The sequence below is a fragment of the Thunnus maccoyii genome, chromosome 1 (assembly GCF_910596095.1).
Source record: "Thunnus maccoyii chromosome 1, fThuMac1.1, whole genome shotgun sequence".
NCBI lineage: Eukaryota > Metazoa > Chordata > Actinopteri > Scombriformes > Scombridae > Thunnus > Thunnus maccoyii.
This window is the reverse complement of record NC_056533.1, coordinates 32046194-32184659: the sequence shown is the minus strand read 5'-3', so window position 1 is coordinate 32184659 and position 138466 is coordinate 32046194. Positions and strand designations below refer to the sequence as shown.

General features: G+C 38.9%; 4 protein-coding genes and 1 long non-coding RNA gene across 16 annotated transcripts; 2 read left to right on the top strand and 3 right to left on the bottom strand.

Annotated features, from left to right (window-relative positions):
• Window positions 1-26980: 26980 nt before the first annotated feature.
• LOC121897328 lies at window positions 26981-39657 on the bottom strand. Its single transcript, XR_006096221.1, has 3 exons — window positions 39574-39657; window positions 38254-38419; window positions 26981-27157 (listed from the first exon to the last, which is right to left on the bottom strand). It is a non-coding gene; the product is annotated as an uncharacterized LOC121897328 (long non-coding RNA).
• fibinb (fin bud initiation factor b) lies at window positions 31987-36184 on the top strand. The gene has a single exon (XM_042411727.1). It carries the CDS (start codon window positions 32763-32765, stop codon window positions 33384-33386), a length of 624 nt encoding a protein of 207 aa, XP_042267661.1. The 5' UTR covers window positions 31987-32762; the 3' UTR covers window positions 33387-36184.
• Window positions 39658-39710: 53 nt separating the features above from the next.
• bbox1 (butyrobetaine (gamma), 2-oxoglutarate dioxygenase (gamma-butyrobetaine hydroxylase) 1) lies at window positions 39711-65192 on the top strand. Of its 2 annotated transcripts, none has more exons than XM_042411709.1 (9): window positions 39711-39811; window positions 43458-43918; window positions 46283-46397; window positions 59262-59460; window positions 60335-60440; window positions 60616-60812; window positions 61492-61658; window positions 63491-63647; window positions 64555-65192. In XM_042411709.1, exons 2-9 carry the CDS (start codon window positions 43514-43516, stop codon window positions 64661-64663), a joined length of 1455 nt encoding a protein of 484 aa, XP_042267643.1. In that variant the 5' UTR covers window positions 39711-39811; window positions 43458-43513; the 3' UTR covers window positions 64664-65192. The 2 variants fall into 2 exon arrangements, with proteins under 2 accessions (XP_042267643.1, XP_042267651.1); XM_042411717.1 differs by lacking the exon at window positions 39711-39811 and adding an exon at window positions 40012-40126.
• An 81-nt stretch (window positions 65193-65273) lies between these two features.
• Window positions 65274-117822, bottom strand: madd (MAP-kinase activating death domain). Of its 10 annotated transcripts, XM_042417886.1 has the most exons (35): window positions 117405-117822; window positions 108978-109195; window positions 107148-107789; window positions 103625-103928; window positions 101942-102073; window positions 101029-101142; window positions 100790-100870; window positions 97458-97630; window positions 97114-97349; window positions 96857-97013; window positions 96628-96731; window positions 96236-96441; window positions 95695-95948; window positions 95304-95443; window positions 94471-94572; window positions 88018-88126; window positions 87695-87881; window positions 87209-87359; window positions 86630-86833; window positions 85147-85197; window positions 82110-82231; window positions 81674-81757; window positions 81150-81308; window positions 80465-80585; window positions 79494-79556; window positions 78134-78254; window positions 77851-77956; window positions 77636-77746; window positions 77446-77553; window positions 77156-77320; window positions 76997-77069; window positions 76634-76740; window positions 73340-73409; window positions 69865-69911; window positions 65274-68634 (listed from the first exon to the last, which is right to left on the bottom strand). In XM_042417886.1, exons 2-35 carry the CDS (start codon window positions 109034-109036, stop codon window positions 68521-68523), a joined length of 4977 nt encoding a protein of 1658 aa, XP_042273820.1. In that variant the 5' UTR covers window positions 109037-109195; window positions 117405-117822; the 3' UTR covers window positions 65274-68520. The 10 variants fall into 10 exon arrangements, with proteins under 10 accessions (XP_042273820.1, XP_042273771.1, XP_042273746.1 ...); XM_042417837.1 differs by lacking the exons at window positions 85147-85197; window positions 86630-86833 and having other exon boundaries at window positions 81677-81757; window positions 82110-82213; window positions 117405-117819; XM_042417812.1 differs by lacking the exons at window positions 85147-85197; window positions 86630-86833 and having other exon boundaries at window positions 82110-82213; window positions 117405-117818.
• A 4187-nt stretch (window positions 117823-122009) lies between these two features.
• On the bottom strand, window positions 122010-133599 carry nr1h3 (nuclear receptor subfamily 1, group H, member 3). 2 transcript variants are annotated; one of them, XM_042392624.1, is made up of 10 exons: window positions 133387-133599; window positions 130120-130202; window positions 129360-129602; window positions 127817-128083; window positions 127442-127647; window positions 126774-126953; window positions 125841-125940; window positions 125364-125477; window positions 125123-125217; window positions 122010-124791 (listed from the first exon to the last, which is right to left on the bottom strand). In XM_042392624.1, exons 2-10 carry the CDS (start codon window positions 130160-130162, stop codon window positions 124645-124647), a joined length of 1395 nt encoding a protein of 464 aa, XP_042248558.1. In that variant the 5' UTR covers window positions 130163-130202; window positions 133387-133599; the 3' UTR covers window positions 122010-124644. The 2 variants fall into 2 exon arrangements, with proteins under 2 accessions (XP_042248558.1, XP_042248471.1); XM_042392537.1 differs by having other exon boundaries at window positions 133392-133599.
• Between the last annotated feature and the right edge of the window lie 4867 nt (window positions 133600-138466).

The window sequence follows — 138466 nt, the reverse complement described above, 5'->3', positions numbered from 1 at the left end:
TCTCTCCTACCATGCAATAAGTCAAGCTTCACTTGAAAATGTGGGTTTTGTTAATTTTATTGATTCGATTGTCTTACAAAAAGTTTTATTCATGAAAATTGTGGCCAAAGTGAGTAAATGGTAAGCAAATAATATATTTTGTTGTTTTTTCCTCTTGTTTCTTAAGTTTGATGTTTGAGCTTCTTGGTGCAGAACGATGTACAGTGTGTGCAGAGTTTGACACTAGAAGGCTGTTTTCTGGGCTCATCTTAAATCTGAGTTTAAGTACGTACAAGCAGGATTTGTGACATCACAACTAGTTTGGAGCCAATCGTTTGCAACTTACAAAAGTATGAGGTCAAAACTTGAAGTGCACAAACACTGAGAACGGACTTTACAGTGAAGTAGGAGACATCTTGTGTTCAGCAGTTACACTTTTGAAATGAACAATATTTGAATATTCATTGATTCTGGATTGTAATGAGGGAGAAGTAGATGTAATTTTAAGAATTTCTAACAAGGTAATTGAACTTTTTTGTGGAAAAAACACATCAGGCAGAAATCATTATTCAAATCCATCTAAAGAGTCTTTTTATATGTCTTAAAATATGTCTGGAGGGGCAAGCACAATGCACAGAAGAAATTATGCTGGGTCTATATTCTTATTTTCTCAAAACACATGTATGAAATTAAATGTCTTATTATATTAGAATTTACCAGATGAACTAAAAAAAAAAAAACTTTGCATTTTGATCATCTCTTTCCTTCACAGGGTTCTGCGTTTCCTCGGCTAAAAGAAAGGAAGCACTGAACCTCCTTCTCTGTGCATTTAGAGGATTCAACCAGCTTTTATCATTGCTGTCAATAACTTTAGATGCATGTGGGTAAATAAATTCAGTTGGGAGCCATGTTCATTTAAAGCAGACTTGTCAAACACAAGCATGTCAATTGAATAATGATGATGGAGAAAATGTTTCCCCTTCATTCATTCATTCATTCATACTGTATGTATTCTTAATTCATGTTCCCGCGCTTCTAAAGAAAGAGTGCAGACATCATTAATTCATGCATACATGTTTTTGCATAAATTCCGTTTGATGTTGAATAGCAAAATGCAGTTTGCGTTGTCGCACATGCAGTGTAGCTCATATATTTGAGGATAGAATCACACAGACTGCACGTAACAAAAATGTTACAGATAATGTATTGTGACAACACAGAAAATGTCACACACTGCAGCTATAGTTCCCTTTTACCTATTCTTATCTGTTAAATATTTCTATCTTCTTGACATGGCGACTCAAAGCTGATATTACTGATATAACAGAGGCTTTGCAGACTGGAACTGAAGTGACCAATATATGTCCAGTAATATGCTCAGTATGAGAAACCATTTCCCAATTTATGATTAATATTTTATTAACTTTCCTTTGAAATATCCTCAGTGGTTTTAGGACAATGAAGAAAATAAGTCCTAATATGTGGACATGGACGAGATTTTGAGCTCCAAGGCCCTTTTGGCTTTATCAGAGAGTCAATTTGGGAAAATGGCTGAGAGATGGAACATGTAACAAGCAAAATAACATAATGGGGCTGCACTTATGTGAATCTTTTGAAGCATCCTTTAAGCCATTACAGTATTTAAGGTTAATTCACTGTGATTAGATGTAAACAGACAGAATAACAGGTCACACTGTGGATGTTTGTCTCTCTAGTTTCAAAATGGATTCATACATTTTTTTTCATAAAACAAGCAAGCAGTTTACATCTGTTATAATGTGCTTTCCAGTTTCACAATGATACTTTTTAATTAAAGTTTCATGTGTAGAACAGAAAAGATTTTTCCCCAGTATGTTCTCCAAATTGAAGCTCTCAGATGCTCCGAATAAACATTACATTTGATGACTGTTCTCCCCTGTATGCTAAAGATTCTGTGGCTCAGTCTGAACAGAAACACTTTGCAAATCTTTGGAGAGGCATAATGAAAACCCCAAACTGTGCTTGCTCTTGCTTATTTCCTCAGTCGATCATAAAAAGTGCATAATTTCTACAAAGTTGAATCCTGTGTGGTTTTCCTTGGAGGTTTTTAATGGTTTTTGATTCAGAGTCGGTGAAAATGAAATTTAGCGGTAAATTGCTTCTAGGAGATGCATTAGTCTGAGGTAACAACATGTAATCACGTTCAAGGTATTTCACAACATGCCTGCGACATTTGAACAACAGCTGCCTGGCACATCCCCGCACACAGTGTGGGGAGTGTGTCAATTTAGATCAAAAACAAAAAATAGAGTCCTCACTGTTTTAACTAAAGAACATGGCTGCAGGTGAGCCATAAAAATAAATGTTTTTTCAAACGTAGCCAGATTGTTCCTTTATATATTCCTACACTTTGAGCCTTCTCTGTGGACTTGATTACCGTCTCTGCATGACTGAAATGTTACTGCAAGCTCACAAAAAGCATTACTGATACCCTCTTAAAACCCACTAAGAGCATGTGATTTGTGTATGTTTTTTTGTATGTGTGTGTGTGTGTGTGAAGATGCTTTTCTGTAGGTCAGGGGAGGGTAAAGTAATTCACTGTTAGAGCTGAATCGTCTTCTTAACGTTTGTGTCTTGCAGAAACTAGTGAGATCTCAGAAAAGCTGAGTGGCTCTTCCTTGATATCTTTTAGGTTTAACCCTTAGATACACTGTACACAGACTAACATTTCCTATTTGTTTACCCCTGGCTGGTTGGCATTTTATCCTTCCTTAGGAAATGCATTACAAAATGCCACCTACATCAGGGACACAGGCTCAAAACGCAGTGGCCACAGCTTATTAACTTTTCATTATGAATATCCAATAAAGGCTTTATGAGCCTGTTTTGGTGTTTTTCTGATTCTCTTTTTCCTCATGACTACCTTAGACATAAAAAAGATGCTCACAAGCTTAATAAAAGATATGTGTTTCAGTAGCGAAAAGAACTGAAAATAGTGTCCATGGGTGATGGTTGAACTTTTCTTCTTGTACAAACAAAAATGTGCCAACTTATTGTTGAAGTTATTGGCTTGTGTTTAGTGTGTTAGTGTTAGACATAATTAGACATAATTTATCATTCACTTATGATAAATCTTCTTAAGATGATCATGTGACTCTGACACTAAATGGATCACCGTGATATAGAAATATCTTATTCTTTTCAAATTAATTATGCCTTATGTTATCAAAACCTCCCACAGCATTAAAGATACATTTGTTTATCAGCCAGAAGACATTGTGGACAAGAACTAGATCAAGATTTCTTTCCTTTGGATTTTAGGTCTGTTCTTCTGTCAAATTTCAAAGTTGATAGCTTGGTGTTTTTCATCCTTTTTCCTGGTGAAGCGTTGTGTCTGCGGGCAGGTGAACACCCCAGGTGGTACGAGAATAATCTGGTTTATTAATGGATGCTGAGAGACTCAGTTACAGGGTGTCAAAGGTGCATGTAAACAGCTTAACTGGAGTACGGCCAAAAGCAAGGTTATTCTCTGCATGTAGCCAAAGGACATTTTGTATAACCACTAATTAGTCAGGCTAATCATAGGACAGAAATAGACAGTGTAATTATGTTAGTTATCATGTTCAAGTTAAAGCGGCATGAATTTATTTATTTTCTGTTTGTGTTGGCAGAAGAACTCCAAAACAAGCTGAAAAATGTATGTATCTGACATATATTATCACCTTATAAAGTTGCTATGGCTAACGTACGCAAAGCATTAATTTGGAACTCTGTTTGTGTTTACTTAAGTCTAATATTCAAAGTCCTTTTAGGTTTCAACCAAGTCCTGAAAAAAATGGTCAACTTTCTTCACCAGCTTGTTGCTAAATTTTTCTGCTGGGCAGTGGGTTTATTTGGTGCTGGGCAGTGGGTTTATTAAAGCTTTTTTTGTCTGAAAACAGCGGCCTGATATGGTTCAAAACTGGACGATGAGAGCACTACAACAGAACCACAGAGTAAAGTGCCATAAAACCAAAGCAATAAGCTAAAGGAGGCTAAAAAGCTGTGTAGAGCCTCATTTTCTGACGTTTCGACTTCTTATACACACTAATTTAAACCATTGTTACTATAAAAAATTTGAAAAGGTGGATCTTTAAAATCTCTGTATGTTTTTCATTTATTTGCAGTAAACCCAATAAACTCAATAAACCCAGTAAACCCAATTTTATTCTCATTTATGATTGCGTGTGTCAGACGAAACTGACTTGCATGCAAAGCTTGTTTGGACAAACAAACGGCAGGCTCATTTCTAGAAACTACAGCTTTAGATGACTCACTCCACAGACGTCAAGGCGTTGTAGTGTCCACATGTTGACTATAAACAACAAATACCAGAGCGATGAGCGATTCTAACAATATTGTCTTCTAAAATCAAAACCACAGACAGTCTGTCGAAGACACGTCTTTACATGGTCAACTGATATTTGCAAATTCACCTCAGACGCTGAGTGACAGGGGATACAAAAGAGCTGCATTATTATGTGATGTTTGTTTATCCTTTCCAAAGCCTTTGGGATACTGATAAGCAGAGAACAGCAAACATAATGGCTTTGGATTATTGTGCCAACCAGCACTTTTAAAAGCTCCAGTTGATATATCAGCAGATTTTTTTTTTTTTTCTGACTGATGGTGTAACACAGTTTTTGAACCATAATTCAGAAAGAGAAATAATCAAGAAGACATCCAGGACAGTTGAAAGATACTTTCAAAGTTATTGAGTTGTCACCATCCAAGAGCCATGCACTGACTTTCAAAAGCGAAGAAATTGAAAGTGGTTTCCTGTCACTTTTATGGTTTTGATGTGACATAAGAAAGGCTGAACCATCGGGATAAAGTAACATATCACAGGAACAAGCTGCTTTTAAATCATTAAATGTGTGACAAATGGAAAGTTAAGCCAAGAATGTTTCCTTTGAGGAGCAAGTCTGTAGGTTTAAGAACAGATAATGCCTCATTCATATTTACCATCTGTTCACTAATTATGGCAGAGTGATTAAAACATGTTTGTATCATTAAAGATCATGTGATGGACCATAAAAACCATCACACAGAATGTCCAACATCTCTTTTTCAAAAAAAAAATGTTAAATGCAGTAAGCGGTGTATATATTGCGTTTAATATAAAATCAAACCTTCAAGAGCGAGACTTTTGCCTTTAGAAATCAAAGTCTATCAAATACCGTGTGCTGAAGGTCAACAACAGTTTCTTTTTTTTTTTAAGATTACTTTTTTGGCATTTAGCCTTTATTGAGAGTTAGTATAGCAAGACAGGAAATAAGGGAAGTGAGGAGGGCGTGACATGCAATGAGGGTCCCCCAGCCAGGAGTCAAACAGTAGACATTGTGGTAATATGATATGCAGCGTAACATTAGGCCACCAGGGCACACCCAACAATGGTTTCTTACAAGAACTGAACTTGTAAAATACAAGATCCAATCATTTTTCAGGGTGACATGTTTATCTTGTTATATTTTGGTACAAAATGTATGATCACATTTTGCAATGTTTCGGTAATTGAACCATTGGTGGTTGGCACACAAACATCAAATAAATGATGTTGTATTTTCTTGAGGAACTGTCACACTAATTAAAAAAACGATAAATAATGCAAAGTAGTGTCTTTGCACCTCAACTCTGAGATAAACTAATAAAGATTGATGAATTTTTGAAGCGGTGACCTTGTATGAAGCAACTTGCAGTCACCTCCGTCACAGGAGACTGGATGACCACTTAAAGGGGAGTAGGAAAACACAGTGCATCACAGTGTAACATTCATTTGTCATCCTGTGTGTTTATTTTGTGTTTATTTATATAATTATTTCTATTGTTCTTTACCCTCCAGCAGTGATAAAATGGTGCTGAAGCATTTTTTACCACTAGATGTCAGCATCAACCAACACCTTTGCCTGTATGATCATAGACTGTATAGATGCCTGATAATAATAGATTGACCTAGTCAACATTACAATGGCTTGCTGAGGTTTTCTATTTGACAGTCATCTGACATAGTCTCAAACAGCTTGAGTTTGAGTCTCTGACTAAAAAGCTTTGTCAGGATAAAAGGGACAGATATCAGAAAGAGCAACCTGTCTGTCCTGGAAAGATGCCGCAGGGTGTTGCAAGTACAGAGTAGACAAAAGAGGCAGTAGTAGAATTACAATATACACAAACAGAATTGCAATATACAACCAAGAACTACAAAAGTACTGGCACACAGTAACAGTGACTTATGCACCCAGGAACTGCAAGGAAACAGAGCTGGTTGCAAGGTAAGAATATACTGTACCACACAGGATTTCATGTACAAAAAGAATAAAGCAGCTCTGCAATTTTTCAAAGTGACTGTAGTACTGAAGAGAGCAGTGCTTGCTTGACATCAACCACCCACAGGTAGTGACAATACACAGACGTGAGACTGATTAGTTAACAGGATACATCTGGCATAACCATCCATAGGGCCATGGAAATACACAGTAGTAGCACAAAGTCTACCTGTGTGTGGTTGATGTCTTACTCACTTTCTGTATAAGTCATAATATGCAGACTTTCTAGTTTGTTTTGTGTATCAGTTTTGAAGTTCTGGCACATGTTCATTTCATAGGAGAAGAAGAGAGTTGAGCATATATCCTCAATTTTCGTGCATTCAGAATGACCCATATAACTATTATAATGCCCAGTACATGCAGTCTACACTGAGATAAGCATGCACACAGTAGCTTAATATGTTGTAGAAGGGGTAATAGAACTCTCTTCTCTCAAAGTAATCCCATACTACAATGAGTTTTCCGGTAGAAGTTACTGCAATAATAAAAACATGTTGGAAAGGACTATTGTCTTCTAATCTTGGTTTATTTCCTCCCTGAAACAGAGCCCCCTTCACAGATTCTGTTTGTTAGAGCTTGGGACGGACAGGAGAGAGTTACAGTGTTAGCATGATGAAGGTCGGTGATCCTTGCGAGGCTGAGTGTGTCCTGTGTGGAAAGATGAAGAACAGAGTCTGACAACACCTCTTATGGCTGCATGTAACAACGTCTCTTTGTGTAGAAACTTCTCACTTCGCTTCATGCTTCTTGACACGGGTGCATGTCATGAATTTCTAAGTAACTCCAGAAACATTACAGCACATTTAGTTTTCTCCAGTGACCCACAAAGTCCCAGATCCCAACCCAGTAACCACATCTGACATAAGGTGGAACAGGATGTTAGCAGCATGATGTGCTATGAACTAAAACTGCATAATTTGCGTCAATCATATCAAATCAGCATGGGCTTAAGAACATTTGAAAAGGTGCCAAAAACCTTTGAGGAATTCAGGCTACTCTAAGCGAAAAGTGAGCCAGAATCTGAAAAAAAAATGTTTTGTTTTTTTACCTTTTTTGCACAGTCTTTGGCAGATGAGGGATATTCATTAGATCATTTTTAGAGTTCCTGAGTTACAAAATTTAACTAACAAATTAAATCTTTGCTTTGCTGTGTTATGAATATTAATAACAACAGTTCTGTTAACTGGAATGGAAAATGCAAAAAAGACAAAAAAAAAAAAGATGTAGGAGTTTTTTTAATTGGTGTTTGAGCCCCTGCCTCTTCAATATGACACTGCTGCTCTTCACTGGCACAAAGCAGAGACACTGTTGCCTTCCACAGTGATGACATTACATCCAGTCATGAGCTGAAACAACAGCAGCACTGAAATCCAGACTCACACAGACAGCGAGACAGATAAAGGAAGCAGGCACAGAAATTGGGATAACACATCAGAGGCACTGGAGCACAGGACCCATGAAAACATGTTTATGAAAGATACACAAAGGAATCCGATGATTTAGTTTCATTGTTCTTTTGACATCTCTTGGATGCTCAGGGTGTCCAATCTGTGTTGGAAATGGTTCACTTGGATGAGGTCTTTCATCTTAGCCATGAGATTTTTCACAGTCTTCACTGATGTCACTGTCTGTTTCTCTTTTGTGCAACCAAAAAAAAAGATTTAACTCAAGAATGAACCAGTTTTTCTTTCCAAAGAACAATCTGAGAAATAAAAATGTAGAAAGTGTTTTACATCTCTTGACTGTACTGCAGCTGAGTTTGCAGAAAGCTACCAGCACCTTTCTCCTGACTGCCCTTTGCTTTTTTACACACAGTCTATTCAAGTATCTAGAATTACATATGTTATCTGTGAGTTGTGCTTATGATGGTTATACAACTGAAACATTACATTTTTTGTCACGTTTCTTCACTTTTGTCACCTTTTGCACAAGTAATATACTGATTCCTTTTGCATCTTCCTACTTTTTTGTCAGTGTGAGGCCCTTTTATCCCAGTGGTGGAAAGTAACTAAGTATGTTTACTAAAGTACTGTAAAGTAAAAATTTTGAGGTACTTGTTCTTTACTTGAGTATTTCCATTTGATGCTACTTTATACTTCCACTCCACTACATTTATTTGACAGCTTTAGTTACTTTTCAGATGAAGATTTGACACAATGGATAATATAACAAGCCTTTAGAATACAACATATTGTTAAAGATTAAACTTCTCACATGGTTTCATTTCAATAAATGTTCAAATGATCCAATATTTCACCAAAAATCAATCAAAGATTAGAGAAAAAGTCCAAAAACTGAAAACAGATGTGTGCATCAGAACTCTGTTTTTTTTTCTTCTTTCGTCTCCTATTAATTCTTTGGAAGGGGCTCAATCCCTACATTTCATCTCACGACCCCTCAGATTTATCTGGTGACCCTTTGGAGGAGTCTGACCCCTAGGTTGGGAACCACTGGACTAAACTAGCTAACTTTATGTAAAGTAGTTGAAACTAGCTCCACCTCAGCAGCTACAACAGTAACATGCTGCTCTAACACTGATGCTTCAGTATTAATAATCTAATGATGTCATCTATAATAATATATCAGTCAAAGGGGCCAAACCACTACTTTTACTGCAAAACTTTAACTATATTTTGCAGCTAATACTTATGTACTTTTCCTTGAGTAGGATTTTTCATGCAGGATGTATTTTTTACATTGCCATCTTGGTATTTTTCCTTAAGTAAAAGATCTGAATACTTCTCCCACCACTGCTTTTTCCTTTAAGAATGGGCTTGTTATCTTGGCTGAACACACCTACTATTTGAAAAGTGCAAAGCATCAAGAGCACAAAGCTTATAGAGCATAAACCCTTTCACATGTGTTTGGTTTGCATACAGGAAAAAATTAGTAAATTGTTCTATTACGGTATATTTATACTGATATTTGATTAGTATTGATTTAAAGTAATGCAGAATTGGTGTCATTAGTGCACATGCACATTTTTGTAGGGAATCTAGACAGAAAGTCTTGAGCCAAATGCAATTAGACTGTCAGTGACTTTCCACAGTCCAAAGCAAGTTTCAGACCAAGAAGCTCAGCTGTGAGCCAACTTAAATGTAATTGGACTTTTCTACAAGTGAAAGAGTGAGTAATGATTTTCACTTATTCTAATTTACTTGTCAATTAGGAGAACGAATCACAGGTGATAGGGTGATAGGGGACTCACAAGCTCTGCATATGTTATTGTGTATTGAAAGAAAATGATCACATTATTATTACCACATAATAATAATCATAATACTTAATGTTAATGTAATCATAATTACATGCACAGTCTTAAAATGTAAGTAAATACACCAATAATATTCAGAAACTTTAAGAAATTGATGAAATACATACAATAAATATAAAATTTCAAAAAATATTGTACATGGGATCCAAAGTAGACCTTAAAGAAAAGTGGATAAAGATACATCATAGTAAAATACTGTACAATTACAATACATTTCAGATTACTCCAGCTGGGATGGGTAGAAAGCCTAGCTTTAGCTGGCAAGTAAATATAAACTTTAATGTGTTTTTTTAAATAATCCCATAATATATTATAATCACATTGTAATGACATTGCAGTGCAGTGAAATCTGCTGTTTTGGGTATTAAGGAAAAATCTGTCACTTGCCTCCAGCAAACTTTGCCCTGTTAGAGCAACATGTTCATGATTTCTGGAAGTTTGAGCCCACATTAGTATTTAATAGGTGATACAAGCCAGAAAGGATTAAATCTATTGCCAGTTTTTTACAGATTTACAGCAATGTGGAACAAAAAGGCCACTGGCTAACCTCACCACAATCTTTGATCTTCCTCTACAATACCTCCATGTTAACTCCAAGGAATATTTGCCCACTGATTAGATCACTCTCCATAAATGTCCATTTGACATGCCCAGCTCCAACCTAATGTGTCAGGAAATGTCTTCGAGGCTTAATTTCATTTGAGTATCCACTATTATTCACTATTTTTGGTGACACATGGAAAGAGTTGCGTAATCAGCACTTTGTCTAGTTCGTGGTGGGAGAGCAGAATTAGAAAAGCTTTGTTTTATGACACCAAAACCACAATACTTACTTCATATGCTCTTTTTATGGTTTCCCTAGTAGTCATAGTCCATGTCCTTGAGCTGTGCGGTGTGTCACTGAAATGACTTTTGACTATTAAGGAGTGTTTACAACCAAGGTTAAAAAGGTATTTCTCCTTCAGTTCACTGTTTACAATTTGGGGGGGAATTACTTCCTAAAATAAAACAGAAATGTCAAAAAAACAAACAAATTACAGGGCTAGCAAACCACAATATCAATAAAACAAGTTATAACATATAAAAACCTAAACATGTAAAGTACATAAAACAATATAGAGAATAAGGTATTAAGCCTAACTTAAAATTACTGAATGACCGTTCAATAAAAATGAGTTTAATAGGCACCGTGGGCACATTGCGAAGTGTGTTCTGTGGAAACTCCAGAGAGCCACAATACAGAAGTTAAAGTCAGTGTTTAACTTTTATTGGCCAATTTCCTAGACGGATCTATATCCTGAGAAATGTAAGAAATTACACAACAGGTCACAGCTGGTCAAATGTAGCTTTTTTCCTCCCTGTCTTATGTAACTATAGGATAGAAAAGTAGTCAGTGCTTAATTGACCGTCTACTAAACTCCTCCCCAAAACAATGATTGCTGATGTAAACTACAAACATGTCTGACTAGCTTACTTACTACCTACAGTAGTAACCGATCATTACTTCCACGGGTTACAAGTTACGTAACAAAATGACCCCATTCACAATGACCACATCCTATGTGTAGTATTTTTTAATTGTGTGGAAGCTGGATGCTACTATATCAGAGTATAGAGGCTCCACATGTTCTGCTCTTTATTGGATTTGGAGAAGTTTACAATCAAGCAACAAACTTGTTATCCGAGATAATGATACGTTCCACAAACACATTGGTTAGTCCTCATCCTAAAGGCATTTACCCTTGTAACATTAAAAGTGAAAATACACACAATGAGGAACAAATCTAACCTCCTTGTATATCCGAGTATAGCTAGGTTATGTTGGAATTGAAATAGCAGTCTGACTTTATATTTTCCCCTCTAATACTAACAAGCCTAACTAGCTGCAATACAATAACAATTCTTCTTTATTTCCATGTCTTCTACATGGATCATCAACTGGTGAGTGCTGCCTGCAGGAATCTGCTAGCTTAAGCTAAAGTCTGTTAGCACAACAACATATATATAGTATGTAGCCATCAAGTGCATATTTAAGATCCCTTTTACTAGATTCTTTTTTAAAACAAGTCAGCTGGAAACAATAAAAGTCAGCTGGAGAGCATGTTTTCACCTGACTCTTGGAGCTACAGTAAAGTCTGCTTAATTAACTATGGCTACGGCTACGACTAATAAAAACTGTTAGCGGCAGTTTTTATTTCCGCCAGCAAAATTGACAGCTGGAAACAAGAAGCCTGATTTTGTCTACTTCAGTCTGAAATCAAGTACACAAAAAAATCGAAAAAAGATAATTAAGAATTTCAAGTAGTAAATGTGCCTCATTATCATTAACTGCTTAATGGCTTAATTAAATGGGCAGTTGCTCTAAAAGTATTGCAAAGCCTAAGACCTAGGAGACTTAAAATGGTTTTGGCACATCAGAAACGATGCCACCCACAGTCCCATTAGGACCATGATCCTCCCAGACCTGCAAATAAATTGGTAAAATGTTCTGGAAGAAAATTAAACAAGGATTATATTTGGGAAAAGAGGGACTCTTTCATGCAGCAGAATTCTGTCCCAGTTAAGTACAACGTGGGCATTAATGGTGTCGTTCACAGGCAGACATGGGCAGAGATGGGCTTATTCCCGCGGCCTGGCACCCAGGCAGACAGTCAGGATACTCACAGGGCCTCAGCCACCATTCATGTAGCAGCACGATCCAAAGATTACCGCACTGGTTCAGCTGTCTTGCCAACTACCACAATTGCTTACAGCATGTGGAAAGCATGCGCACACACTGAGCTAAAATAAGTGACCTTGTGGCAGAGTTTCAGCAGGCCCTCAACAACTCCATTGTGCTGTGTTTGAATGGAAGTTTTAAGTATATATACAGCATAAACAGCCATAATCAAACTGTTTCAGTAGTTTCATTGTTTCATTAGTAATTCTGCAATTATTCCAATCACATTTCATGTGAAACCATCCCTCTTAAAGAAGCCAATCTAGGGTCAAAGCTATTTCTAAATCATCCCCTGCAGTAAATAGGTTTTCAGTCATCCCCAAAAGAACAATTATTCCTTGTGGTGTAATATAGGGAGTCCTGTCAATTAGCAATGGAAGCAATGGAGGCCACAAGTGCACTTTCTCATGCAGAAGTTAACTAGTTAGAGGCTTAACAGTTGGGTTTATGCTCCTCGCACAGACCCCCACCGTCTGTGACCTTTTCATTGAGGCTAATAAATGTTCTTGTGTAATTACACGCTGCAGACCCCTGCGTAGTGGCAATAAAAGCATACGTTCGGTTCAGTCATTTTATTATCCCAGATGGCAAACTTGAGTTGCAGTCAGGGGCACAAGATAAGAAAAAACAACACAAGTACAAAAACAGAAAGTACAAAAATGTTTCCTGTATATACAATAATATACAATACACAGAACACAATAATACAACAAAACAGCCTTTGAAATGTTTCATTAAAGGGCAGCCGTGGGTTGTTTCAGGACTTTCAGCACTAACTTGACTCTTGCCTTCCTTCCTTCCTTCCTGGCTAGACAATGATTCCTTTGACAGTATCCAGAGTCATGTTTTTTTGTAGCCAATCCTTATATATATATATATATATATATATATATATATATATATATATATATATATATATATATATATATATATATGTGTGTGTGTGTGTGTGTGTGTGTGTGTGTGTGTGTGTGTGTGTGTGTGTGTGTGTCCAATATAAAGGGAACAATTAATAGTTATTATTGTTATTATATCATCACCTGATTCAGTTCAGTAGTCAAACATTGATAAATTTGTGTATGACATATCTGGCTGCAAAATGTGACTTATGAAAACTTATTCTTTTGATGACTGTAGATATATATATATATATATATATAAAAGGTGTTTTGCGAACCTTTACCCTAATTCTTACTGTAGAACTATGTTTCTCTAACATTTGTTAAAGAGTTGTATGTGGACAAGGACCCATATTTATAAAAGTTTTGAGAATCACACTTCAGGAGGTTCAAAAGAGACAACTTAGATGTAAAAAACTTAGTTTCTAAAAGTGAAGAGACACATTTATCAAGCAACATACTCTTGCTTAATATGATGTGTAGGAGTAACCTTTAGAATCAATATAGGAGTAAACAGTACAATCTGTATTTTTATTGTTTGCCATTATGAGAAAAAAGTGACTTTTAACTTTCACTTAAGTTCAAGTTCTGGATCCAGCTTTACCCAGAGCCTGCAGACACTGAGCCAAAACAAGGACACTCCAAGCTAAAAGGGTTTATGACCAACAACAACCTCTGCCTCAGTGAGCCTGGGGACGACTCTTAACAGCAAACATCCAAAGCGAGGTGTTAGACATGCTGCGTTAATGATGATGACACTATACACGCCTCCTTGGAGAGAATAACAGCTGACTCTAGGGGCAAGGCCAACTGCTCACAGGTGAGCACCTGGTGACCCCGCAGCAGCAAAAAAACCCCACTAAACTAAACAGTAATTTTATGAGGTCATCACCTAAAAGTGAGCAGGACAGAGTCAGGTACGATCCAGTCAGAGCAGAGCAAGTTCAGGTATTGACAGAATGTACGAAATAACCTCATGAATGGTTTATAAGGTTGATAAATACCTAACTAGCTCTGCTCACTTCCACACACTGTGTCTGCTCACCAGGTGAACAATTCCCCCTGAGACACACTGATGCAGTCTCTGCTAATGATGGGCAATTTAGAGAAGTATGCCCGGGGGAACGGCCTTATTGATCTGGAGCATTGTTTTTGGACTTTTGTGCTGGAAATGAATCGTCTATATAACAAAAAACCCCGTGTTCTGAGTTATGAAGACATGTGAGAGGGAGGTACTGCGCACTGCTGAGAGAGACCTGGTAAAAAAAAATACTGAGACAAATATTGAACTGCTGGAGCCACCATGCAATTGTAAAGTTAAGATTGCTTTTCCTTAAAGTTTTTTGTTTGTTTGCTTGCTTGCTTGCTACAACAATAATTCATATCTTATACAGACAACCAATTCTAAAATGCCAGCAAGCGAACAAACAACATAAAAAACAACAACATACACATACATACATAATAAAAACAAACACAAAGAAAATAAGTAGTATTTTCTAGTAGTAGTAAGTACTATAAGAAGTAAGAAGGTATTTTTTCCCTTTTAACATTGCTGCTAAACAGTTGTTTTGGAGAGGGCTGACAGAGCTACCCTAAAAGATAATCAGTTAAAAAATAGTAAGAAATGACCACATTTGCAAGTTTGGGTGAACTATTGCTCAAAGGCTTTTACAGCTTGCACTGCATGTTACTGACAGAACAATGCGACTTGAGGTACAATGACCTGCTGGTCAAACAGCAGAGCACTTTCAGCTCCGCTGTGACAAAGAATAATACAGGAAGTTATTTCTGCCAGCTGCCATCACTTTGCACAATAACTGTCCTCTGTGTCGGTAGAAGGACTCCTCTGACAGTGAAGACAGACTTTTATGTATTACATTATCCATCACATCTGTTATATTTCATATTCATCTGTTGATAGTCTTTGAAGTACCGTCAGTATTTTCTGTTTTATATGTATATACATTGTGTAAATTATTCATTTATCAATGTATGCTTAATTTCATTTAACATCCATGTACAATCCTGCACCTCAATACCATAGAAATATCCACCTTACTTGTACTAATGTGCAGTATATTATAGCATATTAATATCATTGAACAAGTATACTCAGCAAAAACTCAGCAAACCAGTATATTCTGGTTATGGTTACATCTCTAGGCTCTATTCTGTTTTCATTTATTCTATTTATTTTTAGATTTGAGTTAGTCTATTTAGTTATTGTATATAACATAGTTTATTGTATTGTATTTGTTTCCTTTAACTACCTCATCGTTTTCTGTATTTTGTGATTTACATTAAGTGGCTGCTGTAATGCTGTAATTTCCCTTTGGTAGTTGATATTCTGTCTTTTTACGTAGAAATCTATTAAAGCTACAAGCTCTTTGGACTGAAAAAACGATTTCACTGAGAAATAATAATGAATGAAACACCAAAAGTGAGTTTTTAAACACAGCATGTTACGCTTCAGATGCCAGGCAAATCTGATTTTACAAAGATCAATTCTAATCTTTAGAGCTTTCTCTTATTTGGAAGTGATTGCATCCATTTTCCCGGTTCAAGTATAATTAACCTGTATTGGTTGCTGCAGTAACTGCATGGGTATGCCCAGCGAGCCAATAAATAAAAGCTAAGCAGAATGCTGTAGGCTAGATGAGGAATACAGATGTATCCTCCTGCACTTTTAGGCCATAGTGTTTAGTTGCAGCGCTTAACTCCTCAGCAACAGAGAGTCGATTTGCCGCCACGTTTCATGCTGCCGTCACTATCTGCACTCAGGATCTGACATCAAGTTGTTTCATGAGGGGCATGAAGAACATTTTAAACTCCAAAGTGAGCCACATCTCTATTTTGATGTGAATTCACTGTCAACCATCTATGAATTTGGTTTGTATCTGACTTGCAAAAAGATTAATACCCATGCGTGTCTTTTAACGCCAAGCCCTGATAAAAAGCAGTCTGGCTGGGATTTGGTCTGCCAGTCTGAACATACTGTAGCTTTGGAGATTTTCACGCCTGTCCCCATGACAGCCTGTGATTTACACACAGCTCAAGATGCAATATGGTGTATGAGTCATTTCTGTTTGTGTCCAAGTGATTCTATGGTCCTCCCAAGGTGCTGCCAGACTGATTCACTGTGGTCGAATGAATCATCTCTCAGTTAAAATAATTCTTATTATTCTTTTCTTCTCCGCTGTTAAACAATGTGAGTATTGCAGATTTTCAAACTCTGATACATTGTGAAAAAATGCCCATCTGCCGCACATTTTGGATTAATCTAGTTGTTTCCAAATGGATGGCTGTTGTTCATAAACGATTGTATTTAGCCTATGTTTCAGATGAATGAGTATGAGTGTATGGATCCTGTCTAACATTGTGGTTGAATGGTCTGTCTCTTCATATTGTAAGCATGTAACCCAAGGAGCCCCATTTATTTTTCTAAATAAAATGAATTTGTGTCATCAGCACTGTGTAATCGAAACCTCCTGAAACAAATTGTCCAATGTTGGCCATTGGTTTAAAGATGACACAACACTACTATGTGATTTTCTGCATTTTTACCCCCTTTTTCTCCCAATTTGGAACAGGCATTGCGGTCTTTGCTACTGAGAACTCCCACTCAGTGCAGCACGGAACACTTGGTATCTCAACAGCTTTATTAAGTTGGGTATTTCTCATAGTTTCACTTTCTTGGTTTTCTCTTTCTTTTCCTCAGTTCCCTGCACATTTGGTGAGCAATCTACTGGGGAAATCCTGTGAATCAGCAGGAAGTTTTACAACTTTTTTTATAATTTACAGATTTTTACTGTGGCCCTGAGAGCTCAACGCACTGTAACATCAGAAAACACATGCAAATAGACAAAACACAAGCATGTGAAGAAAGCGGATACAGAAAACACAATCAGAAACAGAGACGTGCTACAAATCACACAACGGAAATGATTTACAAAATAACTAAAGTTTCCAGGAGACACTTTAACACGGCAGACATATCCGCTGCTTTAGTACATCCCATTGACTCACATCACTGAAGTATTTACTGAAGTCGAGTCTGTCTGTGGTGTTGGAAAATTGGGCCAACAATGTAAGTTATGTTTTCTGTTTTTGGTTGTGTTTTCTGTATTTGCAGCGCTCTTCTGAATGCCATACATGTGTTGTCCAACTGTTGAATATGTTTTCCTAATTTGCTTGTGTTTTGTCTATTTGCATGTGTTTCCTGAAGTTGCACCATAGGGCAAAAGAGATTTCACTTTAAAAAAATATATACTAAGCAGCATTTTGCTGTGTTAAATCTGTATATTTTTGAATTAACTGTGAGAATATAGTAATACTAATAAATGTACATGTGTAACCACATTTGCATTGATGTAGTAATAATGAGCTGTTGTCCCCTGTTGACCTCAGTCCCCTTCTTCCTACTCTCTCAGCATTATCTATGTACTCTGTTGTCTTCAAACATCCACATGCAGTTCATACAGCAGAAGACACACAGCACCTTAGTTATATTGTGCCTAGAGTTCTATTTTCTAGCCCAGTGTCAGTTAGTTTGTTGTTATTTCATTCAACACAAATTTATCATGTAAGTACACTATGAATTGAAGAAAAAATGTCTTAAAATGAGACTCTGACACAGTGTCTCTCTAGAGAGCAGAGCCTCTATATTAGGTAATAATGCAGAAACCATCTTAGGGCATTTATAATTTCAGTTGATGTTGCACTTTGATGGTGTGTATTTTAAAGATTTACAGTTCATGATATTACCACAAACCAATTGACCTATACTGTGAACGTGGCACCTTCAGAGCCCCTGGTGTCTGGTGACCTCAGGTTGTTGCCCTCCTTGACTAGTTGGCAAAGCAGCCTTGGCAAAACCTCAACAAATCAAGTTTGTTCAAAAAATTGATTTCCATTAACTTCCTAACCTCACAGGGCAGAGGGCATCACATTTTGGAAGCAATCACTGCAAAGATTAACCAGACTCTTATCAGGTCAAACATTAGATGAACCACTGAAAGTTTATTTGTCCAGAACATATAATCATGTACTCCATGAACCCTCAGTAGTCATGTCAGCACGCCACCACGTTTTAAAATCTTTACGGCTTCTTGAAGATATGCTCTTGGGTAGACTGCTGTTGAAATGCTTTAAGGCGTCTCACACATTGGCAGGGAAGGGACAGGAAGAGCACGTAGTGTATTCTGTGCTTTCTGTCAGTGCAGGTGCTTAAAAAATGTATAAAACATATTTCAGCAAGTATTTTGTGTAGACTTGTAAAGATGGGAAAGAATTCCAGACTCGCTGTCTACACTATAATAACTGAGAGTTTATATCCGTCTTTGGGATGATAAATAATGGTCACAGTTGACCTCATTATGGCACCAGTGCCTTGAAGATATCTCCTTCTTTTCACAAATGACTTGAGCAGAACCACTGGTCACCAGATACAGCCATAAAACAGTATCCCTTCTGATGCACTATGAGTGTGTGGCCTCTTGCAGTTTGAAGCCAACATGGCAGATGAAGATGAGAGACATCACATCATGGTCATTCAGCCAACCCTAACGAATATGAAATATTTAGAACCTATAGGTCTACACCACCAGCAGCAGTAGCAGGTGTGTATTTTTGTGTCAGTTTGTAACAACACTTTAAATATCAGCAGTGTTGCCACAGACTCAAACATACTGAGACCAGTGATGTTGGTACTTGATAGTCTTCCACCACATCTTCTGTTATTGGGGGGAAGCGTTCCTCATTGGCTACTATCATTTTTTACAGTGTTTATCACACCTAATTTTTTAACTCTCATAGTAAAGGATAGGTTCACAATTTTTCAAGTCTGTCTTAAAACAATAGTCAGGTGCCCAAATGAACAGTGACCATTCCTCCTGTTCATACTGATCATTAAGAGACTCCTTCATAATGCACTTACAATGTAAGTGATGCAGGACAAAATCCATAGCCCTCCTTCCATACAAAAATGTATCTAAAAGTTTATTTGAAGCTAATATGAAGTTTCAGTCTAATTAGTCCAATCAAGTGGGTATCTTTCAAATTTACTTACATTTATTTACATTTTTAATGAAAAATTTCCTTTTTATGTTATGATACTTCCACTGCAGCTGAACAGGAAAATACTGTCCGTCAAGACACAAAGAGGGAATTTTTTACTAAAAAAGACTTGAACTGTGGAAGAGATTCACTTGATTCAACTAATTTGGACAACCGAAGCCTTGTATTATCATCAGATAATAAGTGGCAGATGGCCGCCGACCTAGACCCCAGTTCTGCTTGAAGTTTCTTCCTGTTAAAGGGAGTTTTTTCTTGCCGCTGTCGCCAAGGGCTGCTCACGGGGGAATGTTGGGTGTCTGAAAATTAAAGAGCACGGTCTAGACCTGCTCTATGTGAAAGATGCCCTGAGATAACTTTTGTTATGATTTGGCACTATATAAATAAAATTGAATTGAGTTGAATTGAATAGATAAACTTTTAAATAAATTTTTGCTCAAAAGCCAGACTGTAGATTTTGTCCCATTCACTTACATTGTAAGCACATTTTATATTATATTAACAGGAGGAATGATTAGAGTGATAAAACCTGTTTCAATGTTCATATAGGCACCTGAGTGTTGTTTTAAGACAGACTTGAAAAATTGTGAACCTATCTTTGGCTAAGTGTCAACGTAACTTCCCGTTTTATGACAGAACAGGTCAAACGAAATGACAATCCTAAAGCTATGTCATGCATCTATTATGTGTGAAGAAATCATTCATTGATTAGTATATCTCAATGAGTTGGCATGGACTTTCACTACAAGGTCAACATTAAAATCTCATCTGACTCTATACATCCCAATCCCCAAAAAGCTCTTGATGGAGATGTAGGATGCCAGACCAGTTCTAGCTTCTAATGCTCCTTCACCAATCACGTAGCGTCACCAGGTGGCCACAAAACTTGTGCCCATGTCATTTCAGACACCACAACACTGCCTGTTCAAAACAACTGTCTTTAGTGACTTTTGCAAAGTTACATCCTTGCCAGCCGTGCTGGAGTGCAGAAAACCACAATCAACAAATTTGGCTCTTGAGACTCACTGGTAACTGTTTTCATCAGAACTGTATCGTAAAATTGAGTTGTGCAGAGTTAAATGACCGCTGTGTATGTTTATTTTTCCAAATTTCCTGTGCTATGAATGAAGTAGTGCATTATTTATCCTTCCTAAGCTCAAATACCACAAAGTCCCTGAAGTCATTATCTACTGAATGAGACATGTGCCCGAATGACGCCATCCCCAACTGCATATGCAAGACATTATCATTTTATGAGTATAGTTTTCCTGATATTAAGCTGCGGTTTTAAGATGGAAAGAGGTCACATTTCAGGTCTCTAATCTATGCTTTGAGAAACGTTGTATCATTAATGGTATATGTTTTAGTCCCTTTAGAATATATGCATTATACTTTCATTCTGCACATAACATTACCGTCGATTTATTCTTGGAAACAAATTTGTCTGTTTGTGTTTCTATATTTCATATATTTGCGATAAGAATCCCAGTGCATATACAGTATTCTTTAGCGAGTTCCCTTTCCCAATAAAGAGGATCATTAGATAAACTGAGGATTTATACGACAAATGACCTCTATTAAAATCAGGACATTCATTTAGCTACAAGGGATTTTTCTCAAAGCTGCTACCAATTCAACTTCAAAAGTTCCTCATACAATGTCTCAGAAAAGGTCCCTTCAGTCACTGTGGTATCTTTTATAGCAGTAATTGTGTCGTTAAACTGTTGAAGTCACCATTGGACAGAGTACAAGGCACATTATGTCACTGATCACTAAGAGGAAGAGGAGTGACGCAGGACTGCTCTGACTGCAGCCAGACTTTTCAATCTCTTTATAAAGAGCTCTGTGGGGTTTTTACTCTCAAATGCTTGATATTTTTTCCACGGCTGTGTTAATTGAGTAGATTTGTCTTTGTAAAATGCAGTTGTCTTATTAAATTTATAGTGCAGTATGCTGAGTCATCAACAAGCATCCAGTTTCCTTTCAGTTTGCTCCCCAGTTAATTTCAGTGTGATATATTTTCTCAGTTTCATACATCATAAGAAAAACAACTCATTGTCACCCACAGATAAAACCGCTGCTCTGCTGAAGTGTGGATTGGGATGTAATGAAAATGCAAATGAAATTAATTATTTTGTAATAATTGTAAGTAATGTAACTGGAGATAAGGTATAAATTATGTGTTATGCCTGGTAATTGGCTTTCAATTGTTTTTTGTCTGGACTCAGCCTACGAGGAAGTGGTGGTGTGACATAATGTGAAGTTGAAAAAACAGAATCGTATCATCTAAATCATCCCGAGATAAAAATTTCATGGTTGTTAAAGCACAGCGTCATTTATCAAAAGCTGTAGACCCTGCTTGTCAAACACTTGTCAAAGCAATGTCTGCCTCAACATTATGAAATAAGAGTAATTCTAGTGTTACGTTGTGAGTCATGCTGTGTGTGCACATACAGCATGTCGTCCTGAATACCAGTACATTATTCAGTAAAGCACAAATAGTGTTTTTTTTAAATATTTGTTTTCTACAAATATTTTAAAAATTATTTGTTTTCAGAAGAAAAAAAAACCCATTGCAAATACCGGCGCACAAGTCGGTTACATCGCTATCTCAGTCTCTCTCCTCTGCTCTGCTGTTACGTCTATCAGCAAGTCTCAAAGAGGGGAGTCCCCTTCTCCTTTACACAAAGTTAGGTTGTTAAAAATGGGCAATAAATGAAAAGTGCAAAGCGAGAATCGCCTTTGATGTTCCTCCCTACATGTTACACGCTCTGCTGTCTCTGTGTTATGGGTGTATAAATAGGCAGAGGTCTGTCTGCAATGAGACGATGAGTAAAGTTTTAGTTCAGTAGTCAGTGCAGTCGTCTATGATCTGTGAGACTCTGGTTTGAGACCCGGTGTGGGGACCTCCTTCGTAAGGTAGTTTATTCATGAACACTTATTGTAACACTTTAATTTTCTAATATTAAAAGTGTAATAAAAACAAAAACAGGATTTTTAAGCCTCTTTCCACTTTTATTTGAATACAAAGACAAATTGTTTTGCTGCCTCAACAAATACAGATACAAATACAAATACTGGGCTCTCTGTACATCCCTATTATATACTTTATGTTATTTAACACTATTGGTTAAATAAAAGTGGATATTGTTACAAATAATTTTTGTTACGAGACCTAGTGACCAGGGAACTATCTATGTTTAGGCCAAGCAGCAGCTACCACAGCTTGAGGCTGGAGCCAGTGCGGAATCACCTTAAAGTGCAATGCCACCGACAGCCACTAGATGCTGGCTCCAATTGACTCTCATTCAAAAAGTGTCAACTTCTCTCTAGAAATACTAAATCAATAATTTTTTCAATGAGCCATTATGGTGTCAGTCGCTAAATCCAGGTCCTCTAACAAGTGTGCTGGTGGTGATTTTGAAAGTTTTTGCTCCATTATTAAGATTAGAAGATGCATAATAGGCTTATATGTCTGTCGTGTGAGTGTTCTTTGCTTACCTGCTGCTTTCCCCGGGGCTCCTGGACTCGCAATGAGTTGACTATTGACGCAATATTTCTATAAGTTTAATTACTTGATTATGATGCCTGCCCTGTTAGAACAATTAAGCTAAAGTAGCTAATGTTAGCTGAAGTGTGCGCAGCTCAATGTTCCCAGTAAGCTAGCATTTGCTTCGGTCCAAGTTAGCGAAGTGTGATTCTAGAGAGTGAAAGGACCATTCTACTTATTTGGAAGGACCCGTGGATGTATAAAGAGAACTGGATACAGTGTCGGAGGTGGGGCCCCGTTCATTCCTATGAAAGTTGCTCAATGGCACATGAAGCCAAAAAAGTTCAACTTCTTCTGCAGTGCTTCCACATCTGTGCGGCCCATAGAGCAACTGTACGGCTCTTCTAGGATTTTGAAATGTGAACGGACCAAATGGTTCAAATTCTGATAGTGAGGCGAGTCATTTTGCGGGGGTTGTGATGCTCAAATAAATGTATCCGCTGATTTCTTTCACAGTGTAAGTCTATGGGAAAAAGTCTTTTTGGGCCAGTGTGCATCATGTGATGTTGTAATTATATGGTCTGGTCGCTATGTCAAATTTGCTTCAAAGCCCAATGCTCTTCCTCTATCCGGTTCTCTTTATACATCCATGGAAGGACCTGGCAGCAAAGAGAAAGGAGGGCATTGACTATAAGCAGCAACTCTGGACTTCAAACCAATGACTGACATCACACTTTTGCTACATCCATCTTTATATTCAGTCTTTGGTTTAGGCGTGGTCTCTTGTTTCAACATAGATTTGGTCAAATTTGCATTCATACAACTACCAATTTGGCAAAAGTTGGAAGTTTCAACCATTTATCCATTACTTTTAGCCATTTTGACTTCTGTGCTGGCTTGCTAACTAATTCCTTTCAGATTGTCAATCACAGCACATGGTTTGGGTTATTGTAGCTCGTACAGTAGTTGATTGAATTATTGTAACAAAAAAAATAGTAAAAAAAAAAAAAAAAATCAGCCTCAAACCAGTTTTTAATATTATTTGTGTATTTATTTTCCTCTCTTTTTTTAAATTTAGCTAAGCTACTCCACAATCTTTCCACGTAAGTAACCCCACTGAGCAACACATGCTGACATAGCTCACTTGTCCATAGTGGCCTATGACAAGCTTAAGTTCATGCCCAGCGAGCTACTGTATGTGGCTGAAGTTAAAGAATCTCATTCATGGTTAAAAAATTGCGCCTGTGTGTTGAAACTGAAGTCATTGCTCCTGAAGAGCATATAAATAAGTTTGCCTGTGTTTCATTGCAATTTTATTTGGAGTGACTCATTTTTGGCATCTGAGGACTTGCCAGTGAATTTTATACAGGACTTGGAAAGAAAGAGTCACTAACAGAAACGTTCATTTTCTCTGAAAAGGTTGAAATCTGAATGCATTTATTTATTTTTTTTTTACTGGTCTCCACAGAAATAAGAATGAAAAACACCCACTGTTCTAAATCCAGTTCTTTTCTGGCGTAAAGGCAAGTTCACATGAGGTCCACTGTGGTGAAGTATTCCCTGCTTCTCAAAGATCAATCAAGTCATACATGTGCATTGACACATTGCCAACACAAGTCTGTGCTTTGCTGTCTATTACTCAGAACTGTCTTTATTTTTCACAGTGAGTCAAAGGATATGAGCTAGCCTGAACAGCAACAGCTGGAGCCTGCCAGTTGCCGTAGAGAAGAAGATCATGATTTGAAACAGACAAGACTAAAGACTCAAGAGCACAAGCTGTTTTGTTTTTGATTTCAAATAAGAAATCATAATATCTGACAATGAAAATAATGGCTGTGAAAAGCAATATAAAATAATATTTTTATTTTTTGAATCATAAAACGCTTCACAAGTTAGGAAGATAGTTTTGGACAAATGGTAAAACATTTCTGTGGATCCAGACCTCAGGGCTTTGAAAAATAAAAAATGTCTGAAAATAATTTTATGTGGGTTTCAATAAATTACGTCATCTTATTATGAGTATTGTTATTTTCCTCCAGATTTTTGAGTCTGAAGCAACTGAGAGGTTGATGTCGATGTAACTTTATCTTCACTTCTCATGCGATCTTTTGTTCCTGGACATCCCTCTGAGACAGTAATTAATGTTTTGAAAAAGAAGACTTGCTAAATGCATCACACAGTTGAAGTTAATCTTGCAATCAGCGGTCCTTGTGTGGAAAGGGCTTTTAAACATCACTGAGCAGGGGATCAAAAGTGGATCCACATTAGCACTTCGGGATAGAGGTCCATATACAGACAAAGCAAAAAGAGCACATTACCTATATTATACAATTTTCCCAAGTGAAACTGAATTACCAGCCATTCAGAAATGTCTTTTGTAATGACACAGACATTGACTGAGCAGACAAATGGATTTGTTCTTGGGCCATTATCTCTGGCTGAGAAGAAATAACTTCATTAGAGTCGAAGGGCATACTGTGAGCCTGGGTTGTTGGAGCAGGAAATGACATAGAAAAGGAAAGGAAAGGAAGAAAAGAATAAATAAGAATGGAATAAATTAGGGATAACGCAAATGGATGTTACAACAGTAGAAGGTTGAAGCTTTAAGGTACAAATATATAAATAAATGCATGCATGCTGTGTGTGCAAAATGTGACAGTGTGTGCACTGACTTCTTCTAACAATATGCAGAAATATTCAATATATGTTTTATAAAAATATGAAAATGAAGGAATTAAGGAATCAGAACTACAAAGATGAGAAAATTAAGGTGAGATGAAAAATATGAACAATCCTACATGTGTATGTGCAGTATAATTTGTGTTATAAGTTCAGATCAGGGGCCTGTTTCATGAAAGTAATTTGTGAGCACTGTTAACATGCAGATCACAAATGGTCACAAAGACCCTTTTCACAAATGATTGTCACTTGCACATTGCAGGTACATTTTTGAGTCTCACAGTCCTCTCACATCTTCATGCATGGGCAGCAAGTATGGGGCTCTATTTGATTAGATAAACATATCAAAATCAACAAGAGAGGAAATGATCTCCTGTTGCAAATCACATCTCGTATGTTCACAATCACATCTCTTACTTTGGTGAAACAGGACCCAAAATTGTACCTGAGTTGTTGTAAATGCACAATAACGCTACACACTTTTATTATTTACTAGAAGTAGTGAGGTCAATTAGTCCAATAGCAATGAGTCTACAACCATGCTAGCAGCACTGGTGAGGCTGCACTGAGTGTCAGCATGTCAGCAGATACTGTATAATGTTGTTTAGTTATGACATTATGTTCATCATCTTAATTTAGCATGTTAGAGTGCCAAAATTTGTTGAAAACACAAAGTCCAACTGAGGCTGATGGGAATGTCATGTAGCTGTGCAGGTGTTTGGTCATAACCCAAATTACAATTTCGTTATTAAGTTATTATGATTCATCCTGAGGGGGAATGTGTGCACCAAATTTGGCAATCCATCCAATACTTGTCAAGACATTTCACTCAAAACCACAAATTTTGTTTTCCTTAACGCTGTTGCCAAATGCTTGTTAATGGGGGAAGGGTTAGGGTTGTACAGTCTAGACCTTCTCTATATAAAAAGTGCCCTGAGATGACTTTTGTTGTGATTTGGTGCTATATAAATAACAGTGAAGTGAACTGAAAAAAATTGAAAATGTCAACCTCATGCTGGCACCACAGGAAGAGTCAGTAGGATTCATCCTCTGGAGACGATGAATGTCTGCTTCAGAATTCATGGCAATCTATCCATGCAGAGATATTTCATTCTGGACACACCAGCACTGCCATCCCAAGAGTCACCCCACTAGCAGAGCACTTCTGTTGCAACACACATGCTCTGCCAAAGTGTATCCGTTGCAAGCTGAGCAGGAAGATGGCTCGAAAGACTGTACGTGCTCTGAAAAATGTCCTGTTGTGGACACCAGAAAAATGTAGCCTGTCTCTCTGCATCTCTTTGAGCTGAATAGTGCTGAGAGACAAGGAGAAATCTCTCAATATAAAGAATAAGGTTTACTGTATCGTGTGTTCTTTATATTATATTGCACTTACATAAGTCTGGCAAGTTGGAAAAGGTCCAGAGATTCTGTTAGCTGCTCTCACATAAAAAAAAAGGATAACAGTAAACCAACAGGATGGTCAAAATTTATTACAGCTGCAAAAGGAGAGAACATCACACACATGTCTGTCTCACCAGAGCTGAGAGACAGTTTTATACACAAAAGATAGGACCGTCGACTTTACAAAGGATACAAAGGACATTTGGCTTTACAGATACATAGTCTGAGACTCCTCAGACAAGGCCATGCATATTCAGCACTGGCTGTCTCCCCGCAGTATCCTCCTTGGCCCACAATCTGTCAGGGAATACAATAGAGTCGCTGACTAGGAGAAACAACTGATAATGAAAATGGACAAGAATGAATATTGGAACTTCGTTTTGTGTTAAATTTTACAGGGTCTGAGCTGCTGCACAAACAGACTCTTAAAAGTCCACATGATGTATGATGTCACTGCCACCGTCCTGCAGCCACTGCGTGCAGAGTCATCATTTATTTGGCTTGGAGCTACACAGCAGATTGCCAGAGGGTTCTGAGTAAGCAGTTGGTATGGTGTGCGGATCTAATTTGACTTTGACATAAACCGTGACATAAGGGACCAAAGTAAGAAGTACAGCCAAAAACATTTTTATAGGAGTTTTTTTTTCCGGTTCATGTCTAATTGGGTGAGACTAGCGAGCTTGGCAGATTTCTTGTTGCCCCACTGGACACAGTTCTCACATTAGGACTTTTCACGGCAGACATTTTGACTTGTCAAAGCGCAGCTGTAAATAATAACATTAATGATGGCTCCATTTCATTAACTATCCCACTAAGCCAAGTCAATGAGTGAGCATGCACGATATCTGGTATTACGCCCTGGAACCGGCTCACGTAAATGGGACGCAGCCATCATTAATGTCAGTAATTCCACCTGTGCTTTTCCTGTGTTGACAAGTCAAAATGTCTGCTGTAAAAAGGGTCTATTCAACAGCTTCATGAAACGGATTTATATGATTCATTTGTTTAAAATGGTTTCCATGTTCTATGTACATTTACACTTTTAAAACAGTTATCTACAACAAAATGAAATTGGAATAGATTGTTATTACCCAGAATTATGTTGGCAAGCATTAATACAGCTGCAGTTTTCCTGAGCTTAGTCCTTCCCAGCTGAGCAAGGAAACGGCGCTCTAGCCTTAAAGGAAGGCAGGTAATTTTGTCTACAACAAAAAAAAAACACCTGCACAATGAAATGCAGCCTACTATGTGGTCCCTGCAATAAATACTACATTTGTAAATCTTAAAATGTACAAGTTTAGTGGACACTGCATCAAAAACTCATACAGAAGCCATAATTTTATCACAAACTCCCAAAAATTCCCATGGAGTAGTGTAAACATCTCTCTGATAGTGTCAAGATATAGCAACATAACATCACAAAACTAGCACTTGTTGCAGGACTATTGCATTTGATTGCATTACACTGCCCACATGTGGCTTTCAAAGTGTTCACTTCTCAAAAGTTTCACAGCGACAGCTTCGTCATATAATTTCTGCAATGGTCCTGTCATTATCCACGTCTGCCAGTTCTAACCTGTCAGTTCATTTCAGACCCTGTCATTCTCTGCCTGTCCAGCAGTACTCCTCAGTCAGTTCCCACTGTTCCCTAGTCACCTGAGCATCACCTGCCAACACACCTGCTCCTCACCCCACTCTAATTAGGCACTCGGTATACATACCTATTCACAACACACTAAATCTCTGCCAGGTTTAGAGTAGCTTCATGCCACTGCACACCAGCTATCTGTTCCTATTCTGCCTTCCCTGTAAGCACTGCTCTTTGCCTCTTTTTGCATGTCTGCCTGCATCCATTTGCATGTATTTGCCTTCACCAACTCCCTGCTTGTTTCCAACCTTTTTTCTGAGCATGGTCCAAGGTAAACCTCACTATTATCTTGCCCATGTTGCTTTTGGATACACAAAACACCTTGTGTGGAGTTGTGGAAATAAGTAAATCCATTAAATATTATGTTATCTTGAATATATGAATCCAGTAATAAGTTTCCATAATAAGTGTAAATGTTAAGTATATAAATCACTCTCAAAGTGGGTCCCTAAATTTTAAATAAATAAACTCTTTTCTGCAATTACAGGAGGGACTCGTTGAGCCTAATTGCCGAATCACTTTGAGTCAAGCTCAGTTTTGGAAGCAGAGGTTTGCCAAGCCACAGAAGCTGGGACCTCATCCCAACTGTGTCAATTCAGCTCAAAGTTGGAGGCGCTTTATCACAAATTAAGTTGTTAAATGTTGCTATGTATTGTTAAACTCCATTTTTTCAACATCTAGACTGAAAAGACAAAAAAAAAAATGCAGCTTCAGCAGGCCACACAGCTGGTAATTGGTATGTATTTTTTGTTCCAGCTCTAGTGCAAAAAAAGGGAGGTCACTAACTCCTTTTTTTTTTTTTTATTACGAGACTGTCCTGTGTGAGTAGGTGGAGTTCTTCTCCTTTTCAAAATGATTTAATGTAAATGTAAGCATGCCACAAAAGACGTCAAATCAAAACAGAGTGACACACCCTAAACCCATAACATTACTTCATTTTTCCATTTTCTTTCTTTTTTGTCTGACACCACATTGAAATTCCTTCTGCAAAATAATGTCACATGGCAGGAGCTTTTCCCATCTACCACTCTGGTCCCTGACAATATATTCGCTTTTCACTGGATTTAGCATTTGCAGGCTTCTAATAAAAGCGCATCCTATTACTGTTGGAGCAGAGTGCACACTTTGTAACTGTAAAACCACCAGACACTTGGGAGCAGCAATGACACTAAGACACATACTTGACACAATGTTGAATCAGACTGATGCACATTGCAGACCTTGCTTTATGTAAGGCTTACGTAACACAGTCATCACTTTCCGTTTTGTATTTTAATAGGATTTTTTTTTTTTTCAAATTTAATAGATTAAACTGAAAATCTATAAACCAAGTTTTTCACAATGTGTATGCAACTGGTTCCTCTCAGGCTTAAACGAATGCAAGTCACAACCCCAAACAATCACTCATGCAGTGGAAAAATGAGAGCATGACTCCTCAGAGGTAGATGGTGAGGTGTAACGTCGGCTGTTTCCACTGGAAAGATATGCACACTAGTGGAATTGTGGTTTTAGCAAACTAGATCACTCTGAACATGTTGGTTCTTGATACACAAGAAATGATTCTTCCCTAGGGGAACTGCTTTTGTGACTAATGGCTTAAGCTAAGTGGAAAAAGGTGCTATCATTTCATGTGAGTGGCATTTCTTGGATTAACAAACTGAAAAGTGAGTTTCACCTTTAAAACTACTATTTTCAATACTGTAACATACTGAATTTATTTTCTTTCTGAAAAGAGGACAATTACAATTAGCACAATTATAATCATTGTTAAACAAAGTATAGGTCTGAGTTGTAACAAAAGGTTTTCAGCTCTCATTACTCAACAGGTGACAATCACGTGTATTTCTATTTCCTCTGAACTAAACCGGACTTGTCATTTGATGCCAGCAGGCGACTAAAGAACAGATGGTCAGAGGAAGCTCAGTTTGCATGTTTACGCCTCCTGAATTCAGCTTGTCTTTGTACTGCAAATTACACAGTCCAGACATGTTATATATAAAAATTATATTTCATAAAGATGCATTTGAAATGACATACTTGTATCCCCTAGCACTATTTCTGATTTTAGACAATAACATTGACAGTTTTTTGCAGTAGATTCTTAAATAAAAACACTGATTATTTGCAGACTAGCAGACAATTCAAGTGTTAAATGTTATTATTAGACATGTTTAAACTGTCGATAGAGGTAACAGGGAAGAGAAAACCCACCTTTTCCTGAATCTATTTGTGGTCGATTTTGTCTAATGTACTGTAAACAACAGTCTTCATCCTGTGTTTTACACTAGATTACAGTCGTATTAACTTGAAGCCAGGATGTGCTATATATTGATACAGATCTAGTGACTGGCAGATGAGTTCCTAGAATAGCACCCACACTTTTAATTCACCACAATGTCTCTTTATAACCTACCAAAAAAAACACTGTGCACTGTCATATAAACCAATACAAGAGTCCTATAATAAAAAAGATGAAATCTAATGAATGAAATTCTTAATTATTGTTGACAATGTGTCAGAGAGGCATCTATGCTAATTTTTGAGGATGTAGTTTGTGGTTTATGGAGTTGTTTTTAATATTTTATCATATTTGGAGAGAAAAGCTATTAGAAACACCTTACAGCACGTTTCTATCCAATAATATAATAATACAACAACTCCACAAAGTCTAAAAATTACATAAACTTGAATCCCCATATTTACCATCCAGTATTAAAAAAATATGTTTAATAAAAGAAGTATAATTACAAGGCTTCTGTAATCTAATAACTTATTTCAACAATATACACCAACTTTTCACGGTTCTTGTGATAATGTAAATCAATACAACAGTCCTATAATAATAAAAGGAAATTAAATGAATGAAAAATTTAATTGTTGACAATGTGTCAGAGAAGTATCTATGGTAATTTTTGAGGATTTAGATTGTGGTGTTATGCCTAAAGTAGCAATGACGAAGAGAGTTGTTTTTAGTATTTTGTCATCTTTGCAGAGAAATACTATTATACAGTTTAATACATATTCCATCAATAATTTTTAAAATACAAATCATTAAAACTCCACAAAAGTCTCAAAAATGGCACAAATTGAATGAACATTTTGCAATAATGTCATCTAGTGTTAAAAATGATGCTTCACAGAAGAACTATATTTACAAGGCTCCTGTGTTACGTGGTCACTGGTGTATATCTCACTAGTCCTGTAACTTATTTCAACAATACGTCAACATGTCATGGTTCTGCAGATTAACACACTCCTGTGAACTGTATAATGTAAAGTAATACAACGGTCTCATTGTAATAAATGAAATTTACTGAATGAAATTCTCAAGTGTTGACAATGTGAGAGGCATCTATGGCAAATTTGGAGGAAGTAGTTTGTGGTGTTATGCCTGCATTAGCAATGCTGAGAGTTGTTTTTCATATTTTGACATCTTTGAGGGGGGGAAAGCTATTGGAAATACAGTTCTATCCAATAATGTTATATTCCAAACCATTACAAGTCCACAAAAGTGTCAAAAAATGACACAAACTTGAATCCGCCTCTTTTTGCCATAATGTCATCTAGTATTAAAAAATATGTTTCTCAGAAGAAGTATATATTTACAAGTCTCCCGTGTTCTCACTGGTGTAAATCAATAGTAACTTATTTCAACAATGCGCCAACTTGCCACGGTTCAGCGAGTTAAGACAAACTTGTTGTTGCTGTTTTCAGTGAGCCCTTAACAGCTTGGCCCCGCTGGTAGCCTGGTCCAGACTGAATGCAGCCTTTAAGTGACGGAGGGGCTGTAATTTGAGAGTAGCTGAGAGTATTATTAGCCAAAAACCCGGAGCGCGGCACTTGAGACATCCAGATGTTGCGTTCGCGGCACCGAGAGAAGTCAGAGAGAGAGAGAGAGAGAGCGCTGAGAGGTGTTTCTACGCTCAAACAAACTTTCATGCACTGTTTTCCTGCTCTCCAACAGTGATGGAGGCTGACAGGCTCCATTAAAAGAAAGAAGAAGGTGTCAGGCTGTTTGTACATTTTTAACGCCGCTTGTATCAAGTTTGGACGAAGAGGAGGACGTGAAAGCCACACAAAGCCTCAACTTAACTGCGCAGTTCGGACGTTTAAAAACCTGTTTGAAATGTTTCCAAGCCGGGTTGGAAGTAAATATCTATCAGACTGACACTTTTTTTTTTAATTGCTGAAATAATTATAAAAAACGGTGCTATTTAATATTGGAGAGTGTGTGTTTTTGGACAAGTGGTTATCATGGCTTTTCTTCACTTGCTGCTGTGTGCCGGGATGTTATCACTGCCGTCGTGTGGAGCCTTTTTCAGCGGACCTTTACATCCGGAGATGTCTAACGGCACTTTTCATCACTATTTCGTGCCGGACGGCGACTACGAGGAAAACGACGATCCGGAGAAATGCCAGATGCTATTTAAAATGACCGACGAGCGAAAGTGCGGTCTCGACGAGGACCGGGACGCTGTCATACGGGACGACTTCACCATCATCAAGAGGCAGATCGAGGACTCGGCCAGGGTGCTGGAAGGGATCGGGAAAAGCATCTCTTACGACCTGGACGGTGAGGACAGCTACGGTAAATACTTGCGGAGGGAGACCGGGCAGATAAGCGAGGCGTTTACAAACTCCGAGAAATCTCTGCTGGAGCTGGAAGTGAAATTCAAACAGAGCCAGGAGAGCGAGCTGAAGGAGGAGCACCGGCTCAACGACGACTTTCTCAACATGATCGTGCACACGCGGGACGTCCTGAAGGAGACGTTGGACATTTCTCTGGGACTGAAGGACAAGCACGAGCTCCTGTCTCTGATCATCCGCAGCCACGGCACGAGGCTGAGCAGACTGAAGAACGAATACATGAAGTACTGAGAGAAAATAGTCCCTGCAAAAAGTCTCATTACAGTACTGTTTTTCTTTCTTTTTTTTGTTTGTTTGTTTGTTTGTTTGTTTGTTTGTTTGTTTGTTTATGGTGGAGAGTGACCATGAGACAGAGGCAAGGGAGGAAATTCTGAGCATTCATATCAGGGATAAAATCATTTCTTAAAGGGTTGGTTCACCTAAATTACAAATAATCACTTTTTTTCTCATTTAACTCAAGAGCAGTGGTTCCTGTATTAGTGACAGTTTTACTACTTTTACACGAGTATTTCCATTTTATGCTACTTTATACTTCAGTTCCACTACATTTACTGTATGTCACAGCTTTAGTTACTTTTTTTCTTTTCTTTAATTGACTCAAAAACATAAACAGAAAGACAGAAAATACAGAATTCTGACAATTAACAAACAAGCGAGTCCTACCCTCCCAAACCAATTTGCAAATCTGAACCAACCCTTTACCCACCCCTCAAACAATATTATTACTATCCTTCAATTCTCACTGTACCTACATCTTACAGTCAAGTTTATTTATATAGCGCCAAATCACAACAGAAGTTATCTCAGGGCACTTAGAGCAGATCTAGACTACACTCTTTAATTTACAGAGACCCAACATTCCCCCATGAGCAAGCAGAAAGTTACTTTGAAGATCAAGGTTTTATTTAAAAAAAAAAAAAACATGATTACTTCATAAAACATGTTTAATTATGATAATTAAGTTACCCAACAGGACTAAAGTTGTTAAAATTAGAGTTTCTTGGCCAGCTACAACTCAGAATACTGCATACACAGTAATGTGTTAGTAGTAATTCAGAAATATAATATAATACTGACACCTACCTAATGCGTAGGCTTACTTTTGACACTTTTATAGCTGCTAAAACATCTGTACTTCTACTTAAGTGAGATTTCCACTGCTACCACAATACAATGGAGGTTAAAGGGATTTTGTTGATGGTGCTCACTGCACTGCAAATTACATTAAAAAATCAGCATTAATGTGTCTTAAACAATATCGCAGCAGGATAATCCACAGAAAGTGCTAACAGGGTACTGTTGACTTCATGCTCCATGAATGAGTCAGTCTTCTAAGGAAATTTTATGGAAAGAGATGTGGCAACTGAATTTTTAAAATTGAATGTTTCGATGCTGTGAGAGACAAACAGTAATTAAAAACACCTTCATTGCTTTGCGGGGGCAGCAGAAATCTCTGAGAGGAAGTTCTCAACACTTGGGTGTATAAATTCCAACTTTCTCCACTGTTAGTCGAGTAAGTAAGAAATGTTCTTTTTGAAATTTGGATGAACTGTCCCTTTTAAAAAAGTCTGTTGGACTTTATGTGACACCAAAAACCTTAGAGAGTATTAAGAGTGGGCGGTGTGGTTAACATCCTCTATCGCATGATATGTAATTTAATATCACAATATCAACATATTGTGAACTTTTAAATACTTTGGAAATTGAGGAATTGTTAACGAATTAAAAAAACAGATTGTAATGTCTGTTTTGGTCAAATTAAATATGTAACAAGTCAACAAAGTACTTAATTACAGTGATGCAAGAAATTATATAAAAATCCAATGTTGCCATAAAGTGGTCCTGCTCAATGGTTTTAAATGCACGCAGAGATATTAAAGAGAAAGCTACCATGGTATAAACGGTATTGCAAAATCTCTAGACAATTACTGTATATATTGTCTGACTGTGTATATTATTGCCCACACATAGAGACTGTTGTAATAGTCAGACATTACGCACCATGAAAACACTCAATGGTGGTTACATCTCTATGTTTAACATGACTGAATACAAATTACAGTAATATTGTCCAATAAATAAAGAATGGCATTAATCGCGCCAGTCAAATGTACCAAAAATGCCTCTTTTCTTGGTCATTTTTGGTCAGTGCATTGAATATATATATACTTGTAAACAGTCACAAGTGTGGGGATGTGTGTGTGTGTGTGTGTGTATGTGTTTGTGTGTGTTTTGTAAAACAACGGCTTTAAACATGGGTCAGCCAATCAGAGGCGAGAACTGGAAGTATCCATTTTCAGATTATAAGCACTCCTCTCACGTCTGACTACAGTATGAAGGGTTTTCCAAAACCTGCTTGGACTCCTCTGATCAAAAAAGTTTGGCAAAGACTGAAGAAAGTGGTTTGATATTAACCAAAAGTTTAAAAAAGGTGGGTTTTTTGGGGGGGAGGAGGGGGGGGGGCACCCTTCATATAGCAATGAAGCAGACGACGAGATGGATCTCATGTAGTAGCCTGATTGAAAGCTCTTAACGTGAGCAGCCATTATTCTCTGACACTCCAGATGAATGTCTCCAGAATATCAAAGAATGTTTACACATGGATACCTTTCTGTTGTGTTTTTGCTTTATATAGGCTAGCAGACTTTGCACAGTTCTTTACTGTTCTGGTGCTAAAGGTTGTGACATGGTTAAAAAAAAAAAAAAAAAAAATGCGAGGCCTACTGTGCAGTTTTGCACAGGCAGTATAATCTTAGAAAAATGTACAGTGTATTATTGGAAGTAAGTAAATACTGTGAGTGCCAATATCTTTATTACAGAACACCTTAATATGTATTCATTGTTTATATAAAGTTTTTGAAATAGAGCAGCATTTATCTATTCTTGTAAGATATGTGGTGAGGTGTAATACTTTGACGGATAAGACTGCAGGCAGCAATCGTGGACTTCAGTGTCAAACACTAATCTGTGTGACAACATTCTCAACGGATTGTGTTGTGTCTTTCTCAAATAAAGAGTTTGTGTTTGAAGTACTGAGTTGTTTTTGTGCAAGAACATGATATTTATGGCGGGGATTATCAATTTTATAAGATACTTTTCAGAAAGTAATATGTTGTGATTTCATGTAGACAGGCGAGACATTCTTCATTTCCACCATTTCTGGTCTCTATTAGTGGTTAGTGACCACAAAATGAGATTAAACCATTCCTTATGGTACTGGGGATCTCCCCTTAGGACATCACTGCTTTGTGATACATAGCAGACTCCAGTGAGGCAGTAGCACTACAGTATAACCATTGGGACTGCATTCTGTATCGCCACGTGCTTCAAAATTACAAAGATCCTCTTCATGTTTGCTTTACAAGGTTTTGAGGTCTGCTGTGAATTAAACACACACGCAGGGGACCCCTAATTATGAGTGTTTTGAAGGAAGAAGCTGCTTGTTGGTATTTATGAGGAACAGAGATGCAAGGATGTTGTGTTGATGGTGTTTTGGATGGTGCAGCGCCTTACAAACAACTTGTTTTTTTCCTGTGTTCTGCTCGAAAGAACATTTTTTGTGATACTTCAGCCTTTAAAGACAGTGAATAGGGTTGAGTAAACAGTCTGAAGCTTTGAGGAGGAAGGTCTTAAAATGTCATCATGTCTCAAAGAGTGTCCACATACTGTATTAGAAATGCCAACTGAGGTAAATTATGTAACATTGCAAAGTGCAGTGAGAAAGTTTTTACTATGTGTAAGTTTTACTTCCACACAGTCAATAGAGACTTTGAACCCACTGATTACACTCACAATGAGGTAAAACGTGTGACGCGTAATATACAGCTAACACACACACAGCCCAAAAACCTTTCGCCTACATTGTATGTTTCCATGAGAGAGGGGAAAGCCCCTATTCTCATTAAAGTAAACAGATTATTGGCAAGATTCTGGAGAAAAACCATGTATATCTATGATAACAAACATCTTAAATAGCAGGAATCCTGCTTAAACTATCATCCGTAGTGGAAATACATTGCTCTATATTTATCTGTATTTCCTTATTGCGTTTTATTTACCCCGGTGTTGTGTAACATTAACACCCTTCACCGCAGGCTGACCTTTGGTATAATTAGATAAATTATTTCTGTGAATTCATGATGCTGGTGTAAGTATCATTTACAGGCTGACATTCAACAGAACACTGTGTACCTTCTCACTCACACGGGTTCACATGGTACAGTCATTTTTTCCAAATTCTGCTGTTTATAAACTTTGTTTATTAGCAAAATCTGACATTTGGTTAACAGAAAAAATGTGTGCTAGAGCGCCATGCTGTGTTATTTATTTGCCCCTTCTTTATGCGCTTGTGTGTTTACCGTCTTAGTTGATTCAGCTACACAACAATGTAAAAATAAAATATTCCAAAAATGTCAAATTCCATCAATTTTTAATATGCATTTAAATAATTTTACTTTTCTTGAAAGCACATTGGAAGTCTTAGTAGAATACTGTATGCTGTTTGCTATACATTGATTCACTTTAATGAATAAACAAGTCTTTATGCCATCCTACATATGAGCATTTCAAATTATCCTTATTTTTAACCATAATCATGTTTCTACTGTCAGATATTGTATTCTTAAATGGGTCAAATTGTATTTTTAAAACTTTTTAAGTCAAGATGAAACGAAAAATGCCTTTTTAACCCTTTAAGATCACATCCCCAGTCATATTGTGCACCTATTTAACAATATATGCAAAAAAAACAACAAAAAAATCAATTTCTTTGCATTCTTATATCAAAATCCAATCATGTTTTCTTCCTGTAAAACAAAATATGATGTGTGCTTATGTAGGCTTGAACCAACCCATTTCAACCAATAATATCACGACATCCACCCATCAATCAATCTTCAACTTGAGTTTGATACTCTTGAAACGCCATTTCATCTGGACTTTAAGTACCGTCCGTACAGTTCTATGACAGCTGGCTGTGTGCTTGAGCCAAAGCCACAAGGTTCATTACATGATAAAACTGCCAGTGTTACTGTTATTGTTGTTAACACGTGTGCACTGATTTCAGTAACAAAGGTGACGAGTTGGAATCATCACTTACCCTTTGAAACGTGGCTCTGTCATGTTATAAATCGCGTGAACGTGTCTGATCCTGGGTTAATAATTGTAAAAAGGAGCCTTTAAAATCAAAACTCCGATGTAAGCGGGTGTCACTTGGTGTGAAGACTCTACTGAACATCTACTGGGCACCTGCATCTTCCCTGAACCTGCAGAGGAGGTAGAAAGTAAACAGAGGTATGAATGAAAATTTGACTTTGAAGAGGTATGAAGATCTAAAGTGTACTGTGTAGTTTGGGGCTGTAGCTAACAGGTAGTTTCATTATTATATACAATATTATACGGTCTATAAAATGTCAGAAAGTCATCTTCAGTGCTTGTTTTAACCAAAAATCAGTCCTAAACCCAAAGCTATTCAGTTTACTGTCATATATGACAAAGAAAAGCAGCAAATCCACACTTTTCAGAAGCTGAGGTCAGAAAAGTTTGGCTTTTTTTGCTTGAAACATTATTATTAAACCATTATTAAAATAGTTTCTGATTAATTTTCTGCTGATCCGCTAATCGATTAATTGACTAGGCTACTTGTTTCAGCTTTAGTCTTGTTAAATGACCAATCCTCTCTTACCTGGTCCCCAGATTCCACAAAACCATAAACTTTTCCCCAGTGGTGGAAAGTACATTTACTCAAGCACTGTACTTACGATAAGTACAATTTTGAGGTACTTGTACTTGAGTAAAACAGCTCCACCATATAGTGATTTTCACCTTTAAACTTCTCACATGGTTTCCTTTCTGTATATTTCCAAATAATCCAATATTTCACCAAAGATTAAAAAAGAAATCTAAAAAACTGAAAACAGACTTGTATATCAGAACTTTGTTTTTTCTTCTTTCCTCTCCCATTAATCATCTCACAATCCCTCAGATTTATCTGGTGACCCTTTGGAGGAGCCCAACCCCTAGGTTGGGAACCACTGAACTAAACTAGCTGACTGTTTATAAAGTAGTCCAAACTAGCTCCATCTCCAACAGATACAACACAAACATGCTGCTTACACACTGATGCTTCAGTATTACTAATCTAATGATGTCATCTATAATAATATATTAGTCACCAAACCACTACTGTTACTGCAATACTTTAACTACATCAAGCTCATAATACTACTTATGTACTTTTACTTGTAATGGAGTGTTTTACATTGGTGTATTGGTACTTATACTTAAGTAAAGGATCTGAGTACTTCTTCCCCCCAGAGACACTCTGAGGTTGAAGTTCCTCAGTTTGTACCTACCACACACACACACATACACACTTCCCCATCTGTCCAAAATGTTTTAGTTTTCTAGATTTACAAACCAGTAGGGAGGGACTACTGTAGTTTATCACTATTGTTTGTGAAAACACGTCGTTGTTGGCTCCGGCCGCTGTTATCAGTTGGGATCACACAGCAGCACCGTTCATGCAGTGATTATGTCATCGTGCTCTGCCTCCCGGTCAACCTTTCACCTACTTTCTGTCTCGCGCTGACAGACGACATTTGTGTTGACGCACGCGACACCGGAGAGAAAGAGGACCTGTCATCTAAATACAACAGGTAACGTCTATTAAAGGCTGACGGGCTCGTTTTTACTGCTTTTTGGTGGCACTTTAATACATAAACTTTAAAATAAAGAAGGTAAAGACGCCTCTTTTGGAAGTAGGTCAACCGGTTAGCCTCTGTGTTAGCTTTGAAACTGATGTGCAACTGGAGGAGCCGGAAGGTGCGTTTACATTAACTAGCTTCCTAACAGCCGGTGTAACTCATATGTTTCTTCCTCAAAGCTAAAGACTGCCGGCTAAACTTATCATGTGCAGCAGTTAAGCTGCTGTCAGCTACAACGTTAGCGGATAAAACGAGGTAACGGGGAGGGTAAGACAGCTTTTGTTCACACACCCTTTGTCCACACACGGTTTGGTTGTATCCAGAGCAGTGGTGGAAAGTAACTAAGTATATTTACTCAAGTATTTCACATAAGTACAGTTTTGAGGTACTTGTACTTGAGTATTTCCATTTGATGCTACTTTATTCTTCCACTGCACTCCATTTCAGAGGTAAATATTGTACTCCACTACATTTATTTGACAGTTTTAGTTACTTTTCAGATGAAGATTTGACACAATAGATAATATAACAAGCTTTTAAAATGCAAAACATTGTTAAAGATGAAACCAGTGGTTTCCAACCTTTTTGGCACACATCATTTCAGATGGCTGTGAGTTGTTAACAGCTCCACCAAATAGTGATTTTTCCCTCTAAACTTCTCACATGGTTTCATTTCAATAAATGCTCAAATGATCCAATATTTCACCAAAAAATCAGAGATGAGAGAAAAAATCCCAAAACTGAAAACAGGTTTGTGTATCATAACTTTGTGTTTTCTTCTTTCCTCTCCCATTAATCATCTCACGACCCCTCAGATTTATCTGGTGACCCTTCGAAGGGGCCCGACCCCTAGGTTGGGAACCAGTGGACTAAAACTAGCTAACTGTATATAAAGTAGTTGAAACTAGCTCCACCGCCAGCAGCTACAACAGTAACATGCTGCTCTAACACTGATGCTTCAGTATTAATAATCTAATGATGTCATATATAATAATATATCAGTCAGAGGGACCAAACCACTACTTTTACTGCAATACTTTAACTACATTTTGCTGCTAATACTTATGTACTCTTACTTAAGCAGGATTTTTCTTGCAGGACTTTTACTTGTAATGGAGTATTTTTACATTGCTGTATTACTACTTTGACTTAAGTAAAGGATCTGAGTGCTTCTTCCACCACTGATCCAGAGGATGGACGCTGTGTGCTAATCAAATTGAAATCCACCCGCTGGTAGTGATGTCACAGCTTTAAAAACCGTTAGTTTCAGGAAATATGAACTAAGCAGAATCAAAGAGCAGTTGGGGCTGTTAGTTTATGATAAGGCTCAGTGTAAGGTTTTTGAATGCTCCCATTCACACTGAGATATTTAAAAATAGGCAAGCAAATAAATAAACTCTTTCCCTGTTGCACTGCGGTGGATGTATAGTAACAAAAAGAGGGACTTTGGCACTGAGAAGACTGTAACCTTGAAAGATATCTACTTGATTTGACTAACTTGGATGGCTGAAGTTTATATTAGCTTCAGATAACCTATACTGGAATACATTTTTTTTACAGAAGGAGGACTGTGGATTTTGGCCCCCATCACTTACATTGTAAGTGCATTATGAAGGGATCTTCTAATGGTCAGTGTGAACAGGAGGAATGATTACAGCAAGGAAAACCTGTTTCAATGTTCATTTGGGCACCTGACTGTGAACCCGTCCTGTAATGTTGGGATTTATTACAGAAGAGTGTGAGTCAATCTGTTTGTCAACAGACAGAGGATTATTTAGCAACTATTTTAACAATTTAACAATTTTCATGTAAAAATGACTTAAACATTTTATCGTTTAGTCTTCTCAACTGTCCAAATTTGCAGCTTTTAATTGTCTTAAAGAAGGACCTCCAGTATTAAGATCAAGAAGCTCGTGGAGTATAAGGTGTGCCAAATTAAGTCAGCTACATCAGTTATTTCAGTGAGTTACAGTAGATACATATTTAAACATTATTTATCATAATTTAGGTAAATATAAGTGTCGCATTGGACTCATTATCAGAAGACACCCAATATAGAAGGACTGTGATCGGGACTGAGGTCAATAAAGACTTGGTTGGGACGTCCCTGATTCAAAGTGAAGTTGAAAAGCAAAGGTAGCATAAGGATAAAAGTTTATGGTGTTAAAATTAAATGGAAGTTACATGGGTACATTACCAATCCTCTTAACATTAATTACACTAAATACATTTGATGACATCACCTTGGATATATGAAATTGTGGTGGGCATTTTTCACTGTTTTCTGATGATTTATAGACGAAACAATAAATTGATTTATCAAGAAAACAATCAGGCTACTCAATGTTTCCGGGTTCAGGAATTCGGCCAGCCGTCTTCTCTACGGGGAAAAGCCAACAACAATCCTTCCTCCCACGTATGATCATGTTTTGATTCAGAGTGTGCACGGAGAGGAGTGGCTATTCACAGACGGGTCCGTTATCAACATGTTTGTGAGATAGAGAGCGAGAGCGGGGTGAGGAGGGGCTGATCGAATCAATGCGCTGCTAGCAGCTCTACGACAGAATAACATTTTACCCATTTTAAATAGTAAAAAAAACCTATAAAATCAATATGTGGCGGTCAGTGTTGATATTGAGGGAGGCCGCCACAAATGAATGAATGTATGTCTGGGAAATTCCTGCTACTAATAGGGGAAAGATCTCAACGAATACTTTGGATACGAAACTTCACACAGGTGCAGGATTTGGACCACAGTGCACTTTGAAGTAATGCTGCTGCTTTGCCCAAAATCTTATCCAAAAAACACAGTCAGCAGACCAAGATTAGAAAATACCTTTTGCTCTGCACAGCTGACAATCACATGTGGAACTATCCAATAGGTTTGGCAAAATTTACTGTAACACCATAATTTCACTGATATTTTTAATACATCAGTCCATAATATTTCAATCCTTATGTCAGCTCATTTCTGATTTGTCTACCCTGATTAATTACAGTATGACCAGTTAGACATTCTGGTTTGCTGAAGTGGACTGTTACAAGTATTAGTTTCATCGCTAATTAATTTGCTGATCATTTTTCTGAGATAGAATCATCCAACATCCAAACCAAAGGGTGCAGGTGCTGTGCTGAAAGTGAGCAAATGTAGAAATAAACAAATAAACAGCTCACACACTGCAGGGCTCCAGTGTCCAATTATTAGTTATTGCACCACATGCAATAAATAAACAGCTCGTCCCGCAGTGAGCAAGCTGTTTATTTGTTTATTTCTACATTTGATTGTTTTCCTGACTAATCCTTTAATCTTTTTATAAAATGTCAGAAATAAGTGAGAAATACCCATCAGTTTCTGACAGCCCAGCCTGACATTCTCAAATGTCTAATTTTGTCTCGCTATCAATCCAAAACCCAAATGTCATATAAGACAAAGAAAGGCAGCAAATCCTCACAATTTAGGAGCTGAAACAAAAGGATTTTTGGATTTTTGCCCCCCCCCCACCAGTGTTTGAGCTCATCAATTCAAAGATGGAAGTGTGTAATTCCATCCATCTTCCCGTTGTTTAATCCTGTTGCTTTGCTTTCTCATTAACTACAGAGTTGGTGGCCGTTTCTGATCTGGAGACCTAGTTTCCTGGAGGAAACCATTCAAAAATGTGGTTGAGTACATTTTCACGTTTCGCCCTGCCGGCCCTGCAGAGGAGCACCTCTGCCATGACCTGCCGGGCTCTGAGGGCTTGTCGTAGACCAGGCCAGGCTGTAAGTCCAACACCCACTTGTCTGACTTCAGTGCAGCTCCGTGGGCAGCAGACATTGGGCTCAGCCTCTCTTCCTGTGGCTCGCCACTCGATGAGGCATGTCCGGGCCCTGGATGAGGAGAGGCTGGTTGAGGTGGAGTGGGAGGACGGAGGCCATAGCCTGTACCCGTTCACCTGGCTGAGAGACAACTGCCAGTGTCCACTGTGTACGCTGCAGTCGGCTCAGGCCCGGAAACTGTTGATGTCCGATCTTGACATCCATATGGGAATCAACGTTGTGGAGGTCACTAATGACAACAAGGTAGGCCACTGCCTTCACCTGACTTGTGTTTTTCTGTTTTCATACAAAAGTTATGAATGTTTTATACTAAAAGAAGAAGATAAATGTTTAGATTCATACCCAAACTGGCATTTTACAGAGCTACATCCTGGTTTACCATTAAGCCCCCTACATTAAGTGGTTTGCTTGTTGCACAGTTTCACAATCCATTAGATGGTAATAAGTAACGTTTCAGGTGCAATTACTTTAACTTTATTTAAAACCTATTATCTGTCTGGTTATCTGTATACTTGTGCTGCTTGCTCTTTTTGACTCCGTTGTAAAAGATGGAGCTGGAGCTGCAATGAGGTGCTGTCTTAGTAACTCAAGCGCTGTATGCATGAACATCGTGGCCTCAAATTCAATGAAAATCCCAGCACACATTTCGGTGCTGTCCATGTCCATTTCAGGAGTCACATTCTCCCAGTTGAACCTTCATTTATATCATATCAGTCATTGTTGCTTATCATCGTAATAGTTTTGAACCAGGACCTCCAGTATTTGGATCAAGAGGCTTATGTTAAAATAAGCTGTGCCAAATTAAGTAGGCTACACCAGTTATTTCAGCGTGTTAGATACACATTTGTCATTGTCATTTTAGATAAAATATTATGTATTGAACTGGAGTTGGTATCGGCAGATACTCAGTATAAAAAGACTCAGACTGGGGCTGAAAAGATTCAAAGTGATGTTTGAAAGCAAAGGTAGCAAAAGGGGAAATGTTTTTGTGCACCGTTATCAATTTAAAAGTTTGGGTGTTTAAGATAAATGGAAGTTACATGGGTATGTTAAGACTATCCTGATACACTACTCCCCCTCTGCTCCCCAAAAACTCACCCACACCCTCATTTCCTGCCGCCTAGACTACTGCAGTTCATTATTTACTTGCCTAAACGATGCAGCTACACTTGGTGCAGAATGCCGCAGCGAGGCTTCTTACAAACACCAGACATCACTCCAGTCCTGGCCGAACATCACCGGCTCCCCATTCGGTATAGAATTCAATTTACGATTCTATTGATTACTTTTAAATCCCTACATGTCCTGGCTCCGCTTTACATTTCACAACTCTTAACCCCCTTTATTCTGCACCGAGACCCCTCAGATCAGAGAATCAGATGTTGTTAAAAGTTTCATGGTCCAGGCTTAAAACAGAAGTGGATCATGCTTTTACTGGTTTAGCTCCAACGCTGTGGAACAAACTCCCCCTCAGTGTCAGATCAGCTGAGTCAGCACCTCAGTTTACAAAGCTTTTAAAAACCCACCTGTACAGACTGGCGTTTTTATAATATTTATATAATGGCTATTCAAAAGATTTACTGTTGTTCTGTTTTAACTCCACTGTTTTCATTGCATTTTCTTTTTAAATCTTTTTTTGTTTGTTTTATTTCTCTGTTTTCTATCTTGCACCTGTATTTTATGGTATTGTGTTCCTTGTACCTTGTAACTCTGGTTTTGAAAGGTGCTATAGAAAGGTTTATTATAATTATAATTATTATTACTATTTTCCTGTTGTCCACCCTGTGTTGAAGTGAAACATCACAACTCATTCTGTAAATCCAATTATGATGAAACTTAACACTCTGCTTACTGTTTAAGAGCAACTGTCAGGTGACGTTGTCTCATTTTGTCAGGAATGTCATGTTCAGCCTGACCTTTTAAATCCTCCAAAGGAACCACCTTCATAAGCTGCGTCCTTCAGGGGCTTCAGCTCCTGAAGTGCGACACAGCCATAAACAGACTGCTGTGATGTGACAGTGCTGCCAAGCCACAGTGACGCTCTGTGCCTTTTCCTTTTGTTTGTGAAAATTAAATGCTATAAGTTCCCAATGCGGTTCTACTGTTTCCTGTACCAAGATTTACTGTAGTATTATAGTAAACATGTTTTAAGTGACACAACAAGCTTTCACCTGGCTATAGAAAAAAAAGAAGCAGATGATCAACAAATCAATCTGCATTTAATTAGAAAAAACTGTTTGATTTTTTTTTTTTTGTATGTACTGTAGGGCTTTCTCAGTTGTATGACCTAAGAGAGTACTGCTTTCCTTGGCTTCAAGGGCGGTCTGTTCTGAAAGACAGTCTCTCTTTCTGAAAACAAGTGCAATCATGCATTCATTTAAAACAGAAAACCCAGCAAGTATTTGACCTCATCATTTCCAGTCAATAGACAAGTTTTTCTCTTATTGTTTATTTGACAGCGAGACACCACACTTTCAGTAGATGGTTGATCACAGCAAAATATTAAAGAGGTGGCAACATGGAAAAAAATCTGAAATATTTTGGCCAGTGGGGATCATGAGCTTTTTACCTTGTTACCAGTTCAGTTCTCTTGCCTTCCTTCCCCAGGTGTCCATTGTGTGGCCCGACCAGCACACTAGTGTGTTTGACGCAGAGTGGCTCAAGAAACGCTGTTTCTCTCATGCTGCAAGACAGGCAATGCAAGAAGAGCTCTTCCTCAATGGTGAGTCCAGCTTTTATATTTTCCATTTACACTGTACAAATACATGTACCAGGCTTTGTAATTTTAAAATTGCATGTAATTAACTGGTATTGGGTGCCAATTACTGTTGTATGTGTGTACAGCTGCTGTAAGTGATCTGTTGTTTGCACAGAAATGTTTGATGTGCATCAGGGGCTTAGATGAGATGGCACCAGCACTAAAACTATACACATACATGTCGTTGTTGGAGTTTAATTTATGATGTATTAGGATGTGCTTATCTTCTCTTAAATGTATGTTTCCATGTGTATTCACAGCATGAAGTCAGTGGTGTTGTGGGATATGAAATTGTAATAAGATAATGCACATAATGCACACAAACTGTAGAGAAAAAAGATTAGTATAGATTGAACTGCGCTGGTCTGAAACTTCTGATTACTTTCTAATTGATTACTCTGCTGTTAATGTAATGGCCAAAGAGATCATTTTCGAAGGAGGCCATAACTCATAATGTGGCTGTATTGGAATTCACAGGATGAAAAAACATGTCATGTATTGCTATATTTTCAAAAACCGTATCTGAGAACAGCAACGTCTGCTTGGCAGGCAGGGAGTGTTACGTGCTTGTACACAAGTAGCAAGCTAGCAGATTGATGAGGCTTAGCATGAATCACACATGGCGTGAACGTCAGATCCCATGCCATCTGATACACAACTTTATCATTAACATCCAAATCCCCAATTACATTGTCATATCTCAGTCCAACATAATAATAAAAAAAAAATTGAATCCCAAATCCAAAAGCAGCCCGTTTAGGTTCTCTGATGAGATCAGACCTGATGAATTTCATATTTTATTTTTCAAAGCAGAAATGTTCAAAGCTGAAATGTGATGAATTAGTCAATGTCATTGATTTAGGTCTTTCTATCAAACACTTGAGTACGCTACCACATTAACTCTAATTTATTGCAAAATACAAGATGATCTAATTTTCATACTTTCCTTCCAATGTAACCACATTGGAAAGGGTATAATTTGTGTTCTTTCCTGCATGACATGCACTGTCTGTTATGAAGTCAATATAAAAATTTAAGTGGAAGAGATTCTGCTTTGGCAGCAATGCACATTTCTGTCTAATTCCTGTTTTTGGTTCATGAAATCTACGCTTGTCCAACAGTCAGCAGAAATTAATTTGGCCCTGTTGTTTGTTGACTGTTTTGTGTCTTTTTTAAATACATTTGGGATGTTTCTGGCATTGGCATTGGCATTATCACTCTCTTAATCTATTTTTTTTTTCCCTAATTGATATTTTTAATTGAAATATACACTTGGCATGTGGCAACAGCAGGTACTGAGAGGTTGTGGACAAAATGCTTGTTCACATCCATTATGCAATTAAGCAGAAGCTCTCAGATGTTAGTGTGTAACTGTTAAGATGAAAATAAGTGTACGTTCTCTGCTAACCTTTCCTGGGGATAAAAGATGCCCCTGATTTAAACCTTTCTTTCCACACGTTTCTTTCCCTCAGGAACATAGCAGGGTTGTTAAGGAAAGAGGTTTTTCTTAAGACTGGAAGGAGAACTAATTTTACAGTACATTTACAATGGCCCAATACGCTTTACAGTCTGCCAGACAGCAGAGGAGAAAGTTCAGCAGTGGAACAAGGTAGCGGCACTTCACTGGAGCGGGGGATGGACTGTAGTCGGATTGTGTACACACACGTGGTCCTGAAGGACCCACAGGGCTGAGCGGCTCCTGCTCTGTCTCTGTTCCAGACTGATTAGGGTTGTGTGTGTGTTGCAGAGCCTTTCCATTCATGTTAAAGTGTAAACAGATCCCCTTCACTACATTATAGAGACAGATAGTCATTTTGTAGTGTAGACTTTTTTTTTTAACCACTCAGCACAGAGCCAGGAGCGCTCCTGGAAGATACTGCTAAGCTCATACACCAAAACACAATACAAGATGACGTGCTCACACACACACACACACACACACACACACACACACACACACACACACACTCCCTGGGTTTAATTATTTCCCCCTGAGTGCCAGCCTGAAATTCCTTGCTCTGAAAAATACTGGAAAGGTCTACATTCTTGAAAGATGGATGATGAACAGCATTCACCTCGGAGGATTTTTCTCATATTCTCACTCCTTACTTCTCCATGACGCTAACTCACAGAAGCACAGTCCACAGTTTAAAGTTTGAAGTTCTGTTTCCTTTTTCATGCAGAGCACCTAGGTTTTATAGGCCCAAGTTTGCCTGTTAAAGTGTCCTCAACAGTAAAAGTGTGCCACACACAGGACACTGTGAGGTTAAATTTAAAATGGGAGCGTAGGGGATATTATTCACCTTGTGCCATACCTCTGTTTTCATGTCTAGAGTAATGTTTTCTTCCTCTGCTTTTGCCGTTTCCATGGAGATGTGCAACTCAAACCGCAGTATGTCGTTTAGCAGCAGCTGTTATTGGTGTGAGATTTAAACCATTACTATTCATGTGCACTTAAAACATTAACAGAGGACATTTTAATGTGTGTGTTACACATTCCCAAATACAGGAATGAAACTAGAACATGTTGAATTTGTTGTCTTTGGTCATTATTTTTAAACAGTTAAGCACTCAGTCATCTTGACAATTTATAGTTTCACTTAAGGATCCAGTTGATTATTGCGCAAATTCTAGTTTTCCTCATTCACTGGCAGTAAATTTGACTTAAATGAGTTTCCAAGCATAATAACCTTTTCAATTAGATCTTCTGGTAGATTTTCAATTTGTTTCCTGTAGCGTATTTGATGCACATGTGATTTGTCAGCACCTCTAGTTTATTGTCCTTGCATGTCCAATCTAGATAAAACTGAACCAAAGTACGGTCTGGATGTGAAACAGCGCTAGGCAGTGGACCTTACAGGCTGGCGTCTGTATGAATGCCAGAGTCTCATTCAGACCCCCTCCTGACTCTGCCATATGGAAAACTGATTTAGAGTTAGGGTCAAGAAAAGATCTGCATGTTCTTACCAAACACAGCTCACAGTTGTCAGTATTTCCTTCCTTGGGAACGAACAAAATCCCTGAGCCTTTACATGTAACCGAAGAGCTCTCAAAGACACGTTCTCGGTCCCGTCCAATATATGTAAGTTTTTAGTTTCAGTTAACTTCTAAGACTTTTTTTTGGATGTTGCTTTTCTGTTGTGAGATGCTATTGCCAAATTCTCCAATATCCCAATATGTAGTTGTTATTGTTTGGACACTTTATTTTAGTTTTTGCAGAGCCGTCTTGCTTTTTGAATTTCAACATTCTGGTTATGTTTAGTAGCTCTGCTGTCTTTTTACGTAGGTTTTGCAAAAGAACTGAGGTTTTACAGACTGATCATTTTTGGGCCGGTCTGAGCTGGTTAGAGTTAGGCCACAGCAATCCAGTGTGTTATTTTTTTTTATTTAAGCCAAGCTAGTGACGTGGTTCTAGGGATGGAAAGGTCAGTTGGCTGGTTGGTCAGTCCTCCGCTTTGGTCCAGACTGAAATATTTCAACAACAATCAAATAGTTTGCCCAGAAATTTTGTACAGACATTTATGGCCCCAAGAGAATGAATCTTACTGGCTTTGGTGATCCCCAGACTTCTCTTCAAGGGTCAACTTGAGGTTGACATTTTTGGTTTTTAGTGACTTGTCCTCATATGTATCTGTACTAAAATTTAATATTTAGCCATGGTGCCCAGAGGTTGAATCCTAATGACTTTGATGGTCTCCTGACTTTTCCTCTAGCGCCACCATAAGGTTGACATTTATGCTTTTAAGTGAAATGTCTCAACAACTATTTGATGGTTTGTCACCCCCCTCAGGATGAATTGTTATGACTTTTGTGATCCCTTAATTTTTCATTTAGCGCCGCCATCAGATCAAAATTTCAATTTGTCCAACACTTGGCTTTATGACCAAATACTTTCAAAACCACTGACATCCAAACAGCTCAGCTGCACTTTACTTTGTGTACTTTGTGTTTGGATTGGTTGGTCGGTCCATCATTTTTCCAGAATGAAATATTTCAACATCTATTGATTGCCATGAACCTTTATACATAAATACTAATGACTTTGGTGATCCTGTGACAGCAGGCTCACATTTGTGGTTCAGAGAGAAATGTCTCGACAACTATTTGATGGATTGCCATAAAATGTGGTGCAGACAAATATTTAATTAGTCAACTACTATGTGACAAGAATGCTGTCAGATTTATTAGTGTTTTTATCAAAAGCCTTGAGGTCTGTTATTGTCAACAGTTATATCTCATTAAACTACATCTGATTCATTGATGTGTTCAGGACCTTTGGAGTTCACACCAGTCATTTTTTGCTGGCATTTGCACTTTGAACTTATTACGTCACTCGGAGGAGAATTAGGATGCTGAATTGCTCCCAGAACAACAAAGGCTTGTGTCACTCACGTCCTTATCTGCAATGACTCTTCCTTTTTGGTGATAAGTCTGTCAGTGATTTACTCAAACGCCTGCCAGATGCTTTTAATATTTGAACCATGTCATCGTCTCAGGCCTCCCATTTTGCGCTTGTCATGTTTATTTAGTCAGGGTGGGAATCATGACTAATTTTATGTCACTGGTATTTAAAAGACGGATATGATACAGGTTCAATGGACTTTTTTAGAAAGTAAAAATATGCCCAAACACATAGCTCACAGTGCTTTCTCACGCACCACCTCGCTTTTGTAGTTTGGACACGTAATCCTTCTTTTCCAATCTGCCTTTACGACCATTCTCTAATTGAGCAAACTGTTTAAATTGCTCACTCTGAACAAGGCATAATAGCATGTCATTTTTTATAACAAGTTGAGTCGTTTGCTGTGATCACTCATGATAACTGTGTTGAGTTGTACTAATAGAGGAAAGTACCACTGCCTGCCCTTCGTTGGCCAAACTCCCTTCACATTTCTTTCTGCTCTTCTGGTCAAAGTTTGATGTGGTTTCACGGTTTCAAGGCGGTTTCATGGTAGTTTGACCATGTGAAATCGATTTCCTATTCTGTTTATTATAATCATTGGCAGATAGTGTTTGTTTTGTTCCTCCAGTTGATTGATAATTTTGTATTTTATTAGCAGAACAAAAGCAGAGTTGGCTGCAAGTTCATTCTGAGGAGTGTTAGATTCCACCAAAGCTCCATGTTTCCATGTTAGATTGATGCATTGGTCCTAATAAAGTCATACTCTACTCTACTCTACATACTAAGATTGGGATTGTTTTTACTCTTTTTTACTGCTGGGTTCTCTCAGTCAAAGTGCTAATGTGAAAATGAGTAAAACATCTAGCACAGGGAGGCCTTGAGGATTGTGTTAAGGAACACGATGTCTCACAAAATATGTGAAAGATAACCCTTCAAAACTTATTCAGACAACTTTTTTTTCAGCAAATGGCCTTCGTCAGGGTTTTAGCAGAATGAGTAATACTGAATACAAAATGGCTGACACACTACCAATCATTCATTGAGGACTAGACACATAAGCCACATCCTAATGCAGGATCTGGATCCTCATTAGTCCTGATTTCTAGACTGAATACTGAATAACAGACCTGTCCCATTTCAAAGCCTCCCTCAAATTCATCCAAGAAATCAAGTCTTCTTTTTGAACAAAAATTTGGAAGACGCAAATGGTGTATCTTTTACAAACCTCAGCATCCCATAATACATTCTTGTCAATCGTGATTTGAAGTGAAATATTACAGTTAAGTCTAAACTTGAGGGGAATTGTGGGCAATTTCCTGGTGATGAAAGTATCACAAGTTGCAAACATACTCTTGCACACCGTCTAACGAACTGCGAACGCCGCAAATAAAGTTAGACAGTGTGTGAGAGTTTGTTTGCAACTTTTGATCCATTCGTCCCTCTCCTACACACCTGTCTCATGAAATAGTGTTCTTCTGTTCTGGTAATAAAAGTGTACCAATTTAGGGGAAGACGTGCAGGTTTAGCCTGGCCGTCAGTCTTTCATGGAGCAGGTTTTTCATATAAGATCCATCCTCTGAATTGGGTCACAGCTATAATTGGCCACTTTATTGTCCCCCTTATACAGAAATTTCTGAGTAAAATCTCACAACACAAGGCTACTCAATCAATAAACACACACAAAAAGTCACAAAATGTAAAGAAAGTATTTAGGCTGAAAAAGCTACATTTTATTGAATTTATTGTAGAAAAAGTTTATAAGAGTCCAATTGACAGAAAACAGTGACGACACTGAAGGTGCGATGAGATTTCTCTCATTGTAACAGCTGTCGCTATTACATCCTCCTCCAGCCTGCCAAGAACGCCTCCAGTCAGTAGTAGCAGCCAAAAGTTGAAAAATATCTAACCTTAAGCTGATGATTGCCTGTCAAAGAAGCCTAAGCATTTCATCATGTCTTAACCTCAACGATCTGGTCTTAATCGATCTTAGCACCGCGCAGAAGGCCATATGTGATCTAAAAACAAGGTGGAAAATACTCACTCACAAGCAATTTGTAATTTATCTGTCACACTCTTTGTGGTACTTGGTAAAACATTGTGGTACCAACACAGACAGATGATCTTTTGCAGGCCTGAAAATTGTAATGCTCTTCTATCTGGTCTACCAAAAAAAAAAAAACAGTTTAAGTTGCTTCGAAACATTTTAAAAGCTTTACTTGTTTTTGTACAAATTTGACTATAAAATCTTGAAAGTATTGTACTTAAGAACTAGCCCTTTGTCATCTGCCCATGAGGGTCCTTGTGGACTCTTTGCGGATGTCCAAGTGCAGCTGAAAATTGTTATAACCATACGCCATTTCCACATGTGTGGACACATGCAGAAACCCAGTGTAGTATAAACAGTAACGGGTGCACCTCCGCTTTCTGAGTCTGAGTATGTCTTAGATTATATCTCTCTATTTAGAACAGACTGTCCGAAGACCTAACAGGAGTGGAAAATGGCATCATTTGTAAACATGATATTTTTAAATTCAAACTTTTCAGCCTTACATTTGCTAAGTAAGTTTTTAAGCATTTTATACAGTCATTTTCACTTTTAAACTTTCATCTCTCTCTACCTTTCTACATGTTAAGTTTAGATTTTTGTAGTCTGCTTATATTTCTACTGGTCTATTAATTTGCGTAGCAGCTGATTCGTCAATTTGCTGTCTGGCTGATGTTTCCTCTTTGCCTTCTGGTCTGAATTTAGTCCTCCATGTCATCACTCGGCAGTTGACAGAAAGGCTCCTGGAAACATTACTGCGGAGGTCCATTATGGGAAAAACTTGTATATTCTCCCAAAGCTGACCATCACTTCACACGCCATTAACAGCTCCGACAGAGCTGACTTTCCACACACGTGCTCTCGTACACGTGAACATGCTTGTGTTATCAACCTGAAAGGAATCCGTGGAATCTAAATCTCCTGTATGACTTCAGTGTTTTCATTTGTCAAAATTAGCTTTTATCATGGCTTATTGTGCTATAATAGACAGCTGAGTCTGTTTTTATGTAGGTCAGCCAAATGTTCCACATATCAGCTGTCTCTTTCTTGAGAAATTTGGCCTTTTTTCAACAAATGTCACTATTTTTCACACAAACACACACACACACACACACACACACACAGACACACACAGACACAGTTAAGTTCTCAGTGCATTCCTCTAATTCACTGTATTTGGGTCAAATCTCCTTTCATTGTCATCTCTTTTTGCTATTTCAACACCGTTTACATCATGATTATAAGAACTGGGTTTTTCATTTTTTTTGGTGACCCAGACTCTCTGCTTGGCACTTCAGATAATAATGAAATCATTGAGTATAAGTTGGCAAAAAGGATCTAATTTGACAAACTACCGCAAGGCTCAGTAGAATTTTGGGAACCTAAACCTGCCGAGGGAGAAAGAGTTGGGTTTGGATTAGTGCGCGGAGGGCCTGCAGCTCTCCAGTGAGGAAACACTGCTTAGTCTGTCTCCTCTAAACCGGGAAATCAGAGGCTGGCTGCTCTGTCATCCAGGTCTGTCTCATAAATAAAGGTGTGTTTGTCGAAACTAGGGGAGGGTGGTGTGACTCTGCAGCTCCATGGATACGCACAGACAGAGATTTTAGGTACACTGTGAAAACACAAACATATGTGCTAATTGTTAACTGGAATATAACCGGGGCCAGTTTCTTTAATTATATTTCAAATGTTTAGACTGTTGAGTAAAGAATATGATTGAATATGTCTCTTCTATACAAGGACAAATAAATATGGTGGCAAAATATAGGTCACAGTTACTTTTGACTGTTTAGGAAAGAAATCATCTGAAAATTCTTAATCATTCATCAGATATGTTGCTATTCCCCTTTAAAAATGAATTTAGAAAGTAACTTAGTAGCTCTAAGTTGTCAGGCTAATATAGTTTAGTGAGTTGTATATGTAATATGTATGCTATATCTTCTCAAGAACGCAAATCATAAATCAGATTTTATACTTGCAGCTGTACACAAGCTGAGTTGTGGGTGGAAAACCTGGTTCAAATAATAGTCTGTTATGATATGTATTCACTTACGCAAGCATTAGCAGAGACTAAACAATGATTTAGTACATATTGGAAAAAAAGTAACAAACTGTCAGTTGAAAGATGCCTTTATTGATACAGAAGCGTTCAAAAAATGGAAATATTGTACAATGGTTTATTTGAATCGCAGCTTAAATAAGGCATGAATGCCTAAGTTTAAATATTTAATGTTTTGCTGTTATATTCAGTAAAATCTCTAAGATGTGTTTTTGCCATAAATAACAGATTGAATTCAATTTATTGAGCCTATTTCTTAAAAAAAAAAAAAAAAAGGTTGTTTATGCTCATTTGACACTGAACCCTCCAGTGTGCATTCCACAGATGGCCCATTGAAGTGAGCTGATCCGAGCTCTGTGATAAAACTTAACCAAGACAAAACAAAGCTCTCTGGATGACTGCAGTGAATGAACCAGAGCTTTGAAGGCGCTCCCAGCTGCAGAGGAGAGCAACGCAGCCCTCCGAGCTCTAACAGAGCACAGTGAGGGGAGAGCTGCATGACAGCCACAGGAGCCGCGGCTTCAGGTTTCCTCATCTGGAAAAGCCACTGTAGCAGACCACGACCGAGGGGGGGGGGAAACAGGGGAGGGGATTATGCACATATACTATCTTGTCAGACTGTCAGAGGTGTCCCTTCAAGCACAGTCCTTCCTGTGAAAACCTCAGTGATTTTTTTTTTACACAAATGAGCACACAGCAGAAACTCAAGGCTGTCTCAGTTTGACGCCCCCTCGCTGTGTTTTCTTACACGCAGGTATTTAAAAACACACACATGCTAATTCTGACATCGTATCTCCGTTAACCACAGCTGGAAACTATGCAAGAGAGGGTTAGGTTGACACACAGGCCTTTGTAGAAGGAAGAAAAAAAAACAGTGCGGTCAATTAGCGTCTGGTGAATAAGGGGGTATTTGTGAGTATTACACACCAATGAGACCGGAACATCAGCCTGTACTGCTGCAGGGCGCTGAAGCCAACATGAAAGCATGTTGGAGTTCAGATGAGTCATCTAATGTTGTTCACTTAATCTTCGATTTATTCATCTTTAAGTCGTTCTTCTGCAACTTTTTCCAGTTTGTTTTCTTTTTAGTTCGTCTTAATGCCTTTATATCAACAGTCTTAAGGCATCAATCACCGCTCATGTCTCTCTTTTAGTCCGTGAATAGTCGCTTTGTCACAAGTAGAGTCCACTCCTCAGAGAGTCACTGAAAGCTCTGCAGGGATTGACTTACTTAAAGCGGCTATAATCAATATTTTTATATAACCAATGGATCAAGTGTCTATTTTCACAGAACCAGCCGTAGGTCCCACATTACCTCTGTTCTTGCTTCCCTCCGTTGGCTTTCTGTAAAATTCAGAATCAACTCTTAAGACCCTGCTGATTATGTATAAGGCACTCCATGACTTTGCCCCAAGCTTCGTTTCTGACCTCCTCGTTCCTCACTCCACTTCTCAACCACTCCAATCCTCAAATCTCGGGCCTTTTATCTATCCCCCCCACACTAACTGCAAGACAAAAGGTTCACAGTCTCAGCCCCGACTCTGTTGAATCATCTTCCGCAATCTATTAGATCTGCTGAATCTTTGGACTGTTTTAAACGGCGCCTAAAAGCCCGTTTATGTCGGCAAGCCTTTCTATAAACCTCCCTTCTTGTTCTCATGTCTTGTTGCGTTTCAGTTTGGTCTGTTGCTCTCTGTATAAATAAAACTATTTTGTTAATCTGCTTGTTTTAATTTTGCGTGTGTGTGTTTATGAAGTGCTTTGTAACTGTGTGTTTTTAAAAAAGTGCTATATAAATAAGGCTTTACTTACTTATTTACATGAAAGGGGTCACTTGTAATGACAGATCCACAGATAATTATTACCCAACTCTGCAGTTCCCCTCGGCAGCATCTGCTGAGATTTTTAGCATCTTTCAGCTGTTTGTTTTGGTTTTCCAACCAACAACTTCATTGTTTTGGTTCAGTCTGAAAACCATGGAAAGTTTCACCTGAATTCAATTATGTTTTGGCCACTTTGGGGTAGCAGAAACAAATAATTAACACAACATTGACCTGTTGTTACCTTTTAGAGATTGAAATAGCAAAGTTTGCCTATTCACACATCCAGCAGACACAGAGTAATATTAGCATAAGTTGTATTTCTAGCCACCTGATTAATGTTAGTTCAATATTCACTCTCCTTTATAGCTTTGTTTTAGTCTCCACCAACACCTGAAGGAAATATCTGGCTCTTAAGCTGCTAAATGCTCACCAGTTAGTCACTAATTTTGTGCCTAACGTGTGGTGTGGGTAGGTAGTGTACCATGGATTTTTAGTGGAATAAGTGTAAAATACTGTTTTATGTTCCAAATTGGATCAGATTTATATCTACAACAGTTCGGATGTCAAGACCCCTGACAACGACCAGTGTGAGCTGACCAGGCTAAAAAAATATTTCCTTGTGATCCTTTCACATCTAAGATTTGTGATTAGTCTTTCCAGTTAAAACAAAGCCCATGTGACGAGCTGATTACATGATAGTTGTTCTCAGTTCTCATCTTTTGCTCGACCCGGCAGCCGGCACGATGTGAACTCACTCGACAGCGGCGAGCGTGATAAGTTTTCAAAATGAGGGCTGAACCACGGCCAGGTCTGCACAGCTGATGTATACGCTCACTATTACCGCAGCTGTAGCCTCTTTGTCATGGGTGACACCTCAAACCGAGGCGCTTAAACACCGTAGCACCTGTACAAGACATCCAGGTCCAGTTTCACAAGAGTAATTGTAACATTCAGGCTTGACCTTTGCCCCAGTTTCGCAGTCTTAGCCTTTGTTTCCCTCCACCCTCTTGACAAGTTTTAACAAGCGGGGAGTTCCTGACCCTTTGAACTATGCAGCCAGAAACTGATTGTTTGTGACAACAGCCTGGAGGGAGGTCTGCGAGTCATGATGATCACTGTGTTTCCGACTGATGTTGCATCTCGGCGTGCTTTGTGACTCGCTGCCTTTTGAGAAACGAGGCCCCGCAGTTTCTCATCGCTAGTTTTTTAAAGTCTGTTGCAACTGTAAATCTTCACAGCCTCTCAGAGTAAACAGTCACATTTAGTTTTCAAAGTTCCAGACACAGTTTTAAATAGTGATAAATTATGCGTGAAGTTCAGCAAGCTCGCCCTGCTATGTGTCCATCTCTCCTGCAGGCTTCGGCCTTGTAATCTGTTTGTGATGCAGCAAGTTGGCATATTTGTTTTTGAAAGTCAGCGGGTACTGAAAAAGACATGAGGAGGAGCCACAAACATCAGACAGGTACACAATCTCCTCAGTTAAACCTTCCTCTTCCCATAAATGTACTTAGCAGCTGTTTCTGTGGAAGTCACCAGAGAGAGGCTCCATGGAAAAAGGAGTGGAGCCAGCTGGGTGGAGAGCAGTGGGAGGATTTTTTCCACTTCTGTCTGTCTGAGGGAGACATGCAGCTTTTTCTCAGTGAGCTATTCATCTTAAAGTGTGCAGACTATCGCATGCAGTGGCAAGCTGCAAAGTTCTTTAAATGAGATGGGTTTTAATAAGAAAGCCAATAACAGACCTATAATTAACACAAACATAAAACTGTTTTCAAATACAGTTTTTAAATGAAGTTTTTATTTCTAAGATTGGAAAAATGGCAACTGCACGTTTTATTGGGAGAGTGTGTGTTCGTACTTATTGTTGACCTGTTTTTCTTTGTCCTTAGTAGACCAGATGCATTATGTGCCTTTTTTTAACTCGTCTCAGAGGAAAACATGTTCTAAAGGTAGTGATGCATGTGTTATGGAAAGTATTAGGGATCGGGCACGCTCTAATGCTCATCTCTGCTGCACACCTGGGTGGTTCTAGTCCATTTTTATCAGATGTACCAAACCACGGCATGATGCTGACGCAGGTTTCTCTATTGAAAACATTCAGTATCTCTGTGAATTCATGCTTTGTGAATGGTGTCCATATGTACCTATCATTTATGCCTCCACATAAACCTGCCAATATCCTCTGTTGAATAAAACAGTAGTTGAGATTTATTCTTGCAGCAGGGAGAAGAGTGTGCATTAAAAGAAAGAACGTGGCGGGTTATAACAGACTACGGGGAGGAAAAATATGACATCTGATAAAGTTATGATGGGTAGATATTCTGCTCCTGTTGTACAGCTTTTGTTTGTTTAACAGAGCAGCTACAGGACTGGACCAAGACTCACTGGTGGGTGGAAAAGCTTCATGTCGGTGCATTGCAGAAATGGTTTATTCCTTGTCAGACAAATGAAAAAAAAAACCCCACTAACTGATATTTCTTCCGTGTCCTTTTTCTCCTCTCAGAGCGCTATTACTGGGGCCGCAAACTACGTATCCCCACAGCCGACTACCAGGAAGTCCTCCATGACGATAAGGCTGCGCTGGCCTGGCTCCTGGCTCTGCGCCGCGTTGGCATTGTATACCTGAAGGGGGCTCCGGCAGAGCAAGGCCATGTGGCCAGACTCGCCGAGAGGATTGGCTATCTCAGGCTGACGTTCTACGGGTAAGACTCTGACATTCACCCATTTTGCTCCAGTCATCCTCGGCCAAGCCACTGTTTAATAATCTAAGGCCCCTCTAAATCTTGAAATGTTGAATTTTCCACTGAGCGTATTTTTTCTGGAGCAGAGCCCGGGGAGTGTTATTAGTAAAAGTAACATACAAAAGACCTTTATTTACCTTTATTTCCCTTTCTAGGGAATCACAGAAAAAGCAACCAGATATTTTGATAAAAGTTTCTCAGTTTACAACATTAATGTGTAGGAAAATGTGTGCACTGTTCAATTATCTGTAACTTTGATTCATTTTGGTTCCATGGAGAAGCTTAGCGAGTATCTGTTGGCCCCTTTCATCACAAGGGAGTTCATCACTTTGACTTATTACGGTGCTGATTACTTGAGGACAGAGACGGGGAAAACAACCTAAAAGCATTCCAGCTTTTATAAGCCAGAGGAATTACCTGGTGCACTCAGTCAGAACAGAGGTTTGGAGCGTGAAGCTTTTCCACTGCCAACAGATGAGCTCATACTGCTGGAAGTAAAGAGAGTGCAGACTGAAGCTGCAGACCTGCCATCAGAAAAAAACTAGACTGTTTTACGAGTCAGGCATCCAAACGAGGCAGGCAAACAGAACATGGAAGATAACTTTACCTCATTAGCGCTCGGACTCTTGCTGCATCTCAATGAAGTATCTTCTTCAGAAGCTACCGTCTAAGCATTGCTATGAAGCTGCCCGGTTTCCCCTCAGGGATCACTGCAAAGTTCATCTCATCTCATCCTTTTTCTCTCCACACAGCTTAATTGTCGCTGCTGATCTTCTAAAGCCAAACTTAAATAATTAAGGTGGAGTTTATTAACTTATGTTATCTTTATCCTCAGGCACACATGGCAGGTCCAGGACAAATACATGGCAAACAATGTGGCCTACACGTCAGGCAAGCTCAGTCTCCACACTGACTATCCTGCATTACACTTTGCTCCTGGAGTGAGTAAAATCTGACTTACTCGGTCTATTTAGAGGATTAAACTGCACTAAACAGATATGTTATCACTTATGAATTTATTTGCAGCCTTTTATATGTTTGTTTTGACTGGCGGTATTTGGCTTTTATGTCCTTTTTTTGTGTTGTAAAACGAACATTTGTCCGGCATGTGTGTAGGTGCAGTTTCTGCACTGTATCAACCAGGCTGTGGATGGAGGGGAGAGCGAGGTGGTGGATGGCTTCCACATGGCCGAGCAGCTGCAGAGAGAAGACCCGGAGGCCTTCGACACCCTCACCTCGCTCCAAGTGGACTTCACCGACACGGGGACGGACTACTGCGACTTTATGCTGCAGTCCAAGAAATGCATCATCGAGTGAGTGGAGACGGCCTGTCAGATGACGGTCACACGCGTTTATAACATCTCTGTGTAGTAAAGATCCAGACAACGCAAATTGGAAATGACATGCATTAAAGAAAGATGCAGCAGTTCATCGTCGAGTGAGTAGAGATTTGTAAGAGGACACTGCCATCTGCTGTTGGTAATTATTATGCCTTAACAAAAAGTGGAGGCTGATACAGCAACGCATTTGGGATGAGATGTTAGAGAAGTAATCACATACTGTAGTTATACACTGTTAGAGTGTCCACATACTTCTGGTATTGTAGTTTAAGTTAATGTGTCCAGTGAATAAACGAGGCATTTCAAATCTTGTCTTGGTAAAACTAAAAATTGATTAAACATTTAATTTATAAAAATGACAGAAAATAATGAAAGATGCAGATCAGAGTTTCCCAGAGCACAAGATGATGTCTTTAAATTGCTTGTTTTATCTGTCCAATAGTCCAAAACCCAAAGTATTTTTATAGAAATAATGATTTATTTAATTACATTTACAAGAAACGTAATAAAGAGAAAAACTGCAAACCCTCACCTTTAACAAGCTGGAAATAGACAGTGTTTGATTATCAGAATTGCTGCAGATTAATTTTCTGTTAAACTAATCATCTGACGGTTTGTCCTTCTCTCTCTCTCTCTCTCTTTCTCTGAGCAGCGTTAACGCCGAGGGTCGAGTCTTGAGGATAAACTACAACAACGCAACCAGAGACTCAGTGCTGGACTTTCCCTTGCATCAGGTTCAGCCCTTCTACAGAGCGCTGAAGGCCTACGTGAATATCATGAACCGACCGGAGAACGTGGTCACCTACCGGATGGAGCCAGGTCAGAAAAACTCTACTGATATAATATGTCTAAATAAATTCATTTATTTAACCCCCTAACCACATTTACAGTCATAAGAGACTATAAATGCTTCAAGTTTTAACTTAAAATAACTTAAAAATGACAGTGAGGCTCTGAGAGAAGGATCCACTCTGCTGATATCCAGCAGCGTCAACAAGGTCATGACGACATCAAGGATGTCGATGTCATCTCTGTCGCTGCAGACCAAATCAAATTACCCAAATCTATTGTGGCCCTCTTTAAATAATCACTGCTCAGCAAAGTGTCCTCAGCATCAGGAGACACAGAGGGAATAATGATGTTGTCTGAGACGTTAAGGACATTAAATTGTAGCAGGATGGCGCCTTTGTTTCAACAGCAGCACCCCGGATTCAATGTTGGCAAACATCCATCGTAATGACGTGTCCTTGAGGACGCTTCAGGGTCAGTATGCCTCAAACAAACCTGTTAGGACGACATGTCATTCAACCACATCTAAAGGCAAAAGTGTTTATACCTGTCTGGCGTAATCACACTCTAAAATCTGCTGTCATAGATAACGCTGGCAAAAAAAATGAACAAACAAACGTACTGCTTCCAGGAAATAGTCACAGCCTCGTACTCTTGAGTCTGATACTGACAAAAGCTCTCGCCTTCTCAGTTTTTATGTGTTAGCAAACTGACGACCAGCCATCAGAATGTAAGCGTGAAAACATTAAACAGTGTTAAAAGTTCACTTGAGTTTATGTTTAAGCAGTCCGGTCGGTGGCTGGCCGACACGTTTCCCTCTCAGGACTTATCTACACGCTCGCTGCAGAGATCGTTCAGCTCTACAAACCTGTGTTATTGTAAGAATACCGAAGAGATCGTGTTGGAGCGCGTCAGATTTATTCACCGAGTCAGACTATAGCCTCGAGATAATTCTCCTGGCAGGATAGTTAGACTGTATATAATACCTGTCAAAGTGCTTTATATATTGATTTAAACACATCAGTCATTTCAATTCAATTTGTTATTTCTGCAACTGTCATGATGCAACATACTGTACATACGAGGTGTTTATTTACTGGAAAAACAATACAGTCAACAGAATCAACACAGTTATCACAGTAAGTTAAGTAAAACACTCATTATTTCATAAGGTCATCAGCTTTAATGTAGCAAAACCTAATATTTCATAAGGATAGGAGGCCTAAAGTGGCCCTGACTGTACTTCCTACTTCCTACTGACACATCCTGTCAGCATGACCTGCACTCCTGTGGCCTATAAAACGTGCAACAGCTTAAAACTCAAAAACCTGAAAACATGAAAAGTTCAACATGTACTGTTGAAACGCTACTGTAACCGTAGAGGTCCAGACTCTGAGGCAACATAACACTCGAACGTCCCAGCACTTAGAGAGATGATCGTGCAAATCACACTTTCAGGCAGTGTGTGTTGATAGTGTGATGCTGTGTTACACGTTGTTCACATGAAAAAAGATGAAAGTAGTTGTGTGAAGAACGAAAAGAGAACTTGAGACAGATGTTAAAACCCTGAGTTCTTTCACACCTCCGCCATTTGCTGGATGAAGTTGGGTGTGATTGTCGGGTGTTGTCGACACTTGTCTGATGGTTGTCTCGGACACTGTCACGCGGTCCAAAACATTTAGTTTGAAACATATTGAGGCTTTTTATCTCCAGCTGAACAACTACCAACTTTGCTGTAGCCGACCCCGACCTCCCTGTGATGGAGAGAAATAACAAAATCTAATTCCTTACTGAGATAATAAAGTAAAAATCACATGAATTATCCCTCTTATATCTGATCTCTGGGTGTTGCTGTGTTGCAGGCGACATCGTGACCTTTGATAACTGGCGTCTGCTGCACGGCCGGAAGAGCTACATCAGCAGGCCGGACCGGTTGCGACACCTCGAGGGCGCCTACCTGGACTGGGACGAAGTCATGTCTCGTCTCCGGATTCTCCGCAGCTCCGTCAACGAGGACATGTGAGCCCAGGAAAACACCAAAATTAAATATGTAGCTTTACAGCCTTTGCAGAGAATCTAAACGGTACCAGGCGGCTATAAACTACTGAGCCACACTTAATGTTGCTCTTAAAAAGCTGAAATTACATTGGGCAAAGTGCAAAGATACTGAAATAGCGGACAGCAGGTCAAGAGCTCACTGAGTGAAGTAGTCAAGCATCAAATGATAGATGTCGGTTAGATTATGCATCAGTGATTTAGATAAGTGAAGACTCTTCCTGTAGTAAGTTTTTCCTCATCAGTTGGAACATCATCTATCATTTATGACACTTAATGCAACACTACAATGCAAAAAAATGACATTTATGGTGTGAATGATCTCAGCAGAGACTTAGGAAAGACATTTTACATTTAAATTATAACTTAAATGGGCTTTTGGACTGATTAGTCATAGTGACTAGTGACAAGTTTTTATAGGCTGATTTTTATAATTGGTTTTATATATTGTCCTTTTACTCCACAGTGTATTTTAGTACACAATAATGTCAATAGTATTATAATAAGGCATTATTTTTTCTTATTGCCTGTTACAGTATTTCACTACCTCTACTGTACAATCATGTGCCTTCACAAAGGATGTGACTTTCTCCTCATTCAGTATGAATTGCCTTCAAGTTTAAAACTGGTAGCTGTACCGTAACTGGCCGCGCAAACTAATCGTAGATGTAAATTTAAAGGTCAGTTCACTCAAATTACAACATAATTAAGACATAATGTATTTCTCTACTTCACCCCAGTAACATCTGGTCAAGCAAAAACTTCCTTCTCCAGCTCAGTGCAATAGATGTGAAAACTTAACTTCGTATTTGGAGTTCAGAGCTTTGAAAAAAATACATTGCAAAGACTGAAGGGCACCTCGTCTTTCCAGAAACTGTGTCCCGGTTGCTCTGGATTATCCACAAACACCCCCGTGTGAAACCACAGCTGACAGTGTGGATCATCAGTTCATAGAAAGACACACTGCTGTTTACTTCTAACGTGTAGATATGGTTGACAAAAGTTTCAGAAACCTCGAAACTTCTGCATATTAAAGGATAAAACGGGATAAAATGTTTTATGTAGTTAATTGACCCTTTAAATATCCAGACTTGTGATGCTATTAAATTGTGATTTGATGTCGATGAGTCTGTTTTGCTCACTATTGTTATTGTAAATAGAATTTTGCTTTTAAATCCACATCAAGAGTTGCCAAGTTATTTATTTAAGGCATTTTTTGTGTAACCTAAAACATTTATAAAGACAAGTGTGGTCATGCATTCACAGACTTGTTTACCATTAGTGGGTTTGATTGATGTTTCGTCCTCTGTGGCAACGGGTCGACTGTGTATTTGCACATTTAATAATGTGCCTTTATTCCCTTAATCCAGTCTTAAATACAACTTTTTAAAGATTGTGCTGGTGTTCAATCTGGAGCCAAATATTTCAAACGATCAGACAAACTTGCATTTTGTAAAAATGTTTCACTGAACTGTCACAGCGCTCGCTAGAATAAAATCTTCAAAGCTCCAAACGTCTCTTCTTCTATTCTTTTACAAAGTCGATGTGTGAGTTAGATTGTATTATTCATAAAAAAAAAGAACAATGAGCTTCATTTGGGACAACTTTATTATATTGCCAAAGCTGTACATATTCTATAAATACCTTTTCAAATACTGGAATACTTACACCTGGCATCTCATTTCATTTTCGTTACAGCAACCGGCGAGTACAATGACAGAGGTGTTTGTAATAATCCAGTTTAAAAAAAAACAAAAGAACAAAAAAAAACCCATCCTTTTAACTGAAGCAGAAAGAGCTGTGTCCAATTCCCCAAACCAAATCCAGAGATGCTTCAGACTGACTTCTGTCCTATTTACACATTTTATGTGCGGCGTTATTCATGAATGGAAACAGCATCTTGTGAACATCCTACTGATTATTTTTCTTTTGCACAGTTCAGTTATTTAGAAATACAAGCATGTCAGAATCAAAATAAAACATCTTCCAGTGATATAGCTGTACCGATATATTGCTGATCTGGAGAAACTGTTCACCACATGAACTCACGTTGCACACACACACACACACACACACACACATACACACACACACACAAACACGCTCACTGTGAAAGTTAACAGGTCAGCAATGGGACCAGATTCAACATTTCTTTTACTATCACGGAACAGAAACAACATTAAGACTTGACGATTCTCCTCGGGGAGCAGATGACGACGTCTGTAGGTTTCAACATGTCTGAAGGGTAAATCTACAACCAATCACAGGACAGGAAACTGCGGCACTTTTTTTTCACAACTCGATCAGTGATGTAAAAGCAAGTGTTTTTTTGTTTTTCTTTCTGGACTGCTTATGACAACTGTAATGATTGAATTAGAGCTAATTGTTTAAGTCAGCTATTAAACAAACGCCCAAAAATGCAGTTTTCTGGTTCTCCAATGTGAATATTTGCTGTTTTCCTGTGATAGTAAACTGGATTTCTTTGTTTTGTCTGACCAACAGTCTAAAACCCAAACAATGTTAAGAGGTTAACTCAGATTCAGGTAAATAATGGAGGGTATTTTCAATGATTTTCTGATATTTCGGACCAAATCATTAATTGTGGGATCATGATAATAATAGATAGTTCCAGCCAGAGGTGTTTGTGCATAGATGATGTCACGCTTTCAACAAGGTAATGTTGACATTATTAATGTTATTCAGTCTTTTTAAAAAGATTCAGAGAAAGGACGGGTACCTGACAATATTTAGATGCTGCATATTTTAAATCCCAGGTCAAATGTTTGTGATCGCCTGCGCCAGAAATCATGACATTCTGCTGTTGTTCTGCTTTGTCTTTTTTTTGTCTTTATAAAAGTTGAGAGAAAGTTCTTGACTTGTATTTGGATGCAGAATTTTTTTTTTTTTAATTTATTTTGTTTTTAAATTTCCTGGTACAGGTCAACAGAATGGCAGCAGAAGACCGTTTCAGACGAAGGCTGTCAGAAAATGTGACAGTTTACCCGTGAAATGACCGACCTGTTCAGACATTAAATAAATCAATGCCAACCGCTTGCAGAAAGTGTGACATCATCCATGCAACCTCAAACCAATTTCTTCTTCTGCTGCACTGAAACAACGTCAGCGGCATGTGAAGAACAGGAAACCGACTCAGGAGCGTTCACACATGATTCTACTGTTGAACTTGTAGTCACATTATACAAACTGCCTATATTAGCTACTCTTGTTGCCTTTATATTTGGAACCAGATATTAAGTCTATAGGTCCTTTTAAATGAGTTAATTAGCTAACGGAGGCTCTGCAGACAAAGTGGGAGATCACAGCTGTCACAAGTCCACCAATCTCAGACCTGGAATTACAACTGGAGACTGACCTGAACTGTTTTTACATCTCGGGTGATTACTTGCAGTCTGAACGATATAACATGAACACGGCAATATGCCAACTTGTATCGACGGCTCTGTGCATAAACAAAATAACGTGTTAACACGTCACATGGCTTATAGTGGCTGAATCCAAATGGAAGAGGTGCTGTACGCTCTCTGCCAACACTAAAACAACAACAACGTCTACCTGCTGCTGTTTGAAAACACCTGGTGTGACATCACTGATTGGGGCGTGGCCTGAGTGCTGCAAAGCTTCCCCCCCGTACAGAGCAGAGTTTGCTGCCGTGTGTGATTTGGAGTTGATTTACTGTTTAAAAAGACAAACTTTAAACAGTCATGTCACACTTAAGTCATCATATTCACTTCAATCAATATGTTCTATAGAAAAAAAAAGTACTTTCTTACATTCTTCACCCTGTGAAAGCCAGTTAACTCAAGAAAACCTGGCTCTGGCAATGGCTAACTACTTTGTATTGCACATCAAGCAAATCAACAATTTGTAATGTTTTTTTTTTGTTTTTTTCATTTTCAGAGAAATGTACAGTAAATATATGTATATATTAAATAAATACTATATATAGAAATATATATATAATATTTATTTTTTCATCCTCAACATGCAATTGATAACAGCAGACCACAGACGAGAAATTTTACAGTAGAACTAGAACAGTAATTCAGCCTGGCGGGCCGAGCTAGGGCAAAGAGAACACATCTGAGAACACTCACATTATTTTAGGGTTCAAACACCTTTTTTAAGAAGCGTTTACATGCGGTGCTCTGGTGCAGTTTACAGTAGCATTTTTCAGTACGGGACATCCTGCACTACGAGAGGCTCTCTGGATGTTTCACCAGTTTCAAACTTGGACAGACTGGAACTTTACAGTAATCACATAGCACAGAATAACTCACACAGTCGTATGGAGACGAAGTGGGGAGAGGTTTTGGGGGGCGTTGGGGTGAGGGTGGGGTAGGGGGGGGGCTACTCTGTAGTGAATGTCAAGGCTGTGCACGGGACCTGCATGCACTCTGTGCCTCGGGGCTATCCCTCACGTCTCCTATCGTTAAAAACAGTTGGGTCTTGGCAGCGGGAACAATAGAAGACGTTCAACACAGAGGAGAAGAGATCGAGGGGGAGTCACTTCTCCTGAGTTAAGGAGCAGGCAAACATTTAGCAAGTCGGTATGACGACGGCGATGAGGGGGTCGGAAGTATTTACACGACATCACAGACCGAGGTTAAACACATCTACACGACAGGGTCTAAAAAGGATCTTAGGCTCGTATATACAAGAGGGAAAGGGAGCGGGTTTTGTGTGCTTAGAATAAAGTTAGGGATTGTCAGAAGTCTGTGGTATTAGAGCTGAGATGCCATTTCAAGTAGAGAGGCACAGAGAAGACGGAGAGGGGGGGGCGGGGGGGGGGGGTTTAAGAGAAGGAGCGGGGTGTAGACTAGCTAGGAAGAGGTCTCGGTGACAGGATCTTGGGTTTTCCTTCCGCCTCCTTCCCCTTCACTGCCGCCACGTAGGAGAAAAGGCAGAGGACTGAGTAACAGATCTGATGTGCCTGCAGAGGAGGAAAACAAGCATGAGGAAGGAGATCGAGGCCCCGGTGAAAAGGTTACAACTGTGTGAACAAACCTACAAAAGATGCTCATGTCAGTCTTCAAAACGGAAAATGGACAGTTTGACCCAAAACTCAAGAGTTACTTTGTGTTTTTCTTTATAGTGACGACATTTTTTAAGCAATGTCAGAAAGTTGCTGGTTGTTGAGAATCTGATTAAATGGAAAGTTGCCCCTGTGGTCACCTCAACTCAACTTTGCTCAGAGTTTACGAGTTTGTACGCGCTTCGAGCTACATGAGGTCGATTTCACACATCGTTGCGTTCTGGAGCGTGTCACCCGAAATTTAACACAACCCAAGTGTGAGCTGAGTGTCGCTACAGCATGAAACAACAAGTTGACCCCTTCTTTGTCTGGATTCACTTCTGCTCAAAACAATCACGCCGAGCGCTGCGACGAGGCTCCGGCTGAACTTTGTCACCTCTTCAGAGAGGAATTCTCAGTGTTTCCTCTGTGAGCGATTCAAAGGTTGCGCATCACATCTTGTGATTTCTTTTTTTCCCCTCCTCTTGTGTACAATAAGCGCAGCGGTACAAAGTCCTCCGCAGATGCCGTGTTTGTTTACGACTGTGGTGGAAACGCTTATTAGCTTGATTACTGTGACAGCGTCAGTGACGTCTCAATCGTTGTGGTTTCATCACATCATGTCAGAGAATTAAACGATTGTCGCTGTTATCAAGGTTCCAGATTTGTAAAATACTGTCTCGGTTTTAGTTTTATGAAGAGCTGTGCGGGGTTTTGTCTCTTCAAACTTTTATTAAACTGGACTTCCTGGATCGTTTTTAATTAAAGCCCTTTTTTTCTTTTTTTTTTTTTTACACAGTTCTTTTCAGTCTCAACACGGACGAACTCACTAAAGGCAGATCATTTTGATGCCGTCCTCTCATTACATGCTGGGTAAAGGTGACCAAAGGGCCAAACTTCCCGACGGAGCTGTAATCCTTTAATGAGCAGCGGGAGTCAGATAGTGTCGCTGGAACACAGAGACGAAGCCGGCACAGTTTAAATTAAGTGCTTCCTTTGAGATTATAGCATTAGCCTTCATTTAATAAAAAATAGGAACCTCTACAGTTGCATCTGCCATGTTTACAGACACAAATGTCAAATATTGTGAGGCACGTTTCAGCTGTGCACACCTGGTGACTGGCGTGAAGAAGAAAAGTGAGGACTCACCATGGGGGTCTTGTACTTGTGGATCACCACTTCTTTAGTTTCAGGAACTATGCCGATGCAAGAGACAAAACAAAGAATTCAAAGGCAGCAGGAACTTCATTCAGTTTATGTTTGAGAGCTTTGGGGTTACGGGGGGTGGGGGGGGGGAGGGTGAAATCTGAAGGAGGTGTAAAATGGGATGTGGGCCAAGAAGAGTCAACAACACCAGTCAGGAAAACTGTCAACTTCACAGAAGACAGACGGTGACAGTGGTTGTCTGTCTGGTTTGGACCAAATTCAGTTGTGAAATCTTGTTTTTCTTTAATACAAATGAATAATATTAATATTAATAATAACAAAACAGCTACTTGAGAGATTTAACTCTTTTGGAGCTGCAAGTAATTTCATTATCGATTAATATACCGATTATTTTCCATTAATCATCTTGTCTATAAAACGTCAGAAAATAGTGAAAAATATCAGTTTGTCCAAGTCTTTAATTTTCTTGTGTTGTCCGATTAACAGTCCAAATCTCAAAGATATTCAGTTCACCATCACGTCGACAAAAACCTGCATTAAATCTTCACATTTGATATGCTGAACACAGCATGTTTTTTTTGCATATTTGCTTAAAAGAAATTGACTAAAATGATTCATAGATTATCAAAATAGTACTGGTTATTTTTCTGTAACCTTCTAATCGTTGCAGCTCTGAACTCTTTATATGGTAAAAAAGAAAGTATTAAATGTGAGAAACAGCTGACTGTTGGTGAGGACGTTCATGGCCCCAAAAATGGACAAATAAAAAACACAAATGTCTTTTTTTTTTTTTTTTTACAAGAGACTACACAGGTTGTAAAGTTTCAAATATAAAAAACAAGAAACACAAGAATAAAAAAAAGGACGACTCCCCCTCCCCTCCCCTCCCCGACCCCTCTCCATCCCACTGAACTGACAGTTTAAAGACATCACAGAAAAGCAGCTACAGGAGGCCAAAATCGTTTGGCCCAGGACCATGTCGCTGTCTACAGGACAGACGGACTTTTCATTAGTAACTGTGAACCCATAGCAGAGGTGAGGAGGCTGAGATCTGGACAGATGAAGGGCTCGGAAATGTTAAATCTCTCTGCCCATCACCTCAGAGAAAAACAAAACAAAACAAAAGAAAAAACACAGTCCCTCTGAGATCTCCACTTGCTGAGATACTGAGGCAGACTGTCAGAGAACGATGACAACATGGGAGATGGAGTCTGGGGGTGATGATCTCCGAAATGAAAAGCAAGTGATGACGGAAGCAGAGGAAAACTCGTGATACAGAAAAAGGAAAAAAGGAAAAAAAAAAATTCAGTGGAAGGATGGACTGAGGAAATATTCTGCACAGAATTAGTTTGAATAAGAAAGGAGAAAGGTGACAACACTTTACCTGCTGGAGAATGAAGGTTTTCATAGTGGCAAAGATGAGGGCAACATTACAAAAGCAGCACAGAGACACGACAGTAACCCAGCCTGGCGCTCAGCTTCAACCTCTACCGATCCGACACTGCGCTGACGGCTTTCTACAGATGTCAAGTGTTCACTGACCTTCCTCCTGAACTACAAAACTAACCCTTGTTGCTCTCTTTTCATCATCTGTATCATCTGAATCTGTATATCTCACAAAATACCAAGAATCAAGTCTCACTTTTTAAGGAATGAAGCCATATAATGAATTTCTATCTCTTTTACCTTTAAATAAAATTAAACTTTGGGTTCTAGATACTGCTGCTGTCAATTGTGGCCTTTTTTAAAAATTCACTGTTGTATTGCCTTTTGTGAAACATGTGACTTTGATTTTATGATGTGACTTTAAGAAAAAGTATTTTTTATGGTCTTTGTAATTGTAATAGCACTTGGCAGATGTATATGGTAAAATAAAACTTTAGTGGAAGAGTTTTTTTTTTTCCTCTGTTGCTGTAAATTTCACCAAACCAATGAAGGGCAGGTCATTAATTCTCCTCTAAAATCTTATTAACAGAGAGCTGAAACTGAGCAATGTTCTTTTCTTAAACCTCAAATAAAGGACTTTTTTTTGCATGTAAGTTAATGTAAATTATTTCAAAATGTAAAAATAAAAAAATCACTGTTGGCCCATTATTCATTTATTATTTTAGTTAGAGGTGTAGCTGTTTTAAACTAAAGGATTTATCATCCAGTGCTCTTACAACATAAGAGCAGTGTTATTCTGGATTTTTATTGGTCAAAAAAGTCAAAAAATAAACAATATGGTAGTCAGCACTCAGCCCCAAACCCACTGGTTCCTACTGAAGATGTAAATCTTGAAAAAAAAATGGGGCGCAAATATTTTTTTTTTGAAAAAAGGCAGCTGGGATCTGTAGTTTTAAGCAGATGTTACTCAGTAAACAGAGCATTTGTTGGGGATTAGTTGTGACTAAAGCAGCAGGAGTGTACAGATGTGGAACTGACCCACAATAAACTAGAGCGTCTGTGTTTAATGTAATGAAGTAACGTGTCAACCGAGTGCAACGTGTGTCTCATTAATGTGTTTTTAATGGTTTTTGGACAACAATGGAGGAATAAGATACTTTGTTAGTTTTGGTCTTTTCATGAGATTTATTGACAATATGAAACACCAGCAATCTTCTCCTTGAATGTTTATTCTTCTGGCTCAGCTGTCGAGACATTTGCTAACATCAGAGGCGTTCATGTGTTACGGGATGGATGGTAGAAATGGGGAAACATTAGCAGGTTTTCAACTTGCGCGCATTCACGTCACAGGGCAGCATAGAACGGCTGTGTGATTACAGAGCCGGTGGAATGAGGGTTAAAAACGCAGTGCGTTGACATCACATCCAGAAAATGTGGATTAATCTCCTTAAACGATGTGAAGCGTCCTTATTTGCATGATTTTCAGGCACTTCCATATCACAGAGTGTCGAGTTGGACGTATCAGAGCTCCTACATACGTCTTGGATGTTGACGAGCGCTTTTTTACGAGTCAGAATCTTGTGATTATAATCTTTCTGTTATGACACATAAGGATCTCTATTTTGTGTTCTCTAAAGTGGCATTTTATAGATACTGTAAATTACTTTTATTCATTATACATTAAGATATGTATCTATCATAAGAACTGACAGCTTCCTTTAGTGGAATATTTGACTAAGACAGTTTCTCCTTGAGCTTGTTTGTTTTGGGAAAAATGTGATTAGCCTTTCTGCCCTCGCTCTTCTGTTTCACACTGAAATGACTGAATTGTTATTCTCATAAGTTCTGTTTCTCTTTATCAACATAATGAAATGTTCCTAGCTATAAACTTCAACACCACGTCCTCTGAGGAATTCATCAACACCTCCAGACACGAGTGTCTCAGCGTTCCTCGAGGGGAGCGAGTACACAATTTAGTGAACCCTTATTAGCTCCGGTCAATACGTTTGCCATGAAGCTGAGTTACTGCCGTGCCGAGTACAGGCCTAGAATCAATAGATGGTGTAATTACCAAATTCCTCCAGGACAAAGACTCCCTTCACTGTATTGCACTTTTTAATGTGACTCAGCTCTATGAAAACCTAAAAACAAACAAAAAAACAAACAAAACAAGACAGAACATTATTAACTCAACAACACTGGATGAAATTAAACACTTCATATTTAAATAATAACCATGTTAAACTTGTTTTATTCAGTATGAAAGGTAAAATAAAACAACTACACATGGAATGCAAGCTTTTAACAGCTAAACCAAAAAAAAGAAAAAAGAAAAGCACACTATGAGAAGTTTCCATGATCAAACGCATACATGGGCGACGGTCAAATGAGGAGAAATGCATTAAGTCTGCTCAAAGCTGAAAACTAATTCAAGATGTTTCATCAATGAAGTGTGTTAGAACTGGAAAAAAATGTGTATTTATACTTGTAAAAACAGCAAAAGTAGGAGAATAACACATTTCTTTTTTTTATGCTAAGAGATGTAATATGGCCCATATGATGCATACATGGAATTTCCATATAAAAATGTAGACAAGGACACAAAATTAGATTTGCCATACAGCTACGACAGTAAAAAGAAAAGATAGAGAAAGCAAAAAAAATAAAAAAGGAACCCAATAAGATGTAACTGCTAATAAGCAAACACAGCAGAGGTTGTGTACCTTCCGCTCCTTGCAGGGGGAGAGAGCATGGGAGAGAAATGGTTTGGATTATTATCGGACAGAAGAGCACAAACACTCGACGACACTCCGAGAGGGCACTATCCACAGGAGCCTCGTACGGATTCAAATCAAGAATCTAGCTAAGAAGTTACCAGAGCCAATATGAAAACCCGTCACAAGAGAATCAGCCCCCAAAAACTAGGAAATAGGATTTTAAAAAAAAAACAAAAAACAAAACAAAACAAAAAAAAGAGGACTAGAGGTTTGACTAGGGTGTTGAGAGCTGGATTCACCTTTGTTTTCCTGGACTTTAAACATCTCAGTCCCCCCAGAGCCCTCCATGCCTCCTCCTCCAGCAACAAGGGCTGGCACCAACACCACTTGCTCACACAGCAGAACACATAAATGAGGGCAGTCGCTGAAGGACGGTTAATTCCCGCTACGATGTTAAGACGTCACCCCCCCACCCCCCCGACACCGAATCACTGCAGAGCTGCCCACCCGGCGCTCACTCACTTTACCATTTAACCTTTTAATAAAATATCATACGGATGCTGAATAAAGCTGCTGCTGCTGCTGAGGAGTTTGTGAAATGAGTCAAAAAAGTGTAAAACTATCCGTGAAGACGCCGATCTGGAGAATACTCACAATCTAACGACCGTGACGAAGTCGATAATGGTAATCGTTTCTTCTAGAAACGTGGTGCTCTACGCTGAGACACTCTTATAGCTGATGTTTAATTGAGTTCAAACTTTTAAAAAGCGCTCTACCCCTTGCAATATAAAGCGCAAACGTTCAACTCGAGCCAAAAAATAGCCTGAAGTAGCGAAAGCAGAAGCGGCGAAGAAAAAGCAGGCGATAATCATAACAGTGACTCCGTGTAGCAACATCCAAGTTTAACAGCCGGTTCATCTAAATTACAAAAAAATACACTGCACCTGGTTAAGTTGGTTTTGGTTTTATCAGCCCAAGTTTTAAGATATCAACGTCTGAGATTTCTGCAGCAGTGGAGGTGAATAGACTTTAATTTGTGGTGCTCACAGCGGTGGAAAATTACATCTAAAAAGGTCAACTGAAATCACAATCAGTCATCTCCTGTCGCAGTCAGAAATCATGTCAAAGATATTTATCATTTTTTTATGACTGAAAGGAAGAAAGAAAGGTCTTCGGAGATACCGTATCTCGGAAGTGCTCCTTTACTCTCCGGTCCTTTGAGTGGACGTGTTTGATTGACAGTTGTTCCGGCTGGGCTCAGGAGATAATTGTTCTGGTTACTGCAGTTTACAAGTCAATGACAGACGGCTTTTTGTTAGCTGTGATGTTGAAGAAAAAGGAGCATCTATACTGACCGATATTGACATTTTGTCGCAGCTGCTGTCAGCTTTTATGACGAAGGAAACGTTTGTTAGACCTCAAAGAAACACACGTGTATCTTCAGTGAGTGTTACTCAATGAAAATATGACTTTTGTTTACAAGAGAACTGCAGGGCACTTTTAATTTAAGTTGGACATCACAACTATTTCCTCTGTAGGAAGTTAAGGCTGTAAATTATTAGTAATAATCAGTAATCATCATTATTATTATTAGTAACTAAGACATTAGATTTGGAAATACATGATGCTGCTGAATACTTAAAATGAAATTGTGTGAACACCTCAAATGACATTTAATCTCTCAGAGATGGATATCTTAAAACTGGACAAATAAAATCAAAAGTAACAGATTTTTTGGAATTTGGGTGAATCGACCCTTTAATTTACTTTTGTTGTTGAGAAATCAGTTTTACTCTGTAGGATGTCTGATGAAGGATGTTGCTCTTTGGTAACACATTCAACCAAACTTTCTTGTTGTGTCATTATTAAAGATAAATGTATAAAGTGTCTGTTAATTCTATGGGACCATCAGCATCAGCACAGTCACCTCTAACACTGTTCAACTACAGCATATCGTTCAATCACAGCTTCTAACAAAACTCAGGAAATAAACGAACGCTGACTATAATTAACTGCACAGATGTGAAGACAACAACGTGACGATGTTCAAGGGTCCAAACTTAAATGTGAAAGTTGCTATTAAATAGCCAATTATTAATGAAAAGTCGTTGCTCAAGGTCATCCGTCTTACCACTGATGCACAACACACACACACACACACACATCAACACTTCATGTCCTCCCACACAGTAAATGAATATGAGGTTTGAGCACCACAAATGTCAAAAGAAACGCGTGTGGAAGGATGTGTTCATTTTTTAAATTTTTTTTTGAAAAGGCATGCAGAAACACACACACGCACAAACAAACACAAACGGAAACTGAAAAAAAGCAAATCCAAAAAAGCAAAAGCACAAACAGGAATTCTTCCTCTAAGGGGAAAACATCAGGTACGATATGAGAAAATGCCAATCAAACATGTTGTTATCAATCATCTCTAAGATTTTGATTTATTTTATTTTTTTTTAATGACAATAGAGGAAGACGGTCACAAGATGAAAGGAAATGATACAGAGGCGAAGAGGAGAGACGAGCAGAGAGGTGGACAGAAGGGGATGAACCGTGATGAGTGATTTTTTTTTTGTTTGTTTTCATGCCCTTTGTGTGAGATGAGAAGCAGCTTCTCTGCGGTGGTACTGGCCTCTTACCTGGCTGTGCATGAATTTCAGGTTGATTCCTTCCAGCGTGACCTGCAGCAGTCCCCCTTCACCAGTTTTCATGTCCTGGACGGGGAACTCTCCGCCCAGCTCAGGACCTGAGGAAACCACAAAACCTGAGTTTAGAGCTATGAACATCAATCTCTACAGAATAAGATAGAAATGAACAAAAATAACATTTCATGCTGCTGTAGAAATACTAAAGAGGGCAGAATTGATGTATAGTTACAGCTTTAGAACAGTTCCATATAATGAAGTTTACAGATTTTAAACGGAAAAAGAAAATGCTGGTATCTGATTGGCCAACAAAATGAGCTGTAATCATACTGGGAGAGAAAAATGAGACTGGTGTACCTGGTTTAATGCTTTGCTGTCTTGCTGCAGCTCTTTCCATACTGTCTTTAACACAGTAGTAGAGTTCACGACACTAGAAAGCAAAAGAGGAAAATATTTCTATGAATGATCGACGTTCTCCAAAACAGAGTACGACTGAGACAAGATAGAGCTTCTGACCTTTTTGGTATAAAACTTGTTGAGCTGTGTCTCTTGGCCGTTGCGTCTCCAGAGGCACAGCACCTTGGTCTTGGGGCAGTAAGTCATGTTGATGAGCTTCTCGTACCACCAGCGCTCGTAAACCGTGCCGATGTTGCTGCGCAGGACTATGCAGTCGTCGCACACCTGAGATGTCGGCGGGTAAAGTGTGAAATACTCATCAACGTAAGTGACAACACGGTGAGGTTCCAGCTAGTTTCCACAAGGTTTATTTGTAATATTAAAGAACAAATAGTCAAGAGTTTGCTTACCTCCATGAAAAAGATGTCTCCTGTGGTGTCGGTGCCGGCGTGAACGACAAATGTTTGCTTCTTGATGTGACGGCTTCCGCTGGGCCTGATGGACAGCTCGCGGCCGTTCTGAAAAATACAGTACAATTAATTACAGGAGATGCAGAACAGCTGAACCAGCTGAATAATAAAAAAAAGGATAAATATTCACCATTTGGGCCAGTTTGTCCAGCAACTCATTGATCTCTTGGCTGTATGTGAGGCCGATGTGGGACTTCCCCATCAAACGCCTCACTTTCTTCCGGATGTCATTTTTACTCACCTTAAAAGAAAAGAAGAGAGAAATGGTGAAAAATGGTGGTTGGTGCTGGTAAAAATGTCAAACACAGCATAAAGTCAGTGATTGGACTGTTCTGTGCTCCGTACTTTCATCATTAGCATGTATGCTATCATATTGTACAGCAGGGTAGCCAGAAGTCTGTCCTCATCATCCTCCAGACGCTTGCGGTCGTGGTCTCCCAGTGACAGGTATCTGTGACAAAACAAGTATTAATATAAAGTAGGATTACAAAGTTTTCTAGACAACTATGAAAAAGATAAAGCTATATAGAGATAAGAATCATTTGAGTCTGCAGAAGGAAACCGGTACTTTTAAACTTTATCTAAAAAATCAAACAGTAAAACACATTAAACGTCAGCTATGTTGAACCTTTCGATCATCTCCTGAGGTCCCTGGTCCATCCCCATCCCCTCACGCTCCAACATGACGGCATCTAAATAGGCATCCTCCCAGAACTGCACCTGGTCCCACAGTGTGGAGCGCTCCTTACCTGAACACGTCAAGACATCACACATGAGATCAGCTCTGACACCAACAACACAACTGAGTCATTCAAACCACAACGTATGCAGTCACAACAGTCAATTTAAATCTTTTTCTATTAAATAAAGACTAATTTATCTTCAAACAGTTGCATTACACAGTAACTTCTGCCAAATATGATAAAAAACTAGAATTTTACTTCATTGTTTGAGTTCATCCATCACAATATTTATCATTTCAGCTTTTCAACAGCTAGTTTTTTTAAAACAATCCTGAACAAGCAGAGTACAGCTCTTAGTCATGCATGAGAGCAACAGTAAGTGTCGATTAGACCGACTGCAAGACACATAATAACGGCTACTGAAGCTTAACTGTGTATATATTTGAAGTGGCCAGCTGTTGTCTTGTGTAACATTGTTTCAGGCTTTATTTTAGCAGGAGGGTTTGTGTGGAGGCTCAGCGACTAATAGGTTTAATAAAACATTTATTTTTAGCTTTTTCTAAAGACCAACGTTGTAATTTTTTAGTATCTGATGCTGCCTTCAAGTGCTGCTTTTTGTGACCTTCATTGACACTTTAACATGACTTCAGATGTTTTTTATTTCGCTGGCTGATACTTTCGATGAGGGAATATAAATCATGACATTTTAACTATACTGAGAAAACGAAAGCATAGCGACTATAAGGATTACAGGAACAAAATGTTATTTTGAGGAGACAAAGGAGGAATGAAATATTTCTGTAGCAGATGCGGCTTCATGTTTCCCTCTTGTACTCAGTGGAAATCTTGACATTTCCTAATCTTATTTACCAGCTGGTGGCTTGAGTGTGCTCAACTCATAATTACATTTCTGACAGCACTTGAAGGCGACAAGCACTCATCCGATATGCAAACCCATGAAATGTTAAGCTTTTAGGTCAACAGGAAAAGTTGGATAGAAAACCGGGTGCAGAGGCAGGTGAGAGCAGAGACTGAGTAAATGTTAAAAGTTAAAGCAAAAGAATCACACACGTATGATGCTGCTGTCTGTGAGACTAATTGCGATCGAATTCTGCAGGACTTCTCATATTTTCCCACCTCGATCTCATGATCAACAAACTCGCAGGACTCTGATGTGCGGCTCACCGACAGACAGGAAAAACCCGCATCACATGAAAGATTAAAACACACAGCTAGCCTCGGTGAACAACAGATACACCATCACACTCAGGAAAAAAGGGGGCAAAGGCAAGAGATTAGCCCTACTTAGAGAAAAGGTTTCCATGGCAGCATCTTCTAGTTGATCCCAAACGGAGCTCTTATCGCGGCCTGGAAGAATTTCCCAGGAGGAGGAACAGCAGGGAAAAGAAGCAGCGAGAGCAAGAGGGGGGTTAGGCCAAGAGGTGAGTAGATTTAATGGCAAAAACAAGAGCAGAGCGAGCCGAGAACGCACCATGGGAACAAAAACAAGGACAAACAAAGACAAACCACACTCGTAAATTTATACTAAAGCCTTCCATTATTATTATTTTTTTTTAAATATATTTCTGAGCATTAATTTGGTTACTCTGATTTGTGGTGATGAGGCTGTGCAGTCGTTTTTGTTAAACAGTAATTAATCTGCAGCAGCTGCAGTCATGACTTAACAAAATTACAAAAAATCATTCTTAAAGCACCAAATGTTATGTTTTCATTTTGTTTTTTTTAACATGCAAATATTATAATTACATATTTTAAATCACTTTTATCAAACCTCTCACATATGTTCTCTCCAACTCATTTCCAAACAGCAGTGAACACATCTCTCTACTTTACTCTGTAATATTAATTCATCACCATGAATTGGGAAATCTCATTTTATAAAGTTGCATCAGACCTTTCACCTTTTGACAAATGTTTGCTTCACAGTTCTATAATAAACATTTAAAGATTATTGGACCACTTCTGTGTTATCACATGTTCTGTTTTCTGTTTTGTTCACTCAAAACTAAAAACTTTCCACAAACATTAGGTCTGTTTCCAGTGAAATCAAGATCTTGCACAAGTTGTAGTGAGTAAAAAAAGAACAGAAATCAAACAGATCACACAACATCTATTAACACTTACTGGAAGCATCTTGTAATATTTGAAACATGAATCAAGTGTTATTTGAAAATAGGAAATGCATTTTCAGCAAGCATGTTCCCTGTTTGATGTGATTCTGATAGGGAGCATCCAAACCAGAGAGAAGAACATACCCAGCAGGCCTTCACACAGGTAGATCCTCATACTGATGTCCTCCATGGGTTGGGGGGGCGGTCCCTTTGCCATAGCAGGTAAATGATCTTTTGCACCTGGTTTCAGTGTGTGGGTCTTTCCCTGTGGAGGCAGGACAAAGCACAAATGTTGGACTTCATATATTTTGAGCACTGTTTTTGCTCTGTCCTGATCATTGTGACAGGCAGTACAGTTTTCCAGACCTGAGCTGCATTCACAGTTTTTTTTTTTTTTTTTTTTTAAATGTAAACAACTGTTGCCTATTTAAAATACTCTTGCTCGTTAACCACCATTTAAGCTTTAACACATCACAAACTTTCAATTGCTGGCAGTTGTATTAGTTTATGCTTGGCAAAACAAAAGCAATTTTCCAGGACATGAAGTTCTTTTCCCTTCATTTTCAGGTGTTTACTGGGAATGGAATAATAAGTCTGCTATTTTCCAGTTCTTTTAAAGCACATGGGAATCTTAAAATCTCAACCATCTCCTGTGCTTTGTTGACCTCAATGACCTCCGCCTGGACAATAGGTAAGACCTGTACTTACTACACCAAACTGGTGTCCTAGTTTGGTTAAAATCTGCACATCCTCAATCTGACAATGAACTATGATCTAAAGTAAGAACTGTACAGTGTGCAGTTTCACTTAAAGTGAGTCTTGAACTTACAAACACTGCACTGGTGGCCGGGTTGGTTTCAATCTCGCTGTCAGAAAGCGTCCCTCTGGACTGAGTTAAATGAGGAGCAGTTCTCCCACCAAGGCCGTCTCCTGCTGTGCTGCTCAGGTCACTGTCAGCTCCCAGAGTCTCTCCAGAGCTATTGCTTATCTAAAAAAAGAAAAATCCAGATGTGAGAACAAATGAATAAATGAAAATGTTTCAAGGTTTGCTTAAAAAAAAAAAATACAGCGCCATGGTTAATTGCTCTGTGTAAAAATGTTGGATATGTCTTATGTGTGTGAATGCATATGCTTATACTATAACTTTACAAGCTTCAGCCCTGAAACAATTTCATTTTGGGTTTTTACTTTGTTTTGTTTTTTTAAAATTACATATTCAAAAGACAATTACAAAAAAAAGTTGAAAGTTTGGGCCGAAACTATCATCCTGGGAGCTGCAGTGAATGTTGTTAAGTATGTAGGTGGAATAAATAAAAAACAAAGTGCTTAAGCTCAGAGTTGGCCGTGCCCTACCACTGTGCTAGCCTCTGAGTCCTGGCTGGTGCTTCTCGTCAGGATCGGAGGCTCTGAGCTCGTTACAGACTCTGTGTCGCTCTTCTACAAAGCCAAGGAGCAAAAAAAAAGGGGATTCAGTGGGAAACTTTTTCTAAAAAAAGGTGCTCTCACATTATTAATAGTTTTTAACATTCAAAGACCCACACCATGAAGTGCAGGTTGCAAGCACAACAAACTCTGGTGAAGGCCAAAAGGCTGAAACATTAGCATATTAATATATATGTATATGTATATACTGGTGAAACTGAGGATCAGTCTCAGGCCTGGAGGTTGTGTGTGCAACCAACATCTCAGTGTGTTGGACTGTGATATTAGTTTTTGTTTGTTTATTTACTTAAGCTTTCACACTCATTTGATTCACTAGACAACGTCAACATGTTTTCACGTAACAAACCTGAGATCCAGATGTGACGCTGAGACCGCTATCAGCACTAATCTGTGATTTCTTCTCCTCTGCATCAGTCACCTGGGGGCGCTGCTGCTTCGCTCCTTCAGACCCTGAGGGATACACACAATCTTCAGCACGTTTTCATGAACGTTTCAACAACACTATCTTACCTTATTGTGAGTCGCCTGACTCGAAGCCACCACAGCACAGCAACACTGACACTACGTCCATCTAAAGTGCCAAAGCCTCTATTTAAACACTGCATTATGACTGCTATGAAGCAAAACTTATAACACTTTTTCAATTCCATCAGTGAATTAATTTAGTATCCAAGACTTCAGAGTCTTAAACTGCTTCTGGCTAAAATAAAAATACTGTACAGGGTGACTTTTATACACAATCTGAAGGAGTAAGAAACCGTATTTCATTAAATGTTTTCACAACTTCTACTAGTTCATAACCAAGTTATATAATCTATAAAATAACTTTTAAAAGACCAGAAAGAGAAGTGACAAAGGGGCAAGCAGAGTGTGATACAATAGGGGAAAAATTACAAATGAAAACAAAACTGAAGGAGCGTGACATTAATTCTCAGTCAATGCTGCAAATGTGGCCCAAGTTACACGAGAAACAACCAACAGACACAGGCAGTTAGGCATGCAGACAAACTGATGGACGGTAAAGGAGACATTTTCTGTTTCAAGTGTGATTTGTACTTTGTCATTTTTGTCTGACGTTATCACCTTCACGGTGGAAAGTTGATCCTTACGCTTTTTTTTTTTCAGTTCTTTGTAACATTTAACATTTGCAGACAATTTTAATGCAGCCTTAAATTTACCAGAAACTGTAGAATATTTGCTGTAAATATACAGCAAGCCACTTGAAACTGGAAAAAATAACAGTTAAAAGAGCAGGACAGGGCAGCAGGAATTCATTTCTGTTCATCTTGATGCATGGTCTCAGGGGGGAGGAAAAAAAAACAAAAAAAACACTGGAAAACAAAATTACATATTGCTTGAGCTTAAGCCAGTGACTACAGCATAAAAGTTCCCATATTTTTTTGATGTCAAGAATCAAATAACAGACAGATTTTGTGCAAGATATCCACCCGAGAGAACATTTCTGCTTTTATATTTAATGTTGTAGAGAATAACATACAGTCTAACGACTGGGAGGAAGAGCCTCCAGGCTCCTCTTCTGTGGAACCATCTTCCAGTTTGGGCCCGGGAGGCAGACACCCTTTCTACGTTCAAGAGCAGGCTTAAAACTTTACTTTTTGATAAAGCTTATAGTTACAGCGGGCTCAGGTTTGCCTTGGGCCAAACCCTAGTTATGCTGCTATAGACCTAGACTGCCGGGGGACTTCCTATGATACACTGAGCTCCTCTCTCCCTCTCTCTCTGTACGTATTCATGTCCCACTAATGCATGTTACTAACTCAGCATGTTCTCTCTCCTGTAGTCTTGTGCTTTCTCGTCTCTCCTTTCTCCTCCTGTGCTTTCTGCTTCTGGGGCTGCTGAATCTGGATTTCTGATTGTAAGCCAGCCACTGCCCCCATAATCCTGCTCATCACCCACTGCTATAATTATTATCATTATAACTACTAGACATCTCTATGTGGAACTTGCATTGTTCTCTCCCCCTCTCTCCCTTTCCCCAACTGGTCAAGACAGATGGCCACCCACCCAGAGTCTGGTCTGCTTGAGGTTTCTTCCCGTTAAATGGGTTTTTTTTTCCTTGCCACTGTCTCCAAGTGCTTGCTTGGTCTATGTTGGGTTTAAAATTGATTTGACAACTGCCTAAACTGTAGGTGGAAGGGATAAATGTGGAGCGAAAGAATTGCTTTTGCACACATGTTGGTTTCTACAGTAGGTTCTGCATCCAACCTTGTGAGCCACTGCCATTACTTCAAAGGAAAACTATGGTTTATTACAACTTTTGCTGAATTTTTGTTGCTCGAACCATCTGTTCAATCGGTTTTGATAACACTGTAATCACCAAAGTAATTGCTGAGATCTCCTGGATATCGTTAAAAGTAGGTCCAATGGCGCAACAAGCACAGGCGGTCAGACAATTGTACGGGTTGTTAAAAAGCTGACAGTTTAGCAAGATTATCTAAACCAGTTTATTTGGAGATAAAGCCAAAGACAGCGTACCAGAAATATTACTACTAATCCCTCTTTGCACAGGAAACTGAGTGCACATAACAACGAAGAGAACAGTAGAACCGAGTAAAGCTGAACGTAGAGGTTGTTCTACTGAGATGGACGTTTACGATGGGCAATTAGGTTAATAATTTTACTGTTCAGTTTTATTTTTATTTTCCAAATACCAATGATAATATTCCTTCCCACATTCCAGATGTCAGCAACTACTTTGGTGAGCATAAAGAACCCAACCAATAAAACAGATGCCCCTAACAATAAAAATAAAACCAAAATTATAATAAAATGTAGTTTTCCTTCAATAAAAGTCATTACATACTGTATAATAATAAAACTAGCAATTATAAAGCCAGATGAACTGCTGTGTGCGAGGAAAAAGAAGATACCAATCTGTGCAAGGAAAGAAAAGACACCGAGGCGAGATTCGGTGTCCATCTCAAGACTCAAGTTTTTTTGGAAGTAAAATTAGTGTGTAATTGTCATATAGCAAATACAGGCAGTTTAATAACCACTACCAACACTGCTGCATGTCATAATGTGTCATGTGCAGTTGGTAGATACCTACCTCTCCACTTCCCATTTTAAACCCCATTAACTTTTACACAAAAGTAAAAAATGACCCTGATCCACATCTACAATTTTATTAGCTCTAGTATTTAATCCATCCAATTTATCAATCTCGATCTCAAATATCTCACACCGAGACTCGTATGTCTATATTTCTTCAGGTTATCCACTTTATATGCTTATTAGGTACAGTCCTTTGCATCAGTTGATGTATAAAGACACTGGTGAGTTGAAAAGGTGGAAAAAAGGTCAACAGCTGAACACCCCAATCTTTTTTTCTTTTTTTTTTTGGTGTGTGAAAAGTCTCTTACTCTGTGGTTTTTCCATAGCTTTTTGCTTATCCTGGTGCTTGCTCCACAATTCTACCCAAGATGCATTGCAAGCAAGGAGAGAAAGACAGAGAGAGAGTCAGAGAGCAGGTTGAAAAGGCATGTATGGTGGATGAGCATTGAAATCAAAACAAAACAAAGAAAGCATTTTGAAATCTGTCACTATTAAATGAGGATGTTTTGTAATGTTTGCATGTAGCTGTGTTAAAATCTGGACAAAATGAAAAATAAAGTATCGTCTTGTCAAGCTGGATCCATTGTGTGTGACAACTACTAAGGTAACATTACAACACACCCAAAGCTCCTGGCCCAAAGTCCTGGAGAGCCACACAGTGACATCAGAATGAGCTTTGGCTCTGACCACAGGTCAGTATTCGTAGATCGCAGTTGTCTGGCTCTCCAGAGCAAAGGTGAGCAAGAGATGGTTTGTTTGGAAAAGAGCATGGGATGGGGTTGAGAGGCCGACTAGCCAGCAGGTGAAATGGAGCAGTTGCAGAAGCCGGGATGCAAATCTCACAGCATTCTGTAGAATTGAAGGTGCAACTTCTAACAGGAAGAGAAAGGGTGCAGGTAGGAGAGGTGTCAGGGTGGTTGACTGAAAGTGTCCCCCGTATACAGACCCAGAATAATTCTCAGAAAATTAAGTGATAGAAGGATTTTCAAAGGATTTTCTAAGTCAGTTGGTTCTTTGGTGACCAATAGAAACAAAACCACTTGCTACAGTGAAATTTGTCTCTGTACTGGGACTGTTTACTGGGGAGTGATGCTTCCACCCTCCATGCTGAGAGCAAAGGGAGCTGCCGGTTTTCTACAGCACGCCTCGCAGAAACCTGCAGTAAAGGCACAGACACCGATTTTTACCATCGATGCGCATACCTCTGGTTTCCCTCGTCCACTACTGCAGATTTAAGTATTGGAAGACAAAAACAAAAACATGCATTCAAGGTGCTAAGAGGCTGACAACAGAACTCCAGAGAGGAGGCAAACAGGGGCACAGATGTTTAAGGAAGGGGAGACAAACACACGCAGTCCAGGCTGGTACACAGGGTGATATTCCAAACACTTTTCAAGGCTTCTTCATGCTTACAGGGCAAATATTTGACTAAAGCCAAATTCTGAATTTAGATTTTAAATTTTATACCAATATTACACTTTGGAAATCCTCAAAAGACACAGAAATAGAAGAATAGAATACAAGTATTTGGCGTGGGATCACATGATTTTTTCAACATTACTAATTCTAAGCCCAAATTTTTTAGAAAGCCCATTTTAGCGGCAGTGTTTCCGTCAAAGTGTGTGGAATACTGTAACACCTGTAAGAATCTGTCGGGGACAAGTGAAAGGGACTTTCTTGGAGACGGTTGGAGGAGGGGTGGGGACTGGTTCTGAGGTTGATGAGCTTGTAGGGGACGGGGTAAGGGATCTCACAGTGCACATGCAACCGGGGCCGGAGTGGTGTACACACCAATCGAGGCAATAAAGTTCTCCTCGTTCAGACTCCGCGTATCAAAATGGCGGGCTCCTCTGCCCGTTGCGTGGTGCGGCAGCTGCAGGTGAGGAATATTCAGAAGGCCCTGAGGTCTGGCGGTCTCCATACGACCAGAAGGACTCTCTTTACTCCCTGGGCTTCCAGCACTGTCTGTGGGGCTTCGCTTGCGTTTTTCTGGGTCTACCAAGTTACCAAAATTAAGGGGCCAAAGAGAGTTCATCAAAATTACAGAAAAAGAAAAAAAAAGAAGAGGTTCAAACTAAGAGAGGAGCATGATTGTCAGACAAAGGAGGAAAAACAGTGAGGAAATTTTTATAATTACAGTTTATGTTTTAGTGGGTTAACCTCTAGCACGCAGCTTAAAGCTTCATACAAACACAATGCAAAGACATGGACAAGTGTTAGTAGCACAAGCCCGCTGCCGTTTTGCTTCACAGTACAAAAGCTTTGAAAAATGAGCTGACAGAATTTATAAAAATCAATTTCGTATATAAATGGAAAAAATAAAAACAGCATTTCCTGTATGCATCCCTGTGATAAATGTAGGAAACGTACCTTTGGTTTGATAATGTGTGCGTGCAATCTCCAATAAGCTGAATACACTAGCCATTCCTCCAAGGCCTGCATTAGTGTAGGAGTGCTCCAGACTGGAAACTGTGCACTTCAAGATGTCCAGCATGCCTTTGTACACCTTTCGGCTCACCTCCTGGGAACAAGGTTCAACATTTCGATTAGACAGAAAAATAGAAGCAACACTACAGGTCCTATTTTCTTAAATCGAGCTGTGAATACAAGTAATAACATAAGATCTTGGTGTGAGTGCACTTGAGCATGATCACGACTTCTTAATCTTGCTTATCAATTACTTACGAATGAGATGCTGCAAAACATACAGAATCTACAGATAGCAGAGCATCTACGTTGTGCCTTTAGGATGTTTTGCAAATGTGACATTTGTGCTTTTATTCCTAAGGTTTTGTTGTTAATAATGTGTATTTCTTGGTACATGAGTTTACAGTGGGGTAAAAACGATCATCTCACCACATCACGTATGATCTCCTGTCTGGCGTCTTCCTCCGACTGCACGGCTCTGTTCAGCTTGCTGAGCACAAAGACACGAAGCTGCTCGTTCTCCAGCAGGCGGCGCACTTTCTTCATGTTGAGCCAGCCGACTCCCTGTCCGTCCAGGACACTCTGCACCACTTCCTTTAAGAACTGCTGGTTCTCGCTGTATCGAAATAACACGTTTTCAGACATATTCCACAAATAGAAGAAATGATAAAACACCACTCTGATACGTTGACAATACGCTCTGATCTTCCATGTTGCAAGACAGATATTGTACATTTGAAAGACTATATTACCTTGTGTTGTTGACGCGACCCTGAGGAGAGGGCGACTCTCTCTTCACTGTTGGACTGTGCTTGATTACAGAAGACTTCTGATCCACGAGTGCCCGAGGTGCACGTGCGCCTGGTGGAAGAGCCAAATCAATGAGGTCTCTGAACACCACAGAGTGAGATTACAAAAAATAACAAAACACAAACTGCAAACTACTAGCACACTAGACAGAAGAACACTCAATATAATTGGACTGGACACACAGAGAGGCACTTGCTCACCAGGCACTGTAAACCAGAAAAGGAAACAGCGTTTAAACTAGTCTTTTTTTTTTTTTTTTCTTCTAGCTACCACATCAAATAGAAAAGGAGGAATTTTGCATCACTTTATGACAACAGACACACTTGGACTCTACTGTAGGTTATCTACTGCTGAACACACAAATTACTGAAGCTTCTAGAGTCTATTATTACAACAAGAGAGGTGAAGGACAAATCAAACAGGGACATGGAGTGCGCACACACACACACACACACACACACACACACACACACACACACACACACACACTGACACACTCAGGAGTCCAAATGGTGCTCTTGGTGGTGGCATCACACATTAGCAGCAGATAGATGTGAGGTCAGACTGAGGAGACTCTGTACAGCGACTACATCAGTGATATCATGCACAAAAGAAAAGGAGATGAGTGAATGATAAGATAAAGTAAGTTATACTTTAAAAGGTCATAAGCTGACTCATTTTAATTAATTGCCACACTGCTGTGGGACTCTCTGCGCATCTATAAGTGGACCGTGTGTAGGGGTTGGGTCAATCAATTTATCATTTATCATTAGCATCATTATTAAAGAGGCTCAAAACATTTAGGAAACTATCATCTCACTCAACTGACTCTAATGAATAAATAGATGAGACTTGACTCAGACTGATCCGTTTGAGTCCAATCCACTGCCGCATTTAATGAAGTAGGTCATTAATTAGTGTCATATCTTGCTGCTTTATACCTTAGTGATACCTTTTTCCACACAGCTATTAAAACATTAAAGCGTTTCCACATCTCAGGCTTTCCCCTCATTAACACCAACATAAATTCCCCATATGTGAATTTTTTTCACCTTCGTCCCCTTTTGCTGTTATTATATATGACCGTGAAAGTTATCAAATGTCACAGAGAGTGCTGACAAAGCTCAGGGGCAGATGTGCACTTGTTGCAACAGTTCACGTAATTATTAAAAAGGAAAAATTTTTTATAAAACACTAAAAACTTTCTCACTCATAAATGTGTCACTTTAATTGAGACAGGACAGACTCCAAATACAAGTGCTGAAGGTTGTCATGAAAAGTTATCCACGGTTCTCCTGTTTAACATGGCACATATTCACCAAATACATTTTTCAGTCCAAGTTCACTAAACACGCTAAGCTACAATATAACTCAAAACTTCTCTATTTTGTTTCTGAGGCATGGAGACAGTGGGAGAGGAGGAATGATCTGACATCTGTCATTACAGGCTGTCTTATTGTCAGTTTTATGTGACAGCAGGGATCTATTGTTTATTATTGTTGCTGGGGTGTCATGGGGACAAGAAATTGGGTTTTATCCACAATACTAATACTTTGATTGCACAAGCAGGTTTTTGTATAAAAACCATATTGTTTTGTTATGATTCCAGTAGAGAGACAAAAGACATAAAACACAAGGCACTTGAGGCTCTTTATGCGTATGATAAACATTACCGGAGGAAGAGATTGGAGATGGTTTATGGATATTTTTTCCCACCATGAGCATGGGTTACACATATCTCAGGCTAAGTGGAAAAGTTTTATTAGTAACAAACAGAGAAGTAGCTCCGATGGGGTGTCTGGCTGGGGGCCTTCATCAATATCTTTTGCAGAATGGCCTGCAAGTCTTGGCCAGGCCCCAGCTTTCAAATGTGGCTTCTTACAAAAGCTACAAGAGTCCAGAGGTTTATCAATGGAGGATGTTTAGAGGCTGTGGCTTTCTTAAATGGTACTTAGCCTTAGGGTTCGAATGATTTGTCAACCTGAGTAACAAGGAAGATGTGGAAGTGAATCCCAAGTGTGAGCCAGCAAAAGCTTAAATGCAACTGCACAATCATGTCAGCACACCAACAAATTAGAAAATATTGTTAACTTAGCCAACAGATGCCTGGCACATCGCCAGCATACGAAAAGCAAGTCTGCCAACATCATTCCTATTTCAGCCTGAACTGAACTCGCCAGGCTGAACTTAGACACAGTCGTTCATAGTAAGTCATTAAGTGACAAAATACATTAAAAAAAATATTATAAATGCAATTTTACAGTTTATATCTAAGGATTTTTTTTTCTATATGGCAGCTATGAGGATTTAAACATTGCATGTGTTATTCAGTAACTGGGAGGACATCTGTGAAAATATGAAATATGAACACCAAATACCTGTCGACCAATAATTAAAGTCTCTTGAGGGCAGAAATCTAAGCATTTCTGTTATTGAATTTCATCAGCTCTGCCCATGTTATGTGGGGCATTTTGGCAGAACTGAAAATTGTTTGGCCAACTTGATGGATCAGCATATCATTCACACGACGCACTCCTGATTGAAACTTGTGCGTAATAAGAAAAAGTAAGCCTTAAAGGCAATTTGAGTGACAAGCACGCTCTCTTCACAGGCACTACGCTGGTTCCTTATTTTAATACTCAATTAACTGATTTAATGAGCAGGTAAACAGGCTAAGAAATACACAGTCTATTCTGACCCACCTCCTATAATTTTGCACTGGATAAAATACTGTCCAGAATGATGACAGTAATTAACCAACTTCATCAACTGATTTAAGATTTCATAATGGGATTGTTGTCACTTTTGATTCTGTGATGAATGTGATGAAACTGTGGTGGAGAGCCACAGATGACTCTATGTAGTATCGTTGATTTAGTGTTTTCGATAAGCATACAGTAGCTACACAGCTAACAATGGGATAAAAAAAAAAAACCTCATGAAGATAACACAATATAACAGACACAATTCACTTCCAGCTACAGATCCTACAGTACAAATGAAAGTACATTTCTAAAATGTTCAATATATTGTTCTAGATCCACGGTAATCACTGAAAATATTCAGAAAACTAGAGACATAACAGCACTGACAGTAAAGACTTTTTTTTTTTTAACGACATGAACAACCATCTACACAACCAGTATCTTGCCTGGCAAAAGCCTGAAATTAGTTTTCTGATGAGAAAAAATAATTTCACCCACTAAGGTTCAAGATTTGCATAATATTACTGTAGTTACTGTTCATTGTGCACAGCACAATTACAGCATGATTGGGCCCAACCCCATTTGTACTCTGTGGTAGCATAAAGGACGAGGAAACAATGACAAACAATAGATGTTGGTAGATGAGTTATTATTAATCTGTCCCTTCAACATCCTGTTCTGTGTCTTGTGCTGCTTCCCTGTGGTTACGTGTTGCATAATAGATTGTTTCACTTATTCCTGTGATTATCAATGTTAGCTTTAGACATAGTTTTTCCTCCTAAGTCCTTTAAAACGTGCTTGTGATGAAGTTCTATCTAAATAAATAAAATTGTGAACTGTGAAGTGAAATAATAGTTAGTCTGAAGGACAACAGTCACTATGAGTGGCGGCGTGATAACACAACAGACTCCATATGCTCCACTGAATCTTTGATGACAAACACACTGTGACTGGAATGAGGATAGACAGAAGGGGGATGCTGGGAGATGTAGTTGACTGGCTTGGAGAAGCATGCAGCTCACTCGATAAAAAGGGCAGAACCCACCTTCTCCGCTCCCCGGGCCGGCCTCTGTAATTATCTCCATTAGAGAATTTAGCCCAAATACTGCACACAAAACCCAGAATTAGTGCCGCGAAAAAGGTGGACAGAGAGAGGGACACCGGCCCAGACACAACCAGTCTGAACATCAACCCATAACACAACAGACATGCACACTCAACATGGCGCCAAAACAGAGAAAAAAAAAAAATAAAGTAAGTAAGAAACAAAAAAGTAAAAAGAGAAAAGGGCAGACAGAGAAGAGAAAAAGACAATATGTACTGATGATGGTATCAACCTTGAAAGTGTTCGATAAGATGACTAATGCAATGTGTTTGACAACACATTCAACATTTTACAAACAGTACCAAGTAGGAGCTGTACATAGCTCATACTTTGTTGCATATATATATATTAGTAGCCTGATGTGAATAACACTCAACAGTCCAGAAAATGTAAATCTAGGGCAACGGATGGAGTTGGAGTTGTTTTTTCAGAATGTGTACATGACTAAATTCTACTACTAGACATAAATCTTGTTTTGAGCACAAAAACAAAAAGGTTATCTTGACACACAGTCATAAAAGGACATTAGAAAACCTTTGATCTTTTATGGGTTATGTTTAAAATAGTGCGTGACCTCTAAAAGGGAAGGAAACACTGAACAATGGCAAGCCACAAAACAAGCAAGCAAAGCAAAACACGCATGAGAGTAAGGAGTCGGGTGGGAAATAAGATTCCATTCACTGAGGACATCTCTTTCTGTGAATGTCATTCAAACACACATATATGTAACTGTATTAACACATTAATTAAGCAAACACGGTTAAAAAGCGACTGAGCATCCTTCTTGCAGTAGTAAGGATGAGCAGATGCCACACCAGTAACAATTTGTCAGTCACAGAGGAAATCTTTAACTATAAATGTCTCCATCATCAAAAAGACTCCCACCAGTCACACAGAGAGGAATGGCAAAGGAACAGGGGAGGGGGGGGGAGGCATGGATATACATGAATGACACTAAAGGTGTATCTTCTATCTTAGTCCTGGGCTGAGAAATAGGGTGTAGGATAGGTAAAGGTCACTTCAAGGATAGATAAATGCCTAGTCAGGGGATCTAAAACAAACTATCACACCAGACATAACATACCCGGGCTGTCAGGGTCATCTGAACAACAAAGACAAAGCACATCAAAATCAAAAGGAACAGAACATTTATTTCTATGGCAGCTATTCCACATGGAGTGGAGCTATTGAGTTAGATTACCATGCTTCACCTGTTTTTTCTCTCAGTTAAAGCGAAAATCCAGCCTAAACAGAATTCATACTGGCCTTGTAATCTTTGAAAAGAATTCATAAATATTAGCCACTAGCAAGTATAAAATATTCAATTTCATATCCTCTTCTATCTTATATCATGTATCTTTAGCAAAACATGACTTGTTTATGCTGTGCATAGTTTACCTTCACTGGTACAGTTAATACATTCATAAATAGCTGAATATGAGCATCAGCTGAGACTGTGGTTGGATTCTTTTCTTTTTTTTTTTAACTCAGTATTTCAAGCGCATGAAACTGCTGTTTATATGATCTGATATCAATATCTGAGTCCTAACACCCATAAAACCACATGTTCTGCAGTTGGTCTGGATTGCTTTTTTTTTCTCAGCTCCTACTGTTTGCTTGGAAAACTGCATTTTCACACTGTTTTGTGACATTTATCACTTTGCAAAAGACACCTGTACAAACATTAGTTCATATAAGTTCACTCCAAACATAGGTTGGTGAATGAATAACAAACTCAAGCCCCTGACATAAGCTGCATATTTATGGAAAAAACTTGCTCATCTCTTAAGACGGAGAACAAGTTGCAAAACCCTGGCAACAATAAATGCGATGTCTGTTTTTGAGTGGATTTTTCCTTTTAGACTTCATGAGAGAAAAACTTTTGTTTGATATATCCTCAATATTCTCCTTTAAAATAGTGCCATATCTGTTTGGCAATCCAGAGGGAAGAAAGTCAGGCTATAAAAATATCTCTACAAACCTGCTTGCTCCATCTCCTCCTCAATATCAAAATCAAAATATTCTTTTACACATAGTTTAGAAAAAGAAATGAAAACAAAAAAGGCAGAGAAGGACAGAAAGTAAATTTAAATGTTGAAATTTAAAAATATTGAATAAAAATACTATGCTTTTAAGAAATGTAAAGATGCATGGTTTACTTTTTAGTGAATAAGTAATGTAGACCATACATAGAGCTATAACCATTTTAATACTTGTTAATTATTTATAATTCAAATCATGGTATTCAAGTGTAGATTAGTATAAAGTAGGATTTAAAAAAATCTCTTAATAAACATGTACATGACTGCAACCAATGATGAAGCCAATAATAAAAAAAAAAGATGAGTGGATCAGAGAAACAAAGATGTTTAAGGCAAATCAGTGCATCTCCTTTTTTTACTCTTATCCAGTAATTTCTCACCTCTCCCTATCTTTACGTCCTAATCAACACATTTTATGATCATGTTTCTTATTACCCTTGAAACCACAAATGCAACAACTGGGACAGAGAATAAAATGACAGAAACACACCAGAAGAAAGCTGAACAGATGTAAAAGTGGTCAGTTCGGCTGTGTTGTCGTACCTTTTAAACTCGGGAAAGGCGTTGATTTCTCCCTCGCTGCTTTGTTGGGAAGAGCGAGATTGGACAGGCTGAAACTGGTGCCATGGTTCTTGTAAAGGTTGCCTGTAGTGAAAAAATGATAACATAATCAGAAATAGGAACATTTTAATGATCATGCAAAAACCAAAGGCATCATAATTCATAATAGCGCTATTCAACCTTCATATAAACGTTGGTGTGCTATCAATGAGAGAAGCACAGATTTCTTTCTTTCAGTAACAAGAGGCTACTGACCCAGCTGTCGGAAAACAAATTATTAAATTGAATAGAGTAAATATGTAATTGGTCCATATCCACAATTAAAGACCCATCTCTCTAAGAGTAACTTAACACTAAATCCACTTTTTTGAGTTAGCAAATTCTATGCACAGTCTATTTTATCTGATGATCCTTGTCTCTTTCTTTTCCAGAGAAAATCATATCCATATCCACAATTAAAGACTAAAACTTCCTATAAAACCAAACCTTCTGATGTAACCCATCTCTCGAAGAGTAATTTAACACTAAATCCCATTTTTTGAGTTAGTAAATGCTATGTACAGTCATTGCAACAGCAGTTCTTTCTTTCTTTTCCAGAGAAAATGTAGTAATTCTGTCCACAATGTACAAGAAAAAGTCATATTTATAGAATACGTAAACTGGGTGTGTTGAATCTAAAATGGGGTGTTAAGAATGGATGAACGTGATCTCACAAGTACTTTTCTCCAATTCTTCATCATCAAAAATCACTCCACTTTCTACGTGGCAAAGAAATGGCTGAAAAAAACAAACAAAATGACTTCAAATATTCTTACTAGCAAAGGACATGAGTCCTCCAAATCCATCATTGCTGCTGTTGGAAATAGTGGAGTTTGGCGAGCTGTTGCGGGAATCTCCCTCCCCGTCAGACTCACCGGGGAGCCTCAGACTACTGGGACGTAAAGGACGCTGTGCCCTTGAGAAAAATAACCAGAAGACATTAGCGGTGCCTCACAGACACAGTAACATACACATAAAATATGGGAAACACATTCAAGCATTCAGGTCACAACACAACATCACACCACCAAAGATTCAAGACCACCATGAATGGAGAGATTAATATGACATGCTGGGTTTTGATATTGAACATTGCATGGATGGTCAGAGAGCCCATTTGAATGATGATGATGCATTCATTCAAGTGATGAACAAGTATAAACACACTTGTTGCCATTGAGGTTCTGGTTGAATCGAGGGGTGTATGACTCCACTTGCTCTTCCGCATCAGGGTCATCCTCAGAGGGGAAGCCATACTGAGGCTCAAAGTATGGGTTGTCATACTCTTGTTTTTTGTTGGCTGGGTCCACCAGGCCAGCATCAGCTGGAGCTCTGAGGAACGGCTGGCTGCCCAGTCCTGGGACAGGATTCTGTAAGGCGGCACTTGGTAATGCCTCCATTTCAGGTGCTTCCCCTTGCTCCTGAAAAAATATTAGCACAAGGATTAATTTGTGGTTTTCATGGGGATTATATCTATTATTTCAATGTGTTAATTCTGCATTAAACTCTAGTTGGCCACATTCATTCTTCTGATTGAAAACATTATGCTTCATGTCAAAAGTTAAGATATTATAGTAGTGAAACATGAATAAGTATGCAGATCAAATTATTAATCAAAATATTACATATTCAGTTTCTTCACTTAGCCTAAATAAGAAATGAGGAAAAAAAACTACAATTTTCACAAATGATTTGAGGCATCACACACATGGTTGACCCCCTGGATGATTGTGCTGGGACTTGAGCTTGCAGTTGTGCTGGAGCTTGAGCGAAGGGGTTGTCCATCAGAAGGTTCGGCAGGTCCGTCCCCACTGGGTGGACCCTCTGAGCTCTGGCCTTCCCTGATGTCCTGGAAATCTTGAAACTCGACCTCACTTGCATCTCCAAGTGCAGCATGGGTATGTGGTTCTAAGCCTAATGCGTCAAGGTAAAATACAACAAGGAAGAATGAGGTCAGCATGTATCTTGTAATAACAAAAAGAAATTACAGAGGAATCTCACAAGGGGGCATGTAAGCTCCAAAGCCTCACTTGACAACAATGGAACCACAGTCAGTGACCGAACAAATGATTCATTTAAACCTTTCACTGTCAAACTTACTCGGCGTGTCTCCCTGGATGTCTCCTTGGATCATCTCACTCACAAGGTCTCCAAGTGAGGAGTAGGAAGAGCTGGAGTCATCGTATGCCTCACTGTCACTTCCACTGCAACAAATTACATTTCTCATCACCAAAAGCTGACTGACGGCAAAGATTTGGTAAACCTCATAAACTCAGCTAAGCAGACTGAAGTGAATTGTTACGATGACAAGGACCTGGTGCTTTCTTACCTGTCTGTGGGGTCAGATTCGTTGCCCTCGTCCTCTAAAGGACCAGCCATAGCCTCAACCAGCTGGGAGCTTCCATCGTACACCCGGTAGACCACTGGCTGTAGCTGGTGAGCATACCACTTGGGTTTGTCACCAATTAAGGAGGGGTCAAACACATCTGAAACATGTGCATAGTGTCGAGTTAACACTCTTTATATAATGCACTTTATGTAATGCAAAGGAAAAAACAACTACCATAATCTTGTATGGCGTCTTACTGTTATGTATCCTCTGAAAGGCGAGATTGGTGGGATTCAAAGCCCACTCTCCATAGAACTCCACTGCCTGGGTGTGAGACAGTTTATCTGCAAAGCAAGAACGCCGTGGCCGAGATGCAAGAAAAGACGACGACTGAAAAGCCACCACAGGGCGGGGGAAGAGACGTAAGGTCCGAGTGTGCATCTGGAACCCCTGGAGAACATTCGGGGAGTTGAAGAACCGTACCATGGCAACCCTGTAAAACAAAGACATTATTTTGCTTTAATATTTCTTTATTTTCATGTTGACAAATGAATTTATTTTGAAACATGACGAATGGACAATAGCAAGAGACAAGGCTTACCTGGTGGCTACATCCACAGAATCAACATCGTTGCCATAAATCAGGGGGTTGAACTCCGTGGAGGATGGTGAAGCTTTATCTCGTCCAGGTGGGAGCAGGGGTATCTCCTGACCTTCCTGGAACTTCTCCAGGTTCAGAATGGGTTGGGTGTTCAAACTCATACTGGCCAAGGCCTAGAATAGGTGGCAGTGACACAAATTATAAACCTTGTAGGGGAGCTAGAAAGAAAAAAAGAGCGCTGTGATGAACCACTCCCACGATTGGCATCAACACTTAGTTCATATTTTTACACTTTAGGGGACATTATATAATCATTTGCCAATGAAAAAGAGGGAAAACAATTCAGTGATTGCCTGCTAGAAAGGTGTCTAGTTTAAGCGATCATATTCAGGGGTGATCTCTCTGACTTGCTGAGAGGAATCTACACATACTGTACATCTCTAATAAGTATCTCTGCCGCACAGCAGTGCGAAAAAGGAGTTTGATATAATGAGGTAAAAAATAATAAATGAATTTGTGCCATTTTCTCTTGCTAAATAATGGGGTCCAGGCACAGACTTTCCCCGGTTTCACCATTTACTTTCACTTCCACGATTTCACTTTTTCTCTCAGGATGTACAGTAGCTAGGGCGTTAGATTTTGTGCATGTTGATGCCTGTGGTGGGTGTGTCATTTTGGAGAGGAGGAGCACAAGGGAAGTCAGTCACTATGCATGGTTTGCTTTGAGGGAACTGCTGCAGACTCAAGTGTCAATGTTTAGCTTAGCATAATGGAACATTAAGTTGCTGGGTCTGGATGAATGTTAACTTTGTCAAAGTGATTAGCTTCATCATATCTTGTTTTGGTTACAAGAACACTCACTGATGCCAAGATAGATGCACGCACATTCAGTCATGCTCAAGCCAGAGCTAAGCAGTGTATCAAAAACTGGTCCGCATCATTCTGCGACACTGTTATGCATTTTATTCAAGTCTTGAGAATAGAGACAAGTAGTAGAGACAAGCAAAAATAATGTGAGAGAGAAGATATCCGTGCAGGGGCATTACACATTCCACAGGAGGAGAAATGAGTAACCTTATTTTCAGAGGAGAAGATCTGCTTTTGGGTGATCACGGTCAACCTAACCAGACACTAGGAAGGGGATAAGAGAGATGCGAGGAGAGTCACATGAAGGCCTGGGATGATAATTTTGTGAGTGACACTGGAACAGCACGACGGAAGGGTCAGAACCATGGCCCTTTCCCTTTCTTTTCTTTGTCTCCTTTCAACAGTACTTCCCTTTTTGTCAGTTTTTGCTGACAGCTATTAAGTCTATTTTGGTGCCACCCAAATGTGAGTCAAAAAGATCCTACTTTATGAACAAAATGCTCATGTTATTTTTGATTTGTAGGTGCAAGGAAATATTCCTGGCTGTCTTTCAAATCTATGAATTTACTGAAGAAAGGAGATAAGAAAATATTTTTGTGTTTGTCTTGAAAACGTGATGGACGGCCAGTAGAGCGAGAGAAGAACAGGGTGAAGAAAGAGAAAGTTTGGGGGAAGAAACAGCGAGAGAGAGAAAGAGGAATACGAGAAAAGAACAGACTTTTTTTTTTTTTATGGTCAACATGAAAGACAGTGAGAGACAAAGACAAAGCAATAATGTAACCAAAAACCAGACTTCACCTTTACAATCCAGCCACTAAAAAGACACATGAAGGCCATCCATGGTGACCAACTGGGACGAACCAGTGGTTACGATGGAATGGTGATGACAGATACAAAAACAGCAGATCTTTTCAGAAACACAGATAAAATACTTGCACGTTTAAAACACCTGTAGCAAAAAAGCCTTAACTGTAGCTCCTAATTGTTCAAAAAAAAAAAAGTTGGGTGAACAGAAATAATACCACAACCACTTCATAAGTAAATAAAGGAAATAAATCAGTTCCTAGTTGGAATTGATTTATTTTAGTCTCGAGTGCAAGTATTTTCAGTGACTCTCACATCGAAAGCATTCTGCTTTGGCATCACAGTCTTCAGATAATCAGTTAAAACCATCTCCAGTGACATTTTCTCCATTCACAGATATCAATAGTGTGTGCTTCTTTCCAAATATACAACTGCTAAACAGAGGCTTTGCACATTCCTACACACCAGCCTCTAAGTCACACATCCGCACACGGGGAAAGAGCTGCTAATCACACACAGCAACCGAACCGGCTCTGATTCAAGACATATCCAACAAGACTGAGTGTATGTAAGGATATAAACCTCTAAATTGTTTGAAAAGAGCATATGTGACAAGTGATGATTTGCTTGTATTTAATGAAAGAATAAAATACAGTTTAAGAAAGAGTGAGTTTGAGAAAGTTTTATGTATTTAAAGTTACTAATATAACCTAGAAAACTCTTACCGGCAGAAACCAATTATTTTTTGGAAAGGACAATATTAAACATAGGTTTCAGTGATGTCTCTGTGCCATTTAAACATATGATTAAAAAGTGAATATCAATTAATTTTAGAATCTCATTCAGGGTTATAACCCCGTTCTTCTGTTGGTCTCACTTCAAAGCGAAACAAGTGGAAAACCAAAAGAAGGATCTCATTCATCACTGGCATTTAAGATGCCTATTTTTGTTCAAATAGAGAACTTGTTCAATTTAAAATTATAATTAATTCATACCCATTTTTACAAAACGAGGAGAAACAACCGCTAATAGTTTGGCCATGGCCGACAAAAGCACTGAGCAGTATAATTATTTGCTACGCTCTATAGGATGTGAATGGACTTGGGAGAAACATGTTAATGGTGTTGATCACAGTGTGGAAGAAAGGATAAAGAGGGGGGGTGTTTCCATGAATCAGAACCAGATTCTGATGTTATGTAAGATAATTGGGGTTAGAGGGAGTTAGTTACTACCAGTATTACTAAAGGTTTTGCTGGGATAGCAGGGTCCAAAGATCTGATTTTACCTCCAACAGCTAGAGCATGCAAAGAAAACGGGGGCGGGGGGGAAGGAAAGAAAAAAACATTTGTTTATGTTAGTGCACTACAAAACCCATTTCCAATGCTCTCACACTCTTTCAATACAATACATACAACTCTGCTGAAGTAGGAAGCCCCTACTCTTCACACAGCTGAAAGAGAAGTTTTACGTTTATATATAGGAGTAAAATCACGTAACAGTCTTAAGAAGTACCTGGATTCCAGAAATGTCTCTGCAAATGTCTTATATGTACCAGTATTCTCACTGGTTTTGGGCAGAGCCCTGACTGACTCAGCAGAATCAGAAAATGTTACACTGATAAAAATCTATGAGGCCAAAATCAGACGTATCACATACAGTACCTGCTTCAGATGTTTCTTAAGCTCGCCGGCTTCAGGCTCTGGAAGAGGTGGTAGAATCTCTGCATTGGTGGGTGCTATAACCTGCAGATAAAAAAAACCAGTCAATTATACTCTAAATTTATTTGAAAATCTAATTATACAAAAATACATGTCCCTCCAATAGCATACCAATTAGCCTTGATCTGTAAATTTAATCTGGACATCTGGAAACAGGCAGAACACCGTGTTGATGTACTGACCTTGCTGCTGTCAAGGTCCACAAGCCACAGATCATCTGGCATTTTGAAATCAGATTTGTAGAGGAAGAAGCTAGCTGGCACACCTATAATGTAGGGAGTGGGGGCAAGAAGGAGCTGTGCAGAGGAAAAAAAACAGAACAATCAGTCACAATTTGATGTTGCCTCAACAGAAAACATTTTCAGTTAAAAATAGCATGCGTATGGCGCTCCGGGAGCCTGATGGTTAAAAAACATAACGCATAACTGCGACATCCATGGATCAATTCCAGCTGGGGGACCGTCATTGCACATCATACCCTTCTCTCTTTCCCTAAGTTTCCTGTCTCTCTACACTACATGAATTTCCACTGACCTGTTTTTATTTGTGCATAAAAAACCTGATTGGAAACAACAGAAATTCAAAAAAGTCAGAAAGTCTCAAAATGTTTTTACGCTTGGCTGAGGTGGAAAAAGTATATCGATAAAAACAAAACATGAAAAAATGCAGTGGAGTGGAGACTTAATGAATACATCATGATGTAAAACAAAGAAACAAACAAATGCCATATTTCCATCATGTTTTCCACATGGTTTTCCATCATTTGAGGTTTGACTGTTGACGCTCTTTGTAATTACATCGTCCCATTTGTTGGTTTGCAATTGGTTTAATGGCACCAGACTGGAGAATATATTAGAGACGACAAATGATTATCTTGATGATGCCAACTCCAAATATTCGCATAACAGTGGTGGATGGAAACTGATTAATTCGCATTTTCTTTTGCTAATTTTCTCTAAATGTGGTTACAATTTCCATTTAATATGGATGGAAACTTGGCTGCCATAACCCCCAAACCCCACAAAAACATCTTTACTGCTTGGTAAAATTAAAGATAAACACATAAATCATCTAATGACCAATGATGAGTTTTACCTGTTCAGCTGAGGCCATGCATGTCGGCAGTAAGGGGATGACGGGGAACATGTACTCCAGAGGGTAGATCATGGCCACAAAGGCCATTACACTCATAGACAAAGCGTTGTAATCTCTGGATTGAAGAATAACCTGAGAAAAGAGAAAAAAACATAAAACATGACTGAAAAACACAACAGACATAAAGTACATAGATATAAAAACTACAAAGGTTTATGTTCATAAAAACTGGTGGGTGTTTATACAGTCGCATTTAAATAGACGGACGGTTGGACAAATAATGGTTTGTTACAACACCAGAGCAAGAAGTCTGAGCTACACATATTTCCTCTTTTTGACCATAAGATAAAAAAGGTGTGAAGACGATTTTACCTTGGATTCATAACAGCAATATTAAAAACTGACTTTTATGAAAAATTCATTCGGCAGCATTGAGTGCTCGACAGGAAGTGACTCTCAGCTTCTCAGTCATTCTGCCTTTTAGGCAGCACTTAGTTCAGCCCGACTGAATTTAATGATGTATTGAATTCTTCTTCAAAAGCCTAAAATGAACGAATACAAGACGTGACGGCAGCATCTCCCATAAGTTGAGGATTTATTCGCTGTGATGTATAAAGTGCGGGTGGTCCGCAGACAACGGCAAAGTCATGATGTAACTAATAACTGCTCATGGATGCACTATTAAATCTGACTTTCTAAATCGATCTACATTTTAAAATGCAGTTCCACACAGACGTTGACAAAATGAGGGGGGGGGGGGGGGGGGGGGGGGGGTATGTTAACACTGAGATTGACAAAAAAAACTGAAAAACAGGAGAATGGCCTGCAGATGTGAGCCTCAGATTTGATTGTGGGATCACTGTAAATTAGTCTGTGTATCAATTATAGCTGCAACAATTAGTCAATGAATCAGTTAGTCAATCAATTGGCAACTCTTTTGATAATAATCGTTATTTTTTAAGCAAAAATGCTAAATTTTTGCTGGTTTCAGCTTCTCCAATGAGATGATTTAATGCTTTTCTTGCTTTTCAAACATGATGGTGATCTGATTTTCTTTGGGTTGTGGACTGTTGATCAAACACAACAATCTATTGAGAAAAAAATCTAGAAATTCATCAGAAATGACAATAATTGTTAGTTGCATCCTTAGTATCGATGTCACTGTAAACTAAGAGCAACAACAGAACACTACACCAGCAGCAGCCAAACAAGGATTCAGTTACATCCCTGCTAATGCTTCTAGTGTTAAAGATAAGAGAGACAGAGATGAAGAGTCTTTCCTCTCAGTCATACAGTGAGTGCGCTATATGCAGGCTCCTTTTTTACCCATCATGCTTTATCCACATCTCACTGAAATGGCATCAGTGAGACTATATCAAACAGAAAATGCCGGGTGAAGGTCACTCAGGGTATTTCTCAAGAGATCTCAAGTTTTTTGTCCAGGCGGGGACACGCAGCTGCACTCCAAAAGAACCCATTGACCAACCACAATATACTAAATATAGTTTTGCTTCCCCTTGAAACAATCACTTCAGCCTTAAATAAAATCCCAAAGGTGATTTGGTTGCAATCTAAAGCCGAACACACTGCTCCTCTTCCTGCTTTTTTTAAAAAACAGTAAGGAAAACAAAGAAATAAGCCTCGGCGATGATCGATAAGAGACGTTTCACATCCTGTGCTTACCTTGTGCTCTAGCAGGACACAGCTGAGAACCTGCAGACAGGCGTCCACACCCAGCAGCTCTAAGGGCAGGTGGAGGGGGAAGTCGACCATGGAGAAGCGGGAGTTGTCAGGCAGTGCAAAGGTGAGAGGCCGTTTGAGTTCGTGGGGAAGCATTTCCACATCCACGCGCCTCTGACCCGCCACTGGCACAGGTGAACGCAGCAACCGGTACACCCAGGATTCAATCTCCCGCAGGTCTGCCAGCAGCTGGCTGCCTTTCTCTTCCACCGACAGCGCCCCGGTGAACACTCGCCACATGGTGTCCCTGAAGAGGATATGAACAGGTGTACAGTCAGACCTCTCGTTAAACAACAGTTTTTCCTTTATATTAACAATTAACTTGTCATTTTATCGTTTAATCTATGAAAAGGTGAAAAAATAGTGAAAATGCCTTATAAAAACAGAGCAGTAAAAGCAATAATTCCTCAACTATGAGAAGCTGGAACAAGTGAACGTCTGGATTTTTAGCTTGATAACAATTAAACAATAAATCTATTAAAGTAGAAAAATTTGAGTATTTTGTTAATTGACAGTTCGAGCACTAGCTGAGGAGGCTCAAAGGATCTAAATGAAACACACCACAAATAGTCCATATTGTGATATAAATACCAACATAAGAGACAACAGGACTGAAGTCTTAAGACTAAAATTATTACAAGTTTCTACAGTGATGATGGGGCTTCAACTGATAAATCTTAAAAATATTTTTTTGCGATTAATCATTTAGTCCATAACGTTTAAGGAAATAGTTAGAAAATATAATAAATTTACAATCATATAAAACAGAGAAAAGCAGCAAATGATCACATTTGAGGAACAGGAAGCAGATTCATGTTTAAATAACAAACAATCAATTATTAAAATTGTTGCCAATTCATCATCTATCAATGAACTAACTGGTAAATCAACTAATCATTTCAGCTTTTACACTACACTGTATAAAAACATAAAAACATACTGCCATTATATACAGTGACCCTTTTATGAAGGCCTTGTTTGTACATCTATAATTTAAAAGGTTTAATCAGTTTCTCAGTGAAATGCAGCATATGCTAAGCTTTACTAATAACATTTATTGACGTCAGTTAACAGTAATTTTGGGGTTAAACATTAAACTAAATCATTTGCTCATTTTATTTCTGTAAACTGCTTCCATGAGGCCTCGGCAAACACCCAGTGTAATCAGTAATATGATGAGCAAACGAGACCGAAACACAGGAGAGGCTCTTCAGTAATTGTCGAAATATTGATGTGAAAACCCTCCACTCTACACACACATGGTGCCATTAAACCCCTTTCTAGAGTGTATACTTAATGTGTGTGTGTGTGTGTGTGGCAAGGAGGGAGACAAATCATTAGTCCTTTGGAGCCCTCCCACCAACTGCAGCTGCTACCCGAAGGCAGCCAGAGACCTCAATCTGTCAGCGCCGCCGCAGCGCAAAACGCTCGCAGCCATTATGCCAGTGCTCTCCTCCTACTGTGTCATTGCCACACCACATTTCAACCGACCATGTCAGAAAAAAAAAATTATTCTTAGGTCTGGTGTGCTCAGCCTCTGGGTTGGATGGCTTTTTTGAGGTTGTCACATAAGCCATAATTCTTTAGTGATGATATGTGAACAGACTGCACAGTTTTTTTTTGTTTTTTTATTATTTAAAGAGGAAAAATAACAAGGTATGAGATTAACTGTGCATTAGACATTCCTACATTCCCTTGTAGTGATAAAGGGGGGAAACGCTGCACTGGATTTACAGCTATAAATAGATGACTGTGAAGAAAACATGTGCACCTTGAGAGAAAAACCAACATTCAATCATACCGGGCCTACGCCAGCGTGAAGTGACAGCCTAATTAACACTTTGTCACTCCAAAATTGCAATCTATTGTGTCACCCATGGCAACGATGTAACCTAAAGAGCGCTGCAAATACTGCCACATCACGATAAAATGTCACATTAAAATTGTAACAATAAAAACAATATTTACTGCAGCTTGACTAAAAATATGAATCAAGCATGCCTGGTGGTTAAATTAAGAAATATGTTTACCTCTTTACATCACGTCTAGTAAGAAAAAATAATGTTGAATGTGCTAAATACACCATCTACCTCCTGCATGCAGATTTTAATTTGAAGATTTACAATAGCTTCACTCTTTGCATAAGTTAAAAGCAGCTCATGTATTTTCAGCATATCCAACTAAACTCTCAACACCATCTTTTTTTAGTAACATATCTAACATGGCTCTATAACATTTAATTAAATATTGATGTCATACAATTCAGTCAAAACAAACCGGATGAAACTCATTGTGGATATTTCGGTTGCCATTATTTATCATTAAGGTGGAGTGTGACAGCATAAAGCGTACTGTGAAAACATGACATGAGCTGCAGATGGCCTGCAGAACTGCACGGAGCCACAGACAAAGGCTCTTGTATTTATTCTGTAATACAAACATACACATAACAGGTGGACAATAAGAGAAGCAGATGGCGGAGGATAGAAGCGGTAAGAAACACTGTTAAAGCAACACATTTATGCTCACTGTTTGCAAATTTTCCTTGCCTTGAAAATTCAATTTTAAAGCAATTTAAGCGTTGGAGGATTTTAATCTAATGTATCCGCCCTGTGTTTTAGTGGTCAGTAACTAGCGTGCGATGCAATATCAGCATAAATGCAATGATGCTATTCAGCTACTTACAGATGAGGTCTGGTAATACCAAATTTATTTTCTAGTGTTTTCAAGTTGTACTATTTATTAATTCAAAAGAATTTATAGCTGTGCATCTACAGATTTGTCACTGAACTACTGCTTTTAACGAGACTAAACCTCCCCCTTACCTCCTAAAGGCTGCAAAGTTAATTACATCCAATAATACACTACAGAGGTGTTGAGGGAATGAACGATGTACTGAAGGTTTTAAAGGTGTGTGAGTAAATGCCATGGGTTCATTAAAATCAAAGGTTTTATCCCCTTGGTAATATGAATGTACTCAGCTAATTTCATGGAAATCTTACTATTGATTTTGAGATCAAAGTTGACATTTAGCCCAAAGGTGGCGAAACAAAAAATGTCATGGTGTGTCAAAAAATAGAAATCATCTGGCAAGTGTGAATATACTCGACAATTTCATCACAATCTGTCATCAGATTCTGGCATTTCTGATGTACAAAGTCTGTTTTCGTGGTGCCCCTGGGACCCTGGCTGAGGATTAAGTGGTTGTTGTACATCTGGTTAACCGCCACACCTCCGATAAAGAGCAGCAAACAGCCGCTTCCCCAAGGTTTACTATGGGAACCATCTGGGACACCATTTACACCTTTTAAACATCTGGCTAGAATGAGTCTAAACCCACCTGCAGATGTGGTTTGAACAATCTGATTTGATGCATTTTCACTTAGCTTTTGTAAGATGGGATAGCTGTCTGATCTGAGGCGGAGTGAATGAAATCACATAAGCTGTAAGATATTAAAAGCCTCACCTCTGGGTGGCGCGGGGGAGCCCGGCACGCTGTGTTAGCCTCTGACTGCAGCAGTCCACCAGCCTCTTGAGAATATATAGGCATTCCCTAAAGGTGGAGAAGAAGGGGTAGTGGCTGAGTATGCACAGCGAGGTCAGCGTGCTGTTGCGGTTCCTGGCTGCCATCTTAGCCGCGCTTCGTCTGTGCTGCGGGGATTTTCCGGCGTTCGGCTCGGCACCCGGTTGTCCGGTTTCTTCTCCAGAGGCAGGCTGGGGCGCTGACTCGGCGTTGTTAGGCGGCGCTAACGTGGAAGCCGGGCCTCCGCCGCTGCCGTCGAGCCCCTCGCTCGTGGTTTCCGCCCCTTGTGCTGCTGTCTCTGTGTGACTGCTCTTGTCCCCGCGGGTACGGTGATGCCCTCGCTGAAAAGAGCGGTAGAAGTTGACGCAGATTCCATAGCGAGTGATTCCTGAGTCCTTGTCGGTCAGAGTGAAAACAAATGAGGAGTCGTCACGCAGGCTGACCCTACGCTGGCGTATGCTCAGGCAGCCCTCTGGTTGGCAGAAGAACACCACGTCTGGTGGGAGTGGAAAGTCGTGGTGGTCTTCCAGTGGGTAGCGGCGGAGGAGCTGTGGGGTCTGAGCCACACTATCACTACTTGGTTGCCTGGAAAGAGGATGGACAAACATTTGTTCTGTTTTAAAGCAACACAGACAAAGCTAAACATATTAAATAATAACCAGTAATACACAGTTATCTATCCAAGATGTCTGTCTGTATATTGTAGTGCTGCCCTCTCATTGTCTAACTCATATCTATTTATATCCACATGTAAAAAAACAGTTTAGAAATCAATTAGAAACAGTATTTAAGTGATTAGTGAAGCATTTCATAAAAAGGAGCGATAAAAACCTTCATTTGATACACAATTTACAACGCAGAGGCTGACAAAGCCATGACAGTAGTCTGGTGGTTACAGAGGCAAATATTCTATTCAAATCCAAGAACGGGCCTGAGTTGACCCCCCGGCAGGCCTGAGCATCGGGGAAATTTTATTTATTAATTTTTTATGTATTTTAAGATGTTTTCTAAACTTAAATGTGTTATACAAGTAGCGTAGCTCCTGTAAGGAATATCTCAGGGCATAGCAAGCGTGTGGTTGAGAACGACACAGAGAGAGAGAGCGTGTGTGTGACGGTGAAAATGGCAACCGGGGCAGGAAGTCTGAGGTCTGAAGCTGTGAACACTGCATCGTGTGTACAGTTCACAACAGTACTGTACAACTCCTCAAGGCCCAAGCCAAGTTCCTGTATCTTGCTCGCCACCCAGTTGAAGTAAAGGGGGTTAGCCCCGAAGCTAGCGACGACTTAGGCCCACGTTCACTTAAGGTGGTCTCCTTTAAAGTGGACTAGCTATTCACGTTAGTCACGATCTCAACCGCTCTTCTGAGTTTTGTGGAAACCCCGACACCAGACAGTTTTCTCCTGTGGCTGCTGTGCTTCAAACAATGAGCTATTATGCTTCATTATGCATGCTCCATCATATGGGAGTAACTGCTGGAACGACTCAAAACCACCAATTTTGAAGTGTTAATGAAGTTAATTAACTCTTGAAACCATCAAATGTCAAGACTGGAGTTTTCCAAAAATGCCAAGTCACAGCAAGCAATTAAGACACATTCAGACCAACAACAGAAATGTGACAAAACCATGTAAAATGGTTTTAATGAGTGGGTGAATTAATGTAATTATGTGTTGGTTTTGAAAATAATATGTACAGCCTCCCCTATGACTGAGCTGACTGCAACATTCCTTTAAACCAAAACTGTTACCTGAAGCTACATTATGTTCTTACCTTGCTCCGACCACCACCAAGTAGTCGAGAAGGCGAGGGCACATTTTCTTTTTCTCCATCTTGGATTGACCACGTCCTGTGTGTCACGGCATCCAGGATATATTTTCCCTCTTAAGTCACTGGTGGCTTTCCATTACAATTTGGAAATTTCGGATATAGAGGTGAAACGCAGCTCCTTGGTTGTCATCATGATGCTTCAAAAACAGACTAAGTCAGACCTGTAACACAAAAAAAAAACATTACAAAAACATGGATTAATGTTTTAGATCATGCGTTTCTATGGCCACAATGAAATAAACAAGAGTACAAATCAGTGAGAAACAGTGTGGGGATGCAAAATGGGTAAATACAGTCTACTAAATGAAACACTGATGACTAGGATACATGTATTTGTCTTGTACCGTTCGGTACAGGATGTTCAGTTCGGTAAGCGACTTCCTTAGTTCGGTATGCTCTGTGACCCAAACAATTACTGTCAAAATAGTTAAATAATCCACTTACTCCGATGTGGATGTATGCTAGCCAGCTTAGCCAAGTTAGCCTGGTTACCCTGGTCACCGATGCTCATGTAACGTCACTGCTGTCGTAATGACAAACAAGAGACCTGAGCTGGACAATCCTCCTATGACATTGACTGCCTTCCAGGAGAGACCGGCTAAAAATATGTGTTGTTATCCTCATATTTAATGATACTGCGGATTCCCCATCCCCCTCTCTCTGTGATGATAGGCTTTTCACTCCGCCTTTGATTGAAGCTGTTCAGAACAAAACACATTTGATTTCCAATGTGGTCGGATAACACGTCGTTAAGAACCTGTTCTGAGGAACCATAAATCGAGTTTCAGCATCACAGAAAGCAACAGCCATCAGCCAGGTGTCCTTGCAAGAAACAGGAAGGTTGTTTTCCTCCACTGCAGCACAACTCAACTGTTTCAGTAACAGTTACAGCCAATGAGCCATTGTTGGATGTTTACATTTTTTAAAGTAGGAGACCAAAATGTTATTCTCTACCTTTCATTTTCTCTGCTGTATTGAAAACCGTGACTCCAAAATAAAGGCACATATCGAACCGTAAAGTTTGTGTACCGTTACCACCCTACTGGTGACTGTGGTGAACCCAATTATACAGCAAACCACATGCTTTTTTGCAGGTCACTAAATTGGGTTACATATGGTATCATGATGTTGTTTTATGCACTAAAATTCAACTCGAGTTGGCAATAAAGATCCTGATTACATCTCTGCTTTTGAGCTGATTCTCAAAAGTGAATGTTTTAGAGTGTCTTCTTACTAAAAAGGCACTGTTGTTTCACTGGAAATTTCATTGCAATGTCACGGTTGCATTTTTTTGTTTAATTACAGGAATAGAAAGACATTAACAACGCTGTCTAGTTGATGCTGAGAAATTCCCTTTTATGGTGTGATCGGCTCCACCAGAAAGGGTAAACTGAAGACGATAAGACAAAGCACGAGGAGAACAAAAGATGTCGAACATGACAAGTCGACACCAGCATCTTTAGCATGCCACATTATCCACGTTTTACCAGTTACCATACTAACATGAGATGATTAAACAACCACACTAAACTCAAAAATGCTTGATACATTCCTGTAAATTCCCTAAAAACCTATTTTCTCAATCACTTCCTACACAAACACAAAACTTTATGTATAAGTTAAAACAGGTTTGGTTATTTCACATGAGATATGTCTATATTTCTGTTTTTGTCCTTTCTTTTTCTTACTGGTTTGAAGTGGCCGGGGCTCAGGGGGAAAAAAAAGGTGATAGGTGATGTCACGTACTTCCATCCACCAATCAGGATTTAGTAACATTTGTAGGGCTGAATGATTTTGAATAAAAATACCTAATTGTGATTATTTAGACTGATATTGCAATTGCAATATGGTTTGTGATATGAGAGGGAATGATAACTTTTATATCATTATTCTTATTTTTTTATTGAAAAAACATATTAAAATGATTATGGTGGGATTTTTGCAGGGATCTGTACCAAACAATGATGCTATTTTAAGTACGATACGATGTGTAGGCCAGGACATCTCTGCAGCACGACAATATTTCATTTATAAAAAGGTATTTTGACACACGTTTCACCTTTAATGACTATTTCACCTCCTGTGATTTGAAAACTGCAGGAGGTCATATTGCAATTTGGATAAAAATTTTGATTAGTTGTTCAGCCTTAAACCTTCGAATAAAATGAGACAGTTGATGGTTTGTTTGGTCACTCTTAATCAAATCTGAGTTTTTGACTGTTTAATTATTCATTACATAATTCTAACTTTGCTGTTTGTTGCTTACTGAGTCAAGAATATATAATGTTATAGAGAAATACTTTCAAATTCAAAGGCTTTAACTGTTTGACAGTGTTTTTTTTTGGTGACTATTTCAGCTGGTTGTTTTTGTAGCAGGATGAAGACTTTTCAGTGGGAGGCTCGCTGATATAGTAAGCAGCTTAGGGGCCTTGATGGAGTAAGCACCCTTCAAAGCTTGTACTATTTCCCTCACAGCCCTAGGACTAACAGGTAACCCGAAGGTCTACAGAAAGCTATTCCCCACCCACCATGGACACACTTACAGCTCCAGTTCAATATAATATGACGGTCAGAATGCCACAAGATTATGTAATCCTAAAGTTATGAAATCCACACAGCGGTATTTGAGTTTATCACATGCGACATGAACAAAATGTGCACAAATTAACAGCTCTACAAACCTATTATTAACACTGTTGCTTTATCAGCTCAAATGATTTGTGCTCTGGTCGTTCTCTTGGAAAGGCCTTGACTATTCATAAGCCACTCAATTTGAAAAACAAACAAAGCAGGAGGAGGTAGGGATTATGTTAGGTTAAGCTCTTAAGAATTTGGCCTAAGATTATACCCAGAAATACTATTATTTCCACATTCCCACAGATATTTCCTGTCATATCATTAGCTTCGGTAATGTCATGTGATACGTTACTGATCCACATGAGGAACTTGCCTCTCCTGCACACAATGAGGTCAGAGGTCAAGATCACACTCGATCTGCTTCATGTACACTTGTTTGTTAATTAGTTACTGTTTATACCATTGTGTTTTACATTACAGTGACACAGACGGCATCAAAAAAGAACAACATTTTCATATTCAGAGATCTTAATGTTGCTGCGGTGCATTTTAAGATTACAGTCGGTGTCTCTGCCTCTTCTACAACACATTTATCCCAGCATGATTGTTAAACATTCTTATAAAATGGCGGCTCTACAGAGGAGCCCCTGCCTCTTTGATTATGAGCGACTGACTCCAAAACCTGACTGTTAACTACTGACGCTTCAGACAGCTGAAAACCAAATGTGATGTACGTTATATTACATCAGTCGCACTGAAGCTGAGACAATGAGAAGAAAAAAATAAGTCACAAGCCCACATCAGCAACTTCAACACATATATGGGGGGAAAAAAACAACAACTTGACCATGCTGCAGTGACAGGACCTATCTAGACCAGAGTGTCATGGTGAACAGCATTTACTCTAACACCAACACATGGCACATGAGGCTATGCAACACGAAAACTCCACCCTGAAACACAAACACTCTGAACCCAGAGCAATTTTTCAGTGTCTCTTGAAGGATGTTGTCCCTGCACTGATAAGCTAATGGGACTACAATTCAGACTGGTTCATACCATCTATGCATTTCAATTCAAAAAGCTGAGTAACCCAGGAAGAAAAGGACTAGGCCGTGTTTTCTACTAGAAAACGTTTAAAACGGCCAGTTCACAAGCACGATCCAGGGGTAATTTGTGCAAATTCTGTGCAATTGTTCCTGTTTCATGATGGTCCGTCAGACATGATTGTGGTCTGGCTGCATTGTTACTGTGTCATGCTTCCTGTGCAGTGTCGATGTCCACTTAACGCATTTCAGAGGCAACACAAAGGCGTAGTATGCAGGGTTTGTCAGTTGCTGTTTAAAAACACAGCATTCAAAGATGGTCCCTCAAGCAAGATGAGAGCATGAGCGAGCGACAGCGAGAGAAAGAGAAAGAGAGAGAGAGAGAGGGCCCTTTCACACTTACTTCGTTTGGTCCGGACTTTTAGACTTTTCAAACCAAACAGCCAAATCTTGGTTCGACAAACAGCAATAGAAGGCTACGCACCGGATTGACAGCACGCCTACATCAGATGCGTACCCGTCTACAAACCAATCAATGTCAAGTTAAGGGAAACACAGACACGTAGGTGATGTCAACAGGACATAGGTATGTCATGTAAAGTTCTTTAGCACGCTCGCATGATTGCAATGTGAAACCAAAACTAATCAGATCAAATGTATACAATGTAACAAAAACATGAACCTTGGTTCGGACTTTCAGATGTGAAAAGGCCCAGAGAGAGAGCAGCAGTGGTCAAGCCAGCTAGAGAGTGAATGAAGAGAGGGAGCGGCGGTAGCGAGAACAAAGCAGTGAATCAGATAAATTAAACATTATTTTCCGATCGTTTCACAGCACTTATGTTCTGAAGCGTAAGTCAACACGCCAACATCTCCTCACAACCCTGTGGGAAGGTGCCGCATTGCTGGATTTGGTGTGAATGCAGAGCTTTATCCTGTCCGTTGTGGCCTCTCTGCTCTGTTCTGTGTGTATGTGTGTGTGTTTGGAGTTCAGCCCCGCCCTCGGTTAAACAGACACAGACGTGTTCTCTTTATACATCTATGACACAGACAGAGAGCAGAAGAGAGAGACGGAGACAGCGATGTAAAGCGGTTGCTATGTTTTTTATAGAGTCCCGACTTCACACCCTGCACGCTGTTATTGGCTGGGGGCTACACACCCCAGTGTTTCCCCTGTATTCATTCTGCAGCGGCGGTGCGCCTCTCTCTCTCCCTTTCTAGCACCCAAAAATACCTTTCATCAACACCCACTGGTTTCTTTTTATGTTGAAAGTGATATCAGCAGAAATAAAGACATTGTATTGTTCATCTATATTGAGAAAAATAGGTTAGCTATATTAATATTAGAACCATAACATTTTGTGTGATGTGATTAACACATGAAATGTATAATTTAATATAATTGTATGCCATTTGTGAACAAATATTGACATTTAACAAATGAATTTTCTGCTTCAGAGATGTGAACTCATCTGGCAAAATCAGACCAGGCACACAGATAAATGGGCTGCATTGAAGTCATGAGTGGGACTACAGTCAAACATCCTAATACAAAGGCTATCATTAACCCCTGCAGCCACGGCACAGCTGCATCCAGTAGACATTAAAGGGGTGATTTTATTACAGAGGGCTTCAGATACTAAGTATAGAGCTGCCATTCACCGAGATGTGAAACAATTCTGAACTCATATTGATGAAGCAGGATGGTAAATAATTATCAAAATTTCACTAGATTTGAAATAGAAAATGCTTATACCAATGTCACTGACAAATATTAATATCAAAACCTGGTTACACCACTATAGTTGTCAAAAAAAAAAAAACATATTTATTTCTTTCTTTAGTGGGAAGTAAATAAGCTGCTCCGTACTTGATAGGGTTAACATTAGGAATGAGTAAGCTGGCTAACGCCGTCCAATGCAACAGTATTTGATGAGTGCTGTGCCATAAGAAGGCACGGTTCAAACAGCACTACACTGCGCATTGGAACATGTCCTGTTGATTCAGCTTAATGTCAGCACTCATCACTCTTGGTGAAATTATTCAAATGCACTGCGAGCCTGACAGTCTCCTACTGGCCGCATGTTGATGAACAAGAAGACCAAAGTAACCTGTCACTTAACATTATTAACTATGCATCTGTTCTGAGAGACAGGCACTGCTGTAGAAATACTCGATTTTGAAAGCTAATTCTTGATATAAAGTTCTTTAGACTAATTTCTCGACATTGGAAACATCTGGAACCTTTCTCACAGCGGTCGCTAATTATGCAAAGGAAATAATTCAAAACAACATATTAAATATTCTAAGAGCACAGAATAAGGCTGTACACGGTACAGACCTTTTTATCTTGCAAAACCATGAATACAATGAATCAACATGCAGGTCTGGCAACATGAGTGCTTTCTGGTGCACAGCCAAAAGGGCTATTTTATGAAGCAGCAGAGCTGAGAGCAGAGCCGAAGGCAGACTCAGCCAGCAGAGATACAGGACCACAGCATTATTTTTAGATGAAGATGGAAGGGGCTACGCCACTTCACTGATCGTACTTAATGAGTGAGCATGGAGCTTGTTTCTCTCTCTCAAAATAGAGATAAAGAATCACCACAACAACTGTGTAATCTTCAAAGGCAAGATAATGATGCAGGTTAACACAACAGATGAATCTGGTCAGAGTGGTCTGCAGGCGGCACTTATTGGTTATGTAAGCATAGAGAGGAGATGATATGATTCACAGGCCTCCAACATGGACAGCGTTTCTTGCCAGTCACAATGAACAGCAATAACTACAGATGGAAAAGGCTGTGTTGAATTAGTTTTAGTTTGAAGATACACAAACAAGAGAGAGAGAGAGATACATTGTAGATTGTGAAAGCACTGATTATTAAATCCTCACTTTTAAATTCAAATCTACAATATAAAACAATGGTACAATGTTTTATGGTGCAAGACAAAGAGATTTAGAAACTATTTTGATCCCCTGTCAATAAAACTGGCAGCCTGAACGTCTGCAGGCCTAAAATGACACAGTACCAGATGTTCATCTCTGTTTATATTCAATTTCTTGGACCATGGCTTTGTTTCTAGACCTTATCTAGCTTTTGTAATCAAATTCACATAGTCAAAGTGATTCATGTTCGGCCATATAGGTACATTATGCACTTGTGTAGTCACAATGGCCCTTAGGTGCTGTGATGTGTTCGTGTGCCGTCATGCAAGCTGTCACATTGAGCTAACAGAGGGAACTCATTGTATAGGACATAACAATGGTAATATATAAACTTTGTTTATATTTAACAACAAATCAGATAGCAATACATTTGCCTTAAAATCTCCCATGATCCAATCTGCATTTTAAAAACGACTGACCCCGTGGTGTATGGAGGATGATGCATTTATCCCCTAAAGCCATTTGTCATCATTTTATTTGGCTGTTTTTAAATATTTTGTACTGAGGCTTTGACATTTAAGTCAAATTTGAATTCAGAACCAATTAGAACAGCATGGATGGGTCCATTAGTCGATTAGTTTCAAAACTATTAGATTTATCGCCAACTATTTTGATAATCAATTAATTGCTTGGAGTCATTCTTTAAGAAAAAAATTTTCAAGCTTCTCAAATATGAAGTAAACTGAATATCTTTTTGGTTTTTGGTTGCATCTTGGACTTTGGGAAACAAGTGATGGACATTTTTCACCATTTTTGAACATTTTAGAGACCAACCAATTAAATGAATTAATCGAGAAAATACCTGACAGATTAAGAGCTAATGAAAATAATCATTAGATGCAGCCCTAGGACCAATTCAGTTGGTATTTATCTCAACTCATCAGTATGTAACACCTATGGCTGCTTTCACTCAGTCAATGTTTGAATATTTGGCTCTGAAATAAAGCTTTCTCTTATTTATGACTATATTTTAAGCTATGAGAAATACATTTAGGTTATATATATTATGTGTGCTCATCTTGCAGGGTGGTGTAGGTTACATACTAATGGGTTCTTCATTCATTCATTCATTGGATAGTGGTGTCTAGTTGTCTCTGCCATCTTGTATTTACCAGCTCCAACATCAGGAGCTTCAATCCATTTAAATTAACTGACTCTGATCAGTCGTGACATTAATGTTGGTGGATCAATATTCTAGTCGGAAGCTTGTTGGACATAATGTAAAATAATGCAACCTCGAAAGGCTACGTTTTAGACGTTCATGCAATGATGGCTTTACAATGACACAGGGGTTTCAACGGAATACTGCCAAGGGTATAACCGAGGTAAGGAGTGAAGTTACGCGGCGTAACTGTTAACGTCAGTGGGCATTTTTACTACCTAACAAGGGCTAACAGTGGAGATTAGAGTAACGAGATAGGCTAGGAGGAGGGCACTATAACAATATAAGACATATGATAAGGCTGAAAGAGCTAGCCATGTAGCTTGTGGGTGTGTTATCAGTTGTATATTTATGATAACCTACCAGGCCTTGGCTCGTCCTGATACACGTTCATCCCAAAGATGCATCTTCTCACCTCCACTCTGCTAGCTTTATGCTTTCCTACGTCACGGATGGATTAGCTAGTTAGCTCGCTGTGCCTAGCTGCTAGCAGTAGCTTCAACCGATGTGTCTTATAAAACAATGATTTGTCGAATGAAAACAAGCTGGTGGCGACGTCAGAAAAAGAGCAGAATACGTGCCACCAAACGCGGCGGTTGGGTTTAAACAGCACAGACGTCAAAGTGGAGCATCCTTACCTGCTTACATTAGCCGGTTAGCCGCTAACAGTCGCTGCGAAGCCAGCTGCTGATGACGGCCTGGGTGGTGAGTGCCCTCCTCGGTCACGGAGGCAGAGAGGCAGCGGTGTGTGTATGAATTCAGCCTTCGTTTCGTTCAGATTATATATCTGAATTGGAAACATCGGACACGGACGACGGCTCAGACGTCAAGCTACTCCGACCGACTGGTTCGTGGAATAATAAATGATGCGAAATGCGTGTCCGCCTCTTGTGCTCGGTGAACGGGTGGCTCGGTCAGTTACAACCTGCCTTCACAACATCCTCTTCATCATCATCGGTCTGCAGGGAGTTCCGCATACTCAGAGCCCGACCTAACGGAAGCGACCAACAAGCCTGACGAAAAACCTGATGATAATAATGCTTCCTACAGGGACTGGTAGCATGTCTGTGGTACTGGTACTTTACTCAATAATCAGTGTAAAAAGTTTACAGTATTATAAGGTGTTTTATCGCTTAACAGGGCCGGACAAAGCCTATTTGGGGCCCTAAAGAGGATTTGCCCACCCCCCACCGTAATTTTTAAATGCAATTTATCATAATTAAAAGTATAAAAATACAGTATTATTAGCTTTAAGACACTGGTACACCAATGTGGTACAGAGACAATAAAATGTGATGATAATAAACCCAAAATATTTAATTACACCCCTTAGTACCACATTTTATTATAGAGCCCTCAAAATTTTCTAATAATCCAATTTTTTTCTATAGCGACATAAAATCCTAAAATGGGAGCTCAGAGAACATTTTGGATGAGAAGAGAGTGCTTGTATCTGTGAATAGTTTGACCAAAAAAATTAACTCAACATCCACTTGAAAGCCTTTTCCGAAGCTTTTAACTGAAGCATTAAGTAGGTCTGACAAAAACCACTAAATGCTCCCTACAGGGACCAGTAGTGTGTCCGCAGTAGTGGTACTTCACTTTATAATCAGTGTAAACCATTTGCAGTATTTTACAGTGTTTTTTCTCTTTCTCTCTCAGGGTCAGACAAAGCCTTTTTCGGGCTCTAACAAGGACTTGCCACCCACACCACCCCTACCCTTTCACCTTTCTTTGACCTCTCATATTAACACTGGTATTAGCTTTAAGACACTGATACACGAATTTGGTAGAGACCATAAAATGAGTAGTCATAACCCTAATATATTTATATATATATATATATAAATATATAAATATATTTATAAAGCCCCTGTATACCAAATTTTATTATAGTTCCCTTAAATTTTCTAATAATCTCAGTTTTTCTATAGCAACATAAAATCCTAAAATGGGAGCTTGAATAAGCTTGTATCTATAAATAGCTTGACAAAAAAATGAACTCAAGGTCCATTTGATAGCTTTTTCTGGAGCTTTCAATGGAAGCATTAAACAAGCCTGATGAAAACCTGTAGTAGTAGCGTTTTACTTATTATTTACTTCACAGTGTTTTATCACCGAACCAGGCGAGGAAGATTTGAAAAGCGACCCTTCCAAGCTGTGCACATCCAACTGTTAACTACAATTTATGAGAATTAAAATTGCTGAAAGAAAAGCAAAACCTGGTAAAAATTAACACTAAAATTAGTGTAGCGTCCTTAAAATTTTTTCGTACACATTTTCAATTTGTTTGAGGGCCCTCTGGTGGCTGAAAGATCCACGCTGTTACTCTGAGTTATATCATTTACAAAAACAATGCTTTTATATGGCTATAATATAGGGTACTATATTATACAAATTTGAATGCCCAAATCCTGCACTCAAAAAATATGTTGAGAATCAAGTTTGATTTTGTGCTAAATCAAATGTTGTAAAATGTGCAATTTAGAGGTATATGAACATTTTTACTTTGTCTAATGTCATGATCATGACCACCATATTTAGTAAATATGTGTTTTATGGTAGTCTAATACACCATACTGTATGTTTTGGACATGTAAGGTACTAAACAAGTATGTACAACAACACATGTAGCCTAGTGTCATACATGAAAGTCATCGTAATATTAAGATACATACTGTATGTTCATATACGAATTGTAGGCCTAAATTTAGGTTGAATTATTTTGTGGTAGAACTATCTACCAGTTTCAAAGAAACACACTGTATTAGTACATTACATGTGTGTTTTATCTCTGAATTATTAAGATTTTGAATAACCACACAGGGATCTATAGCATTTGTATTAGATTTAGTCTACAGGAGGAATGGCATTTGGGTTCAGTGTGTTCAAGCCAAAATTAATGTTGTATTACATTTAAGACTGTAGGTGAGGTAAAGTAGGACACATCCTTTTCTGTTATATAACTGTAATTTTAGGCTCCACCATTGTCAATAGCACAATGATTGTGCATTTATTGCCTCCATGTTTCATGGTGTCCTGATCTGAACTCTTTCTATTATAATTCTAAAAAAATGCAAGACCAAATTTGCATTAACATAAATTTTATAGTCAGCTAATTCACCTGTATATGAAACATTAATAGGTAATATTCATTAGTTTAGATATACAACAGATACACCAAACTATCAGATATGATTTAAAATACTGCAACAAGAGTCCTGCTGTTAATCTTAAATGTTAACTCTGGATATCTTTCTCATGCTCACTCTGATGAAGAGAAACAACTTTTCAACATCATCCATGAACATCTACATTTTAGAAGCCTTCATACGCACTTAATAAACATAAAAGTCTTGACAGTTCAATAGCCTAAACATCCAAACTGGTTTTTAATGAAAGATTATACAAGCTTTTTTCTGAAGTTATCCAGAAACTCCTCTGTGATTTTACAATGGGAGCCACTGATATGGGTTAATGGTCACAGAAATGTATTCACTACCTAGCCTAGCTAATAAAGAAATACAGGAAGGTGTCACATTTAATGACATGACACTTTGCCCAATATTCTGGGAGATTGCCGCTGTTTATTTCTGAGCTTGTAACTTCAGTATATTCAGCCTGAACGATGACATTTTTATATAGACATTCAACAAGGTCTTATTTACAGGGCAGTTACTGTGTAACACCAAATAAATCTGAGTACATGGAGACATTCACCAAGGTCTTGCCTGCATTTAAATTGGTCTCACTGGAGTCCCTGAGCATCAACACCTCTAATGTCTGACCAGGTAAACAAGTGATTCTGATGCCAAACATATTAGCACGACAGCTTTAATTTACTGTACATACAAAACAGAAGGTCTTCAGGAGTTACAAGTATTAAAATAGGTTTTGCATTTCTATGTATCAATAATGTTTACAGTGTCACCCTTTGAAGACAGAGGAATTAAACAAGATCAGAGATGACAATTTATGTACAGCACAATTAACCTTGATACCTACAGCATTAACAAAACATGTACATTAAGCAAACCACTGATACTTTTTTTACTGTGTACCTGTTCATTTGATTGGAGTACATGTTAAAAACAAATAAAAATCATGTCACTTCCATCAAATTCCTTCTGTAGATTGACCTGGGATTGGATTGGGGCATGTTGGGAAAACTCACCCCAATATTAAGAGGCTACTTTTGAACTTACAGTAATGGTTAGTGACATCTCAGCAAGCAGAAAACCAAAAGCAACCTCACATTTCATTGCAAAGGGACCCAAAAGAAAGATGATTTGTTTCAGTTGCGTATCCAACTTAAAAATCATTGGTATGTTTCCACCGTCGTGCTGCACACTCTGGTGTTAATCTGCTTATTATAACATTGGTGCATCGGTCATAAAGAAAATCATTAAAGATATTACAACGGGGGTTAGAAGGATGTAGGAAAATCGATATCAAAATGATGTTCCCATTTTTAGAGCATCATTAAAAAAATGAATCAATTTTGAGTGGGAAGGCAAAAGGCTTGATACAATACATGGTCAGAAAATGTATTTTCTCTGTTGACTTCTGTCTGTACTGGGAAAAAAATGCTGCTTATGGCTGTCAGTGCTTCAGGAAGATCTTTTATACTTTTGAGTGCTGATATTAAGTTTGACACTTAATTCAGGCAATACAGCTAAAAAAAAGGAACTGCAACTTTTAATGTAGTTTCATATTAATCAAACATGCTTCCAATACCAGAAGAAAATATCTGGTGGTGTTTTTTTTTTTAGAGGTTAAAACACTTTGGTAACCATTGCTTCTGTGATGATTCTACAGATTTAAGAACATACTACTGTTGACACAGTACACAATGTGGAAGGAAAAACTTCCCATCAATAGGTGGAGCTCAATGCGTTTTGCACATTTACAGTTCTTTCATGGGGTAAGATGTAAATATATTCAAATCACAGCCAACCAGAGTTCACCCATAATGCACCAGGCAGAAGCAGTGAATTATGTTCCACTGCTCGATTTTAAAAAATTGACCATTTAATCAACACCACAAAACATAAAAATCTAATTTACATATCATCAGATGATTAAATTGGCAAACACAACCGATGAATGCTTTTACCATCAATAGAGTTGTGTTAGTAAGTACTGCTGCTGTATTCCCTTGATCTTATGTTAAGCCTGGGCTTCAGAGACACACATTTCCTGTCCTGTGCGATGGACAGGAGGTATAAACAATAGACGTTTCCCCACAGAAGACATTTTGACATGTCACAGTAGGAAAAGCAATAAATAATGATGGCTGAATTACATTTAGTCGTTTCTGTTTCAGGGTCCTGCTGTTATATATGCTGACTCACTGTTGCACCTGAATAGAACAGAGCCATCATTAATGATATTAGCGACACCTGTGCTTTTCCTACTGTGACGCATCACAACATCTGCTGTTCAAAAATATGTTTTGACCATCTGGGAGATCATAACAGCTCATTAAATTAAACAACAAAACAGTAATACATACATGTTAGTGGAAAAAGTAAGAAAAATAAGAGACTCCCAAGTCTAACATTCAAATTACTGAAACACACCTTAGATCTGATCATCAAATGCGTATGGACAGAATTATCTCATATCAAATCAAAACCAGGCCCATCCTGTTAATACAATTGAGGAGGACAGCACCTGTGCCTGTGTTACTGTGAGATGTGGGTGTTTGTACAATATTTATGTGCTCATGTGAAGAGTCAATGTTCCATTTCAGCTATCATGTGTTAACGTTAAGTGCCGTTTTTATTAATTAAAAACCACAAGGAACTGTAGATGAAAATTATACAAAAGTATAAACATTATGTATAATGTCTGATATTAAGTGGTGCTGTGAAATAAAGAACTTGTGCCAGTGGTGAAAAAGCTGAAATGGTTGGAGCAGTTTGTTTTCAAAAAAAAGGGCTGATAACAGTTTTACATTTGTGGTTATGGATATTCAGTGGTGATACCTGTAAATAGCTACACATACAGCTAATGAAGAGACTGCAACAGGGTGATGTATTGTTCAGTTTTTCAGCCCTCTTGAAGTAACTGCAACCCACTAAAAAAACGCGAGTATGAAGATGGAAAAAAAACTGCACAGTGATGAATTTACATTGACATTCCTTTATCATCCTTTATGCAGCATTTCAAATTTACACTGCACAGGAGAATGCATGGGAAGTATAACATGAATATAAACATCTGGATCTCTGTAGTAATAAATGTTTACTACAATTTCAATGTTTCTACTCATTCCTGTTGTTCTCTGCTCCCTGTTAATATAGATTTTGGTAAATTGGTTTCCCAAAATCTGACCAGTTAAAGCTGTTGTTGTCGAGTATTTGGTCAAGCAAAAATACTCAGACAATGGTAGACCTTTAGATCAAGTTAGTTTTCCGATGGATATTCAGGTATACATTTTTTTTTTCTTCAGTATCATTCATAACGTATATTATAAAAAATAAAAGGTTGTGAAATTCTTTATATCCTTCCCATACTATATGTACATTGTTTATACATTTCTCACACCTCTAAACACTAGTAATAATATCACAAATCAAGATCCCCTATAGGAAAAATAGCTGTACTGCTTTGTAATGAAATAAGTAAAAGTACATCTCACATGAACATATGACGATGAGGACGTTAGCAGGATCGATCCTTTCAATTTTGATTTTAAAAATACAACTTTGTCAACTTGGGTTTTTATTCATTTGAAAGGAGGGTCACAGATAGTAGCTCGATTGCTTTTTTTTTTTAAAAAAACATTTTATCTTTACATGGAATTGTATGACACATCAGTACCATCCATTCCAAGACAGCAGTGCACTGCGTAAAAAAAAAAAAAGATTTAGTCACATCAACATTTCCTGTAAATGGGGGGCCCTGTGCCAGTCACACTACCATCAGCTCTTGTAGAATATTACCTTCTTTGTGCGTTAGTATGTGATTGTACAATGTTGTGGATATTTTTCATGTGTGCACTCTATACATTTTTTCTTGTGAAAATAAATATACAATTTAACATAAAAGGTTTGTGGGCGTCTATAAATGACCAAAAGGGTCCCTTATGCACTTGGAAGAAAACTGTGAGTAATCTAATAGAAATTAAAGACGCCTCTAATTCCCAGAGGTCTACTTCACATTACTTTACCTGAGCAACTACACCGACCTTTCCATTTCTGCACTAACTCCAAAATGAAATACAAACTTTAGTTGCCATATCACAATGCACAATACCAACCAGATGGCCTACCATGTATCTTAACATCAATAAAGTGAACAGCAGATATGGGTCTGCTCAAGCCCGACTCTGTTTCCAATCCGCCTATTGCACGACTGCAAAATAAAAAAAAAAAAAAATCACTATTTCGACTGAATGTGCAACCGTAATCCTGACGTTTTTGAGACAGCAACAGCTAAAATCTGCTCAGAGCTTTCTGATTTTAAATTGTTAAAGAGGATGAGTTTAGAACTGCACTAAAGATTGACTTTCAACACATATTAAATCAGAGATAACTGGCTTAAAGAGCCTGATGCTGGTATTTTCATATCGCCACAATCATGTCAGCATCAACACAAAAAGGAAGAACAACAAAGGCTCAAAGAAAACTTGGTGTTCGTGTTTCTCCTCGTGAACACAAAACCGTTTAACAGTCTGTTTGAGAGCAAAGGGCAGTAAAGGCTCTCCTCCCACGACAAAAAAAAAAAAAAAGAAAAAAAAAAAAGAAAAACAACTCAACCCTAGAACAAATCCATGACCAGATGGGCAGAGAGAGGAGTCAGTGTTCCTGCTGGATACCATGTCTGTCTCAGGCTTCGAAAAAGCCACGGAGTGTGACATCAGGTTTGCAGTCACTCGTTGACATCCCAGATTTCAGAGAGCAGCGGGGGAAGCTTCTTGTCTTGGAGGCGTAGGGCGAAAACCTGCTCCGAGTGGACGCTACTTAGTGTACGAAGACTCACCAGCTTCATCAGCATACGGGGGAACATCAAGTGATCCTGAGGAAAACAACAATTTCTTAAAATAATACTAAGAAAGAAGAGGAGGACTTATAACTTAACAGTAACATGTCTAGGAGTGACTTATTATGTTGAACTGTTACAGGAGGAAAATACAGGATTAGTTGGTTTACGTTTAGTGGTTTCATTCCAGTAAAATCAATTTCTGCTCTAGCAACAACACTCCACCCACCTATCCTTATAAAAAAAAAAAAAAAAAGGTGAAACCTCAGCCCTGACCCAATGTGCTTGTTGTGATGATGACAACCAAGTGATGTTGACATACTGTTGGTCACAAGAGAAGAGGTTACGTGAACCCCTGGGCACTTACATTTGGTCTCTTTATCATGATGTAAGAGCGCAGAGCGTCCACGTACGGTTGTTGCAGCCTCTCCACGAGATCATGATCCTGCACATTCGGCCGATCTAAACGGTGTTTAGCACATGAAACATTTAGGCATCTGTTGATATCTTTTATAACAGAGTATTGGAGAATGTTTTGGTAAAAAAAACAGTATTAATTCTGAGTGTGTTTACTGCAGGGTTTCTATTCTTGGTTTATGAATTCCTACCTGCAGAGAATATGTTGATGGCAATTAGCAGGGCATATTCGGCCTCGTCCAGCTGCAGGTCGTTCATTCCTTTTGAAAACTCAAAGATGGGGTTGATGAACTCAAACTGAAGCCCTGAGGAGGTGAAAGTGGAGAGAGGGACAAAGGAAACATGAGGTTCTCAGCAGCATCAATGTAGAAGCAGGTCATATCAAACACACACTTTTTTCTTGAGATTAAAAAAACATTTATCAGTTTATTGTCTTGCATTTAATATCTGAACTGTGAAGGCGGCGATAGTTCAGGTCTTCTTGTATTAGAAAATAGTGGTGACTATTTGCATAAAGTCAAAAACTCTGCAAAAACAAACTATGCATAACCTGGCAAAGTCTTTTCAAACAGACTATAAAACAGATGGACTACAGGCAGTCGTCTTAAGTGATACTTCATTTTCATATCGTGCATAAACATTTGACAGACATAAATAAGCAAATCCACCTGCTTTCGCGAAATCCTCCTTATTATAGCTGAAATCCTTCAGAAACGTAATGCTATCGATGGCAGGGTTGTATCTCCGAGATGTCTCCAGCAGCATAATCTGAGGAAGACAAACACATCTTTGTGAGAGGAATACTGATATAAACCCAAACTAAGACAAACTGATATGCAGAGATATTCAAAGTTTTTCATAACAGCAATGTTGAGGAGCAGAATTCCTATAGGTGCTATCCATTTTAAAAAGCGTATTACTAACTTATTTAGCATATTGTTGTATGCTAAAACTGGATTATGCACTTCATACCATATTTTGAAATTATGGAGTTGTAGTAGAGTGTCATGGTTGAGTACCATAGTTTTTTCTTTTTGAAGTTTCTACATTTAGCTCCAGTGTTTCCCCTAGCCTGGTGGTACGCACCGAAAAAACCCTAAAGAGACAAGGGGCACGGGATGGCATATTTGTGTGGTCAGGTCACAAGGAGAGGATGACTTAATAAGCTGCCTTTATTGCATAAAAATAAGCTTGAGCTCCCCCCCTCAATTGGCCCCTCTCACTTCTCTCACTTCTGTCACGATCCCTTCTTCCCCATATGTATTTTTGCTGGGCTCCAGAGTTTTGGAGAAAAACTTTGAAGATATGTGGTTATATTTGTCCCCTGTGTTAGAGCTTTTTCTTTCAGTGGTACCATTAGCTAACCTGCATCCCATATGCTCTCGCTCTTACTCTGCAGTAATTTAAAAAGGCACTCTGACAGCAGCGGCACTCACATCGTATCAAGAGTTTCCTAGGCAACGACACAGAGGTTGACTCACATTTGTATCATACATTATCAAAAAAAGCGTTGACTAGAAATCACTTATTTACAGTTACGATGCCTTACATCCAGACTAATCAGTGAAGAAACAACATCTCTTGATAAAATCATGACAAACCTCAATCGTGGACGTCTTCAGCAGAGCGATCTGGTCCTCTCTCGTGAGCTCGAGGAATCCAGGAAGCTGCTTAGCAAAATCCACTATCTCCTGCACCGACATGATCGCTAGCTCAGTGAAGTGGGCGAAACGCTGCTGACGCACTTCTCTGTTCTGTAAGTCCTGACTCTGTGGCCACGGCTGTTGGACGCACACACACACACAAAAAAAAAAAAAAAACGTGCACACACAGACAAATTATTTAATTGGTTAGGATTGATATGTATCCAAACACCAAAGCAGGAGACAGAATCTTCTGGGTTCAACAGATGAATCTGAACAGCAAAGATGCCAAAACCAAAATCAGCAAAACACACACAAGAAATTTGACTGCAGATGTTGTTGTAGTTTAAAGTTATGATCTCTGTAAATTTCAACTTCTTCAAAATTAATATAATTCATAAACTTTTCAGGGTTTGTCATTTAGTTTGCAATCAGTTTCATTACTTTGAGTGAAATAGTCCCTTTTGTTACTGTAAACTAAACACAATATCATTAGAAGGTGAGTGCTTGGTGAAGTTGCGTATTGATATTTTAGCTCTCCAGTAAATATGAAAGAAAACCACAGGTTATTATTTGGTTAATAATGTTAGATTAGAACAAATCTATCCTCTGAGATATTCGTTTACCGTCACTTTTGGTCGGTCAAGGAAGGACCTCTTGTTGCATTGCTTCTGCATAGCCACCAGCTTCTCAATCATCTCCTGCTGTTGTGGATCCAGTGTGGCTGCTTCCTGTGGAGGGGTGGGGGTGACCACTGTGGACGTGCGGGCCGTTTCCTCGTCATGCTGCTTCTTCATCTTCTTCAGTCTGATCTGCTCCTCGGAGAGCACACCTACGGGTCAAAGAGGAAGCAGATCTCGACTAAAGTTCGATCCCCAAGTTTGAGAGGATGTCCTTATTTCATTGTCATTATTTTTTTACTCTGCAAACCCAAACAGACCAAAATGAAGTGGAATCTAATTTTTCTTAGCTCTGATTCATTTAGCATACAGAAAACTCACACTGCTCTAGCATGCCGGCCTCCCGGCACTTGCGCAGACGGCACTGCTGGCACTTGCGGCGCATGTACATGTCCATTTCGCAGCGGCCGTTGTTCTTGCAGGAGTATTGGGCGCTCTTGATGACGCTGCGTCGGAAGAAGCCTTTGCAGCCCTCACAACTTAGCACGTTATAGTGGAAACCAGAGGCCTTGTCACCGCATACGCTGCACACTTCGTTACCCAGCATCTTCGGTGCAGGACCCTTCTTTCTCTTTACTGGCTGACCATCTACACACATGTAAAGTGAGAAAGAGAGTTGATAAAGCACGTTAAGAACATAGACTTAAATTATGGCTTCAAAAACATGTTGTTCAAGATGATTTCAGTAAGAGAAAAACTCTGAAGGCAAATTTGCAAGTATGTAATGCAAGATGTACTGTGCAATGCAAGTTAGCTATCCTGACTCCCGATTGTCAGCACATTCAAAGCAAAACATGTCTACGAAATCAAAAAACGTATTTTATCTCAGAATAAACTGTGACGAGAAATTTTCGAACATCACAAATACTCAGAGTTACCATTTCATTATCAAACCTGTTTAATCTAATCCAATCTAACCCAACATAAGGTCAGGCTTCGTTAAAAATGTGTCAGGGATGTGCTGATTCAACATTATTTTTATGTTGACCCACATTAATATACATGAGTAAAACAATTTTTTGGCAGAGCTAGTGAAAGGAGGAGTTTTACAGTGAACCTAATAAACTAGTACCTCTGTGTATCTCTGTCTAAATGCATCTGAAAACCTCATTCTGCAACTAAGATAGAGATTTCAAAGGAAACGTTCAAACTAGTCTGTGAAAAGAGACAATACGTGGGGAAACATGTCTGAGATTAAGAGGAGGGATTTGCAGGAAAGCTACTGGTTGGTCTAGTCTATGGAAGTTGTCACACCAGTTACGTAGACATACATGAAGAGACAAGCCGCAGCCACGCACACACAGCCATATAAGTATTTTAGCCCCGTTTTAACGCATCTTAACCAAAACTCATAAGTAACAAACATTTTTTTCATTATCAGAATAGTGATGCCCTCAATGACATTGACTAATACCAGTGACCAAAGTAGTATTATTACAGAAACTGCACATTGATTATTCCAGAGACAAGTAACTGGACACTTCCTCTAAAAAAAAAAAGGCCATTTATTTTAGTTATATTTTTCAGAGACATCCCATATAGACTGTATTCAATTCAGTATTGAATCATTGACAGAAGAACCCTGAACTCCACTGATCCGTCTGAAGTTCTGTCGCTGCTGGTTATGATTTACAGTACGCATGAACAGGACTGAATCATTGACAGAAGAAACCTGGACTCCACTGATCCTCGGGAAGTTTTGTTGCTGCGTGGGGCCTATCGACAAAAAACACTAAGGCAAGAGGGCGCTCACCTGATGACCCCAGTGGAGCGTTTACCCCCCTACACCCACTCAAGGAATGATTTGCAAACTTGTCAAAAGTCGTGTACTGAAACTACTTAAAAGTAAATAGTTTTCTCTCACCTATGCTGGCAGATGTGTCGCCTGCAGCTGGATCGAGCTTGATGTCGTTCGGCTCTATCGGCAGAGGGCTGCTCATCTCGGTCAGTGAAGGGCCATTGTGAGCGGGCACGGGGAAGTCGTCTGGCTGGGAGAGATCGGCCAGCGACAGCAGGCTTTCGTGCTTCATTGCGGTGCTTCCGCCGCTCTCCTCGACCATGCAGTCCAGCTGCAGCTCTGAGGCCCCGTCAAACACCTTACTCTCATCTGACAGAGGGGGACACCAACCCGCTCACATTCAAACACCACATTCAAAACAAAACTTGTATTATCCTGCAAGATTTTGTTTCCATCCGTCTTAATTGTGACAAGTGTCGAGAATAAACTTTGTTGTTCGTCAGCTGAAGGATATGATACATATTATGCAACACTCACGTGGTTAATACTACTTTTGTGAAGCTTACAGTTCACAATTTCAGCGGAAACCACTCTTTGGTTTGAGGCTTAAAAAATGAAAGTTTGTTGTGAGCTTTTCAGGAAACTGATTCCGCAGACGTCTATGAATGAGCTTGATTTCATTATACATCAAGATGTTCCTTTTAGCTGGACAAAATAATAGATAATAGAATAAAAAAAGACCAGAATGGATACTCACTCATACAATAAGAAAATTATACAAACTCTGTGGCATAGCACAAAGAGATGTACATAGAGAACTTGAACATGCCCTAGTTTGAGCTGACAAAGTGGATAAATACATGTAAGAAAAAGTAGTTCCTCTTACCATGACCAACATCTGGGATATCAGTCACAGACAGCGTGGACATCTTCTGCACAGCAGCTTGTCATTACGAAATCAACGTGTACCTGTGCAATAAAAATAACAATCAGATGTAATGATTACAACTGAGCTCCCTCGGATTGTACAGAGGACTTCGTGTCTCGCTGAACGGCGGCACTTCAAGGTGCCGTAGATGTTAGCTGACGCAGGAGGTCTGAATGTCGGTCCGTCAACTACGTGCACCTGGATGACAGCCAATTTTAGACTGACCTTAAACCCAGAAAAGTCTTAGTCTGGGACACAAGTTCCACACAAGTTTCACAAATACCTCAGCCTGTTTTCTTTGGCTCTATTTTCTTTCACAGTAGTATGCCTGTTTATACTGTATGTAGTCAACAAGGTGGTAAAGATTTTGCAATTAAGAGGCAGACATAGACACTGTTTGCAATCTCCTGTGACATACTTTAAAGTATGAGACTCTGACTGCTGTCCTGCTGCATTATACAGTTATAAGTAACTCTGTGTTCAACCTAAACTTGAATTAATTTCCACTTCAGTAGGGTTCCCCGCAATAACAAAATGGCATAAACTCAACAGACATACATATTGAAGCAGTGTGATAAAGTGCGATACACTGCCAATACTGTGGGTAGAACGTGTGACTGTGGCTGGCTGTGTACATATTCAAAACAGGGATGTAGTTCGATGACAGGATAATTATTATGATCTCACACAGGATGATACATTTCTTAGAAAGATCTTAAACATAAGAAGTCTTGAATTGGACCCAGATCCTGCCAATAACATGTGTGCAAGAAAGCCAACTAGCTGTAAAAGCAGAAATGAAAGTTTGTCATGTGCCGCGTATGGATGCATTTCAGGAAACTGATTCAGCAGAGACACTTGCATGATTTTTGGCTATTCTTAACCAGCCTACAACAAGGAAAACCAAGTTTAAACAGAAAAAGCCTTCTGTAATTTCTTCTGATTAAAAAAAAAAAGTTCTAAATTATATCTAAAATATCTGTTCAAAGGTTTAAAAAATTGATTCACACTGTTTCAGTAATTTAGCTGCACGTTACCTCTTTGTTTTTTTATCATTATTGTACTGTGATATGATGTAGCACAATACTTCACCCCAGTTTTATGACAAATTCATTACATTTATTACATCTACAGTGGGTGATATTTTTGATTTTTTTTAAAAATGCATCACCGTACATATGATATGATGTTGTGAAATTGATCATGACAGAAGTAAATTCTCTGGAAATCACGAGAATACTAAATTGGCCTTGAAGCAAAATGCCAAAAATAGTCTGATACAGTCAGAGACTGAAAAGGAAGTGATAACGATTGACAAACTTCTATCATCTCTGGTGAATCACAGCAAACCCAATCCTAATTTTATCTTTACAGACTCTGACAAAATGTCCACATCCAAACTAGTATCGAGCTGTTTCTTGCACAGTTCCTAAATGTATTTGATTTTTACTGTATTGTTTGTTTTTATTCTCTCTTTGCTCTCAGAGCACTGAGGAAAGATGAAAACATTATGAACGTTGTTTGCCCGGGACAATAAGCGAAGAGTATCATCGTACGGGGTGTTAAAATCAAAATGTGCCTCAAAACTGGCTCTTCTGTTTAGCGCTTGATCGCCAGCTTATGTTTATTATCACCTTAATAAAGACAAAGGCCGCCGCTTCTGCAAGATTTCACAATTTAACAAAATGCATAAGCAGTGTGTCGACCCACAGAGTAAAAACATGCTAATCAATCACAACTTATGAGACGCTTACGATGACATTCTGCTGCCCCTGCTGGCGATCGATTTTGTGCACTTCAATGATGCATCGATGAACCCGCAAGACAGTCGTACCAATACTGAGACAGCTTTATCCGAACAAATACACATTTACACATCATGAAACCGGCTTATGTTCTGAAGTATTGTTTGGAATATGGACGTATAACTCTTAAAAAACTTTTTACATTGTCTATAATGTTCTCAAAAATGAAGAGTTGTTATAGCTGTTCATTTTTTAAAAGATGATAAACTACATATCTGTTCAGGGTTGTAGGATATCGACTACTCTGTCTATTCTAATTTACCCTACTAAATACATACACGCACAATCGGAATATACTTTGACGCACTGGGACCTGAACAATCTTAATTTCGTTCCTTGAAATCCTTGAAGTTTTCCATTGCTATTAACATCTTTTGAGCAGTGAAGCTGAGCTGTTTGCTAATAGTGTCATTCATTGAATTTGCACCTGTGTTAAGTGTGTGTGTGTTTGTATGCGTGGGTGACAGAGGCAGACACAGAACTAAAAGGCTGATATCACCTTTTTTTGTCTGTAAAATACAGGATATAATTACCCACTATCACTCCGATTGTTAACAAAACAGGGCACGTGCTCTGTAAAGCTGACGGTAGGTGCCAGCTTGGTAGCGATTTCTAAAACTTACTGTCATGCCTGTCAATCAAACGCCATAGACAAAAAAAGTTACCAAGATTACTCAATACAACCCTCACAAAAATCACAGTATTTCTTGCTTGACTTCTATTGCTGTGCAGTTTACAGTCGTTCATATTATTGTGTCAAGCTCAACACTAAACAGTTCAAAGAAAACGAAAGAGCAACAGTGATTACACACACACACACGACTGTCTTAAATTACATAACACTGATCAGGTTTTGTTCACCGGAACACATGAAGCGGTTATGATGGAGGTAGTGGCGACGAGCGCGACTAATAGGCTTCCAGATATCACAGTAAAGTAGTAAAGCGGTACTGTTGCACACCCAGATAAAAGCTTTCACGCAGGAGCTGGTGATGAAGGCCGCGCTAATGTGGGCCTAAAATGTGAAGGTGGGTTTTTTTTGGCTTTATTCATAATAGCAGTTATGACTGTGTTCACTTAATGTTGCATAATACTGTACCGAAATGAAGCAAAGCATGACTATGACTAACGCTATGTTTTTTAAAGTAACTATGTCAGCATTTGGCAGCATATGTGCTGTAAAAAAAATGTGAAATTCAGAAAGAGTGTTTACCAAAAAAGGTTTTATATTTTTCCACTTATTTCCACAGATTTCCACAGAAAAGTAGAAAAAATCTGTGTACAATTACATTTTTTGTTCTTAGATAATACAACACTGGTTTATACTAAAATAAAAGCACAACATTTTGATACAGATTGATATTGAGCTGAAATGAATCTGCCACAGTTGACTGTGTGACAGGCATAGCACTGGACTGACCTTACCTCTGGAGTTGATGTCTTATTTATCGCCTATTCATCTTGCCCGTGAGTCCGCAACCTCAGTCTGTCGATATCCCTGCGCTGATGGAGGACTTGCTTAACTGATGAGCCTTGAGGATGCCAAAACCTCTGTGACTTATTGAGCGGAAGTTTAATGACTTGATATCTTGAAGAGAGTGGAGTAGGAAAGAAGACGAGTCCCTTTCTACAGTGCCCTATGGGAGACAAGAGGGAAAACAGAGAGAGAGAGAGAGGAGGGAGGAGGGAGGGAGGGAGGGAGGGAGGGAGGGTGAAAGAGGGAACACAAGAGGTTACTATAGGTCGTTTGCATGGCTCTGAAATCCCCACAGGACTGTGGTGCTCCAGCCTTTTCCTGTTTGAGAATTTAAGGAGCCCCGTTTGCCTCAAAACATACGAGACACCTGTAGATGACCCCGATCTTCTCTCAAGTTCTCCCCATCAAAATATAACCAGCGTTGGGGTCCAACTGCCCCGAGACTCCAATCTGTAAGGGTTGTCCCCATTCAAAGCCCTTCTTCCAAAAACGTCACCCAAAAAACCCCCAAAAAAACACTCAATAAACTAATATTACATCTATATTAAATGCATCAATAATTGAACTGAAAGAGAAAGGACTATCACACAGAGTTATCAAGATTCAGAACAGGTCCAATATTCACATATTGAGAAACTGCGAATCAATATGTCAAACGCCCTGTCAGCGTAGAGGATCATGAGATTTCTGGTCGTTTTGAAGTGAAACAAGCTGTTTTCTATGTATTTGTTCAACAGACAATAGCTAACTGGCAAAAACAGCTGGCAGGTTTTATTGGGTGAATTCAAAATCTGCGGTTGTAAAAACCTTTTCTACTTTGCCTGTGACCTGATGTCGTCCTCACCCTGATCTCTCTGTTCAAGTCCAATGTCCCCCGCGTCTTATCAGTCAGTCACCTTTGTTCATGTGCGTGTTGTCATAGACGGCTGGGAGTGAATTAAAAGCGCCAACAAAAATCGATAAAGCGCTGAACAAAACCGAGAGATTTGATTCAATTTGATATCAAGTTTTTCTCATCCCCAGATTATCAATCATATCATATTCACACGTGCTGTGTGTAGTATGTGATACACATGAAATGGCAAAATGTGTAGAGAAATGCCACAAAACTGACGATGGTCTGTTTTGGTCATTTATTTTTTTAAATGTTATATTTTACTTTATTTTATACATTTGACGTATTCTATGCTATAACTGTTTTTTTTTTTTATCATATTTTATTCTTTGATCATTATTCAGTATGCATTGTATGTATTTTAGTTTCTCTTTATCAAGAGGGTTTTATTTTATTTTCCATCTTATGTTACATCAATGTTTTTCCACATGCTTTTATGTCCTTTTCATGTAAAACACTTGGTGCATGTAATTTCTTGTTGTAAAGCACTTTGAGCGGCATTTTTTGTACGAAAGGTGCTACAAATAAAGTTATTATTATAACCACAGATAGTTGATTATAACTCACAGTATTAGACCTTACTGTCCAACTAAAAAGACTAGAGAAGTTCTTTTATTTCTCATGTCAACTAGTCAGTTCAGCCCTTCATCAATCTGACTACATTTGTAATTCCACAACAGTATCTTGCTGTTTGATGGGTTTACAGGTTTTCAAGTCTGTCTTAAAACAATCGTTGGGTGAATGAATGGTGAAATAAGTTTTTCCTGCTGTAATCATTCCTCCTGTTCACACTGACCATTAGAAGATCCCTTTATAATGCACTGACGGCGTAAGTGATGGGGGACAAAATCCACAAGCCTCCTTCTGAGCAAAAATATATTTAAAAAAGATTATCTGACGCTAATATGAAGCTTCAGTCAACCAAATTATGCCAATGACACATTACATGACTTTCAAAGTCGTCAGATTGCTGTAGTACTGTTCACTCTATACAACCTTCTGTCTTTTAATCGGGAATCTTGAAGTCATTGAGGTTTGGACTCTACATGACTGATTGGTGACACGAGGTCACATATTACAAGATTTTTTTCATTCCAAGATCTTTCACCGGGAGGAATCCCAGATGAGTCTGTCTGGCCTCCAAACTACGCTTTGTCACGAAAAACACACGTAAGAAGTGACACAGGAAATGACAATGCCATGCGCGTCAATAAATATTTATGCAATGAAAACGTAGGTAGCTGCCTGTTCGTATTGTGGTGTATGTATTCTGATAGAAACTATCATCCAGCCACTACAGCATTTGGACTCCCGGACAGGTCCAGATATTTAGTCTGCTTGATATCTTTCGGGGCAACTGTGAGGCATTGGCGAGCTCTTGGATCGTGTCTTTGAACAAGCACCAAACCGACGCCAATTTGCCTCAAATCTGGGGTTTATGATCTCCCAAAACTGTTTGGGAGTAGAAAATCTGGGCTAAAATCATGTAGCGTGAACTCGGCATCACAGCTGAAATACACCAGGCATGGATGTAGTACATCACGTAGACAGAGCGGAGCGGGGTTTTCTACCTGCTACACCGACTCAGTCTCCGTCACTGCATGCATATTGAGTTTTGCCAAGTGATAATGCAGTTGGTTATGCAGGGTTTGGAAGCGTAGGCTATATTAACTGGTACTGAATGAATTAACTATATCGTTTTAACTACAGGATCATGGATACACGTTGATTTGATTGATTTATTTTAATATGCAATATAAAAAGAACCTGACTGTTGCTTCGCATTGTCCCTGTTACAATGAGGTATGTAGTTTTTACCTGTTGGAGGGACCTGCTGTGACAGACATGTCACGCCATGTCCATGCCCGGTGTATTTTGGCCGTTTGTCAAATCAAGTCGATATCTTTCAATGTTAGTCCCATTAATGCCAAAGTCCCTCTTTTGTATACTTCCACCGCAGCTCAACAGGGAAACACTGTCCGAGGAAACACAAAGAGGGAATTTGATGCTAAAAAGACTATAAATGTGGCAGATATCCACTTGATATGACTAACTCAGACTGATGAAGCTTTATATAAACTTCAGATAAACTAGTCTTCACACCTTTGGGTTTTCAGCCATTGGTTGGACAAAACTAACAATGTATTTACATCAATTTGGACTTTAGGAACGTCCCAATTATTATCACTGTCAGCAACCAAATTGGTGAACGGATGGTGAGAAAACTGCGGCATGTATGTGTTCAGAAATGCCTACCAGTGAGTAAACCAAATATCAGTGTACAAATATAGTAGTCAGCACGATTGAGTGGGAAACGTCCTTTTCATAAAGTCACAGAGTACCAACGGATGTAACTCTCTCCGGTGAAGCAAAAACTAACAACCATACTCAGCAACAACTTGGTGTGAAATCAAGAGTCAGTGCTTTCAGGAGCCACCGCCCCAAAAATGAATCGAAGTTCCCACAACGACACAGATGGAAGAAGAAGTACATCCAGTGTTTCAAGGCCATGTACACACTCCCAGATGTTTTCACTTCTTCTGACTAGGGACCTCTTCCTCAGGTTGAGGGTGGGTGGAGCTGTGCTGGGAATTATATGAGGTTGCCAAACTAATAAAAGTGATCAAGATGCAAGTCTGGCAGCAGGTGCAACAGATGTCGAGTCTGTACACGCCCACACAGAGGACTAATCGAGGAAAAACACCTGTGTGGGTACGCAGGTGTTTTCACTTACCATGTACCATGGATGTTTAGGAACCAGTGGTGGAAAGTTACTAAGTACATTTACTTAAGTGAAGTACTGTAGTACAATTTTGAGGTACTTGTACTTGAGTATTTCCATCTGATGCTACTTTATACTTTGACTCCACTACTTTTCAGAGGGAAATATTGTACTTTCTACTCCACTCTTTATTTGATAGTTTTAGTTACTTTTCAGATGAAGATTTGACACAATGGATAATATAACAAGCTTTGAAAATACAACACATTGTTAAAGATGAAACCAGTGGTTTCCAAACTTTTTGACATCTTATAAAAAGCAGTGTGTAGTCGGAGTCACATTTCAGATGTCTGTGAGTTGTTAACAGCTCCACCAAATAGTGATTTTTCCCTCTAAACTTCTCACATGCTTTCATTTCAATAAACGTTCAAATGATCCAATATTTCAGCAAAAATCAAAGATTAGAGAAAAAGTCCAAAAACTGAAAACAGATTTGTGTATAAAAAACTTAATCATCTCACGACCCCTCAGATTTATCTGGTGACCCTTTGGAGGGGTCCGACCCCTAGGTTGGGAAGCACTGGACTAAACTGGCCAACTGTAGCCTATGTAAAGTAGTTGAAACTAACTCCACTGCCAGCAGCCACAACAGTAACATGCTGCTCTAACACTGATGCTTCAGTATTAATAATCTAATGATGTCATATACAATAATATATCAGTCAGAGGGACCAAACTACTACTTTTACTACATTTTGCTACTAATACTTATGTACTTTTGCTTAAGTCGGATTTTTCATGCAGGACTTTTACTTGCAATGGAGTGTTAGTACATTGCAGGGCTTTTAGTTACAATCGTGAGAGTCACACACACACACACACACACACTACAACCAGGCATATTCAGCAAAGGCAAAACTATAAGACCAAACTATCACAGCCTAGCAGCTTTTTTTAATCAAGCTAAATTATCTAATTTGCAATTAGACTCGGTAACTAGTTCGTTAGTTAGTTTGTTAGTTAACTGACACTTTATTCCATTAGCGTCATTTCGCAATCGTGTTATGTAACTTAAACACTTGAAAGAGGACACCTGACAAGTTTTGTATTGACACTGTTTATGGTCATTGTCGTGGTTGTTTCGATCATAGACTTACTGCTAACATTAGCCAAGTTAGTTAGTTTACCAGACTTGCAGTCAATTAGACAAACAAACGCAGCTACAAGTTCAGCATGTAAACATTGGCTAACATTTAACATATTTTAAGGTACAAATCGTTCACTTGCTAGCTTTCAAATATTAATAATACATTTACAAACGGGATGTAGAGGTGAGATTAGCTTCATGGTCAATCCAAACAAGGCCAATATCGTTAACGTTAGCCTAACACCCCCGCACTCGAAAG

Bases quoted from the DNA above. Each gene is read 5' to 3' on its own strand.
- fibinb (XM_042411727.1), top strand. From the start codon at position 32,763: ATGGCTTTTCTTCACTTGCTGCTGTGTGCCGGGATGTTATCACTGCCG.
- bbox1 (XM_042411709.1), top strand. From the start codon at position 43,514: ATGTGGTTGAGTACATTTTCACGTTTCGCCCTGCCGGCCCTGCAGAGG. The intron at 46,398-59,261 runs GTGAGTCCAGCT...TTCTCCTCTCAG, and splicing joins AGAAGAGCTCTTCCTCAATG to AGCGCTATTACTGGGGCCGC. The intron at 63,648-64,554 runs GTGAGCCCAGGA...TCGTCTTTCCAG, and splicing joins AGCTCCGTCAACGAGGACAT to AAACTGTGTCCCGGTTGCTC.
- madd (XM_042417886.1), bottom strand. From the start codon at position 109,036: ATGGAGAAAAAGAAAATGTGCCCTCGCCTTCTCGACTACTTGGTGGTG. The intron at 100,871-101,028 runs GTCAGTACATCA...TTTTATCTGCAG, and splicing joins TGGACCTTGACAGCAGCAAG to GTTATAGCACCCACCAATGC. The intron at 77,957-78,133 runs GTTCAACATAGC...GTTTTGTCACAG, and splicing joins CCTCAGGAGATGATCGAAAG to ATACCTGTCACTGGGAGACC.
- nr1h3 (XM_042392624.1), bottom strand. From the start codon at position 130,162: ATGTCCACGCTGTCTGTGACTGATATCCCAGATGTTGGTCATG. The intron at 128,084-129,359 runs GTGAGAGAAAAC...ACATGTGTGTAG, and splicing joins CGACACATCTGCCAGCATAG to ATGGTCAGCCAGTAAAGAGA. The intron at 126,954-127,441 runs GTAAACGAATAT...TGCGTCCAACAG, and splicing joins TTGACCGACCAAAAGTGACG to CCGTGGCCACAGAGTCAGGA.